Source organism: Chelonia mydas, chromosome 25 (genome assembly GCF_015237465.2).
Source record: "Chelonia mydas isolate rCheMyd1 chromosome 25, rCheMyd1.pri.v2, whole genome shotgun sequence".
In the NCBI taxonomy this organism is placed as follows: Eukaryota; Metazoa; Chordata; order Testudines; family Cheloniidae; genus Chelonia; species Chelonia mydas.
In genome coordinates this window covers 4,093,058-4,230,723 of record NC_057858.1, presented here as the reverse complement: position 1 = coordinate 4,230,723, position 137,666 = coordinate 4,093,058, and the positions used below count along the sequence as shown (strand labels likewise).

Genomic DNA, 137,666 nt, shown 5'->3' with positions numbered 1-137,666 from the left:
GCAATGCTGTTTATCCCCATTGTACAGATGGGCCACTGAGGCACACAGACTAAAGGCCAGATTTTCAAAAGTATTTAGGCACCTAGTGAGATTTTTAAAAGCACCTAGAAAGTTCGGTGCTTTGTAAGCCCCACTAGATGCCTGGCTGCATCTTTGGGTACCTAAAAACCTTTGAATCTCTGCCCCTAAGGCACTGGCCGGGGGTCAGACAGGAAGTCGGTGGGAGAAGTAGAGCCCAGGTCTCTGAGGGCATCTGTCTCTGCTGCAAACAAAGAGGCGTCTGGTAGATGGGAGCAAAACCAAGGTGGCCAGTTCTCTGAGACTCCAGTGATCGGTCCTAGGCAATGGGGAAGGATGAAAGCATGAAAAGCAGCACAGAGGTCTGGTCTAACGTTTATTTTTCTTTCTTTATACAGGAATTAGATACAGTGCTCCTGGCAGCTCATTTCTAAGTTATCTGCAAAAAAAAAAAACAAAAAACCTTTTTTTCCCCAGGTATTTCAGGTGCCTAACTAGCCCCTGGAATCATGGATAAAGGTGCCCCTGGTAGCTGTAGATAAGGTGGACGGCGGGTGCTTTCCTCTCCCCATCCCAACTCAGGCCACAGGGGTTGGCCCCCATGTAAGGAGCTGTCGGGGGAGCATGAGTGTGGGGATGTTTGTTCCTTCCCCCTTTCAAGTTGGGTTCATCATCTCCAGAAGGTGTTGGAGCAAATCAGCAGAGTTTCCTAGATTTGCGGTGGGGGTGGGGGCGTCTGTGCTTCTGTTCCTCTCAGGAAGGAGAGGGCATTCCTTGCAGTGGACTTTTACTTTCCATTTCCTCAGTTGTGTGATTTCTCAGAACTTGGGTGCAGCATTAACCTTTGAGTTTCACTCCTTGCCCCCGCTGCCCTTCCTAGCCAGTGTTCAGCTCATGCAGCGTCTTCTCGCTGCACTTCAGCAGCTGCCTTCAGAGGGAACAAAGCCGAGCTGCTTCATCCCAGACACAGGGACCCGGAACTTCTGAAAGCTGCAGTAAGGTAAAACCCGTAGAGTCCTCAGCGAGGTGACGCCGTACGAATAACCCTGCTTACTCGACAGGTTTGCTGCGTGTCTTCATTTCAGATCTGTGGAGAACAACCCGTTAGTCCTGGAGCTAATTCTGTGGCTTTAATTCTACAACTGCTCCATGCACGAAGATCCCACGGAAGTACTTTGAGGTTCTAGCACAAGGATATCCCCTAATCTATGGTATTTATACACTGCTCATCACTTGGTGTGTGCAAGCAGGTGTAGGACTAGGCCATGTAATCTGGATTCTCACTGTAGGTGCCTGAGGGGGCAGGTCAGCTGAGCCCGCCCCTTAGTGCACTGCCTGGTGATGAGTGTGGAAGGTGGGAGCTGGAACTGAGACCCAGCAAACTCATCTCATGGATGCCACCAAACCTCCATTACCTGGGAACAACGTTCCGTCCCTACTGGGCTGAGCTGGATTCAGACCAGTGAATGGCTCTGCAGCTGGTTAGCGATGTGCTAAAACATCCAGTCCCCTAATTAGTGCTAATTGATGAGAAGGTCCACGTGTATATTACATCTCAAAGTAACTGTTAGAAGAATGTTAAACCCAAAAGTTAGGAACCGGCAGAATTCTCCGTCTGCGAGGACACTGGAATAAACGTGGCTCTAGACACGGTGTGACACGGTGAATGTAGCAGTTCAGGTTTGGTTTGTTTTCCGCTTTATTTTGGTTACTCGATGTACGTTGAGCTCATAGACTCATAGACTTTAAGGTCGGAAGGGACCATTATGATCATCTAGCCTGACCTCCTGCACAACGCAGGCCACAGAACCTCACCCCCTACCCCACTCCTGCAATAAACCTCTCACCTATGTCTGAGCTATTGAAGTCCTCAACTCATGGTTTAAAGACTTCAAGGAGCAGAGAATCCTCCAGCAAGTAACCCGTGCCCCACGCTGCAGAGGAAGGAGAAAAACCCCCAGGTCCTTTGCCTATCTGCCCTTTAGGAAAATTCCTTCCCGACCCCAAATACAGCGATTAGCTAAACCCTGAGCATGTGGACAAGACTCATCAGCCAGACACCCAGGAAAGAATTCTCTGTAGTAACTTGGATCTATGATTCTATGATGGTTAGAAACCTTCATCTAATTTCAAGTCTCAACTTCCTGGTGGCCAGTTTATATCCATTTGTTCTTGTGTCCACATTGGTAATGAGCTTAAATAATTCCTCTCCCTCTCCGGTATTTATCCCTCGGATATATTTATAGAGAACAATCGTATCTCCCCTCAGATGTCTTTTAGTTAGGCTAAATAAGCCAAGCTCTTTGAGTCTCCTTTCATAAGACAGGTTTTCCGTTCCCCAGATCATCCTAGTAGCCCTTCTCTATACCTGTTCCAGTTTGAATTCATCCTTCTTAAACATGGGAGACCGGAACTGCAGACAGTATTCCAGGTGAGGTCTCACCAGTGCCTTGTATAACGGTACTAAAACCTCCTTATCTCTACTGGAAATACCTCGCCTGATGCATCCCAAGACCACATTAGCTTTTTTTCACGGCCACATCACATTGGCGGCTCATAGTCATCCTGTGATCAACCAATACTCCAAGGTCCTTCTCCTCCTCCGTTACTTCTAATTGATGCATCCCCAGTTTATAACAAAAATTCTTGTTATTAATCCCTAAATGCATGACCTTACACTTCTCACTGTTAAATTTCATCCTATTACTATTACTCCAGTTTACAAAGTCATCCAGATCTTCCTGTATGATGTCCCGGTCCCTCTCTGTATTGGCAATACCTCCCAGCTTCATGTCATCCGCAAACTTTATTAGCACATTCCCACTTTTTGTGCCAAGGTCAGTAATAAAAAGATTAAATAAGATTGGTCCCAAAACCGATCCCTGAGGAAGTCCACTAGTAACCTCCTTCCAGCCTGACAGTTCACCTTTCAGGGTGACCCGCTGTAGTCTCCCATTTAACCAGTTCCTTCTCCACCTTTCAATTTTCTTATTGATCCCCATCTTTTCCAATTTAACTAATAATTCCCCATGTGGAACTGTATCAAATGTCTTACTGAAGTCAAGGTAAATTAGATCCACTGCGTTTCCTTTGTCTAAAAAATCTGTTCCTTTCTCAAAGAAGGAGATCAGGTTGGTTTGGCAAGGACCTACCTTTTGTAAAACCATGTTGTATTTTGTCCCAATTACCATTAACCTCAATGTCCTTAACTACTTTCTCCTTCAAAAATTTTTCCAAGACCTTGCATATTACAGATGTCAAACTAACAGGCTTGTAGTTACCCAGATCACTTTTTTTTCCTTTCTTAAAAATAGGAACTATGTTAGCAATTCTCCAGTCATACGGTACAACCCCTGAGTTTACAGAGTCATAAAATATTCTTGCTAATGGGCTTGCAATTTCACGTGCCAATTCCTTTAATATTCTTGGATGAAGATTATCTGGGCCCCCCGATTTAGTTCCATTAAGCTGTTCGAGTTTCACTTGTACCTCAGATATGGTAATATCTACCTCCATATCTTCATTCCCATTTGTCATGCTACCATTATCCCTAAGATCCTCATTAGCCTCATTAAAGACTGAGGCAAAGTATTTGTTTAGATATTGGGCCATGCCTAGATTATCCTTGACCTCCACTCCATCCTCAGTGTTTAGCGGTCCCACTTCTTCTTTCTTTGTTTTCTTATTTATATGGCTACAGAACCTTTTACTATTGCTTTTAATTCCCTTGGCAAGGTCCAACTCTACATGGCTTTTGGCCTTTCTCACTTTATCCCTACATGTGCTGCCCTCAATAAGGTAGCTTTCCTTGCTGATCCCTCCCATCTTCCACTCCTTGTAGGCTTTCTGCTTTTTCTTAATCACCTCTCCGAGATGCTTGCTCATCCAGCTTGGTCTACAACTCCTGCCTATGAGTTTTTTCCCCTTTCTTGGGATGCAGGCTTCCAATAGCTTCTGCAATCTTGACTTGAAGTAATCCCAGGTCTCCTCTGCCTTTAGATCCATAAGTTCTTCAGTCCAATCCACTTCCCTAACTAATTTCCTTAATTTTTTAAAGTCAGCCCTTTTGAAAACCCTAGTCAAAAACCCTAGTCACAGATCTCCCATTTGCACAATAGGAATGACTGGCAGAAGAAGCCGGCTGTTATCCTGAATGTGGATCACCCCATGGGACTGGTGGGGGGCGGGGGGAGATGCACTCTGCCAGGGGGATACACGACTATTTGAGAGACAGCTCTGCCGTGTTGTCTGTCGGGACTCCTGGGTTCTGTGCCTGGCTCGGGGAGAGGAGTGGTGCAGGAGATGAGCTTTGGGTCTGTCCTGTTAGAGACCTGGGTTCTGTTCCTAGCTGCGCGCAGTGACCCGTGTCCCCGCTCAGTATCCTGTACAGTGGGCAGGGGGCGGTGGGCTGGTGTAATGGTCCCTCGCTCTCCCGCTCGGAGGGAGGCCACTCAGGTCGGCCCTGTCTGGCCAGGACCAGCGTCTGCAAGACAGCCAAGAGCCCACCGTAGGGCTGGGCGATGAATAGTCGCTATCAGGCTCTAGCCTGGGCTTGAGTAGCTCAAGTAGTCAGCCCGTAAACACAGTCTGTCAGGGCTGGCTGTGGCCTGGGCAGAGCTCAGGCAGCCAGCAAACAGTCTCTAAGGTGACTGGTAAGGGACGCTCCTCTTCAGAGCTAGAGCCTCCTTGCACAGTGTAGGGGCTCAGCCACCCAGGGTGGGTTGGCAGGGGGACGAGGGCCCACCCTACTCCAGGGCCCTGGCAGGGCAGGATTGCCTGCCTCTGCATCGGTGGGGATCCAGCTGTAACACGCCAAAGGAGCCACCCTGGTTCTGCAGCCAGCTGCTCTGGGGCTTCCCCTGGGCCACTTCCTGCCTCCCTGGGGTTTGGTACCTTCGGCCTCCAGGCCTCTTGCGGCTCCTTGGGATATACAGCAGCAGGCACTCCGGGCCAGTCCTCGTCAGCGTCTGGGAATTGGGAACAGCCAGGGGACACGGGAGAACAGGCAGAGCGTCCTTCTCCTCTGCAGGCTCTCCCCCAACTGTGCTGCAGGGCCGGCCCTTTATACCTCCAGCCATGCCCCGGTACTTCTGGCGAGGGGGGAGGGCGATCTAGGCTCTGCCCTCCAAGGGGCGTGTAATGGTCCCTCGCTCTCCCTCTCGGAGGGAGGCCACTCAGCCTCACTACAGCTGGGTTAATACGAAGGGCTGTGAATGGCCCAGAAGTATTAACAGAGGATATTGGAAGAGCCCAGCCTCGAACTTGTAGCCTTGCAGGCCTCCCTCTAACCCGCAGCGTGTCTCCGGGACAGAGCCTCTCGCTCGGCCTCAGCCGGACTTGGTATCAGAAGTGCAGGCGGGTGTGACCACGCGGCCAAAGGCAGGAGTTCGCGTGTGAGGCAGGGCACGGCGCAGGTCTGGGTGTACAGTTGTGAAGCCAGAAGCCAAGTCAGAATCAGGTTTGGGTCTGTCGGATCAGACCCTTGAACCCTGTTCTCAGGTCAGTGGGATTTAAATGGGGCTGCTCAGGTGAGTAAGTGTAGGCGGGATCAACGCTAAACCTTGTAGCACACTGATGTGCAGCCAGCCCTGCCCTCCTTCCCCCCAGGCATCACCCCTCAGACGTCACTTACATGCCACTGGACTCAAGGGGATTAGGTGAGTGTCAGAGCGCCAGGATCTGGCCCTCACCCATTGCTCAGACCCAGTTCTGGCCGCCTGTCGTCTGAGCTCTGCCCGTCTTGCGGCACCTAACAGTCCCTTCTCGTCGATTGTAAGGCCAGGAGGGACCATTAGATCATCTCTGAGCTCCTGTGTAGCACAGGCCAGAGAATGTCACCCAGTGATTCATCTCTCGGATCCTTCCAGTTTCTGCAGCCTGTGGAACGAGAGCGTATCTTCCAGAACGAGCGTCCAGGCTGGATTGGTAGCACTGGGTTCTAGCTGTATTTGTTCACAAGCCAGCCCGGCTTATTACTCAGCGCTGGCAGAAATCCAGGCCATTTCCCAGACAAGCTAGGATGCTATCGAGATCCCAGGTCGACTCCACCCCTTATTATGCAATGAGAATGGACATTAAACCTAATACGTCTCCGGAAGGGGAAGTGCTCACGAGCATTTCCTCTGCGCGAGATCAGCCATAGATTCATAGGTTTTAAGGCCAAGAGAGACCATTAGATCATCTAGTCTGATACCTGTATTGCACAGGCCATTACATCCCATCCAGTTACCCCTCTGTGGAGCCCACTAACTTGTTTGGCTGAAGCAGCTTCCAGAAAGGTGGCCAGTGTGGATTTGAAGACATCAAGAGATTGAGAATCCACCACTTCCCTTGGTAGCTTGTTCCCATGGTTAATCATAAGAAACAGTTTTATTTTAAATCCAGAAGACTTCTTGACTTCATCAACATCAAGGGTTTGAGGCACCAGGACTGACTCGCTAATGATTTTCTTTTGTGCTCCAGTTTAGCATCTAAAATGTCAAGCTACGTCCTTCAAGTTACCAACAACAGTACGGGACCTGTCACCGTTGTTGTTAGTACCAATCCGGTATTATGATCGCTGGGTAATTCTCTGGTCGTGCCTTTCTACGACCACCTCAAGTCATTGTTCACTAAGGAAGAGCTGAGAGTTTTACCAGGGAAAACGTCCGTTGTAAACAAAGTTGGTCTCTCGAAAATCTTCACCTATGGAGTTGGGTGGACAGGAGCAGAATGGTACTACGTTACGGTGACAAGAGAGGAGGATGAGTGGGTGGCTGTGTGTCAAACTCCTGCATTGCACCTGGATTGTGGATGATGACAAAATCTACCGGGAAGATAACCCATCGATACACAAACTATTTGGGTAAGTTGATTTTTCTCCTTCAGATTCTATCACTGTAACCCAGAATCCCCAACGTCAAATCTTCAAAACCCACCAGTCAGACCCCATGAAATCATGCAACTGGCATGATGAAAACAAAATGTTGTGCCCTTTTTCTTTGCCATTTGGTCCCTCAGCCCTTAGGTCTCACTCGGTTCATGTTTTCAAACTTTTCTCTGCAACCATAAGAGCTAGAAACTAACTTTAAAAACAAAATGAAAGCTGAGATTGTTGTGTAATCACATGATTCCAAGAGCTGGGGCTTTCAGACATATACCAAATATCATGAGATTTGCAATCAAATTGTGAGAGTTGATGATGCTGGTAACTGGACTACGGTGTTTTTTAAAATCCATTCATAATCACTAATTATATACAAAATCCTACATTAAGGTTACAAGTCAGAAAATGCCAGAATTATTATTGCCTCTTCAATCTGAATTTGGCATATGCATTATGATAGAGCCTTTGCCATCATCACGTAGAAAGTCTGAGCCAGAGCTAGGGACAGAACCCAGCTCCCCGGGTTCCAGCCAAATGCCTTAACACATTTCCTTTCTTTACAGCTTCTGCCTCATTCCCTGTCTGTCCTGTGTACTGAATGAAGCTCTAGTCCTGTGGATAAATAGTAATCACATCATTAAAGGCTGTCATGATGCATACGCACAAGGGGCTGAATTGAGGTTGCACAAGCCAGCTCATTCTGGCATTTTCTAACTTCTGTGCACCTGACTTGGCAACCTGAATAAAGTCCCTCTAATGGAACACCTTCCGTTTGTAATTTCCTTTGCTTTTTTAAAAATTCCATCCCATGAAGCCATACTGATGCCACACGAAGCTGTGTGGTGGGTAAGCCCTTTTGAAAATTAGGCCATTTATTAGGTTCCTCGCTGTGGCTTCTTTTGGGAATCTTGGTCCATTTCTTTTTACGTGCTCTAGATGCAAAGGACTTCAAAGGAGATTTTATTTCAAAGGCCGTTAGGTACTCAATTCCCATTGACTTTCATTGGCAGTTAGGTGGCTAACTACCATTGGTGCCCCTTGAAAATCTCCTAACTCATTGAGTGTCTTATTTGTTCTCCTCTGATGGAATAGTATAGAAAGGAGGGAAGAAACAGTCTGCGCTTAGTTCCTCACAGTCGCATGTAAATCTTGGCCAGACCCCTAACCTACGTAGCCGGACTAAAGAGGCTGGTTTGGGTTTTGCAAATCTTGATCCATTAAGCTTTGGTTTGGCGTAATCAACCCCCAACCCAGGAGACTGTTAGGACCTTGCTTCAATTTTATCTAAACTACCAGACCTGGGGGTGTTCAATAAAAGTCTCTGCTTTTGTCCCCTTCTTATTATGGACAAACCAGGGGAGGGGATGGAAGGGTCGGGTTCTGGTGCCACATCATATATTTAGCTTATTTTTGCACGGCCACACTCAGACATCAGGGTGGTTCCGTTCTCGATCCACTTCTGATCCGAGTCGCTCGCTGTGAGGCCGGGAGAAGATGTCTCCATGTACAAGGTCCCAGTTTTGCCCCATTGCTATTTTGTCTATATTTGGTGCTTTCTCTGGAGAGTTGTAAGGTGTGGGAGGAATGGGGGTTAGCGTGTGCATGAAAACGTTGTTAATGAATCTGAAGCTTTCGAAGCACTCTTCCTGCGGGCAGGACTGACACTAACCATTTCCTTTCTGATCCCGTTCTGTACCTGATCATTTGAGCTACATCATTAAAGTTACCAACAAAACTGAAGAAGTCATCAATGTTGTGGTTCATGAACCTCTGCTGGCCCAAGTGCTGACTGGAGGAATTGGAAGTTATGTGAGAGACAAGTACTTCAACCTAGGGGTTGCAGTTGGTCCAGAAAAAACAAAAACTATTCATAAAGTGAACCCCAAGAATTTATCCTCTTACAAATCCCTCAGTAATGTAGCAGGCATGGTAAATATGTCAACCTATTCTATAAAGGTGAAAAAGGGTAAACAGATCGCTCAGTGTAACACCCCTTTGCATTGCACCTGGATCGTGGAGAGCCATGGAATGTGGCAAGAAAATAAACCTACAGAAGTTTACAAATTTCAATAACATGCTTTTCTCCTCCTTGATATTATTATAAGCAAGCAGCAGAAGACGACCCCAGTGAATATGCCTTATAAATCCATGGGGCTTCGCCAGTATTTGCTTTAGGAGCCAGCACAATAGTTGTGTGTGTCCTGGTGACTAAATATGTGAACTAATGATTTGCAACAAACAATTTATCTGACAAATCTTTTCAGTTTTGTTGAATAAATCACTTGCAAATAATTTTTCTTACTATTTAGCCAGTTCCACCAAGGCAAATAACAGCAAAATAATAAGTCAGCAGAATGTATTCACCACTTCTTTGTGACAATCGAATAAACTATGAATACATTTTTCTCCTCTTCTTTATTTCAGAGAAGCATCTAAACTGTTGGCTGCAAACCATCTATTGTTTTTTTCTCTCTCTGACTTTCTCACGCATGCATGGGTTGTAATAATAGAACTAGAAATAGAATAATTGTATATTCTGAAGCTTTGTCTATCCACAACAGTTTTACTGCTTTCACTGCACTGGTCTAGGTTAAAGCAGTACAGCACCCACCCAGTGTGGATGCACTTACACCAGTACAGATTATTCCTATAATGGAAGGAATATATATCTGGGTATGAGGCATCAGTATAACTGCCCCCACTGTGGGGGTTGTGCTGATTTAACTATTTTGCTAAAAAATCACATCCTGAACCAAAACAGTTACATTGGGTCAAAAGTGGCATGTGGACCAGGCCTGAGGAAGAGGAGACAAGTCAGTTCTTAAGGCCCTGGTCAGTTCCATTGTCTTTAGTGGGATCAGGCCCATCCCATTGTTTTGGGTGAATCTCAAGTTCAGTGCCAGAGGCTGCCTCGTAGGAACTGCCCCTAGTATGGGGCCACGGCCACGCCTCCCTAGGGGAAATGCCGCGGGCATTGTGCCTATGGGAGGAACAACGCTGCCAGGAGCTAGCCTGGAGTGTGGCTGCTGCACCTAGGAGAAGGACAGTGTCTCCCACTCAGGGCTGGGCAGCTCTGCTGTTTGGTGTTGGGGAGGCAGCATGGCTTGGCCTCCCCTCCTCCTTCCCTCTCTGGAACTGTCTGACCCATGTGGCACTTCAGGCTTTGATTTGCCTCTTCAGCACAGACTCTCTCTCTTGCTGAGGCACTCAGCTACAGGCCAGGGAGCTGCCCAGGAGAGAGTTCCCGAATGCCCTGCAGTCTGTGGGGACTTGGGCTTCTAATCCCTGTTCTGAAGTAGGATTTAACGGGCGTTCAGCCCTTCGGAAAGGCCTGAGCCAGGCCGGTTTGCTCCTGAAAGAGACTGTAAGCTGCTTTGGGCAGATGTCATCTGTGTTTGTACAACACCGAACACAGCGGGGTCCTAGTACCTAGGAGCCACAACCTTGGACCATCACAGGAAAGTTGCAAAGGTTGCAAAGGGGGAGGTAGGTATCTTGGGATGGAAACTCAGACCTGGGCTGAATTCCTAGCTCTGCCACCAAATTTCCTATGTGACCTTGGGCAAGTCACTTTCCCTACCTTGGCCCTCAGTTTCCCATCTGTCCAGTGAAGATAATGCTTCCCCTCCTCTCGGTGGGGATAGCTCCTCTGCAGTTCGTGATATTACAGTGAGTAGGGCCCTGTAAGTACTTAGATACTGGTTTTTAACCTTTCTCCCGCCCTTCCCATCTCTGTGTATCTGTTACTATCTGGAGTAGGACTCAGGAATTGTTCAACCTGTAATGCAAGCCTGGGGCTCTCCAGCACCAGCTCTAGGGCAGCTAATCACATCAGGCCCCATACGCTGAGCCAGAATTCTCCATCACGCTGTTCGTGTGGTTTCAGCTGTGGTGAAATGCAGCTCTCTCTAACATATCATGTTAGCAATGCCCATCCTTTGCAAAACTCACATTGGCAACTTTCTGGCATCAGGTACCAGTGTTGGCCTGGTGGATTGGTGGGGGCGGGGGGGAGTGTAGAAGGGATAGATCTTGATATTTAGTAAGGATTTTGACACAGTTCCACATGACCTTCTCATAAGCAAAATAGGGAAAAGTGATCCAGATGAGATTCCTATAATGTGGGGGCAACTGGTTGAAAGATTCTATTCAAAGAGTAGTTATCAAAGGTTTGCTGTCAAACTGGGAGGATGTATCTAAGGGGGTCCCACAGGGTCACTCCTGCATCTGGTACTTGTCAATATTTTCATCAGTGATCTGGATAATGGAGGGGAGAGTACACTTACGACATCTGCAGGTGACACCAAGCTGGGAGGAGTTGCAAACACTTTGGGGGGCAGGATTAGAATTCAAAATCATAGAATCAGAATCATAGAATATCAGGGTTGGAAGGGACCTCAGGAGGTCATCTAGTCCAACCCCCTGCTCAAAGCAGGACCAATCCCCAATCAAATCATCCCAGCCAGGGCTTTGTCAAGCCTGACCTTAAAAACTTCCAAGGAAGGAGATTCTACCACCTCCCTAGGTAATGCATTCCAGTGTTTCACCACCCTCCTAGTGAAAAAGTTTTTCCTAATATCCAACCTAAACCTCCCCCACTGCAACTTGAGACCATTACTCCTTGTCCTGTCCTCTTCTACCACTGAGAATAGTCTAGAACCATCCTCTCTGGAACCACCTCTCAGGTAGTTGAAAGCAGCTATCAAATCCCCCCTCATTCTTCTCTTCTGCAGACTAAACAATCCCAGTTCCCTCAGCCTCTCCTCATAAGTCATGTGTTCCAGACCCCTAATCATTTTTGTTGCCCTTCGCTGGACTCTCTCCAATTTATCCACATCCTTCTTGTAGTGTGGGGCCCAAAACTGGACACAGTACTCCAGATGAGGCCTCACCAATGTCGAATAGAGAGGAACGATCACGTCCCTCGATCTGCTCGCTATGCCCCTACTTATACATCCCAAAATGCCATTGGCCTTCTTGGCAACAAGGGCACACTGCTAACTCAGGTCCAGCTTCTCGTCCACTGTAACCCCTAGGTCCTTTTCCGCAGAACTGCTGCCTAGCCATTCGGTCCCTAGTCTGTAGCTGTGCATTGGGTTCTTCCGTCCTAAGTGCAGGACCCTGCACTTATCCTTATTGAACCTCATCAGGTTTCTTTTGGCCCAATCTCCCTCTGTATTCTATCCCTACCCTCCAGTATATCTACCACTCCTCCCAGTTTAGTATCATCCGCAAATTTGCTGAGAGTGCAATCCACACCATCCTCCAGATCATTTATGAAGATATTGAATGAACTTGATAAATTGGAGAATTGGTCTGAAATTAACAAGATGAAATTCAGTAAAGAGAAGTGCAAATTACTTCACTTAGAAGGAAAAATCAAATGCACAACTACAAAATGGAGAATGACTGGCTCGGTGGTCGTCCTGGTGAAAAGGACCTGGGGGTTCGAGTGGATCACAATTTGAGTATGAGTCAATAATGTGATGCAGCTGTGAAAAAGGCGAATATTCTGGAGTTGATAACAGCAGTGTTGTATGTAAGACACATGAGGTAATTGTCCCACTCTGCTTGGCAATGGTGAGGCCTCAGCTGGCGTCCTGTGTCCAATTCTGGCTGCCAGACTTTAGGAAAGACATGGGCAAATTGGAGAGAGTCCAGAGGAGAGCAACAAAAATGATCAAAGGTTTAGAAAACCTGACCTCAGAGGAAAGGCTAAAAAAAAATGGGCATATTTAGTCTTGAGAAAAAAAGATCGAGGGGGCAACCTGATCACTGCCTTCAGATAGGTTAAGGGGTGTTCTCAAGAGGACTGTGATCAGTTGTTCTCCATGTTCCCTGGTGGTGAGACAAACAGTAATGGGTTTAATGTGCAGCAAAGGAGTTAGAAATTTCCCCCTAATATCTAACCTAAGGGTAGTTAAACTCTGGAATAAGCATCCAAGAGAGGTTCTGGAATCCCATTGGATCATTGGAGGTTTTTAAGAATAGATGGGAGAGACAGCTGTCAGGGATGGTCTAGGTTTACTTGGTCTTGCCTCAGTGCAGGGGGCTGGCCTTGATGACTTTCTTGAGGTCCTTTCCAGCCCTACATTTCTATGATTCTGTGTTGCATATGTAACAACACAACACCCTGAGTAGGTCACCAGTAGAGGTGATTGATTGACTCTGACTCTTAAAGAGTGAGCCTCTCTGGCCTGAGCTGAAGGTCCTAGCTCTGTTAGCCAACCCTGCAGCAGGCTTATTGCCCCTTACATATGGCTCAGCTACCATTAGAGGGGGACAGAGCGCCACTCTGAGTGGGTTACACATGCACATTTATCAATGTGCTTTGTCCACAGATTAAATACATCCAGTTGTTTTATTTTGGTGGGACTTGTAGCTTCCTTGGTCGATGACTAGAAATTATTTAGTTTAGTTTCACCAGCAGTAAAAACCTGCCCTTTTTGTCACATGATGGATAGCAATAGAATCATAGAAGATTAGGGTTGGAAGAGACCTCAGGAGGTCATCTAGTCCAACCCCAGCTAAATCATCCCAGGCAGGGCTTTGTCAAGCCGGGCCTTAAAAACCTCTAAGGATGGAGAGTCCACCACCTCCCTAGGTAACCCATTCCAGTACTTCACCACCCTCCTAGTGAAATAGTGTTTCCTAATATCCAACCTAGACCTCCCCCACTGCAACTTGAGACCACTACTTCTTGTTCTGTCATCTGCCACCCTGAGAAGAGCCGAGCTCCATCCTCTTTGGAACCCCCCTTCAGGTAGCTGAAAGCTGCTATCAAATCCCACCTCTCTTCTCTTCTGCAGACTAAATAATCCCAGTTCTCTCCGCCTCTCCTCATCTGTCATGTGCCCCAGCCCCCTAATCATTTTTGTTGCCCTCCGCTGGACTCTCTCCAATTTGTCCACATCCTTTCTGTAGTGGGGGGCCCAAAACTGGATGCAGGACTCCAGATGTGGCCTCACCAGTGCTCAATAGAGGGGAATAATCACTTCCCTTGATCTGCTGGCAATGCTCCTACTAATGCAGCCTAATATGCCGTTAGCCTTCTTGGCAGACTCCTATCCAGATTCTCTCTCACTGTAATCCCCAGGTCCTTTTTTGATTAACTCCGTTTAGCCAGTCTGTCCCCAGTCTGTAGCAGTTCATGGGATTCTTACATCCTAAGCCTGATGATCTAGGCAGCTTTCTGTCCAATTTATAATCCATTCATCCAGCCCATACTTCTTTAACTTGCTGGCAAGAATACTGTGGGAGACCTTATCAAAAGCTTTGCTAAAGTCAAGGTATATTCTATCCACCGCTTTTCCCATATCCACATAGCCAGTTATCTCATCATAGAAGGCAATCAGGTTGGTCAGGCATGACTTGCCCTTAGGGAATCCATGTGGACTGTTCCTGATCACCTTCCTCTCCTCCAAGTGCTTCAAAATGGATTCCTTGAGGACCTGCTCCATGATTTTTCCAGGGACTGAGATGAGGTCTGCAGTTCCCCTGATTCTCCTTCTTCCCTTTTTTAAAGATGGGCACTATATTTGCCTTTTTTCAACAGTCCAAGACCTCCCCCGATCACCATGAGTTTTCAAAGATAATGGCCAATGGTTCTGCAATCACATCAGCCAACTCCCTCAGCATCCTCGGATGCACAAGATCCGGCCCATGGACTTGTGCATGTCCAGCATTTCTAAATAGTCCTTAACCCAGAGGTGGGCAAACTATGGCCTGTGGGCCGAGCCGTTTTAAGCCGGCCTGCGAGCGCCCGCTGGGGAGCAGGGTCTGGGGCTTGCCCTGCTCTGGCGCTCCAGGGGCACTGGGTCAGGGGCCGCATCACACGGCTTGGCCCTACTCCAGTGCTCTACCCAGGGCGCTGGGTTGTGGGCCGCACAATGCAGCTTGGCCCCACTCCACCCAGAGTGCCGGGTCAGGGGCCACACCACGTGGCTCGGCCCCACTCCAGCCGGGGGCCCCACCAAGTGGCACGGTCCTGCTCCAGCCGGGGCAGTGACCGCACCATGCATAGGAGCTGGAGAAGGGACATGACGCTGTTTCCAGGTAAGTGCCGCTCGGAGCCTGAACCCCTGAGCCTCTCCCCATGCTCCAACCACCTGCCCCCATCCTGATCTCCCTCCCACTCTCCAAACCTCTCGATCCCAGCACGGAGCACCCTCCTGCACTCCAAACCTCTCATCCCCAGCCCCACCCCAGAGCCCACACTCCCAGCCAGAACCTGCACCCCTTCCCGCACCCCTGCCCTAGCCCTCTGAACCCCTTGATCCCAGCCCAGAGCACCCTCCTACACCCCAAAGTCCTCATCCTAGCCCCACCCCAGAACCCATACCCCCAACCAGAGCCCTCACCCCAACCCCAATTTTGTGAGCATTCATGGCCCGCCATACAAATTCTATTCTCTGACATGGCCCTCAGGCCAAAAAGTTTGCCCACCCCTACCTTAACCTGTTCTTTCACCCCTGAGGGCTGCTCGCCTCCTCCCCATACTGTGCTGCCCAGTGCAGCAGTCTGGGAGCTGACCTTCTTCGTGAAGACAGAGGCAAAAAAAGCATTGAGTACATTAGCTTTTTCCACATCCTCTGTCACTAGGTTGCCTCCCTCATTCAGTAAGGGTCCCACACTTTCCCTGACCACCACCTTGTTGCTTACATACCTGTAGAAACCCTTCTTGTTACCCTTCACATCCCTCGCTAGCTGCAACTCTAATTGTGCTTTGGCCTTCCTGATTACACCCCTGCATGCTCGAGCAAGATTTTTATATTTCTCTCTAGTCAGCTGTCCAAGTTTCCACTTCTTGTAAGCTTCCTTTTTGTGTTTAAGCTCACCGAAGATTTCTCTTAAGCCAAGTGGGTCTCCTGCCATATTTGCTATTCTTTCTGCACATCAGGATAGTTTGTTCCTGCACCCTGAATAAGATTTCTTTAAAATACAGCCAGCTCTCCTGGACTCCTTTCCCTCTCATATTAGCCTCCCAGGGGATCCTGCCCATCAGTTCCCTGAGGGAGTCAAAGTCTCCTTTTCTGAAGTCCAGGGTCCGTATTCTGCTGGTCTCCTTTCTTCCTTTTGTCAGGATCCTGAACTCGACCATCTAATGGTCACTGCTGCTCAGATTGCCACCCACTTCTACTTCCCCTACCAATTCTTCCCAGTTTGTGAGCAGCAGGTCAAGAGGAGCACAGCCCCTAGTTGGTTCCTCCAGCACTTGTACCAAGAAGTTGTCCCCAACACTCTCCAAAAACTTCCTGGATTGTCCGCGTGCTGCTGTATTGCTGTCCCAGCAGATGTCAGGGTGACTGAAGTCCCCCATGAGAACCAGGGCCTGTGATCTGGAAACTTCTGTTAGTTGTCCAAAGAAAGCCTCATCGACCTCATCCTCGTGGTCTTGTAGTCTATAGCAAATGCCCACCACGACATCACCCTTGCTGCTCTCGCCTCTAAACTTAACCCAAAGACTCTCAACGGGCTCTTCTCCAGTTTCATACTGGAGCTCTGAGCAGTCATACTGTTCTCTTACATACAGTGCAACTCCTCCACCTTTCCTCCCGTACTTGTTCTTCCTGAACAGCTTATACCCATCCATGACAGTGCTCCATTCATGTGAGTTACCCCACCAAGTCTCTGTTATTCCGGTCACATCATAGTTCCTCGACTGTGCCAGGACTTCCAATTCTTCCTGCTTGTTTCCCAGGTTTCTTGCGTTCATGTACAGGCACCTAAGATAACTAGCCAATTGCCCTACTTTCTCTGTATGAATCAGGAGTCCACCTCCCCCGCCGCATTGCACCCTTCTCCTTGTGTTTCCTCCTGGTATCCCACTTCCCCACTTACCTCTGGGCTCAGATCTCCATCCCCCAGCAAACCTAGTTTAAAGCCCTCCTCACTAGGTTAGCAAGCCTGCCTACAAAGATGCTCTTTCCTCTCTTCGTTAGGTGGATCCCATCTCTTCCTAGCAATCCTTTCTGGAACAACATCCCATGGTCGAAGAATCCAAAGCCCTCTCTCCGACACCACCTGCGCAACCAAGCATTTACCTCCACAATTCGATGGTCCCGACATGGGCCTTTTCCTTCAACAGGGAGGATGGACGAGAACATGACTTGCGCCTCAAACTCCTTTATCCTTCTTCCCAGAGGCACATAGTCTGCAGTGACCCGCTCAGGGTCATTCTTGATAGCATCATTGGTGCCCATGTGGAGAAGTAGGAAGGGGTAGGAGTCCGAGGGCTTGATCAGTCACGGCAGACACTCCCTCACATCCTGAATTCTACCTCCAGGCAAGCAGCACACTTCTCGAGTTTCCTGGTCTAGATGGCAGATGGATGACTCCGTTCCCCTTAGGAGAGAGTCCCCTCCTCTTGGGCATGATGGTCATGGAACCCCCATCCCTAGGACAATGCATCCCATATCTTCTGGTCAATGGGGTCTCCTTCTGATCCCTTCCCTCAGATGACTCTTCCAAACCATTCTCCGCTGTAGTACCTGTGCAGAGAGCGTGAAAACAGTTTCTTATCTCTATCTGCATTCAGGGTACATGGGTTCTCCTCTTTCTTCTTCTGGAGGTCACATGCTGCCAATTTTCTTCCTCCCAAAAATAGGGAGATTTGGTTAAATTATGTCTGGCTAATTAGATGAGCTAACCAGAGAAAGGGATTTGCCTGGGATGGGATGTGGCCACAAGAGAATTTTCATAACAGCACGTCCCGAGGGTGGTACTCAAGGGGGAACAGGGCTAACAGGGTGTAGCCATGGCAGTAGGAAGGGAGGGGGAGGAGATGTGACTGTAGTTCAGAGAAGAGGGCATAGGCAATGGGTTCGGAAAATCAGGGCAGCGATCAGGAAAGTGACTTTGACCCCATGTGAAGGGAGATGACATCAGTTTGGGGAGGAGGGTTTAGTTAACAAGAATAGGGATTTAGCTAATCAGAGACAGTGATATTGGACGTGATTCTGATGGGCCCAAGGTTATTGGGGTGGGCAGGTCCCATCAACTGATGCAACGTGGGAGGTGGCTGCAATCTGGTTACTTGGAGACAGTACAGTAAAGATCAAAACTCATGAGCCAAACCCCAAATATCTTAAGATTTTTTTTTTTTTTAAAGACTATATTGTGCTTTTTAGCCTGGCTTTTGGTTGTTGAACTCGTCCTACCCATCCCCAGTGTGTGGGACAATCAGTGCTTCCCACTCTGGCAAATATATGGGGTGGGTGATTTTGGCCCCTGCTGCAGGAGCTCTCACCCCCACATCTGCCCAGTAATTAATTCTGTCCCCAATCTTCAAGTCAACCCTGTTCACCCCCTACCCCCAAATTCCAACAAGAGTCCCATATCAGTTCATCCCCCAGTCTCAACTCTGTTCCTCCTGGGATTCTTCACATTCTGCTCTCCCAGGCCTGGGGCCTCCAGTGGCATCCCTTCTTCCCCTTCCAGGCTGGTGGGGGGCAGCTCGAGGGTCTTTTCACTCTTTTTGGCCCCTTTCCAGTCCAGGCACTGAATGGCATGGAGGAGCAGAGAAACCGTCCTGACCCCTTTACTCACAGGAGGGAGGGGACCTGTGCAGCTCAGCTACCCTCTCCTGTCCCCGTGAGAAGGGTGTGGGCTCCTGAGTGGGAAGGGGGAAAGACCTCCACCTGCCTCCTGCAGAAGCTCTGATTGATTTTTCTGCCCCAGGAGCCAGGGAATGGGAGCAGGCAGCCAATTCAAGGGCTCAAATTCGCTAGCAGGCTGGAGCTTCTTGCACTGGCAGGAGACTGGGCTGCAGCCCTGCCCGCCCAAACCCACTGGTTGCAAAAAGATCTGTACAGTTGGCAATGCTGAATGCCAGAAGGGCATGAACTGGGGAGAGAGGACACGGGCTGGAGGTGTGAGTGATGGGGTGATGGATAATGGAGAGCACCATGAGCTCAGTTACCGTGCTGCCAGCTGGTGTTTGTCTCAAAGCCCCAGCCCCTGGAGTCATGGGATTCTGTGAGAATCTCCCGTTTCTTTTCTTTTTTCGGTAAGTTTCCGGCCCTTGTGATGGCAGAGAAAAGTTGGGAAATGTGGCCTCTGCTGCTGCCAAACCCTAGAAGGGAATTTTATAGGCCCAGATTTAGGATTTGTGCAAATCTTGTGATTCTTTAAGGCAATCTCGGGATTTCTGGGAATAGGAGAGCTCCGGCTGGGTGAACGGGGGGCTGGTGGCAGGGTGGCTATGGGGGAGGTGGGCGATCCGGGGACAGGGGCTCGGTTAGTAGCGGGGGGGGGGGGGCGGTCAGGAGGGGGAAGGAGCCTCCTGAATTGGTGATGGTGGGGGAAGTAGATGGTAAAAGGGGGGCCGGGGAGACGTGGCCGTTGTTCGGTTAAGGGGGAAGGGAGGATAAAGGGGAGCTCGAGGGTGACTGGCATTGGCCATCATAATAATTAATCATTTAGATGACTCATTCATATTTCTGATCAGGCGGCGTCACGGGCGGCCTTGCCCCCCCCCCCCCCCACGGGGTCCTTTCCGGCTCTCCGGCGCAGGGCGGGGCCTGCGGGGCGCCGCGTCGCGGGCGCATGCGCAGACGGGGTGACTTTGAGGCCGGCGGCCGAGGCTGGGCTGGGAGCAGGATGCTGAGCAGGCTCATGGGGCCCCGCTACGCCCAGCTGCTCCGGAACTGGTGAGGCGCGCGGGGGGCCCCCCCTCCGCGGGGCTGAGTCCCCCCTCCCGGGGGGGGGCCCTGCCTGGGGGGCGGGGCGGCTCACCCCCACCCTGGGGTCTTTCCCCGCCCCTCCCTCTCGGGGGAGAAGGCGGCGGGGGGCCCCCGCCTGGCAGCGGGGCAGTGACCTCGGGAGCGGGGCAGATACAAGGGCGTCTCCGTTTGAGATGCTTAAAAACCCGCCCTGGCCTGCAGCGCTATGGAGAGCTGGCAGGAAGGCGCTTGGAAGGCCGGTAGCTAATTACCCTGGAAGCCGGCCACGAGGGGTTATGGGCAGAGGGTGCGGTTTTTCTTTAGTTCAGCTCCTAGAAGAGGGGTGGGCAATAATAGTCACAGGGGCGCCACTCCGTGAATTTTGGTGAGTTGTCACAGGCCGCACGTTGCTACTGTGTTAATGGACAGGGGTGCAGGAGGGGGGTCTGACCTGCGGCAGGGGGTTGGGGTGCAGGAGGGGGTGCGAGGTCCGGGCTCTGGCCGGGAGGCGCTTACCACAGGCAGCTCCCAGCCGGCAGCACAGCGGGGCTCAGGCAGGCTATCTGCATGCCATGGCCCCACGCGGCTCCCAGAAGCGGCTGCAGCTGGCTGCTGGTGGCACGTCTCTGCGTGCCTCTTGGTGGGGGGCGGGGGGGGGGGGGTAGCAGGTCTCCAAATGCTGCTTGCGCCCACAAGCACTGCCCCCACTGGTTTCTGGTGCTGGGGGTGGGGGCAGTGCACGCGGAGCTGCCCCCTCCTCCCCGCGAGGGGCGCGCAGAGACCTGCCAGCAGCAGCCTGCCACTTCCAGGAGCAGTGTGGGGCCACGGCAGGCAGCCAGCCAGCCTGCCTGAGCACCCTGCTGCACCATGGGACTTTTAGCGGCCCAGAAATCATGAGGGGGCAGCCAAAGAACCTGGCGGGCTGGACAGAAATGTTAGACGGGCCAGATCTGGCCCACCCCTATTCTAGAATGTGGTTAGAGCTACTAATTTGAAGTGAGGGGAAAATTACAGGCAACTTTGCTATTGTCAGTGTCCTACTGTGAAACAACTCCCTTTAGTTCAGCTAATATAAGTCCTGGCTCCAGTTCTAAACATGCTACCCAGCTAACATTCAGTGAGCCAAACTGTGTGTTAAATAGGCTAAAACATAGGCAGAGAGAAAGCTAGAGTTAGGAAACTAAGATACAACACATTTCAGACAGAAATTATTCTGAGGAAGTTCTGTGTTACACAGGAGGTTAGACTAGATGATCACGGTAGTATCATCTAGCCTTAGAATCTATGAATGTCTGACCACGTTGAAATATAATTTGGGCCAGGCCATTTTCTGGCTTGATCATCTCTAGCGAGATGCAGGGATTTAGATATTCCTGTACAGTGTTTCCAGCCCAAACCCTGCAATGATGTGCTAGTGCATGAGAACCAGAGAACCAGAAACTGAAACTGGCTACAAATAAACATGACAAGGTGGATGAGGTAATATCTTTTATTGGACCAACTTCTGTTGGTGAGAAAGAAAACCTTGTCTGTCCAACATCCTGGGACCGACAGGACTACAACAACACTGCATACAGATAAGCATGGGCCAGCAGAAATAAACCAAGCTGAGTGGATTGTAAATAGTGAAAAAAGCAGAAATGCCACAGATAAGGGCACTATTTGTAATTTTCTGGTATCAGGTTAAGCTTCACCCTGAGTGAGAATCATAGGGTTAGAAGGGACCACAAGGGTTATCTAGTCTAACCCCTTGCCAAGATGCAGGTAGACTTGGGCCTAACTGTGTGACTTTCTCTTCAAGGTCGCAGCTAAGATTTCTTCTTGAGTAAACAGTCTTGGCAGGTGTTTATTGCTAAAGTAGCTGACAAACATTTAGATATGTAGAAGAGGCATGGTTATGTGTCTGTGTTCTATAGGACCCCCACATTGACCACATGGGGCACCGTAGGCACTGTGGGATTGGTGTGGGCGACAGACTGGAGACTGATCCTTGACTATGTTCCCTACATTAATGGCAAGTTTAAGAAAGATGATTAAGCTGTTGCTCTTCCTTCTAATGGTAAGTTTTCTGTCTTGTACTTATCAGAAATAACATGCATATATTTTGTGATTACATGCCATTTTATGTGATCTCCAGTATAGAATCCAGTAATTTGAAACTAAATATTCTGTCCAATATTTAGTCCCCAAAGAGAACTGTTGCACTTTATCATGTAATTCTTTCTTGTAGTGAAAGTAAGAAATGGCATCATGACAATAATCTTGATAAGAACTTGCCCAGCCCAGATATGCTATCCGTGTACCTTAGTAGAAACTAGCCAGTTTATTTTAAATTACATTATTTTAAGTTACATTATTTTTCAGAGTGAGCCAATGTGGTCTAGTGGATTTTTATCAGCGTAAGTGTTCCCAGCTGTAAAATAGAGAATACATATATCATAAGGGAGTTGGCAGGATTAGTCAATACTTTATAGCTTCAAAGTGCTATACAGCTTCTACAGATGAGCTCGTAGTAATCACAAGTCTCCTTGTAACGTGCTATTCTGAGAAATACGCGCATTGCATGTTCTGAGCTGATGTGTATTTAACTTCCTCACCCTATCCATCTCTTTCAGGTCCTACGGTACTGAATGGAGTAGCTTGAGAGTTTTTGAATTTAGCAGTGTTTCTCAACTGATGGGTCACAAAAGGCAATCAAGGGGGTTGTGAGACATTGAAAATTTTCTTGCATTCTAAAGCAAAAGAAAATCTCTCTCCCTGCATACACTTCCATAGCAAGCATTTGTCAACCTTTTGGAACACATGCAAATTATGTAGGTTTAATGTTACAATATTTACTTTCTTTTTCATAGTAAATGTAAAGGTATTGTGAAAATTTCTCTTGGAATAAGGACTCACCAACCTGAAAAAGTTGAGAAACAGTGATGTGGGGGGCGTTCTGCATCATGGTATTTATTTCAGTGGAAGACACAATTGTATTTATGGTGCTTGATCGTATGGCATTTTGGGAGAATCTCCATGTATTAAACACTATTGATTGTGAGGGGATTTGAGAGTCTGAAAACACAGAACACATTAGAAACCAGAAAAAATTGCCTTTTTTCTTTAAAAGGAAAATCTTACTCTTTGTCAGAGGTATTTGTAAGAGAGAGTGGTTCATTTTTGTGCGTTCCCCTGTGTCAAAACATTTATCAAAAGTGCAATTTCCATTAGCAGCTTCATGGAAAAAAAGACCAGCCCATAATAGGGGCTAGAGTGTTAATGTGGGATTAATTTATTTATGAAAGTTGATAAATTGCTCTAGGAAACTTAGTGCATTAACATTCAGTTGCTCTGCTAATTGTTAAGCCTGTTGATGGAAATGCTCTATAAAGTTGTGCTGCAGAACCTAAGTTATGTAATAACCCTTCACTCCACTTAAAAAAAGGCGTGTTGGGCAGTAAATATATGGAAGTGGGTGAATGTGAATGATGGTTTCAGGAACATGTCAAATACTGGCATTGCCATGAGTCACATTCAACTTGTATTATACATGTTGCATTTAGAAACAGAAGAGTAATCTACAGTTGTAAGAACAGGGAGAAATTGGTTGTGAATCTGAAAGTGGAAGGCAATTTGGGTGAAAGTGATCATGAAATTACAGATTTAATGATTCTAACAAAAGGAATGAGCAAGAGCAGCAGTATAAGGACAATGGACTTCAAAAAACCAGACTTTAACAAACTCAGAGAACTGGTAGGTAAGATCCTATGGGGAGCAAATCTAAAGCAGTTCAGGAGAGCTGGCAGTTTCTCAGGGACACGTTATTAAGTGCAAAACTCAAAACCACACCTGTGTGAAGGAAAAATAAGAAGAATAGTAAGAGGCCAATATGACTCCATCAGGAGTGCCTTAATGACCTGAAAATCAAAAAGGAATCCTACAAAAGGTGGAAACACTGACAAATTGCTGAGGAGGTGTATAAAAGAATAGCACAAGCGTAAGGACCAAATGAGTTAGACCTAGCAAGGGACATAAAAGGCAATAAGAAAAGGTAAGACATTAAGAGCAAGAGAATGATGAAGGAAAGTATAGGCCAGGGGCGGGAAAACTTTTTGGTCTGAGGGCCACATCGGGTTTCCGAAATTGTGTGGAGGGCCAGTTAGGGGAGGCTGTGCCTCCCCAGACAGCCAGGTGTGGCCCTGCCCCCTCTCTGACCCCCCCCCCCCCCCCGCTTCTCACCCCCTGACGGCCCCCCCCAGGACTCCTGCCCCATCCTCTCATTCTTGACTGCCCCCACCGGGACCCCTGCCCCCATTCAACCCCCCTGTTCCCCACCATCTGACCGCCACAACCCCTATCCACACCCCTGACCACCACACAAACCCCTCTGCCCTCTATCCGATGCTTCCTGCCCCCTTACTGCGCTGCCTGGAGCGCTGGCGGTGCTACAGCCGTGCCGCCCAGGGCACCAGGACAGGCAGCTATGCCACCGTGCAGCACAGAGCACCGCATCAGGCCGCGGCTCTGCAGCTGCACTGCCCGGCAAGAGCTTGCAGCCCTGCTGCCCAGAGCATTGCACCGGTGGCGCAGTGAGCTGAGGCTGCGGGGAAGGGGGGACAGCAGGGGAGGGGCTGGAAGTAGCCTCCTGGGCCAGGAGCTCAGGGTCCGGGCAGTAGCGTCCCGCGGGCCGTAGTTTGCCCACCTCTGGTATAGGCCCTCTACTTAGCAGGGAATGAGAGCTAATAACTGATGACATCAAGAAGGCTGAGGTGTTTAATGCCTATTTTGTTTCAGCCTTCACTAAAAAGGTGAATAGTGACCAGATACTCAACAATAAGAGGAAAGAACACAAACCAAAATAGAGAAGGAAAGGTTAAAGACTATTTAGATAAGTTAGATGTATTCAGGTCAGCAGGGCCTGATGAAATTCATCCCAGGGTACTTAAGGAATTAGCTTGAAGCAATCTCAGAACTATTGGCAATTATCTTTGAGAACTCCTGGTGGATGGGTGAGGTTCCAGAGGACTGGAGAAGGGCCAACACAGTTCCTATCTTCTAAAAGGGGGAACAAGGGGGCCTTAATAATTATAGAACAGTCAGGCTAACATTCATAAGTGGAAAGATATTGGAACAAATTATTAAACAGTTTGTAAGCACCTGATGATAGGGTTATAGGGAATAGCCAATATGGATTTGTTAGGAATAAATCATGCCAAATATCCTTATTTCCTTCTTCAGAGGACTAGCCTATTAGATGGGGGGAAGCTGTAGACAGGATTGTTTTGATTTTAGTAAGGGTTTTGACACAGTCCTGCATGACATTCTCATAAGCAAGCTGGGGAAGTGTGGTCTAGATGAAGTTACTATAAGATGGGTGCACAACTGGTTGAAAGACCATGCTCAAAGAATAGTGATCAGTGATTTGCTATCAAACAGGGCAGATGTATATAGTGTGGTCCCACAGTGGTCAGTCCTGGGTCTGGTACTAGTCAATATTTTCATTAATGAGTTGGATAATGGAGTGGAGGGTATGGTTATAACATTTGCAAGTGACATCAAGCTTGGAGGTGTTGCTAGTATTTTGGAGGATAGGATTAGAATTCAGAACAACCTTGATAAATTGGAGTATTGGTCTGAAATTAAATGATCATGCAAAGGTATTAAGGAATGAAAAATCAAATGCACAAGTACAAAATTGGGAATAACTGGCTCGGTGGTAGTACTGCTGAGAAAATCTGGGCGTTGTAGTGGCTCACAAGTTGAATGAGTCAACAGTGATGCAATTGTGGAAAAGGCTACTATGATTCTGGGGTATATTAACAGCAGTGTTGTATGTAAGACAAAGGAGGTAATTGTCCTGCTCTGCTCAGCACTGGTGAGGCCTCAGCTGGAGTCCTGTGTCCAGTTCTGGGTGATGCACTTTAGGAAAGATGTGGACAAACTGGAAAGAGTCCAGATATAATAAAAGGTTTGAAAAGCATACTTACGGGGATGTTTAGTCTTGAGGAAAGAAGACTTAAGGGGGACCTGGTAACTTATCTTCAAATATGTTAAGGGCTGTTATAAAGAGGATTATGATCATTTGTTCTGGTTGAAGGTAGGGCAAGAAATAATGGGTTTAATCTGCAGTAAGGGAGACTTCGGTTAGATATTAGGGAAAATCTTTCTACCTATAAGGGTAGTTAAGCTCTGGAATAGGCTTCCAAGGGAAGTTGTGAAATCCCTATAGTGGAGATTTTCAAGAGCAGGTTTAATCTGTCAGGGATGGTCTAGGTTTACTTGTTCCTGCGTCAGTGTGGGGTAGGACTTGATCAGTTTTTGAGGTCCCTTCCCGCCCTTTCTAGGATTCTATGATGTCAAAGCAAACAGGGCACCTATCTGGTTCCATATTGTCATTAAATGGACTTTTAAAATAGCAACATAACTACTTCTCGTTTCCCTTACTTGTCCTTGTGTCACTAGAAACTCCTTCTGCATGGATCTCTGAACTTTTAGATCTTGCAGTCCTTTGCATTGACTGCCATGACACTTTGCAAGAAGCGTTGCTTACTAACTGTTTGTTTTTATTGTAGGAAGCATTTATGGGCTGGACTTGGTGTATTGGATCCATTCTTCCTCTCGGAGACCCTAGTCTGATGTGAATTTGAAATGCTCATTGTGGACTTCAGGAGAGGCTGTGATGTTACTTTATCTTCTACTGAACAGTTATGAACAATCAAATTTAATTTAACATGCTGGCTGCACAAATGTGTGAACTTGCTTCTGGGTCACTTTCACAGGCGGTCTCATTCTGATGGGCTGAATTCATAAAACAGATGTACAAAATAAATCATAAACTGAATAACTTTTGTGATAAATGTTTACCTTTCCTCTTGGAAGCTATTCTAAAAAATCAGATCTCCTTTGGGCTGTATATTACCAGCCTTTGGCAGCCCACTTGGGTTACGTGGTATATGTTAAACTTACTGCATTCATGAGTCATAAATTTGTGAGAAATGACTCTGGTCCTCAAACCATTATTGCAGTAAACTGGAACCAATACCTGTGGACTCCTCTAATGGTTAACTTTCCATAATTGAGGCTGTAAAGTAGCGTGATAACTATCGGTTCCACTGACTTAGTGTAGATAACTTAAACTTCACTATCCTACTGGCTATTTCAGTACAACTAAATTGATGTAGTGTACCTTACCTTGTGAAAGATAAATGTGATGGAACGATGTAATATCAGAACACTTATTAGATGGAAATGGATCGAGCAGTTAAGGGGAGATGGAGTTAGGATTTGTGGTAGCCCAGTCCTTTGCTCTCAACTCAAAGAGCAGAAGCTTCAAACTTGACAAGAATGTCACCTTAATTGCTCAAGACTAAAAATATACCCTCTTCCAGGGCAGTTTATGAAGGCTCATTCTTGCACACACACAGCAGCACAGATTTTCTTTCAGTTTTTAATCTTTAATTGTGTCCTTCAGAATCTTGCACGTGGTGAATTACTTGGAGTTTTTACAAAAAGAATTATTTTTGCGAATACAGACTAACACGGCTGCTACTCTGAAACTTGGAGTTTTTACTAAACAATTTTGAAGATGTATCCATATTTGGATGCTGTTGAGGTGTTGTTTAGTTCACGGCTAAAGGATCTAATTTGCAAGTCCAGGTCTGAACTTCAGGCTGCAGAGTGACCAGCACCTGGGCAATTTTTAATTTAAATGGATCCTTGAGAGAGGGGGGAAAACAAAATTAAATGTCAAACATCCAGTAAGGCAGTATTAAGGCTGAGAAATTAAATATGCTGAACCTGACTTCCTGAAGCAGTGTTAACTCAACATAGTTATAGCCATATAATGCAGGTTAAAATCCTAAAAAAACAATCATAAGGTCTCTAACCACACTAACCTCCATGGAAACTTAACCAATGTGCCTGAAAACTGCCATGTATCTTGTCAAGGTAGAATTTTTCTCGCCGATTTCTACAAAAGAAGCACTCCAGTTTGAAAAGTTTCTTAGTATTTGGCCTTAAAGGTCAAAAGTGGTTTGATTTACAGACTCCATACGTGTTTGACTGATCTGCTTGATCCAAGAGTATCATGCAGAAGCATAGGGAGTGATGAGCTAATTTTGATGCTCAAGGGGTCGGGGGAGGGAGAGGAATAACACATCTGATGAGAAGTGTGTGGTCCAGCAGAGCTTGTGAGCTCTAGACTAAGGCCATGAGGCAGCTGCTGTGGCTTGGGCTCCTTGGAACTACTGCTATTGATTCCTTACATTGCCATTTGCAACAGCAGCTTTAAGTGCCACCACCCCATTTGAGTGCAGAAAACTCCCCAAAGGTCTGTATTCCCTTCTTAGCATGCTGTTCTGTTGTCAAAACTCTGCTGCTTTTTCCACTACCATATCTTTTGTGAAATCAAAGCAGCAAACTCCTCTCTGCTCCATTTTACCTGCGTTTACATGTTTAATTACATATCTAGGGTGGGTATGCTTATAAATATTACTGCTGATATCTAATAGGACAAGATATCTGATAGGACTAGGTTTGCCGGGGGATGGGGACCTAAGCCCAGGGGGAAGTGGGATAATGGGAGGAAATACAAGGAGGAGGGTACAAGACGAGAAGCCTCCTGATCCCTACTGAGAAAGCAGGGCAATCAGCTAGTTATCATAGGTGCCTGTACATTAATGCAAGAAGCCCGGGAAACAAGCAGGAAGAATTGGAAGTCCCAGCACAATCAAGGAACTATGATGTGATTGGCATAACAGAAGCTTGGTGGGGCAGTTCACATGATTGGAGCACTGTCATGGATGGGTATAAACTGTTAGGAAGGACAGGTACGGGAGGAAAGGTGGAGGAGTTGCATTGTATGTAAGAGCAGTATGATTGCTCAGAGATCCAGTATGAAACTGGAGAAAAGCCTGTTGAGAGTCTTTGGGTTAAGTTTAAAGGCGAGAGCAGCAAGGGTCATGTTGTGGTGGGCATGTGCTATAGACCACCAGACCAGGAGGACGAGGTAGATGAGGCTTTCTTCAGACAACTAACAGAAGTTTCCAGATCACAGGCCCTGGTTCTAATGGGGGACTTCAATCACCCTGACATCTGCTGGGAGAGCAACACAGCAATGCACAGACAATCCAGGAAGTTTTTGGAGAGTGTTGGGGACAACTTCCTGGTACAAGTGGTGGAGGAACCAAAAAGAGGCCGTGCTCCTCTTGACCTGCTGCTCACAAACAGGGAAGAATTGGTAGGGGAAGTAGAAGTGGGTGGCAACCTAGGTAGCAGTGACCATGAGATGGTTGAAAACAACAAGGAGTCCGGTGGCACCTTAAAGACTAACAGATTTATTTGAGCATAAACTTTTGTGGGTAAAAACCCCACTTCAGATTTATGCTCAAATAAATCTGTTAGTCTTTAAGGTGCCACTGGACTCCTTGTTGTTTTAGTGGATACAGACGAACACGGTTACCCCCTGATACTTGAGATGATTGAGTTCAGGGTCCTGACAAAAGGAAGAAAGGAGAGTAGCAAAATATGGACCCTGGACTTCAGAAAAGCAGACTTAGACTCCCTTAGGGAACTGATGAGCAGGATCCCCTGGGAGGCAAATATTAGGGGGAAAGAAGTCCAGGAGAGCTAGCTGTATTTTAAAGAAGCCTTATTGAGGGCTCAGGAACAAACCATCCTGATGTGCAGAAAAAATAGCAAATATGGCAGGCAACCTGCTTGGCTTAACAGAGAAATCTCCGGTGAGCTTAAACTCAAAAAAGAAGCTTACAAGAAGTGGAAATTTGGACAGATGACAACTAGGGAGGAGTATAAAGAGATTGCTAGAGCATGCAGGGGTGTAATCAGGAAGGCCAAGGCACAATTGGAGTTGCAGCTAGCAAGGGATGTGAAGGGTAACAAGAAGGTGGTCAGGGAAAGTGTGGGACCCTTACTGAATGGGGGAGGCAACCTAGTGACAGATGATATGGAAGAAGCTGAAGTACTCAATGCTTTTTTTGCCTTGGTCTTCACAGACAAGATCAGCTCCCAGACTGCTGCACTGGGCAACGCAGTATGGTGAGGAGGTAAGCAGCCCTCAATGGTGAAAGAACAGGTTAAGGACTTTTTAGAAAAGCTGGACATGCACAAGTTCATGGGTCCAGATCTAATGCATCTGAGGGTGCTGAGGGAGTTGGCTGATGTGATTGCAAAACCATTGGCCATTATCTTTGAAAACTCATGGCGATCAGGGGAGGTCCAGGACAATTGGAAAAAGGCAAATATAGTGCCCATCTTTAAAAAACGGAAGAAGGAGCATCTGGGGAACTGCAGACTTCATCTCAGTCCCTGGCAAAATCATGGAGCAGGTCCTCAAGGAATCCATTTTGAAGCACTTGGAGGAGAGGAAGGTGATCAGGAACAGTCAGCATGGATTCCCCAAGGGCAAGTCATGCCTGACCAACCTGATTGCCTTCTATGACGAGATAACTGGCTCTGTGGATGAGGGGAAAGTGGTGGATGTGTTGTTCCTTGACTTTAGCAAAGCTTTTGACAGGTCTCCCACGGTATTCTTGCCAGCCAGTTAAAGAAGTATGGGCTGGATGAATGGACTATAAGGTGGATAGAAAGCTGGCTAGATTGTCGGGCTCAATGGGTAGTGATCAACGACTCAATGTCTAGTTGGCAGCCGGTATCAAGAGGAGTGCCCCAGGGGTTGGTCATGGGGCTAGTTGTGTTCAACATCTTTATTAATGATCTGGATGATGGGTTGAATTGCACCCTCAGCAAGTTCGCAGATGACACTAAGATGGGGGGAGGGGTAGATACGCTGGACTGTAGGGATAGGGTCCAGAGTGACCTAGACAAATGGAGGATTGGGCGAAAAGAAATCTGATGGGATTCAACAAGGACACTGCACTTTGGAAGGAAGAAACTTATGCACTGCTACAGGCTGGGGACCGACTGGCTAAGAAGCAGTTCTGAAGAAAAGGACCTGGGGATTACAGGGGACGAGAAGCTGGATATGAGTCAGCAGTGTGCCCTTGTTGCCAAGAAGACCAACGGCAAATTGGGCTGTATTAGTAGGAGCATTGCCAGCAGATCGAGGGAAGTGATTATTCCCCTCTATTTGGCACTGGTGGGGCCACACCTGGAGTATTGTGTCCAGTTTTGGTCAACCCACTACAGAAGGGATGTGGACAAATTGGAGAGAGTCCAGCGGAGGGCAACAAAAATGATTAGGGGGCTGGGGCACATGACAGATGAGGAGAGGCGGAGGGAACTGGGATTATTTAGTCTGCAGAAGAGAAGAGTGAGGGGGGATTTAATAGCAGCCCTCCCCTGAAGGAGGGTTCTAAAGAGGATGGAGCTCGGCTGTTCTCAATGGTGGCAGATGACAGAACAAGAAGCAATGGTCTCGAGTTGCAGTGGGGGAGGTCTATGTTAGATATTAGGAAACACTATTTTACTAAGAGGGTGGTGAAGCACTGCAATGGGTTACCTAGAGAGGTGGTGGAATCTTCATAATCTCTCTAGAATCATAGAATATCAGGGTTGGAAGGGACCTCAGGAGGTCATCTAGTCCAACCCCCTGCTCAAAGCAGGACCAATCCCCAACTAAATCATCCCAGCCAGGGCTTTGTCAAGCCTGACCTTAAAAATCTCTAAGGAAGGCGATTCCACCATCTCCCTAGGTAACCCATTCCAGTGCTTCACCACCCTCCTAGTGAAAAAGTTTTTCCTAATATCCAACCTAAACCTCCCCCTTTGCAACTTGAAACCATTACTCCTTGTTCTGTCATCTGGTACCGCTGAGAATAGTCTAGATCCATCCTCTTTGAAACCCCCTTTCAGGTTGTTGAAAACAACTATCAAATCCCCCCTCATTCTTCTCTTCTGCAGACTAAATAATCCCAGTTCCCTCAGCCTCTCCTCATAAGTCATGTGCTCCAGCCCCCTAATCATTTTTGTTGCCCTCCAATGGACTCTTTCTAATTTTTCCACAGCCTTCTTGTAGTGTGGGGCCCAAAACTGGACACAGTACTCCAGATGAGGCCTCAACAATGTCGAATAGAGGGGAACAATCACGTCCCTCGATCTACTGGCAATGCTCCTACTTATACAGCCCAAAATGCCGTTAGCCTTCTTGGCAACAAGGGCACACTGTTGACTCATATCCAGCTTCTCGTCCACTGTAACCCCTAGGTCCTTTCCTGCAGAACTGCTGCCCAGCCACTCAGTCCCTAGTCTGTGGCAGTGTGTGGGATTCTTCCATCCTAACTGCAGGACTCTGCACTTGTCCTTATTGAACCTCATCAGATTTCTTTTGCCCCAATACTCTAATTTGTCTAGGTCCCTCTGTAGCCTATCCCTATCCTCCAGCGTATCTACCTCTCCTCCCAGTTTAGTGTCATCTGCAAACTTGCTGAGAGTGCAATCCACGCTGTCCTCCAGATCATTAATGAAGATATTGAACAAAACCGACCCTTGGGGCACTCCGCTTGATACTGGCTGCCAACTAGACACGGAGCCATTGATCACTACCCATAGAGCCTGATGATCTAATGATGATCTAATGATGAGCCAGCTTTCTATCCACCTTATAGTCCATTCATCCAGCCCATACTACTTTAACTTGCTGGCAAGAATACGTGGGAGACCATATCAAAACTTTGCTAAAGTCAAGGAATAAATAACATGTCCATTGCTTTCCCCTTGTCCACAGAGCCAGTTATCTCGTCATAGAAGGCAATTAGGTTAGTCAGGCATGACTTGCCCTTGGTGAGTCCATGCTGACTGTTCCTGATCACTTTTCTCTCCTCAAAGTGCTTCAAAATGGATTCCTTGAGGACATGCTCCATGATTTTTCCAGAGACTGAGGTGAGGCTGACCAGCCTGTAGTTCCCCAGATGCTCCTCCTTCCCTTTTTTAAAGATGGGTGCACTACATTAGCCTGTTTCCAGTCGTCCTGGACCTCCCCTGATCGCCATGAGTTTTCAAAGGTAATGGCCAATGGCTCTGCAATCACATCCGCCAACTTCTTTAGCACCCTCGAATGCAGCGCATCCGGCCCCATGAACTTGTGCTCGTCCAGCTTTTCTAAATAATCCTGAACCACTTCTTTCTCCACAGAGGGCTGGTCACCTTCTCCCCATGCTGTGCTGCCCAGCGCAGCAGTCTGGGAGCTGACCTTGTTTGTGAAGACAGAGGCAAAAAAAGCATTGAGTACATTAGCTTTTTCCACATCCTCTGTCACTAGGTTGCCTCCCCCATTCAGTCAGGGGCCCACACTTTCCTTGACCACCTTCTTGTTGCCAACATACCTGTAGAAATCCTTCTTGTTACTCTTAACATCTCTTGCCCTAGCTGCAACTCCAATTGTGCTTTGGCCTTCCTGATTTCACTCCTGCATGCTCAAGCAATATTTTATACTCCTCCCAGGTCATTTGTCCAAGCTTCCCCTTCTTGTAAGCTTCTTTTTTGTGTTTTAAGATCAGCAACGATTTCACTGTTAAGCAAAGGTTTTGCTGCCATATTTACTATTCTTTCTACACATTGGGATGGTTTGTTCCTGTAACCTCAATAAGGATTCTTTAAAATACACCATCCTTAGAGGTTTTTAAGGCCTGGCTTGACAAAGCCCTGGCTGGGATGATTTAGTTGGGGTTTCAGTCTATAGGTGCTCCCTGTGCAGTACCTGTTCTTTTGACAAAGGACTGACAATTCCTGAAGCCCAGTCTACAGAAAAGCCACCTCTTGAAAGATGCCAGTTTCTGAATAGAAGCTGGGATAGTATGATGTGGATGGGATGAGGTCAGTGAGGACTATAGAAAGAAAAGTATCTTCCAGTATCAAATGCCATAGAATTTAGGCACGTTGAGAGGCAGGTAGACGTTGGATTTGTTTGTCTTTGGCTGTACAGAAACACAAGTGGCTGAGCATAACATTTCCAATGATGGCTGCATATCTCAAATTAGCATTTATGAGTTGGCAAAAACTAATTATTTACATTTTTGCTACTCTTCAGGCACCAGGTGCAAACCTTTATTAAAGTTCTTCCAGTAATTACTGGCTACATGGCATAGCCAGTCTTTCCAAATTGACTTTCTTAGTGCCCTTTCTTTAAAATATCTAATCCATATGTCAAGTATAATCGTATACAAGCAAAGTGCTGAGAGACCATGGTCTGATAGGAAAATAAAAATCCTAACCCTTGCAAACTTGAAATACTCCACTAGGGGGCATATTCAGTGTTCGACTGATGCCAGCTGGACTATAACCAAAAGGCTAAAAAGATGTAAAACTCTACTAAAAACTATGAAGGTGGGAGGGGGAAGATATGCAGCTCCGTTTTTTTAAAATTGTATATCTTTAAAATAACTTTTTTAAAAAGGTCTTGGAATGTACCCAATGAAATCCTCGCTCTTCTTTGCATGAGTGTTCCTGCACATTCCACTCTTGGAGCACATGCACCCAAGACTGGATTCTCTTTGGCTGGCAGCGTCCATTGAGGCTGTGCCTGTGCCCTTGATCCCCTTCTTTCCCTCCCCCCCACAACTCATGGCATAAAGGGTAAAATGAGTCCAAATGCCTCTTTGTTCCTTTTTACTGCCCATAGCTGTGAGATGGAGCCTCTAGCACTGTCCACTGTTCTTGCCACTGTCCAATTAATCTTAGATGTAGAATTTATTAGTTTAGTTACGTTTCTTTTTGCCCATTGCTGGCAGTTTGCAGGGGGCACAAGACTCAGTCAGGGCTCTGTCAATGAAGGGCCATAAGTCAGAGATGAGCCTTGCCTCTATCTCAGTACAGATACCTAAGGCAGCACCTGCTAAGTATCCGCCTCTGGGCACCAATCTCAGCGCCAAGTTCCTCAATACCCAGTACCTATCCATCAGCCACATCTTTGGCAGTGACAGTACCCATCACACAGTACCACCTGCTTCTTTACCTGAGACATCAGTCCAACCTCTCTGGCACCAAAGTACTGCTCAGGGCTGAATGATACGTTGGTGGGGCTGATACCGGCGTTGCCATTACTAGAGAGGCTCAAGTAAGTCTTTACAAAACTCCCTACTGTAGTGCCTCTGGCTGGCTAAGGAAGTGACCCCTATACCAATCTTTCTGGTGCACAGGTGGAGTGTTCCTGACACATCTGCCCCTCCTTGGAGGAGGTATATTCCTTCTCATCCCCTGAACATAGCAGGGAATTATTCCCCACCTGTCCTTCATCACCCCCTAGGTAGCTCAGGAGTCAGGGAGGAATTGAGAGCTAGGAAGAGATCAGGTCCTTATAAGGGTCACCCCCACCTGGCATCTCCTGATGTGCCCTCCATTGCATTACCCATAGACGGGCCATACTGGTCCCGCTGGGGATGTTCAGAAAGCCAGCATCCTCCACTGTATCTAGAGTCATGTCTTTCTCACCAAAGAGGTGAATTCAGCCTCCACAGATAACTTGTCTCCATCTGTAGCTGCTGCAGAGGCAAGAAGAGGAGAGTGAAAAAGGGGCATTCTCCTGAGCAGATCTAGGCTCCAATATCCTCTTCTTCCCCTGATGAGGCAGTCAACCCACTTTCAGCAGCATTGGCAGATGAATTCAAACTTCTCCAAGACTTGATAAACCAGATGGCTGAACCCTGGACGTTTCTGTGGAGATTATAGCAGAGAAGCAACATTAACTCTTGGATATACCCCACTCTGTAACTCCAAGAAAAGAAGGTTGGCCATGTTGACCATTTATGGTCTGTTGGAACTCACCAATAAATCTGGCACATGCCTTCTCAATCTGCTATCCAAGAAAGCGGACAGAAAACATCAGGTCCTCGTGATCGTGTGACTCGCATTTCAAAGTGCTGCCGCGGGAGCACTCCCGCAACAGCGCTTTGAAATTTGTAGTGTAGCCATGCCCTAAGCTAAGAGTAACCCTGTGGACCTCATCCCAATTTCCTGCCCAAAGTGGTTTCAAAATTCCACATAAAACAGTCCATTCACCTCCTGGTTTTCTTTCCTAAGGCTCTCTACCCCTGCTGAAGTGAACAAACCCATTCAGGGACACACCTAGACGATGTGATGTATTTTTCAGACAGAGTCAAAGAGCAACTTATATCCACTCAGATCTTATCTGAGTGGGAATCAGACTGCATAAGACTTTGCTACAAGTTAGCCAGGAAAAACCCCTGGCCATAGCAGAATTCATTCCACTAGGGCAGTGGTTTTCAACCTTTTTTCATTTGCGGACCCCTAAAAAGTTTCGAATGGAGGTACAGACCCCTTTGGATGACAGGTTGAAAACCACTGCACTAGATTGATTGCATCCATCAAATTTCAGTAGGGCTATCCTGAAATCACTCTTCACGTAGAACTCTTCATTCCCGCCTCCAGGCAAACAGAGACCAAGAGTGAAATCTGTGTGGACAGTCACATGGAGAAGAAAGAAGAGTTAACTTACCCTACAGTAACTATGGTTCTCCATGTGTTACCAACACAGATTCCATGACCCACTCTCCTTCCCCACTAATGTGGAGTCCTATTCCTAAGGGATTCTATATTGGCAAAAGAACTGAGAGGCAGTTGGGCCCGCTCTACGCTTTATGCCCTTGAGAGAGGGGAACAAGAGCATCTATGATGCAGACATGGCCTCAGTGCCCCAGTGGACTAACCAAAAAGAATCTGCTTTTGAGCACATAGGGCGTATTCACACCAATAGTGGAATCTGTATGAACAACACATCTCAAAGAACCACAGTTACTGTAGGGTAAGTAACCATTCTTTATTCATCACGATGGGAAAGTTACTGCTAGAGCTGGTAACAGTATTTTTGTGGAAATGTGTTTGGACAAAATGACTTTTCACCCAAAACAAACATTTTTGCAGAAAATACTTATTTTGGTCAAAATGTTCTGGGTTTTTTTTGTGTCAACAAATGTTTTTCAGTAAAAGTTTCAAGTTTTTGTTTGGTTGGTTGGTTTTATTTTTTTAACCAAAGACCTGAAGATATTTTTATTGTAAATTTCCTGTAAAAAGAACTGGCATTTTTTGATCAGCTCTAGTTACTACACATATCTTCCAATCCACTCGTGCAAGCTTTCTGGAAATAATTGTAGAGCAAGACATTTCATAAGTACCTACAAAAAGAAACCAGTGCTACATACAAAACTATTTTTTTTAAAAGCCCCTCTAGAGATTGAATGCCTTTAGAAAAAACAGAGAGCTCTATGCTGCATTAATTAGAAGCAGAGTAGTCATAGATCTTAAAAGATAATAATCTCTCCCACCAAGAAGAAACAAATACATATATTAATCAACTATCCCCCAGAACATAATTTGTTAGCCTCTACAGTAGTTTTGAACTCCTGTCACATAGGCTGGACAACTTGAGCTCAACATGCTTGGAATACTGGATTTTTCCTGCCCTTTGGACTTGCACATAATATATGCTGCTCATATCCTTCCTTGATCTCCTGCTGCTTGCCATATAAGGTAAGTGGAAACCAGTAAGAGAGCCATATCTTTTTTTTTTTTAAAGTAATATGAGTAAAACTACCAAAAGCCTCCAGACCAGCTGTTCTACAGAGATAGGTAGAGGAAGTAATGAATGTTTAAATAGGACTGTGGTCAGAAGGATCTGAGTGACAGTTGGGGATATATTTCAGAGTAGCAGCTGTGTTAGTCTGTATTCGCAAAAAGAAAAGGAGTACCAGTGGCACCTTAGAGACTAACCAATTTATTTGAGCATAAACTTTCGTGAGCTACAGCATCCGATGAAGTGAGCTGTAGCCCACGAAAGCTTATGCTCAAATAAACTGGTTAGTCTCTAAGGTGCCACTAGTACTCCTTTTCTAGTTGGGGATATACCCACCATGGGGCTGGGAAGGCCTGAGGACATAGGCAAAGTATCTGAACAGCCCAATAGATGTGCCTATTCAAAAAGTTCTGAGCTGGTGCACCCAATGTGTGCACATGCCAACAGTGAGGATCCATGCAGGCAAGTACTGAAACTATTTTTGGAGCTGACCACTGATTTATCAGGTGAAAGGGGGATTCACTGTCACACATGCAGCCTACAACCATCAACAAAGAGATAAGAACATAAGAACGGCCATACTGCGTCAGACCAAAGATCCATCAAGCCCAGTATCCTGTCCTCTGACAGTAGCCAATGGCAGGTGCCCCAAAGGGAATGAACAGACAGGTTATCATAGAGTGATCCATGCTCTGTCATCCAATCCCAGCTTCTGGCAAACAGAGGCTAGGGACACCATTCCTGCCCATCCTGGCTAATAGCCATTGATGGACCTATCTTCCATGAATCTATCTAGCTCCCTTTTGAACCCTGTTATCATATTGGCCTTCACAACACCCTCTGGCAAGGAGTTCCAGAGGTTGACAGTGCGTTGGGTGAAAAAATACTTTCTTGTGTTTGTTTTAAACCTGCTACCTATTAATTTCATTTGGTGGCCCCTTGTTCTTGTATTATGAGGAGTAAATAACACTTCATTTACTTTCTCTATACCACTCATGATTTTATAGACCTCTGTCATATCCCCCCTTAGTTGCCTCTTTCCCAAGCTGAAAAGTCCCAGTCTTATTAATCTCTCCTCATACGAAAGCCGTACTATACCCCTAATAATTTTTGTTGCCCTTTTCTGAACCTTTTCCAATTCCAATATATCTTTTTTGAGATGGGATGACCACATCTGCACGCAGTATTCAAGGTGTGGGTGTACCGTGGATTTATTATCTACCCTTTCTTGATGATTCCCAACATTCTATTCGTTTTTTGGACTGCCGCTGTACATTGAGTGGATGATTTCAGAGAACTATCCACAATGACTCCAAGATCTCTTTCTTGAGTGGTAACAGCTAATTTAGACCCCATCATTGCATATGTATGGTTGGGATGATGTTTTCCAATGTGCACTACTTTGCATTTATCAACATTAAATTTAATCTGCCATTTTGTTGCCCAGTCACCCAGTTTTGTGAGATCCTTTCGTAGCTCTTTGCAGTCTGTCTGGGACTTATCTATCTTGAGTAGTTTTGTATCCTCTACGAATTTTGCCACCTCACTGTTTACCCCTTTTTCCAGATTGTTTATGAATATGTTAAATAGGACTGGGCCCAGTACCGATCCCTGGGACAAAAAGGACCAAAAAAACCCTGTTCTTAGAAAATAGCCTCTAACGAACAGCCCTGTGCAAACCAAACCAGGCCTGTTCCTCCTCTGGTTCTGTACTTCAGGGGGGGCCAAAGTAGGGGCTAAATGGCCTACAACACTCCCCTTTGCTCCAAGCAAAGGCAACAAGTTCCTCAACGAGACACGCCACCGTCTCCGGGCAAAGCGACAGGTGCCTGGGCGAGATGCTCTCCCGGCAGAAGGGACAGGTCCCTGGGCAAGGTATGCCCCCCCCGTCTCCGGGCAGTGGTGACAGGACCCCATCTCTGGGCAGAGGCAAGGGGTCCCCAGGGGAGATGCCGATCTGCCTCCGGGCAGCGGCGACGGGCCCCGGGGTGCGACACCCACCCATCACCGGCTCTCCGCGGGCCTCAGCCCAGTCCCCCTGGGGCCGCCTGTTCGGGGCCCCCGCGGGGCGCCGCGTGGGGCGGGCGCGCCCAGGGCCGGGCCCGCAGGGGGCAGCGAGCCGGGCGCGGCGCGGCGCGGGGCCGAGCCTGCAGGGGGCGCCAGCGGGCGGGGAGGAAGGGGCCCCGGCCCCCTGGCCGCGCGGGGAGCTGGGCTCGCCCTCACTCCGGCCAGGGGCGGGCGGAGGGAAGATGCCCAGGGCGGATCTGCCGGGACACAGAGGCGGCCAGGGGCGGCCGGCTCTGGGGTAAGGGGGCGCGGGGCCGTGCTGCACCCGGGGGGTCAGGGGTCAGTGGGGGGCGGATGTGGGGACCGTATGGGGCGGAGGTCCCGGGGGAGACTGGCGCTGGGGGATGACGGGGTGGGGGTCACTGAGGGAGGTGGGGGCCCTGCGGGGGGCACCAGGGGAGATGGGGTCGCGGCCGAGGGTGGGGGCCCTGTGGAGGGCTTTGGGTGGGGGCTGTGTGAGGGGTAGGGGCTGACGTGTGGGTCACTGGTCTGTGGGGCTGGGGGAGGTCTGGGCCTCTCCCCCCCCCCCGCAGGTCACCCGCCCCCTCCTCTCAGGAGGGGACTATATAGCTGAGCAGCGCGCGCTGCACGCGGTCTCTCTGGGCGGAGGGATACAGGGTGGTCTGTCTCCCCCTCCCCAGCTTGGCGCCGAGGGGGCGGAGCAACGGCCACCGCGCGCCGAGCCGTCGGGAGGGGGAGTAACGGCCGCCGCGCGCGCCGCTCAGGCAGGGGGTAGTAGCCCCAGCGACTCTCGGGGGGAGGGAAGGAGAGTGGAACAGCCGAGGCGAGACAGGAGCAGTGAGGGGTTGCGGCTCCGGTGGAGGGGGGAGCGAAAAGAGAGAGGAACAGCGAGAGCCGCGTTCAGGAGGTGGCAGGGGGGCGGGGGGAGTAAGGGCCGCGGCGCCGCTTGGGGGGGGGTGGTGAACAGGGAGCGGAACAGCTGCGTCTCGGTTGGTAGGGGGAGGAGGTAAGCACAGAAGAACAGCCTGTGGCGGAGGGGGCGACGCTGTGGTGAGCGGGAGACTGGAACAGCCACCAGAGCCGTCACCTCTCGCGGGCGGGGGGCGGACCCAGCAGCCGGCGCCGTCGCGGCGGGGGAAGGAGTGAGTAGCCGGAGCAGGGAAGAGCCGGCGCCGCCCGCGGCGGGAGGAGTGCACGGCGGCCGGGAACAGCCGGTGGAACTAGCCTGGGAGCCGGCGGCGGCGGCTGCTCAGTGATCGCGGCGGAGCGAGGAGGGAGCGAGCGCAGGCCGAGCCCCGGCGGAGATGGAGCGGAAGAGGTGGGAGTGCTCAGCCCTCCCGCAGGGATGGAAAAGGGAAGAAGTGACCAGAAAGTCGGGGCTCTCAGCCGGCAAGAGTGATGTCTATTACTATAGGTGAATGTGCCATGGGGGGGCCATGGGGTGCCGGGGGCCGCCCGCCCTGCCGCAGCCATGCGTTACGCTAGGTGACTGTGCTTGGGGGCCGGGAGCTGCCTCCGATGTCTGTTGCAATAAGTGAAGGTACAGTAGGTGGTCTGGGGGGAACCCCTGCCCGGTCAGATGTCTCTTATATAGGTGCTGTTGGGCCTGAGGGGTACAGGGAGCCTGCCCTCCCTGGTCCACCAATATTTATTACTATAGGTGAATGTACCATTGGGGGGCTGGGGGGACCATGGGGTGGGAAGCATCTGCCCTACCCAGCGATGTCTGTCACTGTAAGTCAGCGTGCGGTGGGGTTGGGCACCCACCCTACCACATTGTTATAGGTAGCAGATGGCACATTTTTCTGTAGTAGTAGACACCAGTGTGGCTGGGTGAGCAGCCCCCCAATATCCTCCTTCTGCACTGGTGTCTGTTACCTTAGGTGAATGTGCCGCAGGGGGCCATGGGGTCCAGAGTAATAGCTTGCTATAAATGCATGTGCTGTTAGAGCCCACTGAGTTGGGAGAGTAGGCGGAAGAAAGGCTGACCTACTAATGTCTGTCTCTGTAGGTAACTCTGCCATGGAGGTGGATGTTGCAGGAAGAATATGGGACCTTAAGGCAATGCTGATAGTGTTATCAGTTGCTATATGTGAATATGCTGTAGAGTGGTTGCAGGGTGAGCCATTGTGTCCGGGGAGGGGCTACCTGCCCTGTCACAGTGATACCTATTTCTGTAGGCAAGCCTTTTATGAGATCGGGGGCAGGGGGTGGTCAGGAACCATTTGCCCTGCTTCTGTGATGTCTGTTACTAAAGATGAATGTGCTGTAGAGTCCTGGGGGGAGGCCTCAGCCTGCTCTGTTAGCATGAAATCTGTTACCATCAGTGACTGTGCTGTTGGAGGAAGCATGTGGTATGGATGAGCTGCCCACTCTGCCAGAATCATGTATATTAATGTAGTTGTATGTGTTACATTTCTGTAGGTGGGACATAGTGCCCACAGGGAATTCCCAAGGGGCAGTACCACTGCACCCAGGACCTGCCAAACCTGCCATGATGATGATATCTTATAGTTGAAGTAGAATAGCTGTGGGGGACAGGGAGGGTGTTGAGCAGAGGAGTGCAGCATGAGTTCACCTACTGCACTGAGCTGGCAGATAGGGATTTTGACCCTGAAGAGTAAAGAGATGTACACCATCAACTTCTGCAAAATCATAGGTTTCAGTTCTAAAATCTAACCGTTATGGCTATGAAGAGACCTTTCAGATTGGACTGAGTATAAATCAATGCAATGTCAGTCCCCTGAGTATATAGATTGAAAATGTCAGCCCTTCTATGCATCCAATGAAGTGAGCTGTAGCTCATGAAAGCTTATGCTCAAATAAATTTGTTAGTCTCTAAGGTGCCACAAGTACTCTTTTTTTTTTTTTTTTTTCTTTGGGAATACAGACGAACATGGCTGCTTCTCTGAAGCCTTTCTATTGTTGCTCATAGTTTCTGCAGGAGAAAGAAAAGACCTCTTTTTAGCAGTTTGAGTCCGCTGCTCAAAATGTGTGAGATATACCTACTAGTTCAGGAGCCTGAGGGCTGGGCCTACAAAATTAAGGGCACCTTCCATTTGTCTACAGTGAATTTTCCAGATATGTCAATTTGCAAAAGATAGAAGGTATAATACAGCTTTTATGCAATAACTAAACTTTTAGTTACTGTTGCATTCTGCATTACTAAGACCAGGTCTATACTTCAAATTTAGGTCATCCTAGCTGTGTTTCTTAGGGTTGTGAAAAAATCACACTGCTGATCTCACTCCCGATGTAGACTTAGCTACTGCCTCTCAGAGAGTTGCATTAATTACAGCGATGGAAAAACCCCTTCCACCATTGTAGGAAGTGTCTACGTTATGGTGCTACAGCTGCAGCACTGTAGTGCCTATAGCGAGAGAGAGCCCTGGGGCTTGTCTGAAGAATTCTTCCTTTGACCTGGTGCTGCATACATGGGGGCTTAGGTCCGCTTAACTCTGTTGCTCAGGGGTGTGGATTTTTCAGAGCCGTGGGCTTGAGCAGCATAAGAATGGCCATACTAGGTTAGACCAATGGTCCATCCAGCCCAGTATCCTGTTTTCCAACAGTGGCCAATGCCTGGTACTTCAGAGGGAATGAACAGAACAGACAGTCATCAAATGACCCATCCCCTGTCATCCACTCACAGCTTGTGGCAAACAGAGGCTAGGGACATTCAGAGCATGACGTTGCATCACTGCCTATCCTGGCTAATAGTCATTGGTCCTGGCTAATAGTCAGTTCCTGCAGGAACTTACCTAGTTCTTTTTTGAACCCTGTTCTAGTTTTAGCCTTCACAACATCCCCTCGCAAAGAGTTCCACAGGTTGACCCTGCGGTGTGTGAAGAAGTACTTTCTTTTGTTTGTTTTAAACTTGCTGCCTGTTAATTTCATTGGTTGACTCCTAGTTCTTGTGTGTTTTCAAGGAGTAAATAACATTTCCATATTCACTTTCTCCACAAGATTTTATAGACCTCTATCATATTCCCCCTTAGTCGTCCCTTTTCCAGCCTGAAAAGTCCCAGGCTTTTTAATTTCTTTTCATGTGGAAGCTGTTCCATAATCTTAATCAATTTTGTTGCCTTCTCTGTACCTTTTCCAATTCCAGTATGTCTTTTTTGAGATTGGGTGACCAGATCTGCATGCAGTGTACAAGATGTGGGCATATCATGGATTTATATCGAGGCATTATGATATTTTCTGTCTTAATATCTACCCCTTTCCTAATGGTTTCTAACATTCCGTTAGCTTTTTTGACTGCCACTGTAAATTGAGTAGCTGGGTCAATATTCATTTTCTAATGTAGACCAGCCCACAGTGTGGAAAAAATACTCATGTCACTTTTAACACCTCTGCATTTTTTGACATTTGTTTAGCTGACCATTTGTGTGTTCAGTTACATATTGTATATGTATAATTCCAGTAATTTGTTCATGGAAGTTAGATATTGTGCACCAAAATGATTGGAATACAAGCCCTTTGTGCCATCATTAGACTTAAGAATTAACACTCATCTGAGTTGAATGGTGGTGGCAGTTAGTACTTCTGTGAAGTGCTCTTCAGGATAAGAGGATTGTGCAGTAGTTTTGTGTTTGGAAGGTTTTCTCTGTAATCACAAGTTAGAAATTAACTCTTTTATGTAAAAGTTTCCCTTTTGCGGAGAGTGAATGTGTTTGTATAGGGAGAGAGGGGGCATTCCACTGTCCAGGGTCAGCCTGGGATTGGGTGTCTGACATTACTAGTCAGTCTGGTTGGAGATTAGGCTCTCCCCTAAGCATGGTTCATGGATGGAATTCTAGCAGCAACCTCCCACTTCCCAGCAGCTGGTTGTGTGGGGGCTGGGTTTCTCACCAGGGTGTGGCTTGTGATGGAGTAGTGACTTCAGAACTAAAAGAACTGAGAGAGCAGCTGTGTCCGCTTTTGTAAGAGCTCTTTTTGGGCCTAAATGGAGCAGAATAATATTGAGGGCAGGGAATGGTTCACCTGCAAATGGTTTCAGGCACTGCCTGAAATTATAATAGTCTCACTTTGGAGACCAGGAAGAGAGAGAGTGATCAGTTTTGTCATGAGAGAGATTCCTCAGAAACATTTCCTTTTAGGAGTTTTGTCTAGAAAGGCATTCCCCAAACAACTCTGTATCAGTCAACCCCATAACATTCATTTATTTGTGAGTTTCTTGCCCCCACAGTGCATCAACCAACATACATAAAAAATCAACCCAATCCGGGAGGGAATATAGTTTTGGTAAAATTCTTCTGAGAAATACCTCTCTAGGTAAAACTGCTGGTAGCCCTTCGCTCCCAAAGTGAGGCTCTTATAATGCCTCACGTGAACCATGCTTTCCAGTTGTTCCGCTGTAAATGGGTCTCACAGGAGCTCTTATAAAAGTGGACTTGGCTTCTTTAGTTCACTACCCTGCTACAGATCTGCCCCTCATCTTTTTTTATTTATCTGTAGGCTAATGGGTGTATGGTAACTTGTTAAAGTCTGGGTGAATGTGCCCTATGGGTTATTTGAGTGCAGGGGGTTCAAGCTACATGAAGTCATTGGTCAGAATGAGGCCTATTACTAAGGAGCAGGGAGCACCACTGCATGGATCTGCTGGCAAGAGTGTGTTAACAGTTTTACGATATGCGACTGTAGGAGCTTGGCCATGTAGGGGGCGCCAGTGCACTGAGCAGAAGAGAAATGCCCATAGTATGGGAGTTGAGCTAGGAGTAGTGTGCTGAGTAGGAGTACTGAACTGAGCTAGGAGTAGTGTGCAGTTAGAGAGGGGAAACCCGAGGGAGCATTAGGCACGTGAGGAATTGTAGAAGAGGCAGGTGGGGGACACATAACCATTGTACCCAGTTGTCTTTGTAGCCGGTGGTGATATTTATTACTGTAGTCGAATGTGGTGTTAGGGACAGGGGAAGCTGGAGAATTGGGGTCACCCAGTACCCACTGCAATTTATGGGTCATGTTGTCCAAATGAAATATGCCTTCAGAGGTGGAGTGTGCTGGAAGGCAGGGATATAGAGGAGTACTTAGCAGCCACTTCAGCTAGCAAGAGTGATGCCTACTACTAGGGATGAATGTGCTAGGGAGGTGGCATGGGGGCATACAACACCAGTTCTGGTGAGCTGAGTGCTCAGAACGTTGTGTTCACAGACATACAACTGCTGCAAGAGAAAACAACTTTGATTGTATTACTAAAGAACTTGAATGCATAGTCTGAGGATGACAAGTTGTAATGCAGCAAGTGCAAGAGGAGGAAAGAAGCATTTTATGTATTGTAACAAATGTGGTGTAAAAAAAATTTTTTTTGTGGCTTTCTGTTTCTCAGATGGGGTGGGGGAGGTTGAGGCTTTAGACAGCTGCATGTGGTCACAATTTGCACCCAGGTTCCTGTCTCCCATTTCCTTAAAAGTAGGCAAGATCTGGTTGTTGTTTTTTTTTCCCCCTCCCCCCTCTGTCCTTTGCATTTCAATCAAGTTCTTTGAATCTCTGTTTGGTACTGTATATGCTTAAAGGGGAAAGGAAGAGGGGAGGAAACTTGCTTAACAGGAGAAGTGGAAGGGAATGGGAATGAGTTTGAGCTTGCAGTCAGTCCTCTTCTTAAGAATGTAATGAGAATGAAACAAAGGATGAGCTGCACATATAGAGCAGGCACCTGGCAGTTGCTGACCCTTGAATAGGCTGCGATGGATTCATTGTAATCTGCACCCAGAAAGTCTGTGAATAGCTAATGAGACTTTCTGTTTCTGGGAAAATGCTTCCCTTTTTCTGTTTTTGTTAGTGCTGAGGCAAGCCATGAAAGCAGATAATGTGATATACCTTTTGATGGACAAGCATAAAAAATCATTTGTCCCTTTGCAATTCCTTTCTTTTTAGTAGTTGGTAAAGTGCCAAGAAGCCCATCTACAAATTAATTATCACGGTAATATAGCAAGTTGCTTGCTGATAGTGTAACTTTTTCAGGAAGAGATATTTCCAAACTTCTAAAACTTCATATCAAAACGTGTATAATTGTTGCCCCTTTGTTTGGGATGCTTCCAATTCGTTTAGTTTAAAAACATTAATGCTTGGCGAATCTTGAAATTTTTGGTGAGCTGCAAAGCGGGGAAGGTAAAACTATGGAATCTATAAAGAAAAAAACTTGTGTGTCTTCAAAGCAGCCAAAAAAGGCATAAACACAGAATTACCACTCCTGAGTCTCATGCCTCCAGAGCAAGTCAAGTGGAAAACTCCACTAGTGCTTAGGTTTTTTTGACCCTCTGAGGTACCTGTAGGCTCTCTCAAGGGCTGTGTCCTACTGAGCATGCTCCAGTTACAACAATCTCTGAGGCCCCAGAACCCTCCACCAGTTACTTTCTGATTGTGGTTAGTGAATGAGCTTCTCACTGGCTTCTAACTGTTACAGCGTTGGCTCTGATCTTTCAGTGCTCTTCAAGCAAGACACTAGGTACAGTATCCCTTTTTTGTTTTCAAGGCATATACTTAGAATAAAATAGTTTTTTTTCAGCACTTAGATGCCTTTTTAGCACTTTGGACCAAGCCCAATATCTTCATCTCTGGGGATTTGGTAAGAGGCATCTTCAGAACTGTAGTAGGATGCTTTTGTAGGCTACTTTCAGTTGTGAGTAGAAATTGCTTCACTCTTCAGGTTTCTACTTAGAATGAGTTAGAGCAGGTGTTAGGGATTGTGTCCTTGGCACAGGATATTGTTCAATACATCTGATGCGTACTTGATTCTTTGGAGTCTCAGCCAGCCCCATAATACATGCAGTCAGCTCTCTGGCTAACTTTGGTATTTTTGTTCCTCTCATGTCTCACATCTCTCTAGCAGTAGCTTCTGATGGATAACACCAAATGAAGTGGCAGGTTCCAGCGCAGGTGGTGCCAATTAGTGCCCCAGCTAAAAGTTCAGATGAGAGACTGTCAAGGTCTATTCTGGCTGGTGCAGGCACAAAGTCTAATTTCAAACAGTACAAGGCCTTCAGTGCTAAAATCTGTTATGGAACACCCCTTTGTAAGACGGGAAGATTACTTTTTCAGACATTCTCAGCCTTTACTCTTCAAGCATGTTGGGATCAAGAAAACAAGCTGAAACTCCTTCCAGAGAAGTCAGTGTGCCTGCAAGCAAGACCACTGGATCTGAGTCTTTTGGTTCAAACTGGGCCTTCTGTAAGATTTGTGATATCTTTGGCTTGTGAACACTTGCCCCTATTGCTGAGAGCTCTGATAAAAGCAGGGGGTTATGCTGCTGACTCTTCCATCTTTATTTTGGAGACTGGCAGGCAGGAGAAAAAAAGACTGGCTTATTTTCAGTCTCATCAGTCAGATCCTTAAGATTGTAAGAGACATAGAGAGAGGAATTCAGGGTGGCTGACACTAGATTTCTTGAGGATATTTCACTTAAATTGCCTTGATTCTACCTGTGCTCGACACCAGAAGGGATGTTCACTATTCTGACATGATCTGTCTTCAGTGTTTTCTCGCTTTGCATCTCACAATTGAGAGCTTTTGGATTCATGGGGCGAATGACTCTGCTTCCCCTGCCAGAGATTCTCCACAGGTTGAGTGTTATCTGTTTTGACTTCATTGATGACAGCAAAGACTCTGTTCCAAGAGTTTTTGGGGTCAGCCTTGTTCCATCTGGACTGGGACAAAGGACGCCTCTTTTATTCTTGTTTTCATAAGTCTTTTGTGAGACTTCTAGACTGGTCATATTGGCTTTCTCACTCATGCTGGCCCTAGCTTTCCAGGATTTTCAGGGGATAGATCTGTTTATTCCATCTTGTTCTCTGTGGGATCTTTTTTTACTCATTGCCTTTTCTAGAGTCTGTGGGCTTTGACTAGTTCAGGGGTGGACAAACGTTTTGGCCTGAGGGCCACATCGGGGCTCTGAAACTATATGGAGGGCCGGGTAGGGAAGGCTGTGCCTCCCCAAACAGCCTGGCCTCCGCCTGCTCCCACTTCCCACCCCCTGGCTGCCCCCTTCAGAACTTCTGACCCATCCAACTCCCCGCCTCCCCCCAGCTCCTTGTCGCCGGACCGCTCACTCCCAGGACCCCACGCCTATCCAACCGCCTCCTGCTCTCTGTCCCCTGACTGCCCCCCTGCAACCTTCTGCCCCTTATCCAACCCCTCCGCTCCCTGCCCCCTTACCATGCCACTCAGAGCACCAGGACTGGCAGCCGCACCGCTGCGCATTCTAGAGCACTGGGGCAGTCCGGTGGCTCTTGCAGCCGCACTGTCCGGCAGGAATTTGCAGTCCCGCCACCCAGAGTGCTGGCAGCATGGAGAGCTGAGGCTGCGGGGGAGGGGGAATAGCAGGGGAGGGGCCGTGGGCTAGCCTCCCCGGCCGGGAGCTCAAGGGCTGAGCAGGAGGGTCCCACGGGCCAGATGTTTGCCCACCTCTGGACTAGTTGATCTGTTGTTGCTCATGACTGAGGTTTATTTCTTCAGCTCCTTCTTCCTTGCACCATTTAAGGGAGTTAATTTCTCCACTGAGAAGGGTTTTTTTCCATTTTGGTTGCCCTGAAAGAAGACCCTTGAGAGGATGATTTTGATAAATAGAAGGTGTCTTTCCAATATGAAGATGACTCTGCTTAGAGATCATTTTACTCCTGCATTGCTGGATTCCTACATCATTTGATCCTGACAAATATAGATTTTCAAGAGATGCTTAGCCATTTAGTAGAAACCTTGGAGATCCCAAATTCTGTTAGTTAAAATCTCAAATTAGCAAAAAAGTTTGAGCCTTTTTGGTAGTTTATAGTTGAGACAAAAAAAGTAATAATGTTAGTGATTAAAAAAAAAAAAACAAACTTAAGGTTTGTGATTTAGACCATCTTCTGTTCCTCCTAGAATTAGAAAAACAGATAACTTGCTGTATGTGTCTCAAGTGGATTTATGAGTCTTTGCTGCCTCCATTACAGGACTCTTAGTTTCTGTAGCATCCACCAGGTATAAGTCAGCATAGTATCTAAGGTAGGTAGCTTTGGGATTAAGAATTACCATGCTCTCCTAACAGACTTTTTTTTTAATATGGGTCAAACTGTCATCAATTGCCAACTAGTCCAACTGATTAATTTCCTCTTGGGACTATGACTCTTTGCGTGCTGTATTACAGATAATAGCTTCAGTTACCATTTGTTGGCATGCCTGGCTTAAAATATTTTGCTAGTTGCATTGGAAAAAAGATTGGAGATTTTGCATCATATTGGGTAATGGATGATCTCTGGGTATAGTGGCATTATGCAATTAGAAGTGGGCTTCCAAACTTCTTGCCCATATGATAGATGTGTTCATGGTTGCTATCTTTAGAAGGGAAGTCTATGGAAAGGAACTCCACACCTACAAAGCTTGATGTCTCCATGAAGAGTAGATGCAAATGAGTGTTCTGAAGATGAGAATGGTCATGTACATGTGCAGGACTTTCAGAGATCTGGGATTCCAAAAGATGGTCTTGGTAACTTGAGTCAGCTTGTTCCACAAAAATAAGGAGGCACTGGGTCATGACAGATATGGAAGTGTGAAGTTCTGTTCCTGTTCCACAAGATATTCATATTCTACTTGGTAGGGAAAGAGAACATGATCATAGATTGAATAAGTCTGTTACAGATCCTCCTGAATAGATGAGAGAGCAGCAAACCAGAACTTCATACATTCAGGGGCACCAGAGGTAGGTAGCTGTCTTTCACACGCTGCTGAACAAGAAGCTACCTGTTTTTGTACCACTAGGAAAAGGGGTGTTAACCAGAATGGTTTCTCAATCAATGGATTGTGCCTTTTCACCAGTCTGTCTCGTGGAAATGGTCCTGACAAAGTTCAAGGGACTAAAGTTTGATGCTCCTAATAGTCCCAGACAGGATGGCTTTCAATCCCGGATTCTGCAGAAATTGGTGCTAGTCATGTTCATCAACTGTCAACTGAGTGTTTCATCTGGACAGACTGTCAGTGCGTAGTCTATGGGACACGAGAAAGTCAAGTATGCTCATCAGTGCCTTGGAGTCTTGTGCACTGCGTATAGCACTCAAGGCCATTCTTCTTCTTGTAGTGGTTCAATTTCAAATGGACAAAAGTGCCTCAGGTTCTCCAGGAAACCTGGGGTGTCATCTGATACAAAGGGAATTGTATAACCTCCACTGAAACCTGTTCTGCAAATGCCAACTTAGATTTTAGTGAAAGTGGAATAATTCCAGAAATAACAGAAGAACGTGAAGAACTTTCAAGCGCTGAAGGTTTGGTCCAAATAGATCCAGGATTGAGTATACTGCCAGGCTAGTGAGAGAAGGTAAGCTTGATACCTGGATACTATGACTGAGAGATTTGTTTCTAGCACTGCTGATCTTTTTATTTCGTAGAAATATGTGCATGAAAAAGTTACCTGGCCTTTATAAACTGTAAATGTGCATGCTAGCATATTAGCTTTGTTGCACTGAGTCTGAGCGATATGGGGTTTGGATGTTACTAGGCATGTAAATGGGCTGAAGATGTAAATTTCCCATATATGAGCCATAGTATGCAGTTGGTGACTCCGTATGTGGTATTGTCCTCCACCTGGCTAGAGGGGTGTCATAAATATAAAGGGAAGGGTAAACACCTTTAAATCCCTCCTGGCCAGGGGAAAAACCCTTTCGCCTGTAAAGGGTTAAGAAGCTGGGATAACCTTGCTGGCACCTGACCAAAGTGACCAATGAGGAGACAAGATACTTTCAAAGATGGAGGGGGGAGAAACAAAGGTTCTCTCGGTCTGTGTGTTGCTTTTGCCGGGATCAGAGCAGGAATACAGGTCAGAACTTGTCAAAGTTCCTTCCCCACTCTGAACTCTAGGGTACAGATGTGGGGACCTACATGAAAAACCCCCTAAACTTATTTTTACCAGCTTAGGTTAAAACTTCCCCAAGGTACAAACTATTTTACCTTTTGCCCCTGGACTTTATTGCTGCCACCACCAAGCGTCTAACAAATATATAACAGGGAAAGAACCCTCTTGGAAACGTCTTTCCCCCCAAAATCCTCCCAAACCTTACACCTGCTTTCCTGGGGAAGGCTTGATAAAAATCCTCACCAATTTGGATAGGTGAACACAGACCCAAACCCTTGGATCTTAAGAACAATGAAAAAGCAATCAAGTTCTTAAAAGAAGAATGTTAATTGAAGAAAAAGTAAAAGAATCACCTCTGTAAAATCAGGATGGTAAATACCTTAAAGGGTAATCAGATTCAAAACATAGAGAATCCCTCTAGGCAAAACCTTAAGTTACAAAAAGACACAAAAACAGGAATATACATTCCATTCAGCACAACTTATTTTACCAGCTATTTAAACAAAACAGAATCTAATGCATATCTAACTAGATTGCTTATTAGCCCTTTACAGGAGTTCTGACCTGCATTCCTGCTCTGGTCCCGGCAAAAACAACCGAGAGAGCCTTTGTTTCTCCCCCCCTCCAGCTTTGAAAGTATCTTGTCTCCTCATTGGTCATTTTGGTCAGGTGCCAGCGAGGTTATCCTAGCTTCTTAACCCTTTACAGGTGAAAGGGTTTTTCCTCTGGCCAGGAGGGATTTAAAGGTGTTTACCCTTCCCGTTATATTTATGACAAGGGGAAACTAAGGTTTTGATTGCTACTGATGATAAGGATGCTAGGGAATAAATGAGAGAAGTCTACTGACTGATGAGCTGTATGTATTTTTGTAATGGACAATGCTACATGGAAATGACTTTCTTTTGCAAACTTCTTGTTTCTCACAATTTCGCATTGGTATAGCTCTATTGACTTCAGTGGGTTTACTTCTGATTTTCACCATTGTAATTGAGGAGAATCCAGCCCATTATTTAGTAACTTATTACAACCATAAGTTTGTTTTATATAAAAAACAAGAAAGCAATTGGGCCAATGGATGCACACTTGCTTGACTGTGGTCCATCACATAAAATCAGACATTTAAAAGTGCATCTTTAATGCAGTGTCTTTCAAAGTTTTAATTTGTTCTATTGTTAATTAAAATGAAAGGGGTTTTTTTTACTTTGTTTCCCTTTACAGATTAACTACTTATTTTCTTGCCTCTTAACCCGTTACATAATACCTCATTGTGAAGTTAAGAATCAAACTGAAATCAGAAGTTTATTATTAAAACTGAAATCAGAAGTTTATTATTAAAACTGTGTCACAAAGAGGGGGGAAAAAAGAAAGGTGCTGTGAAGATCATGCTGCTGTTCTAATATAACAGTCTCATGAGAACTGATGCTTGGAAGCCGACATACTTTTGCATGAACTAGTGGGTAATGAGTTGGAAGCAGAATGTTAAAGATCGGGTTTGGTCCTGGTATAATTTGGGTGCCTTCCATAAACCTGAATTGAATTTGACCCTTGATGTGTAGAACAGGTTAACATGTTCTTCCCCTCTCTCTTCCACAGTAACTGTAAGAGGGAGAAGATTAGCCTACTAGGCCATAGGGTTTCTTCAGGTATGTTAGCAACAAGAAGAACGTCAAGGAAAGTGTGGGCCCCTTACTGAATGAGGGAGGCAACCTAGTGACAGAGGATGTGGAAAAAGCTAATGTACTCAATGCTTTTTTTGCCTCTGTCTTCACAAACAAGGTCAGCTCCCAGACTGCTGCACTGGGCGGCATAGCATGGGGAGGAGGTGACCAGCCCTCTGTGGAGAAAGAAGTGGTTCGGGACTATTTAGAAAAGCTGGACGAGCACAAGTCCATGGGGCCGGATGTGCTGCATCCGAGAGTGCTAAAGGAGTTGGCGGATGTGATTGCAGAGTCATTGGCCATTATCTTTGAAAACTCATGGCGATCGGGAGAGGTCCCGGATGACTGGAAAAAGGCTAATGTAGTGCCCATCTTTAAAAAAGGGAAGGAGGAGGATCCTGGGAACTACAGGCCACCTCAGTCCCTGGAAAAATCATGGAGCATGTCCTCAAGGAATCAATTCTGAAGCACTTAGAGGAGAGGAAAGTGATCAAGGACAAGTCATGCCTGACTAATCGAATTGCCTTCTATGACGAGATAACTGGCTCTGTGGATGAGGGGAAAGCGGTGGATGTGTTGTTCCTTGACTTTAGCAAAGCTTTTGACACCGTCTCCCACAGTATTCTTGCCAGCAAGTTAAAGAAGTATGGGCTGGATGATTGGACTATAAGGTGGATAGAAAGTTGGCTAGATTGTCGGGCTCAACGGGTAGTGATCAATGGCTCCATGTCTAGTTGGCAGGCGGTATCAAGTGGAGTGCCCCAAGGGTCGGTCCTGGGGCCAGTTTTGTTCAATATCTTCATAAATGATCTGGAGGATGGTGTGGATTGCTCCCTCAGCAAGTTTGCAGATGACACTAAACTGGGAGGAGAGGTAGATATGCTGGAGAGTAGGGATAGGCTACAGAGGGCCCTAGACAAATTAGAGGATTGGGCCAAAAGAAATCTGATGAGGTTCAATAAGGACAAGTGCAGAGTCCTGCACTTAGGACGGAAGAATCCCATGCACTGCTACAGACTAGGGACTGAATGGCTAGGCAGCAGTTCTGCAGAAAAGGACCTAGGGGTTACAGTGGACGAGAAGCTGGGTATGAGTCAACAGTGTGCCCTTGTTGCCAAGAAGGCCAATGGCATTTTGGGCTGTATAAGTAGGGGCATTGCCAGCAGATTGAGGGACGTGATCGTTCCCCTCTATTGGACATTGGTGAGGCCTCATCTGGAGTACTGTGTCCAGTTTTGGGCCCCACACTACAAGAAGGATGTGGAAAAATTGGAAAGAATCCAGCGGAGGGCAACAAAAATGATTAGGGGACTGGAACACATGACTTATGAGGAGAGGCTGAGGGAACTGGGATTGTTTAGTCTGCGGAAGAGAAGAATGAGGGGGGATTTGATAGCTGCTTTCAACTACCTGAAAGGGGGTTCCAAAGAGGATGGATCTAGACTGTTCTCAGTGGTAGCAGATGACAGAACAAGGAGTAATGGTCTCAAGTTGCAGTGGGGGAGGTTTAGGTTGGATATTAGGAAAAACTTTTTCACCAGGAGGGTGGTGAAACACTGGAATGCGTTACCTAGGGAGGTGGTGGAATCTCCTTCCTTAGCTATTTTTAAGGTCAGGCTTGACAAAGCCCTGGCTGGGATGATTTAATTGGGGATTGGTCCTGCTTTGAGCAGGGGGTTGGACTAGATGACCTCCTGAGGTCCCTTCAACCCACATATTCTATGATTCTATGATATCCATATAGAGTGAATGAGTGAGGAGGGGGTTATTCTTGGATGCCCAGTATCCTCTTTTCCTGCCACAAGAGGAATAATAACCTAGCGCCTTTTTTTGATAGTGAAACTAACATTGGTATCAGCCAGAGCCCAGGAAATTTAATTTTTCTCTCTGTTCCCTCTGTATTTTTCTCAGCCCAAGTGGGAAGAAGTTCCGAAGCAAGCCTCAGCTGGCCCGTTACCTGGGGAGCTCCATGGACTTGAGCACTTTCGACTTTCGCACAGGCAAAATGCTGATGAGTAAGATGAATAAGAACAGGCAGAGGATGCGCTATGACTGTTCTAACCAAGCCAAAGTAAGAATAAGTTACAGTGGAAGGTTTCTCCTCTCCATCTCTTTGAGTTTTTGGTGTATTACTGTTGGTTTTGAGGTACTGTTTTGAGAACATCACACATGGATTTAGCCTTTCAATTAATGCTTGTATGTGGGAGTTGTATGAGACAGAAGTCATGATATCTGGGTATGAGACGTACTTGTAGGTAGGTCTGGTCTAATTAAAACTGATTCACAAATATTTTCATTAATAAGAGTGTTGAATTTGACTTTGCTGTGGCAAAAAATGTTTTTTTCTTTTTGTTTTGAATTTTTAGGGTAAACCTGACTTAAATACTGCACTCCCTGTCAGACAGACAGCCTCAATCTTCAAGCAGCCTGTCACTAAGATCACAAATCATCCCAGCAACAAAGTGAAGAGTGATCCCCAGAAAGCTGTGGACCAGCCCCGCCAGGTGAGGTTTGCAGTGTGGCAGCTACTTTCCCAGAGCTAAGAAAGCTTCATGCGTGTTAATCATTGAGGAGCATAAATATAATCCTCCTATATAACAGTGGGTAAATGTATACTGGCACTTTTTTTGTACTTGAAATGCTGGCAGGGACTTCAGTGTCATGGAATCTGTTACAAGTTGGTTACTTCCTAGCCCTGTTAAAAGCATTCCATTATATATTGTAGACATGATTATAACTGGGCTGGAGCCTTTGTCAGATCTCTAGCTTCATCATGGTTAAAGTGGTCTGGTGGTCTGCCCTACATATTGGAACAATGTTCATAACCAGTTTTAGGGACAACTGTATTGTAATTAGATCCTGTGTCATGTATTTTATAGTATAGATAGGGCCAAAATTCTGAAGGCTCACACTCTTCTAGTACACAACCACTATCTGGTGTCTGTTACACATGGCAGAAATTACAGCCACCTTTGCCTTCTTCCCCCTCTTGCGCCCCTCCCCCACCCCCACACCCGCACGCCTCCCTTAGTGACTTTGGTGTCTCAGGACCATTTAACTCCCCTAAGTTTAGAAATTCAGTCATCACCTAGAATACTTGGTCATCACCTGAATGCCAGTATTAACAGCCAAATCCAAGTCGTCGTTTCACTTACGATACGATGTATTTGCAACCTAGAGGAGACATACAAAGGAACTTAATCTCATCTAGCCGAGACTACAAAAAAGTGTGTGTAGGGGAGGGCATTATGTAGTTATAGAGGTGGATACTGGTAAAATAAATCTTATTTGCTAGAAACAGTCTCTGTCAGGCAGTCTCATTTTGTTCCTGTTCCCTGGAATTGGCAGCCTGTCCCCTCAGCAAAGCTTCATTGAGTCCTTTGCTGTAGAAAGTCCATCTGTTTAGTTCTCTAGAAACTAGGTGTTCAGTGTCATTAGCAAGTTCAGACACTACCAATTGTCAGTACACGTTACATACAACTGCAAAAGTGGGTATATTACACCATATGGCATTCAAAAGGGTAATCAATCAAAATTATTTATTTTTCAAACTGCCTTCTGCACAGTTGAGGAATTTCAAAATCTTTTCTATTCAACCTCACAAGTATCATCTTGAAGTAAGAATTATGATGCATTTAAAAGGAATTCTGCCCTCAGTGGGTGTTTTTAAATAAGATGATGGGTGTGTTTTCCATATCCACGCTGTTGACTCTAACAGTACTTTACACTGGTCTGTTTCTTATCCACTTCATTTCTCTTTGCATTTTTATAAGAGCATTGTCCAGAAGACACACAAAGGTGGTTTTGAGACTACCTGCATTTGTCCGATTTACTATCTCGTACCCAACTAAACATGAGAGTGCTGGTGCAAGCACATTATCACTGTGGATCTTTCTGTTCACTCTCTACCTTATTCATAGAATCATAGAATATCAGGGTTGGAAGGGACCTCAGGAGGTCATCTAGTCCAACCCCCTGCTCAAAGCAGGACCAATCCCCAATTAAATCATCCCAGCCAGGGCTTTGTCAAGCCTGACCTTAAAAATAGCTAAGGAAGGAGATTCCACCACCTCCCTAGGTAACGCATTCCAGAGTTTCACCACCCTCCTGGTGAAAAAGTTTTTCCTAATATCCAACCTAAACCTCCCCCACTGCAACTTGAGACCATTACTCCTTGTCCTGTCCTCTTCTACCACAGAGAATAGTCTAGAACCATCCTCTCTGGAACCCCCTTTCAGGTAGTTGAAAGCAGCTATCAAATCCCCCCTCATTCTTCTCTTCTGCAGACTAAACAATCCCAGTTCCCTCAGCCTCTCCTCATAAGTCATGTGTTCCAGACCCCTAATCATTTTTGTTGCCCTCCGCTGGACTCTCTCCAATTTATGCACATCCTTCTTGTAGTGCGGGGCCCAAAACTGGACACAGTACTCCAGATGAGGCCTCCCCTCTATTCGACATTGGTGAACGATCACGTCCCTCGATCTGCTGGCTATGCCCCTACTTATACATCCCAAAATGCCATTGGCCTTCTTGGCAACAAGGGCACACTGCTGACTCCTATCCAGCTTCTCGTCCACTGTAACCCCTAGGTCCTTTTCCGCAGAACTGCTGCCTAGCCATTCGGTCCCAAGTCTGTAGCGGTGCATTGGGTTCTTCCGTCCTAAGTGCAGGACCCTGCAGTTATCCTTATTGAACCTCATCAGATTTCGTTTGGCCCAATCCTCCAATTTGTCTAGGTCCCTCTGTATCCTATCCCTGCCCTCCAGCGTATCTACCACTCCTCCCAGTTTAGTATCATCCGCAAATTTGCTGAGAGTGCAATCCACACCATCCTCCAGATCATTTATGAAGATATTGAACAAAACCGGCCCCAGGACCGACCCCTGGGGCACTCCACTTGACACCGGCTGCCAACTAGACATGGAGCCATTGATCACTACCTGTTGAGCGCGACAATCTAGCCAACTTTCTACCCACCTTATAGTGCATTCATCCAGCCCATACTTCTTTAACTTGCTGCCAAGGATACTGTGGGAGACCGCGTTAAAAGCTTTGCTAAAGTCAAGAAACAATACATCCACTGCTTTCCCTTCATCCACAGAACCAGTAATCTCATCATAGAAGGCGATTAGATTAGTCAGGCATGACCTACCCTTGGTGAATCCATGCTGACTGTTCCTGATCACTTTCCTCTCATGTAAGTGCTTCAGATTGATTCTTTGAGGACCTGCTCCATGATTTTTCCGGGGACTGAGGTGAGGCTGACTGGCCTGTAGTTCCCAGGATCCTCCTTCTTCCCTTTTTTAAAGATTGGCACTACATTAGCCTTTTTCTAGTCATCTGGGACTTCCCCCGTTCGCCACGAGCTTTCAAAGATAATGGCCAATGGCTCTGCAATCATATCCACCAGTTCCTTTAGCACTCTCGGATGCAACTTGTCCGGCCCCATGGACTTGTGCACGTCCAGCTTTTCTAAATAGTCCCTAACCACCTCTTTCTCCACAGAGGGCTGGCCATCTACACCCTATGTTTTGATGCCCAGCGCAGCAGTCTGGGAGCTGACCTTGTTAGTGAAGACAGAGGCAAAAAAAGCATTGAGCACATTAGCTTTTTCCACATCCTCTGTCACTAGGTTGCCTCCCTCATTCAGTAAGGGGCCCACACTTTCCTTGGCTTTCTTCTTGTTGCCAACATACCTGAAGAAACCCTTCTTGTTACTCTTGACATCTCTTGCTAGCTGCAGCTCCAGGTGCGATTTGACCCTCCTGATTTCATTCCTACATGCCCGAGCAATATTTTTATACTCTTCCCTGGTCATATGTCCAACCTTCCACTTCTTGTAAGCTTCTTTTTTATGTTTAAGATCTGCTAGGATTTCACCGTTAAGCCAAGCTGGTCGCCTGCCATATTTACTGTTCTTTCGACTCATCGGGATGGTTTGTCCCTGTAACCTCAACAGGGATTCCTTGAAATACAGCCAGCTCTCCTGGACTCCTTTCCCCTTCATGTTAGTCCCCCAGGGGATCCTACCCGTCCGTTCCCTGAGGGAGTCGAAGTCTGCTTTCCTGAAGTCCAGGGTCCCTATCCTGCTGCTTACCTTTTTTCCCTGTGTCAGGATCCTGAACTCAACCAACTCATGGTCACTGCCTCCCAGATTCCCATCCACTTTTCCTTCCCCCGCTAATTCTTCCCTGTTTGTGAGCAGCAGGTCAAGAAAAGCTCCCCCCCCAGTTGGCTCGTCTAGCACTTGCACCAGGAAATTGTCCCCTATGCTTTCCAAAAACTTCCTGGATTGTCTATGCACCGCTGTATTGCTCTCCCAGCAGATATCAGAAAAATTAAAGTCACCCGTGAGAACCAGGGCGTGCGATCTAGTAGCTTCTGCGAGTTGCTGGAAGAAAGCCTCATCCGCCTCATCCCCCTGGTCCGGTGGTCTATAGCAGACTCCCACCACTACATCACTCTTGTTGTTCACACTTCTAAACTTAATCCAGAGACACTCAGGTTTTTCTGCAGTTTCGTACCGGAGCTCTGAGCAGTCATACTGCTCCCTTATATACAGTGCTACTCCCCCACCTTTTCTGCCCTGCCTGTCTTTCCTGAACAGTTTATAACCATCCATGACAGTACTCCAGTCATGTGAGTTATCCCACCAAGTCTCTGTTATTCCAATCACATCATAATTCCTTGACATCACCAGGACCTCCAGTTCTCCCTGCTTGTTTCCAAGGCTTTGTGCATTCGTATATAAGCACTTGAGATAACCTGCTGATCGCCCCTCATTCTCAGTATGAGGCAGGAGCCCTCCCCTCACAGACATTCCTGCCTCTGCTTCCTCCCGGTATCCCGCTTTCCCACTTACCTCAGGGCTTTGGTCTCTTCCCCCGGTGAATCTAGTTTAAAGCCCTCCTCACTAGGTTAGCCAGCCTGCTCGCAAAGATGCTCTTCCCTCTCTTTGTAAGATGGAGCCTGTCTCTGCCCAGCACTCCTCCTTAATGGAACACCATCCCATGGTCAAAGAATCCAAAGCCTTCTCTCCGACACCACCTGCGTAGCCATTCGTTGACTTCCACGATTCGACGGTCCCTGCCCCGGCCTTTTCCTTCCACGGGGAGGATGGACGAGAACACCACTTGCGCCTCAAACTCCTTTATCCTTCTTCCCAGAGCCACGTAGTCCGCAGTGATCCGCTCAAGGTCATTCTTGGCAGTATCGTTGGTGCCCACGTGGAGAAGCAGGAAGGGGTAGCGATCCGAGGGCTTCATGAGTCTCGGCAGTCTTTCCGTCACATCGCGAATCTTAGCCCCTGGCAAGCAGCAGACTTCTCGGTTTTCCCGGTCAGTGCGGCAGATAGATGACTCAGTCCCCCGGAGGAGAGAGTCCCCGACCACCACAACCTGTCTCCTTCTCTTGGGAGTGGTGGTCGTGGAACCCCCCATCTCAGGGCAGTGCATCTCATGCCTTCCAACCAGCGATTCATCTCTAGCCCTCTGCTCTACTACATATCCAGCAATCCTTGCTACTGCTAAATCAAAGTTTCCTAATGTTTCACCCACAGCATTTTCTCCACTCTAGCTTTGTTCAGGCTACCTTAAGTCTTCATTCTAATTTTGGAAATAATGCCCGGGCCTCTTAAGTATCTGGCTTTATAACCCTTTGACTTGAAAATTATGGACTAGAAATTGCCTCCTGTGATTTGCTCTGCTACTTAGAAGCTGAGAGCATTATTGTGAAAGGCCAAGGAGAAGTAATTTAGACTGTGTCACACTTTGGGTCATCTTGTGGTATGAGGTGGGCGGAAGACTTGTGGATTTGTATGGTCCTTGGCTGGCTACATGCCATGTTGTAGTTCCCTAAAGCTTAGATGAAATAGCTGTTCTGCAGCAAAAAGCAAGGGTTGTCAGGCAAATTGCTATAGTCCTGTAGATATCCACTGATAGATGTCTCTGGACTGTGATTTGAACATGGACCCAGCTGTAATATTGCCTCTTCTTACCAGATAGATTGAGCGATGGCTTCTGTAATTGAAAAGCTTCGTTCCAAAAGCAGTAGTTAACTTTTGCTGAGGTATCTGTTGATTAAACTATTGCAGTCATTTTATTTAATCTTTACCCTGGCTTTGACTTGAATTGCTCTGTGCTCTTTCTTTAAGAGTAACCTCTGAAGCAAAGCTGGGGAACAATTCCCTGGAATCTGCTAAAGAGCAGATTGATGAGTAAGCCAAAGGAATACTTGCCAAAGGAATACTGCCCCATACCATTTGCAATTAAATGAGGTGATGCCAGTATTAGTTACTATCCTAGTGGTGCAGAAGAAAAGAAGATTGGAAATACCCGAATTGAGGCAAGGGGGCAACTTTTTTTAAAGCCAGTAAATCAATACAGAAATATTGAGGAGGTTCTTCCAACCGTGGAGCTGTTTTGTTGATTAACTGATGGTAATGCAAACTGTTCCCTCCTTGCAGATACATCTGAGCCCCTCTTATAATATTGCCAGACATATCTGCTCCAGTTCTCCGCTCCATAGCGTGCCGTGGCAGGCAGGTGTTTTGCTGTGTTGTCAAGTGTGTTTCTATGTTTTACATGAATGAATAAATGTTTTCTTTGTTAGCTCTTCTGGGAGAAGAAACTAAGTGGACTGAATGCCTTTGACATTGCAGAAGAGCTGGTGAAAACAATGGACCTTCCAAAGGGTTTACAAGGTAATTAGATCATGCTTTTAACTATAGGCCTAACACTGTTGTATTAGCTATGTTTTGAAGGTACTGTGGGCTTAACCCACTTGCTGTCAGGTGTTTTGCACTTTGTGGACAACTCCCAACTTCAGAAACAACTGGTTATGACTGGGGTCAGGCTTAAATTCAGTGTACTTAGCCCTGAGGGGCATTGAGGGACAGTATGAGAAAGTGACATGTCACTCAACAGCATCTCTTGTACTCAGGTTAATTAAGGAGCTCTTTTGATAGGTCCCAAAGGAAGTTTCAGCCAGCCATCCTTGTGGGAGGATAGCTGTAATGGAGTGATAGTCCTCCAGGCTTAGACTGGGATGTGTAGGACACCTGGGAAAAAGAAGAAAATGAGTGTACCATTTTAAAATATAAAAGAATTGCTATGCCATTGGGTCAGCAGGATCTGTTTAATGTGGGATGCGTAGAACAAATGTGCTGACTTTTAAAGTATCAGTACACAGCTCTGCAACTTATAAAATAAAGAATGCAGCAGCCTGTATTATTTTTAGTTATTGCTGTTAAGTTGGTGGAAATTACAGAATTTTTCTCTCTTTAGGGGTTGGACCTGGTTGCACAGATGAAACCCTTCTGTCTGCTATAGCTAGTGCCTTGCACACTAGCACTATGCCCATCACTGGACAGCTCTCTGCAGCTGTGGAGAAGAACCCTGGAGTTTGGCTAAACACCTCACAGCCTCTCTGCAAAGCATTTATGGTGACGGATGAAGATATTAGGTATTAACAAGAAATGTCACTGGTTCTTTGCTTTTGGAATGGTTTTTGGGCATAAAACAGTTAATGCCCTTTTTATCAAAGCTAAGCTTATACCTGATGAGTATGGTTCAATGGGTTTCTTTGATTGCTTTAAACTAGTATGTCAAATTATTAACTTGATTTAACAGGAAACGAAAGAAAAGAACATTAGCTCTGACTATTGTGTTGGACTAGGTTAGTTTTACCTCTTGCATCTTTTGAGGAAAGAAATACTTTGTCACCCTGGTAGAGGACAACACTGCAGATTTCTGCTCTTCTGAAGGCACCTGTTACTTTTAATCGCCAAAGAACAGGCCCAAGGAAGCTTTGAGCAGAGCCATCAGTTCACTAAATTTCATGCTCCCTGATAATCATGCTGTGTGAAAGTGGTATATGCTATATTAAGTCATGACCAAAACAATGACTTTGAACTCCAGCTTCATTATTACTCAAAATGCTTCCCTGTTTGCATGGCACTAGCAATATTTACTGCAATACTGTAGATTTATAGCAGATCTTCAAGGCAGCAGCTGCCTCTGGTGGGGAGGGGTGTGCACGTGCGCAAATTATCCTTTTTGTATTTCTGCAGAACAATATTTTCATTGGAGGAAGATTTTTCTCAAAATTTAAAAAACCTGCAGTTGCTTGCTTTCTTTTCTTGACTTTTTGTATAAATATAACCGTGTCTCCGAAGGAGTCACCTTCAGTTATTGAAGGGACCTCTGATTCTAAAAGCTTTGACTGCTTAAGCTAAAGGACTAGGTCCATTAGCTCAAAAATAGTAGCAGACACACAAACTGTTTGTTGTTACTTAGCTACTAGAGGGGGATAAAGAGCCCCATTAGCATGTTAGTGTGCGTATCACAAGCCCTGGTAGGATGAATTTGGATCTTTTCTCATTGGATCAGAAAAGTGTGACTCCCTCCAGAACTCCTTCAAAGGCAGATCTTTCAGTTTCAGAAATAAAAGCCTGTATTAGAGAAGGAAACAGTTCAAATTAACATAGAGCTAGGTGAAATCCCATTTGTCTGAAAATACCATCTCTTAGGGTTCTCACTCATAGGCCGTAGCTCCTTATTATGAGACTGATAATAACTAGCAGGACTTTCCTAGCCCTTAAGATTTCTGACCTTTCTGTGCAACAGTAGTAGAGTAGGTTTCAGAGTAGCAGCCGTGTTAGTCTGTATTCGCAAAAAGAAAAGGAGTACTTGTGGCACCTTAGAGACTAACCAGTTTATTTGAGCATAAGCTTTCGTGAGCTACAGCTCGCTTCATCGGATGCATAAAGTGGAAAAAACCACTTTTCCACTTTATGCATCCGATGAAGCGAGCTGTAGCTCATGAAAGCTTATGCTCAAATAAATTGGTTAGTCTCTAAGGTGCAACAAATACTCCTTTTCTTTTTAGTAGTAGAGTAGAAGGTGATGCAGTCCCCCTGGCGGTGAGAATTATCTGTCCTGGGAAGTCTCATCCAATAGAGAATGGCTCTGTTTCGAACTAGCTGAAGAAAAGGTGTGGGGAACTCCTTGCACATTTGCTCAGTCTCAAAGGCAGAAAAAAAAATAATTACACCCTCTCAGAGCAGAGGTCCCCAAAATGTGTGGCATGGAGGAATGTTCGGAGGGAGGCACAGCTGGGGGCCGGGGCCTAGTCCAGTCCCCGTGGGGGCAAGGAGGCTTGGTTCCTGGCCCTGGCCCTGCCCCCCCACCCCCTCATGCCTGGGGGCAGGCACAAACAGGGGTATGGGGGGGCATGAGGTAAGAAGTGTGGGGACTACTGTCCCAGAGGAACGTTTCTGGCTGTGTCTTCCACCCTCTCCATGGAAGATTGGTGTTGGAAGAGGTCCATGTCCAGTAGAAAGCTTCTTTGTACCTGTAGTGCTGCACCCCAGATTCCTGAGCTACAGCATTGAAGTTCATTTGGACGGAGGCTACAGCCCTTTGCGTTGTAGACTACCAGGCTTTCATGGCAAAAGCTCAGGGGGAGCTGTGGAAGAACACCTCAACTCTGGACAATTCTCTTACTTGAGAAAAATGTCATGAGATAAAAAAGCTAGTTCTTCTTCGAGTGATTACTCATGTGTATTCCACAGTAGATGTGCGTGCTTGCAACGTGCACCGGTGCCGTAAGTTTTTCCCCTAGCAATACTCGTAGGGGGAGCACTGATTCGGCTCCGGGTACCGTGACTTTCGTGCATGGCGACCCTTTGGTGCCTTCCACTCCCCATCTGCGGGACACAAGAAGCCGAGGAAAGGCCCGTCATCGCAGTGGCATCAAGAGAAAGTAGGGGCAGAGGCTAGACCCATGTTAGGCAGCTCTCATTCCCCCGCCCCCAGCCCCTAGGCCTCCCACTCACGTTGAGCGGAGTAGCCCAGCCGTGTCCGGTCAGGTCTGTCCGGATGCCTTAGACGCTGGAGGTCTTGCAAGTGGATTGAGACGTCATAACCATGCCGGTACTGGGGGCGCCGCCGGTGTCGGGGCCCCCGCTCCAGAGGCAAACCACCGCTGGGCTCCCTGCAATCACCCCCAGCTCAGTGCAGGTCTTGGTCAGGAGACCGCTCCCGACCCCCCCTCGCCGCCCAGCGATCGTTTGGGACACAGTCCTCATGCATCACTGTTGACACCCGCTAGACTGTCTGGTTGGGTGCCGTCCGAACGGGGCTCCCAGCACCGCTCCACACTGTGGAGAGATTACCGATGTCACAGAGATAGGCGTTGCGGACGGTCACCGAGTCGTTGGGGCTACCGCAGTCGGTCATGGCACGGGCGCCGTCGCCGCTCCCAGTCAGACTCCTGCTCTCGCCCCCCGCAGCTCAAGGCGTAGATCGCTGGCACTGTGCCATCGAAGGTACACGCATTGGAGCAGATAGTGGAGCAGCAGCTATGAGCAATACTGATCCTCTGCTTCGGGGTTGCAGTCCTGTGGATGCCATCACTCCAGGCACCGCTGTTCCTCCCGCAATAGCGCCAGGTCACTTGTCAGCCCAACCTCTGCCTGCAGCCACCCCCCTCCTTGGGTCAGCCTAGTTAAGCCAACCCCTCTGGTGCCACCGGTGCTGCAGCAAGGGCAGTGGCACGGGGCCCCGTGGCAAGGACAGTGGGCACTGTGGCCTCCGATGCAGCCCCAGGTGGGGGCTCGCTCGGTAACTGGAGCTTCAGAGGCACCATTGGCCTCGCTCTCTAGGCCCCCGAGAGCTAAATCGGTGGGACATACGTCCCCAGCGCCTCGCCCGGACTCCGACCAAGGGTTGGACTCACCGGTGCTGGCAGACACGCAGAGCTCCGTGCCGGCCTCGTCCCCAGCTCTGGGTGACACAGTTGCAGCCCCTCTGACTTGCAGGAGGACTTCAGAGCACACCAGGAGCTCCTGAAAAGGGTAGCATCGAGCCTTAACCTCCAAGCAGAGGAGATGGAGGGGCCCTTGGACTCCCTTTTTAATGTCCTGTCTTCCCTGGTGCCGGGCAGGGTGGCTTTGCCCCTCCGCGAGGGGGTGGCAAACATTTTGAATGCCTTGTGGCAAACGCCGGCTTCCCTGGCCCCCATTTCAAAGAAGGCAGAGCGCAAATATTTTGTACCTGCCAAAGGGCATGAATACCTTTTATACCCACTCGGTACCCAACTCCCTGGTGGTCGAATCTGTCAACCACAGAGAGAGACAGGGTCAACCAGCTCCCACACCCAAAAAGAAAGATTCAAGGAGACTGGACTCTTTCAGTAGGAAGCTGTATTCATCTTCAAGCTTCCAGCTGCGGGTGGCTAACGACCAAGCTCTCCTGAGCAGATACGAATTTAACTTGTGGGGCTCACTGCCAAAATTCGAGGTCTCCCTCCCGGAGCAAGACAAGAAAGAATTCAAGTCGTGGCTGGAGGAGGGTGCAGCTGCTGCCAAAGCTGCCCTCCAGGAGGCATTGGACGTGGCGGACACGGCTACTCGATCCATGGCCTCGGCAGTATCCATGCGGAGGGCATCATGGCTCCTGCTGTCCGGGCTATCCACGGAGTACCAGTCAATTTTGCAGGATCTCCCGTTTGATGGCAAGGCCCTGTTCGCAGAGCAAACAGACGCCAGGCTGCATGGCATGAAGGATTCCCACACGACCTTGCAGACCCTGGGCCTTTATATACTTCCGGCCAAGTTCAAGCCGCAGCAGGCCCCTGCCGAGGCTTCTGAGCCTAGATATGAGCCCGCGTATAACAGGTCTAAGGACCGGAAGGGGCGCCCTCAACGGCGGTCACGTCCTTCCCCGCAACCTGGGCCCTTTAAGGGCACGCAGGTGGGAAAAAGTCGTTTTTGATGGGGCGCCAGGGGGTACCCGGGCAACTCCTGAGGGGACTCCCCCTTCTATAAAGCTTCCCTTCCGCAATCGCTTGTGTGCTTTCCTCTCAGAATGGTCGCGACTAACCTCGGACCAATGGGTCCTCAACACCATCTCTCGGGGCTACATGCTGCAGTTTGTCTCGCCCCTGCCCAACCACCCCCCCCATCCCTCGCTGGTCTGGGGGACCCATCACATGTGGACCTGTTAGAGCAGGAAGTGGGCTGGCTTCTCTGTCTGGGAGCTGTGGAAATGGTACCCAGGAGTTCAAGGGCAAGGGGTTTTACTCTCATTATTTCCTTATCCCTAAGGCGAAAGGGGGTCTCAGGCCTATCCTGGATCTGCGGGACTTGAACCAATTCATGGTCAAGCTCAAGTTCCACATGGTCTCCCTGGCCTCTATCATACCCTTCCTGGGGATTGGTACGTGGCCCTGGACCTGCAGGACGTGTATTTCCGTATTCATATGTTCAACGGACACAGGCGCTTCCTCTGGTTCCTAGTGGGGCAGAACCACTATCAGTTCACGGTCCTCCCATTTGGCCTATTCACTGCCCCCAAGATGTTCACGAAGTGTATGTCAGTGGTTGCGGCGTACCTCAGGCGCCGGGGTGGGGGGGTCCAGATCTTCCCCTACCTGGTCGACTGGCTGGTCAAGGGCAGCTCCTTGTCGCAGGTGCAGGACCACATGGCTCTCCTTTTGTCCACTTGTGCCAACCTGGGTCTGTTGGTAAACAAGGCCAAGTCAACATTAGTTCCAGTCCAGCCCATAGAGTTCATTGGGGCACTCCTGGACGCCTCAATGGCCACGGCCTCCCTCCCGCCGGGCAGGTTCGAGACCCTGAAAGGGCTAATTGCCTTGGTCTCGAAATTCCCCGTGACAATGGCCAGGGCGTGCCTACAGTTCCTGGGTCACATGTTGGTGTGCACGTACATAGTACGCCACGCCAGACTCCGGATGAGGCCCCTCCAACTTTGGTTGGCCTCACAGTTCTCCCAGGCCCAGGACAGTATGGACAATGTCCTCACCATGCCCAACCCGGTGATCGCCTCCCTACGGTGGTGGTCCTCCCCAAGCAACATGCTCCAAGGGGTCCCCTTCCGGGACTCGGCCCCGTCACTGGAGCTAGTGTCCGACGTGTTGGACCTGGGTTGGGGGGCCCATATGGGGACAGTTCAGACCCAAGTGCTGTGGTCAACCACGGAGTTGTCCCTCCACATAAACGTTGGGGAGCTTAAGGCAGTAGGCCTGGCATGTGTGGCTTTCCTCTCGCACTTACAGGGCAAGATAATCAGGGTCCTCACGGACAACACGGCCTCGATGTTTTACATCAACAGGCAAGGCGGGACCCAGTCCTCAGCCCTCTGCCAAGAAGCCCTCAGGCTGTGGGACTTCTGTATAGCCCATGACATCTCCCTGAGGGCCTTCCACCTGCCGGGAGCCCGCAACACGCAGGCCGATCGTTTGAGCAGGGATTTCTCCTCCCAGCACGAGTGATCTCTCCACTCGGAGGTGGCTCACCAGACCTTCCAAGCGTGGGGAATTTCCCCGGTGGACCTGTTTGCGACGAGGCAGAACAGGCGTTGCCCCCGGTTCTGCTCTGGGGTGGGGGGGGGGTTGGGACGGGGTGCTATCTCAGATGGCTTCCTCCTGCCGTGGTTAGTTCAGCTTCTCTGTGCCTTCCCCCCTGTTCCCCCTCATCAGCAAGGTCCTAGAGAAGGTGAAGTTAGACAAGGTACGGGACTCTTATGAGCCTAGTGGTGGCCCCACCACAGCTGTTGCCTCTCTGCCCAGACTTGCTCTCCCAGAACTGAGGCAGTCTCCTCCACCCCAATTTAGAGGTTCCCCACCTCACGGCGTGGCTGCTCAGTAGCTAGGCGGGGAGGAGCAGGCATGTTCGGAAGGGGTCCAACACATCCTCCTGGAAAGTCGGCGGCCATCCAAGCCTATTTGACAAAGTGGTCCAGGTTCTTCAGGTGGGCTGTCGAGCAGGGTGTTTCCCCAATGGCTGCCCTGATTCAGCTTATCCTGGATTACCTCCTCCACCTTAGGACCCAGGGCCTGGAACTCCTCGGTCAGGATGCACCTGGCGGCCATATCGGCCTTCCATCTGCCGGTGCAGGGTCGTACGGTGTTCTCCCATCCTTTGACTGGACGGTTCCTCAAGGGATTGGACCGTCTTTTCCCATATGCTAGGCCCCCTGTCCCACAGTGGGATCTGAACTTGGTGTTGTCCCGTCTCATGGGACCCCCTTTCGAACCTCTGGCCATGTGCTCCTGGTCTCATCTGTCATGGAAAGTGGCCTTCCTGGTTGCCATCGTGTCAGCCAGGCGGGTATCGGAGCTCAGGGCTCTGACCTCTGGACCCCCGTACACAGTTTTTCACAAGGATAAGGTCCAGCTCCTCCCACACCCCACGTTCCTCCGCCCTAAGATGGTCTCTGCCTTTCACATGGGCCAGGCCATCTTCCTGCCTGTCCTCTGCCCCAAGCCTCACACATCCAACGAGGAACACCTCCCCCACACACTCGATGTGCGTAGGGCGCTGACTTTCTACCTGGAATGGACTAAGCCATTCAGGAAGTCTTCACATCTGTTTATTGCTTCGGCTGAGCTCATGAAGGGGCAGTCGATCTCCACCCAGCGCCCCTCTCGCTGGATCACCTCATGCATCTGCACCTGTTACAATCTGGCAGGAGTTCCCCCTCCACCGATCGTGAAGGCACACTCAACACAGGCACAGGCCTCGTCAGCTGCCTTCGTGGCCCACGTCCCAATTCAGGACATCTGTAGGGCTGCTGGTCCTCTGTTCACACATTCACCTCACACTGCGATTGTCTCCCAAACCAGGGACAACGCCGGATTCGGTAGGGCTGTACTCCGTCCCAGGAATCTGTGAACTCCTACCCACCTCCAACAGATACAGCTTGGAATCACCTACTGTGGAATACACATGAGCAATCACTCAAAGAAGAAAAGACAATTAGTTACTTTTTTACGAAACTGGTGTTCTTTGAGATGTGTTGCTCATGTCTATTCCACATCCCACCCTCCTTCCCCTCTGTCAGAGTTGTCCGGTAAGAAGGAACCGAGGGTGGGGGGAGCGCACAGCTCCCCTTATACCGCACCATGGAGGTGCCACTCCAGGGGGCACAGCAGTGCTCCCCCTACAGGTACTGCTAGGGGAAAAACTTCCAGCACCGGTGCACGTGGCAAGCACACACACCTACTGTGGAATAGACATGAGCAACACATCTCGAAGAACACCAGTTATGGAAAAAGGTAACTGTCTTTTCATAAGGGTTTAGAACAGACCTGACATTATGTTTGAGTGACTTTGGGGAAGGGTCTTTTGAAGTGGGCTGCTGCCTCAGATTATAGGATGACTGTATGCTTGCTTGGTTGTGGACAACCAGTTTCTGTAGAAGGTCCTTTGAAAGTGTGAAAACCTGACCTACACAAGAGACTGACTTGTTTGGTGAGCAGATGGAGGCTACTTTGCAGAGGGCAAAGAGGACAAGGACCACTTGATATTTTCTTGGGCCTGTCTCACACCTCAGATCCTTTATAGGAAAGAATGGAAAGGGTCTACCTCAAAAACCATCTTTCATGTAAGTTTAATGGAATAGGCCTCTGCCTCAGTATCAGAAGTTGAAGGGTCTTCAGTCCCCTTTTAGCGTGCGCTAAAAACGGAAGGATTTTTGCAAGGTTCCAGAGTGTTTAGCAAGTTTGCTATTGCCAGTAGACTGCCAGGAATTTCCTGCCAGAGGCAGAGTGGGAGCTATTTTACCATCTAAGGTCATTAGTCACGTTAGGTGTACAGATCCTGAACACTGTTGCTTGGGACCACGAGATCAGGCTTTCAGAAAACACTCCATTGCCCATTACAAAAATTGTCTCAGGCTGTTCAATATCTGGAAGAGCTACTGTAGGAAAGCCAGTTCCTCCTGGCAGAGGGTCATCAAGCCTGTTCTAGTGGACAAAAGAGAGAGAAGGATATATTCTAGATGTTGATAGTCAAAAAGGTAGCTGGGCTCAGCCCTATCCTATATCTTGGGGAACACTCAGGGGGCCATTATGCCTCTTCTAGAGGGAGTTGAGGGTGGCCTTCTAGCACTAAGGACCATCAGAGATTTGAGTTATAAATAAAAAGTGATTCTGGTGCAATCAGGCTACCATGTTTTACATCCACCAGCAGGGAAGTTCTGGGTCATGCCTCCTTGGTCAGTAAGTTCTTCATGTGAGAGAGCAGGTTGTATTCCACAAGATGTTCCTAGTTATGTACTTGATAAGGAAGGAGAACACAATTGCAGGCTAATTGATTCCTGGTATTTTTCCTCCAGTGGAACACTGAAGCTGGATCTCTTTTCCACTTAGATAAAAAGCCTTCTCTGTATGGCACCAAGAGAAAATTCGATCAGCAAGGGATAATTTCTCCAACCACTGAGGAAGGAAACTTGCTTCTCTTTGGCTGGACAATAGAACAGCAATGTATTACTCTAGCATATCAGGGAGAGAGTACCTAGCTTGGATAGAGAGAGGTCCCATCTTGTACATTTGCAGAGCTGCCACCTGGTCTTTGGTACACGCTTTTTCCCAGCACTGTGCTCTTGTGCGTGCTTCTAGAGCCAAAGTAGCCTTTAGTAATGCTCTTCTGTGGTCCCTATTGAATTATTCTCCTTAGCATCATTCTCATTCATTGGGGTACTGCTTGGGAACTTCCTGACATGGAACATCCACAGGGACAATAACTCAAATGAGAGGTTACTCATCTTATACAGTAACTGGAGTTTTTGAGGAGTTTTGTCCCGATGGATGCTCTGCTGTCTGCCATCCTTCCCCTCTGCTCCAGAGTCATTCTCTCTCGACTTCATGGTTGAGAAGGAACTAGAGCAGCAACAGGTTTGACCTTCCCTATGTACTCTTCTGCTGGAGCACAAGGATGTGTAGGGTGTAACCGTGGACCTGCAAATACTGCTGACAGAATCTCCAATCCGGAGCACACAGGTGCATACACATCCTGATGCGGAGCACCCATAGGAACAAAACATCTCCAAATTCTCCAGTTACTGTACAAGATAAGTTAACCTCTCCTTTCTATATTGTTGGCATTGGCTTTGCTATTTCTACTTGTTGCAACTTTGCAATCCTTTTTTTCTTTTGGGGACATGTCTCAAGCTTCTTACTCTCATAGAATGGTATCTGCAGAAAAGAGAAAATTACTTGCCTTGTAATTCTGCTTCATTGATGATATAGGATTCTCATTCATCTGCCTATCTCCTCAGAATTTGGAGGTTACTTTTCTTTTGAGGTGCCTTTCTCTGGAGTGCATTTTTGATCTGATGTTTTCTTGTTCATTCCAATGAGCTGACTGCAACATTCTGAGGGCAGCATTTGTACTCTGAAGGGCTGGAGCATGCTGACTAGTAGGGACTAGTAGTGATGCTGATTTCCGGGGAACTACAGGCCAGTCAGCCTCACCTCAGTCCCTGGAAGAATCATGGAGCAGGTCCACAAGGAATCAATTCTGAGGCACTTAAAGGAAAGGAAAGTGATCAGGAACAGTCAGAATGGATTCACCAAGGGCAAGTCATGCCTGACTAACCTAATTGCTTTCTACGATAAGGTAACTGGCTCTGTGGATGAGGGGAAAGCAGTGGATGTGTTATTCCTTGACTGTAGCAAAGCTTTTGATACGGTCTCCCATAGTATTCTTGCCCGCAAGTTAAAGTAGTATGGGCTGGATGAATGGACTATAAGGTAGATAGAAAGCTTGCTAGATTGTTGGGCTCAACGGGTAGTGATCAATGGCTCCATGTCTAGTTGGCAGCCGGTATCAAGCGGAGTGTCCTAGGGGTCGGTCCTGGGGCCGGTTTTGTTCAATATCTTCATTAATGATCTGGAGGATGGCGTGGATTGCACCCTCAGCAAGTTTGCAGATTACAGTAAACTGGGAGGAGAGGTAGATATGCTGGAGGGTAGGGATAGGATACAGAGGGACCTAGACAAATTAGAGGATTGGGCCAAAAGAAATCTGATGAGGTTCAACAAAGACAAGTGCAGAGTCCTGCACTTAGGACGGAAGAATCCCATGCACCGCTACAGACTAGGGACCGAGAGGCTAGGCAGCAGTTCTGCAGAAAAGGACCTAGGGGTTACAGTGGACGAGAAGCTGGATATGAGTCAACAGTGTGCCCTTGTTGCCAAGAAGGCTAACGGCATTTTGGGCTGTATAAATAGGAGCATTGCCAGCAGATCGAGGGACGTGATCGTTCCCTTCTATTCAGCATTGTTGAGGCCTCATCTGGAGTCATGTGTCCAGTTTTGGGCCCTACACTACAAGAATGCTGTGGAAAAATTGGAAAGAGTCCAGTGGAAGGCAACAAAAATGATTAGGGGGCTGGAGCACATGACTTATGAGGAGAGGCTGAGGGAACTGGGATTATTTAGTCTGCAGAAGAGAAGAATGAGGGGGGATTTGTTAGCTGCTTTCAATAACCTGAAAGGGGGTTCCAAAGAGGATGGATCTAGACTGTTCTCAGTGGTAGCAGATGACAGAACAAGGAGTAAAGGTCTCAAGTTGCAGAGGGGGAGGTTTAGGTTGGATATTAGGAAAAACTTTTTCACTAGGAGGGTGGTGAAGCACTGCAATGGGTTACCTAGGGAGGTGGTGGAATCTCCTTCCTTTGAGGTTTTTAAGGTCAGGCTTGACAAAGCCCTGGCTGGGATGATTTAGTTGGGGATTGGTCCTGCTTTGAGCAGGGGGGTTGATTACATGACCTCCTGAGGTCCCTTCCAACCCTGATATTCTGTGATTCTATGAATGGTTTGTACTATTCTGATGACTTAGAGTCAAAAATCTTTAATAGGGAAGTTCTGCCAGGTTCAGGGCTAAGGGACTAAAAACCAGGAGTGAGAGATCCTACAAGATCTTTGTAAGATAAATAGTCATCCTTTGTTTGGCAGCCTGGACAGTGACAGATGTGATTTAAGTGAGTGAAATGTAATTCTTCTTTACATCTCAAGCTTCTGACCTGTACTAAATGCTGGCTGCAGTGACTGACCAGTATGTCTGACTGGCCTCTTGTTTCCTTGTAAGTTGCACTGAAAAGCAGAAGAAATTGCTTTTTTCCCCCCTATGCCCTGCTGTTAAATTCCTCTTCTGGCCATCCTCAGCTGTTCACTCCATACACTTTGGTTTGTACTAATGTCCATTATATGTATGGCTACAAAAACAGTGACAGAAGCACCTTTTTATTCAACAAGTTGGAGGATTAAATTGTCCTTATCTAAGACACTTTTAAAATAAACTGTCCCTAGGCTGACTGATGCTCTCCTCTTGCCCAGTAGAGGAAAGTCTAACTTGTACAAGCCTGTTGTGTGCTGAAAAGTCAAGGAAACACTGGATTCTGGGTCTGATTTCCATTTGCAAGGATACCTCAGATTCATTATGCTGAGCTCTGGCATTGTCCTGCTGCCTCTTCTCTGATATTTGTAGATAATAAATCCATATCCTTTCTGAGGAATGGCTCTGGATTAAGGCTTTTGTGTACAGGGAAGGGTATGTGTGTCAAGTGTATGTTGCCTTAGGTCTGATGAGCCAAAGAGTTGAAACCCTTTGGGTGTCTACTTCGTTGTTTGCTGTGTTGTAAAATGAAGATACCAAATACCTCAGCTGTTATATTTTTGCAAAGTAAGGCAGTTACAGAATATAAATTGTGATAATACACTTGGAATATAATCAATCCAGTCCTCTTCTTTCAAAAGTCACTGTCCGTTATTACTGCTTCTTTCCCTATCTCTCATTTATCCTCAGAAGGCCTTAACATCCTTTTCTGTCTGGTAAACTTCTGTGCTTCTCTTCATCTCATACATGCAGGGAAGTAATTAACGTGGCACATCCAGTTCACATTTTATGCACCTGCCTCTTCCATTGGCATGAGGTTGGGAATAGTTAACTGCTGGTGCACCACACAAATAAAAAGTTTACTGACCCACTGTTTATCTGCAATGAACTAAATTGGGTGATGTTTTCCAGCAAACATCTTAAGGCTGGTCCGATTTCTGCCTTCAACCTGTTTAGTGTCCTAATTGTATTCCAACCTCTAACTTGAGAAGTTCAGCTGCCAAGTGATTATGCTACCTAGCGTGCATTTCTGCTGCAGATTTACAAGAGAATATTTGTCTTTCTCGTGTGTGTGTGTGTGTGTGTGTGTGTGTACACATAAATAAAAAAAATAAACACAGAAACCTGTTACAAGTACATTGTTCGGGTTGCAAAATCAAGCACACAAAAATTAGCAAATGCCAGAATTAAAGTTACCTTTGAAACCTTAATTTGAACCTCTTGTGTATATGGATTATGCTCAGGCAAACACTTGGTATGCCAAATTTCAGCCCAAATGTTTGCCAGCTGAAAACAGGGTCATATTATGGGAAGTGTTAGACAGACTTGGTGTTGCTACCAGCTTCACCTATAATATATGTAAACATGATGTGATATTTTAAAATACTCTTTTTTTTGTAGCATCCCACATCACCTTGTCCAGCCTTACAGCTGAGGGATTTGCACTCCTTCCCTTGAACTTCGCAGCTGTGAAAAGTAATTCAAGTATTCGTTCTTTCCTGGCAGGAAGCAGGAAGAGCTTGTACAGCAGGTGCGGAAGAGGCTGGAGGAAGCACTGATGGCTGACATGCTCGCCCATGTGGAGGAAATAGCAAGGGATGGGGAAGCTCCTTCAGAGAAGGAAGCGGGTGATGAAGAAGGGGGGGAGGAAGAGGAGGAACAAGACCATGACCAGGAAATGGAGAATGTATAGTCCAGGTAATGGTAACTCTGAACTATTACCTCCTTTCTCACCTTTCAGTTTGAATTGAATAGCACTGTAGTGAGGAAGAAAATGTATCCAAAAGGAATCTTAAAATTGGCACTAACATCCTTCTCCAGTATGCACATTAAAGGGGATAGTAGCTTCTTTGGATCTTTGAGCTGTTTCGTTTTTAAACCTTATCTCACAGGCTCAATTCAACACAGATGGTGACAGTGACCTGAAAATTTGGGGGGAGGGATTGATGTTAATGTGAAAGTAATTTGGGGGGCTTAATTCTAAATTGACGGGAGTCTCTGTCATAACTGAGATTAAAATTGAGATTAACCCCCTTTGGACATTCTTAGCAGAGAAGCTAGGTGGTCCCTCTAGGCCAGGAGTGAAATACTTTGGTGGAGACATTATATATGGAGTGAGCTTGCATTGTTATTGACTATTCTGTACCTATTCTTTGGATCAAATAGAGGATTTTGTTCTCCCAGATTGTCACTTGGTACTTATCACGCGCTTAGTACACAACCAAGATACGTAGGTGCATTTTGAAGGAAGACTATTTATTCCATACTCAGCTATTTTAACTAATATTAATTTAAAAAATATCAAGCAGTGGTTTTATCTTCAACTCTTCATGTAGTGCCAACCCAAGATACTTCATGGATCTTCATTTAGTGTGTAATATGTACTGCAGTACCCAAACACAATAAGCCATGTTATGGAAGGAAAGCTAACATTATTTGTGTTCTCTTGATGTATTGCTTAGTTACAACCCTAGCCAGGAGCCATATGTACCATCAGTTAAATTTATGCACTGAGACAAAAACAGCACTCAACGACTATTTAATGTTTGATCATTTTAAGTTATATTCCAGGAAAAACAATCAGTAATCTGTCACTGAAATGAGATAGCCAGTATCCTCGCAGCTTTGCTACTTAGACTGTAGACTTGTGAGCTTCTTAGGCAAGAAATAAAAACGTAGAAGAAGACAAGAGCCTTAAAATGAACAAGAGAAAAAAGAAACTACCCCCCTTGGAGGCAGTGACAGCTGCATTTCAGTGCCGTGTAGGATCAGGAGTGACCTTTGTTTTTTCCATACTGGGAGGCTAATCATTATGATGGGATTTGTGTGGCCTATGGAAGATGCTGTCTTATATTTGGGCTCCCTCCTCTTCCTTGTGTTGCCACTTGGATTAACTGTAGCCTTATTTGAGCACTCCGTACCTTTCGGTCCTTTCTGGTGAAACAGTCCAGCAACAGCAGCCAGCCAGATAAGATAACAGACTACCATGGTGAAAAGCGGAGGCCAAAGAGGCAGTTGTGTTGAAGATCTAGATGAGACCTCACCCTGATTCTTAAAGAGACCACTTGCTACAAAAACATAAAAGTCCCTGATGATTTACCAAGTGTTTCTCTCTGCTTCTTTCTTCCAGGGAGTTCCATCTAAGAATTCCTAGTCTAAACCCTATCAGCAGGGTCAGCACAACTATTTACAAAGCCAAGAGTGTCTGCAGACTAAATTGCACCAACCATCCAACTGTACCTTTTTGAGCATGTTCGATGTCCACTTCAGGAAAAAGTTGAGAAGCTGATTGCTCATTAATTGCTGGGTATTCTTGAAGATGAACTTAACTAAACTATACTTCCCCCTCCTTTTTCTAAAGGGTCAGGGGAATACAAAAGTGTGAGGGGGAATAAAGGAATGCAAAAGTGGGGGGAGAGCTAAAACTTGAAACCAGATTCCCTCTCTTATTCATGGGTCAATGATACAATGGGGTCAAATTTTTCAGACTTTTCTATCTTAGTACCTTTTAACAGTGACCTAGAGAAACCATTTTTTTCTCTCACCTGACACACAAGGAGGACAAGAGATGCTCTTTCACTCCTTGGCCACTTTGCTGTAGGCTACCTGTTTGTACCAGACTGTATGTTGTAGATTGTCATTCTGTATGTGAATTCAGGTCACTGAATTTCATTTTTCTCTCAAGATCAGATAGGATTTGATGAGTAGTCCTAAGAGATGAGAAGTTGGTGCCTCTTCCACTTCAGGCTGTGATGAGCTCGGAAAGTTACACTCTGTGAATCAATTTTGTATCCGTGACAACCTGGTTCTATAACTAGTTCCAACACCACATTGAATGCTTTAGTTGCCAATACTTGGCAGTGAAGCCTGTGTGTCTCCAGACATAGCTCATTAGGCGTTTCAGAGCTAAGTATATCATTGTGTAGTATGAATATTCAACTTTTGGTGTAAGTCTGGTTGGAGACACCTTTGCAGCTAAAAATAGAAGGTTCAGTATGACTCATTTCTGGCCAACAATGAGGAAAATTTCCTCCTTTTTTCTGGTGCCAAGCACTCCAATCTCTGTTTTAGTATGTGTGGAGTGAAGGGAGTCCATTCCCATAGATTTGTCTATACATCTGCACGTGAAAGCAGTAATGTTCTGACCTCTTTTAAAACAAGAAAGGCAAAAGTTTTTGACTTTTCTATAATATCTAAAAATGAACCTAATGCTTTTTATTGAGCATTGACTCTTTCTTACTTGCATGTGCAGTGGAGTGACCAGCATTCTTTGTCCAACAGTGAAATGATGTGAAACCTGCCTTAATGTGTTCATAAGTTTTTTGGCTTCACCATGGGTACCTTGAATTATTCCTCAGTCTCTTATTGTGCAAATAGTGGGGGAAACTAGTGATGGATGAAAATTAATCATCCAGGAGGGGTGGAGTGAGGAGATTGCAATCAAGTGGATATTTTCTTCAAATTCCTTTTGTCTTCGGGTATCCATGCATAATTCATGCCTGGAAGTGTCCACTGAGAGTATATAAAAGGTGGATTCAAATATTGCACCTCTAACCAGTTGTATGAGTTGCTGGTATCCCAAAATTTGGGACAGAAGTAGCTCCCCAGAGCCTCTGTCATATAGGAATGTTTAGCAATAACAGTGAGGACCCAGGGGCATTTCCTGGAAAGTAATGACCTCCTTTGGGTGTAGTTCTACTCAAGCCACTGGGTTGGTTGAGAAATCTCCCATGTCAAAGTAACTGATGCTATATTAACCCTTTCCTTTAAAAAATAAAAATAAAAATAAAAAAAATTCCACGGGATTGTTGCTCATTTGGAGTACTACAAGAAAGCTGGATTTGTATTTTACTGCTGCTGTACTAGGCATTGCTTTGGCAATGGTACAGCTGCCAGTTAGAATTATTTTCATTTTTAAACAGTCTGTTATGGTAATTATTCTGTAAACCTGTCCTCCTGTAATTCATTGTGTTCAATTAAATGTTTCTTGCAGAAAGTAGAACTTTTTCTAGTCTGTGTCAGCCCGTTTTGAGTATCTGTGCTGTGCCATTGCAAGCTGTCCTTAAGGAGAAGCTCTTGCACTGCGTTTTGAGATAATTTTTTGGGACCTGAAGGAGGGATATGCCATGTAAAAAACTGATCCTTACTGCAGTGTACTCCCATGCCTTCATTGTGGATGAGAGACTAGCAAAGTATCCTAAGAGTTTCATTAGCTATCTACTCCTCTATCTGCCTACTCCCTCGCCTCTGACACTCTCTAACCCAGTGGTTCTCAGCCTATTTTTCAACTATTGTGGGCCGCGTATGCAGCTCTCTTATGTGTTATGTGGCCTGATCCACACAATATATATACTACCTATATGGCCCTGAGGATGTCACATGGGCCACAGCTCTGTGCTGACTGGGCCTCAGGTTGAGAGCCACTGCTGTAACCCATACTAGATTCTTGTTCCTTTAGATCTCATTACTCTTGTTCTGCATTGGATGAAAGGCGGGCGGGTAGGAAGTTGCAGTGAAAATATTTAATTTTCTTGAAATTCTGGTACCATCTAGTGATTACCATATTCTTCTCTGTAGCATGAATATAAAGCTTTTCCTTACGTGTATATGGTGTGAGGGTTGGGAGGAGATTCAAGAAAGCAATATAACTGTCTCAACTCAAGTGAAACCACTGGGAGGACCATTTCTTCTCTCCCCCCCCCCCCCCCCCCATGACCCATCTCCTGTTGGTGCTCTGTTCTTTCCCTTCCATTTTTTATAAATGTATTTAATTTGGGGTTGATGAATCTTCTGTTTTTAAAAGCACCAACAGTGGCCAAAGATCCTCCTCGTGCTCCAACAACCGTAAATAATTTTACCTTTTTACCAGGACAGGTAGGTAAATACAAGACTACTTTTTCTGCTGTATCCATGCAGCGACATCTGAATTAGTTCGTCTGGTCACAGGGCTCCACTGTGGGAATGATTGGTGTGTACACACTGGGTCCCCACTGGCAGGGTGGGGAAAGCTGCTGGTGCTTCATTAGTGTCTTGTTAATTGGTAGAGTAAATAATAGATGAATGAAATCATGGCAAAACTCATTAACTTTTCCTAGTGCCTGGCAATACCTGTGCACACCAGTGGTACACCACCATTGGCAAGAGCATGCTCTGATCCGGGAGCAAGTGCGGCCTCTTTGGGGAAGAATCACAGATGAAGGTGTATGTCTCTTTAAACTAGAAAACTTAGTGTAGCTTCCATGGGCCCCAAGCATTCTTTTTAAAAAACAAACCCCCACAAATTCCAGGGCCAAGTAGCCTTAAGTATACTCTACGCTCAGATTTTTGTACGGGTGGAACAATTTTGTTTAGGTGTGTAGTTTGTTTTTCCACTGGACTAATTATACCAGTACAACCCTCATACCAGTATAGCTTATTCCATCTCCTGTACAGCAGTAAGCTATACCAATAGAAGCACTCCTATACTAGTATTACTGCATCCTCTGTAGGGGAGTTGTGCCATTTTAACCATATCATTGTAGTTAAAGTGGTAAACTTGTGTGTGTAGACAAGGGCTAAAACTCCTATTGTTACTATATGGCTTTCAAATGATAGCTATAGATCACTTGACTTCATGAAAATAGTCTTAATACCCTTTAAGCTATAGCTTCAGAGTAGTCCATACTGTGCTGGGGAAACTAGTAATGCTTGGGCGCTATACTGCTTTCAGAACAAGAGTTCTCAAAGCGCAGGAGAGCCCAGAGGGGTGGGGATGAATTAACTTCTGTGAATGTGGTTTAAAAAAAAAAAAAAATCCAGATAATTGTATTAAGACATTTACAGCTGTGTATTTTTACATAGCAGCCATCTCTTTAAAGTTATGTTTGATAAGACTACTGACCTCCTAGACATACATGGTCCACTTATGCAATATGAGGCCAGTGGTTGGCTGATGCTGAAAGGGACTGCTATATTGCATCATGCTCCGATCAGTTTACTTAGAAAAAACAAAACACAAAAAATGACAGCCTGCTAATCATGTAAGGCTCTGACTGGAGGAAAGGGAAAGAGGATGAGAAGTGTTAGTCCTGGAATGTCTTAGACTTGTATGTAATTTTACGATATGTTAAAAGATCTTAAAAAGCAGTTCTGCTTTCCAAAATGACTGTAAAAATGGTCTGTTAGCTAACAGTTCTAACTTTATCCTGTGCATTCAGTGTCAGATCTGCTGACTTTATGATCTTATTTTTTCTCACTACTGCTTTCTGCTCCTTTTGGCCCTGCAAAGCCAACAAAGTTATGGGAAGAATTGATAGGGGAAGTAGAACTGGGTGGTAACCTGGGCAGCTGTGATGATGAGATGGTCCAGTTCAGGATCCTGACAAAAGGAAGAAAGGAGAGCAGCAGAATACAGACCCTGGACTTCAGAAAAGCAGACTCTGACGCACTCAGGAAACTGATGGGCAGGATCCTCTGGGAGCCTAATACGAGGGGGAAAGGAGTCCAAGAGAGCTGGCTGTATTTTAAAGAAGCCTTATTCAGGGCGGAGGAACAAACTATCCTGATGTGCAGAAAGAATAGCAAATATGGCAGGAGACCCACTTGGCTTAACAGAGAAATCTTCGGTGAGCTTAAACACAAAAAGGGAGCTTACAAGAAGTGGAAACTTGGACAGCTGACTAGAAGAGTATAAAAATATTGCTTCAGCATGCAGGGGTATAATCAGGAAGGCCAAAGCACAATTAGAGTTGCAGCTAGCGAGGGATGTGAAGGGTAACAAGAAGGGTTTCTACAGGTATGTTAGCAACAAGGTGGTGGTCAGGGAAAGTATGGGACCCTTACTTGAATGGGGGAGGCAACCTAGTGACAGATGATGTGGAAAAAGCTGAAGTACTCAATGCTTTTTTGCCTCGGTCTTCACAGACCAGGTCAGCTCCCAAATTGCTGCACTGGGCAGCACAGTATGGGGAGGAGGTGAGCAGCCCTCAGGGGTGAAAGAACAGGTTAAAGACGATGTAGAAAAACTGGACATGCATAAGTTCATGGGGCTGGATGCAATGCATCTGAGGGTGCTGAGGGAGTTGGCTGCTGTGATTGGAGAGCCATTGGCCAATCTCTTTGAAAACTCGTAGAGATCGGGGGAGGTCCCGGACGATTGGAAAAAGGCAAATACAGCGCCCATCTTTATATTTTAAAAAAGGGGGGGGGGCGGGGGGGATGAGAATCTGGGGAACTACAGACTGTTCAGCCTCATCTCAGTCCCTGGAAAAATCATGGAGCAGGTCCTCAAGGAATCCATTCTGAAGCACTTGGAGGAGAGGAAAGTGATCAGGAACAGTCAGCACGGATTCACCAAGGGCAAGTCATGTCTGACTAACCTAATTGCCTTCTATGATGAGATAACTGGCTCTGTGGATATGGGGAAAGCGGTGGATGTGATACACCTTGACTTTAGCAAAGCTTTTGATACGGTCTCCCACAGTATTCTTGCCAGCAAGTTAAAGAAGTAGGGATTGGATGAATGGACTATAAGGTGGATAGAAAGCTGGCTAGATCATTGGGCTCAACGGGTAGTGATCAACAGCTCGATGTCTAGTTGGCCGCCGGTATCAAGCAGAGTGCCCCCGGGGTTGGTCCTGGGGCCGACTTTGTTCAACATCTTCATTAATGATCTAGATGATGGGATGGATTGCACCATCAGCAAGTTCGCAAATGACACTAAGCTGGGAGTAGAAATAGATATACTAAAGGGTAGGGATAGGGTCCAGCGTGACCAAGACAAATTGGAGGATTAGACCAAAAGAAATCTGATGAGATTCAACAAGGACAAGTGCAGAGTCCTGCACTAAGGAAGGAAGAATCCCATGCACCGCTACAGACTAGGGACTGACTAGCTAAGTGGCAGTTTGGCAGAAAAGGGCCTGGGGATTACACTGGATGAGAACCTGGATATGAGTCAACAGTGTGCCCTTGTTGCCAAGAAGGCTAACGCCATATTGGGCTGCATTAGTAGGAGCATTGCCAGCAGATTGAGGGAAGTATTTATTCCCCTCTATTCGGCACTGGTAAGGCCACATCTGGAGTATTGTGTCCATTTTGGGCCCCCCACTACAGAAAAGATGTGGACAAATTGGAGAGAGTCCAGCGGAGGGCAACAAAAATTATTAGGAGGCTGGGGCACATGACTGATGAGGAGAGGCTGAAGGAACTGGGGTTATTTAGTCTGCAGAAAAGAAGAGTGAGGGTGGATTTGATAGCAGCCTTCAGCTCCCGAAAGGGGGGTTCCAAAGAGGATGGAGCTCGGCTGTTCTCAGAGGTGGCAGATGACAGAACAAGGAGCAATGATCTCAATTCGCAGTGGGGGAGTTCTAAACTATTTCACTAGGAGGGTGGTGAAGCACTGGAATGGGTCACCTAGGGAGGTAGGTGGAATCTCCATCCTTAGAGGTTTTTAAGACCCCAGCTTGACAAAGCCCAGGCTGGGACGATTTAGTTGGGGTTGGTCCTGCTTTGAGCAGGGGATTGGACTAGATGACCTTCTGAGGTCTCTTCCAAATTTAATCTTCTGTGATTCAGCTTCTCTTTCTGTTTGTGCATTTTCAGCAGAATTGTTTTTACTAAGTTCCAATCAGTGAAGTTAATGGGGTTGCACAGGTATCACTGGAGGCTGGATTTGGCCTGCAGAACTCTTGTAGGCCATGATGCTTGAGAAGAAGTTAGCTTGACTCAGATCCCAGTTTTAACTTGCAGGTCTGAAAGCAATTGGGGGCAGTGGAGGAGTCTCCCTCCACACACACACCCCTTGTAAACTGAGCATACTTTGATATGACAAATGGACATTAATCGCATGGTTCAACTCGTAAGCTCTTTAGAAGCACATTCAGAACTGTATTTGGAGCCTTTTGCTATACAGTTGGTTGTCTGTACACTCACATTCTACAGTCCAAATACAGGGAGGTAGATTTGAAACTGTTTTTGAGTTTAACAGCTTAAGTTATTTTTGCTTCCCAAAGTAAAGTTGTATTTTGGAAATGCAAGAATTTCCATTTGAGCCAGGGCAAAATCTTGTGTAAGTTACCCCTCTCCAACATAAAGCCTGTGCAGCCGTGCTGGTTTATCAGCTGCTAGTTGAGATAATTTAGCTTCTGTACAGCCCTTAGAGAATGACCTACTGCCCCTTCTGAAGCCAAAGAAACTGTGAGTGGGGATATGAGTGAGGATATATAAATTCTTCTCATTGTCTGAAAGTGCCTCTGAGATAACCGATCTTGTACAAGCTGACTTTTGCAATTTGATGGGGAGTGCAGGACAGGGGCAGCAAACTATGTCCAATCATTAAGTTAAAAATTTCCCTGGGTTAAATGCTAATCACATAGCACTGTTAAAGGAGTGCGCATGCACCACCCAAAGCTACCTCTGAATGTTGTCAAAAACTAAACAGAGCAACTATCTTGGACGGTTTGTGTCTCCTGAAGTGCTGCTCTGTCACCCTTGTTGCCAGTGGTAGTACCAGCAGAGCTATTCTGGTTTAATGATGATTAATATAGAACTGCCAACTGCTAGGCTTTTACGGTCTCTTTCCAGTCCTGTACCCCCTTGTCTGTATCATCCCCTGAACTTGTCCTTTCCTTAATATTACTTCAGTAAACTTTAGTCATCCCTGTATCATTTCCTGTCTTGACTGTTTAAATTCATGCTTTCTAAATCAAAAGGTCTTCAAACGTTTTCGTAGTGTCTAATTAAAATATGGTCCACACTACGTCAAAGACACCTTCCCTGCAATTCACCAGTGAATAAAACCACTCTGGCAACTACAGCAATTGTTTCTGTGGAAAAGCAATAGCTGGAAAGGATTTATTGTGTGTTTAGCTATCTGAACATCAGTGGCTATTAGCCAGAATGGGCTAATATGCAACACCATGCTCTGAGTGTGCCTAGCCTCTGTTTGCCAGAAGCTGGGAGTGGACATCAGGGGATGGATCAATTGATGTTCTGTTCATTCCTTCTGAAACACCCTGGCATTGGCCACTGTCAGGAGACTGGTTTCAGAGAAGCTGCCGTGTTAGTCTGTATCCGCAAAAAGAACAGGAGGACTTGTGGCACCTTAGAGACTAACAAATTTATTTGATCATAAGCTTTCATGGACTACAGCCCACTTCATCGGATGCATAGAATGGAACATATAGTAAGAAGATATATCTAGATATACACACACACAGAGAAGGTGGAAGTTGCCATACAAACTGTAAGAGGCTAAGTAATTAAGATGAGCTAGTATCAGCAGGAGAAAAAAACTTTTGTAGTGATCATCAAGATGGCCCATTTAGACAGTTGACAAGAAGGTGAGAGGATACTTAACACGGGAACTAGATTCAATATGTGTAATGACCCAGCCACTCCCAGTCTCTATTCAAACCCAGTTAATGGTATCTAGTTTGCATATTAATTCAAGCTCAGCAGCTGTACTTTTTTATAATCTTAGCCCGGCAGAAGAGTGTGTCCTATCTCGGGGCCTCTCCTTTTTTCCCTCCAGGCCCACGAACATGATACAGTTCTGTGGTGACCTAGAATCCTACTTTTGAAGTCTCTGACACAAAGAATATTTCCAACACACCGCTGAACAACATACTAACCCACAGAATCCTTCCTATCAACACTACAAAAAGAAGGATTCTGTGTGGACTCCTCCTGAAAGTCAAAACAACAGACTGGACTTCTACATAGATTGCTTCCATCGATGTGCACAGGCTGAAATTGTGGAAAAGCAGCATCACCTGCCCCATAACCTCAGCCGTGCTGAACACAACGCCATCAACAGCCTCAGGAACAACTCTGACATCATAATCAAAAAGGCTGACAAAGGAGGTGCTGTCGTCATCATGAATAAGTTGGAATATGAACAAGAGGCTGCTAGGCAGCTCTGTAACTCGACATTCTACAGGCCATTATCCTCTGATCCCACTGAGGATTACCAAAAGAAACTACACCATCTCCTCAAGAAACTCCCTGAAAAAGCACAGGAACAGATCTGTGCAAACACATGCCTAGATCCCCAACCAGGGGTATTCTATTTGCTACCCAAGATTAATAAACCTGGAAATCCTGGACGCCCCATCATCTCGGGCATTGGAACTCTAATGGCAGGATTGTCTGTCTATGTGGACTTTCTCTTCAGGCCCTACACTACCAGCACTCCCAGCTATCTTCGAGACACCACTGACTTCCTGAGGAAACTACAATCCATTGGTGATCTTCCTGAAAACACCATCCTGGCCACTATGGATGTAGAAGCCCTCCACACCAACATTCCACACACAGATGGACTACAAGCTATCAGGAACAGTATCCCCAATAATGTCATGGCAAACCTGGTGGCTGACCTTTGTGACTTTGTCCTCACACACAACTATTTCACATTTGGGGACAATATATACCTTCAAGTCAGTGGCACTGCTATGGGTACCCGCATGGCCCCGCAGTATGCCAACATTTTTATGGCTTCCTTAGCTCTTGTCCCCTAATATCCCTGCTCTACTTGCACTACATTGATGACATCTTCATCATCATGGAAAAGAAGCCCTTGAGGAATTCCACCATGATTGCAACAATTTCCATCCCACCATCAACCTCAGCCTAGACCAGTCCACACAAGCGGTCCATTTCCTGGGCACTACTGTGCTAATAAGCGATAGTCACATAAACACCACCCTATACCGGAAACCTACTGACCGCTATACTTACCTACATGCCTCCAGCTTCCATCCAGGACACACCACACAATCCATTGTCTATAGCCAAGCTCTAAGATACAACCGCATTTGCTCCAATCCCTCAGACAGAGACAAACACCTACAAGATCTCTATCAAGCATTCTTAAAACTACTATACCCACCTGCTGAAGTGAAAAAACAGATTGACAGAGCCAGAAGAGTACCCAGAAGTCACCTACTACAGGACAGGCCCAACAAAGAAAATAACAGAACGCCACTAGCTGTCACCTTCAGCCCCCAACTAAAACCTCTCCACCACACCATCAAAGATTTACAACCTATCCTTAAAAATGATCCTTCACTCTCACGGATCTTGGGAGACAGACCAGTCCTCGCTTAAAGACAGCTCCCCAACCTGAAGCAAATACTCTCCAGCAACCACACACCACACCGCACAACAAAAACACTAACCCAGGAACCTATCCTTGCCACAAAGCCCGATGCCAACTCTGTCCACATATTTATTCAAGTGACACCATCATAGGACCTAATTACATTAGCCACGCCATCAGGGGCTCGTTCACCTGCACATCTACCAATGTGATCTATGCTATCATGTGCCAGCAATGCCCCTCTGTCATGTACATTGGCCAAACCAGACAGTCTCTATGCAAAAGAATAAATGGACACAAATCTGACATCAGCAATCATAACATTCAAAAACTGGTAGGAGAACACTTCAACCTCTCTGGCTACTCAGTAAAAGACTTAAGGGTGGCAATTTTGCAACAGAAAAGCTTCAAAAACAGTCTCCAACGAGAAACTGCTGAGCTTGAATTAATATGCAAACTAAATACCATTAACTTGTGTTTGAATAGCGACTGGGAGTGGCTGGGTCATTACACATATTGAATCTATCTCCCCATGTTAAGTATCCTCACGCCTTCTTGTCAACTGTCTAAATGGGCCATCTTGATTAGCACTAAAGTTTTGTTTTTTTTTCTCTTGCTGATATTAGCTCATCCAGTTTGTATGGCAACTTCCACCTTTTGTGTGTGTGTGTGTGTGTGTGTGTGTGTGTGTGTATATATATATATATATATATATATATATATATATATATAAAAAATCTTACTATATGTTCCATTCTATACATCTGATGAAGTGAGCTGTAGCCCACGAAAGCTTATGCTCTAATAAATGTGTTAGTCTCTAAGGTGCCACAAGTACTCCTGTTTTTGTCAGACAGGATACTGGGTTAGATGGACCATTGGTCTGACCCAGTATGGCTGTTCTTATGTTCTTAAGACATTATACAAGAGAAGCTGGAAATAGATGAGAGCCAGCACAATGCAACCAGACAGCTCTCTGGGCTACCGGTAATCCATGGACTACTCGTTAGGAACCTGGAGCTCCAGAATGCTGCAGTGACAGACACTTACTTTTAGGGAAGCCAGGCCATATTGGCCCCATCTAGCTTCTTCTCTCTCTCCATTCAAATGTGCTCCCCTGCTTTTACAGCCCCCCTATATCCTCATTCAGCTCTTCTCTCTGACCTGTACATAGTACTCTTCTGCCTGCCTGCTCCACTCCCATTCCCTGCTACTCTGCAGGAGGTAGATGGAGTAGCTCATGAAAGAGTAACTGTAACCCTTTAGAGCTTCTGAGTCACTTCCTCTCTGTCTTGCCTTGCTTATCTTGTTCAGTTTAGTCCTGTGATTTTTCCTAAAGCAATGTGTGATATGTGTGGAGGACTCTGTTTAAAAAAAACAAAAATGGCAGGTGCAAGGAATGTTGGTGTACAATGAGGGGAGAAGAATAACCCCTACAGATTTCTTCATCCAGTCATTTATTTAGTTGGGTTTTTATGTATTTTAGTAAATGCTCCCATTCAAAGCTCCAGGTGCTCTTGGCATTCTTGTAAAAATTAAAACCAATGAAAAACACAGACCAGTCAATTACCCCAAATCAAATGCCATCAATTGGCTGAATATTCCTAGCCCCATAATTTTGAGAAGTTTCTGCATGCAGTGGAATTGCCCAACAATGGACTGTTCCATTATGACTAAGGTTGCTAGGATTACATACTTCAGTTCCCTGCTCTCTGAAAAGAATGGAGCACAAAGAGAGCTGGGGAAATGGTGTACTCTTTCATGAATGCCCCTGATGAGAAACCATTCTGATGATCTTAAAATGGTGTGTTGTGTACCGTGCAAGGTACGGAAGCATGAAGCATCCCTAGAACTGACGAGAGGATGCCTTTAGCCACTAAGTTGTCACCTCTCTGGCCACTTGAAGTGTTTCAAAGGGTTGTGCAGGTTGATGGAGGACACGAGTTCCAAAAGGTTGGTTAGTACAATAAGGAACCTGTGAGGAAGAGGAATAAAAGGAAACTGAGGTTGTGGGAGCAGTTTAGAAGATCACAGACAAAGTAGTCGCAGAAGTTGCCATTTTAGTCTAGTATTAGTGGGTACTGATATAGTACTAACTACTGATGGCTGGTAAAATTATGTTTGTAAAGTATGGCCTGAAGTTGTTGATACTTAGCACTTACATAGCAGATGGCAGAGCCACACAATGAAACATTTTGAACTGCAGGCAGCAGGATGGGAAAGGAGAGCCATGCAATGATTTAACAAGTCGTTCTTTCCCTGTCTCCCCCTGTGACAAAGAGAGAGAACCTCTGAGATATCCACTCTGTGAGTGGTTGCAGATGTGTATTCCACTCAGGTGTGCGTGCCCAGCGCACGGAAACCAGAGAACTTTGCCTAGCAGTATCTGTAAATGTGGTGCTTGCACCCTCCAAGCACCTAGCCCCTCCCCTGGCTGCTTAAGAGCAGCACTGCCCCAAACCCCCTCAGTTCCTTCTCACCACCTGCTTCTTGAATTGGAGAACTCAGTGTGGTTTTCACCTCCTGCTTTGTTTCACAGTGCAGTCTGTGGGTTTTTTCCTCTGTCTAGTTGTTATAGTTAGCTTAGAAGTACCTCTATGTTTAGTTTATTAATAATCGGATTTGCCCCATGTGGTACCCTCACTGGGATTTAAACACTGCCCATTGTGTGGGGTAGCTATCCACAGTAGCAAACCCCCGCACTCGGTGTTTGTGCCTTGGGAAAGGGCATATTAAAAAGAGGTGCTCCATCTGCAAGTTGTTCAAGAAGAGAACGCAAGTGGCCAGAGACTTGCACGTGAAGCAGCAACGTCTTCAGGAGCAGGTCATGAGGCCTGCTTCAGCATGTCAAAGAGCATCTGATCCAGCATGGGCTGTTCGGCCAGATTCATGTTCCTTTCCCAGGTGTTTTCCTTAACAAACAGCCTGAATACTCAAGGCTGAAGCCATGTGCCTCAGGAGGTCCTGATACAATTTAAAATTCTCAGGTACAGGAAAGGAAGAATCTGGCACTAGTCATTTGGTGACAAAGGGGAAAGAAGTAAGCAAATGGAATCTCCTACAGCAACTGTAACACCTGTTCGGGTGCAGGCAGTTTAGTAAGAGCAACCCATGTCTGATTGCAGCATCGAAGTTCAGGAGAGGAGGCTGCCAGCAAAATAGGTGACCTCACTCTGGACTGAGCTAAGGATTAGGATCTTGCTTTCTGCAGAACATCATAGGGGTTCTCAGAAGGCTGCTATAGGGAGGGGCACGGTATTGGTGGAAGTAAGTGAAGGACCCCATCACTGCTGTGGGAGTGGTGCTGATCTCAGTGCTGATGGTGATCCCCAGGAGGTCACGACAGCTTTTAAGAGCTATACTGAGAAGGTGAGGGAGAAGAGGAAGATATCCCTTCTGGCCTTAGAATCTATGAATCAATTAAATTGCTGCATATTCTCCGGTCCTCCGCTTCAGGGACAGTGGGTCCAGAATCACTTGACCAATCACTTCAGCAGCAATTTATCCCATAATCATGAGTGGTCTCTGAAGACCAATGTGGTCCATCTTCACAGAATGGGACATCTCAGTTATAGGCCTGTTTGCAGCAAGAGACAACAAAAGGGTTCCATCAGTTTTGCTCTTGTGTGAATCTCAGACTAGGCTCCTTAACTGATGCCTTACAGCTAAACTGGGGATCTGTGCTGATGTATGCCTTTTTCCTGATCCTGCTCATTCCTCAGGTTATTCTCAAACTGAAGCAAGACCATGCCAAACTAATTCTCATTGCTCCAGCCCAGCAAAGACAATTTTCGTTCTCCGACCTCCTTACTCTGAGTACGTCACTAGCTTTCCCTCCACACCACCCCCAATTTCTCATCCTCTTTATCCTGACCTATTGCCTCAACACCACAGTCAAATTTGGCATCCAGCATTGAGCAAGTCTGCACCTCTCGATATGAATGCTGCATGGCTAGATGAGGAGGTGAAATGCTGTTTAGAAGCTGTTAGAGAAGTGCTATTTAATAGTAGAAAACCTTGCACAAGAGCTACCTATTTTGCCAAGTGGAAGCGTTTTCTATTTGGTCACTGACCCAAGGGATCCATCCAATGTTAGCCCGCATTCAGGACACTCTGGAGTATCTTTTACACCTTCAATCCTCTGGCCTGTCTCTCAGCTCCTTGAGGGTCTACTTATTGGCCATCTGAGCATTCCATCCTCTGATCCAAGAGAAGTTAATTTTTTCAAACTCCATAGTAGTGAGGAATCATTCTTTTTCCACTGGTGAAAGAAGTAGTTTCTTTGTGGGACCTTAATACTGTGCTGGCTGTCCTTATGGGTCCTCCATATGAACCCCTGGCAACTTGTTTTGTCTTTCCTGTGACAAAAGACAGCTTTTCTTGTTGCTATCACATATGCAAGACAAGTAAGCGAGCTGTAAAGTTTAATGGCAGAGCCCCATATACTTAGCTTTTTACAGACAGTGGCCCTTCCTCTATTATGATGGCATATGCACTAGCTTAGGCCACACCTCTACAAAGGTTATGCGCGCATTCAACTGGGGCCCAAGTGACACTGATGGCATTTATCAACAATATTTTGATATTGGACATTTGAAGGGCTGCTGTCCAAAATATGCTATTATGGCAGCGTCTACATCAGATGCAAACATTGGGAAGGCCATTATGTAGTCATTCTTTAAGTAGATTCCTAGCCCACTTCATATTGATATGACTTGTAAATCACCTTAGTGGAATATGATGTCTACAAGTACTCGAAGAAAAGATAAAAAGAAAAGGAGTACTTGTGGCACCTTAGAGACTAACCAGTTTATTTGAGCATGAGCTTTCGTGAGCTACAGCTCACTTCATCGGATGCATAGCATATCGTGGAAACTGCAGAAGACATTATATACACACAGAGACCATGAAACAAAACTTCCTCCCACCCCACTCTCCTGCTGGTAACAGCTTATCTAAAGTGATCATCAAGTAGAGCCATTTCCAGCACAAATCCAGGTTTTCTCACCCTTTCCCTCCCCCCCCCCCCCCCACACATACAAACTCACTCTCTTTGAAACCTCTCTTTATAATGCGCATGATAATCAAGGTGGGTCATTTCCAGCACTAATCCAGGTTTTCTCACCCCCCCCCCACACACCCCCCTCCAAAAACCACACACACAAACTCACTGTCCTGCTGGCAATAGCTCATCTTACAATGTGCACAGCAATAATCCAAGTTTAACCAGAACGTCTTGGGGGGGGTTTGTAGGAAAAAAACAAGGGGAGATAGGCTACCTTGCATAATGACTTAGCCACTCCCAGTCTCTATTCAAGCCCAAATTAATAGTATCCAATTTGCAAATTAATTCCAATTCAGCAGTTTCTCGCTGGAGTCTGGATTTGAAGTTTTTTTGCTTTAAGATAGCGACCCTCATGTCTGTGATTGCGTGACCAGAGAGATTGAAGTGTTCTCCGACTGGTTTATGAATGTTATAATTCTTGACATCTGATTTGTGTCCATTTATTCTTTTACGTAGAGACTGTCCAGTTTGACCAATGTACATGGCAGAGGGGCATTGCTGGCACATGATGGCATATATCACATTGGTGGATGTGCAGGTGAACGAGCCTCTGATAGTGTGGCTGATGTTGTTAGGCCCTGTGATGGTGTCCCCTGAATAGATATGTGGGCACAGTTGGCAACGGGCTTTGTTGCAAGGATAGGTTCCTGGGTTAGTGGTTCTGTTGTGTGGTATGTGGTTGTTGGTGAGTATTCGCTTCAGGTTGGGGGGCTGTCTGTAGGCAAGGACTGGCCTTTCTCCCAAGATTTGTGAGAGTGTTGGGTCATCCTTCAGGATAGGTTGTAGATCCTTAATAATGCGTTGGAGGGGTTTTAGTTGGGGGCTGAAGGTGACGGCTAGTGGCGTTCTGTTATTTTCTTTGTTAGGCCTGTCCTGTAGTAGGTGACTTCTGGGAACTCTTCTGGCTCTATCAATCTGTTTCTTCACTTCCGCAGGTGGGTATTGTAGTTGTAAGAATGCTTGATAGAGATCTTGTAGGTGTTTGTCTCTGTCTGAGGGGTTGGAGCAAATGCGGTTGTATCGCAGAGCTTGGCTGTAGACGATGGATCGTGTGGTGTGGTCAGGGTGAAAGCTGGAGGCATGTAGGTAGGAATAGCGGTCAGTAGGTTTCCGGTATAGGGTGGTGTTGATGTGACCATCGTTTATTAGCACTGTAGTGTCCAGGAAGTGGATCTCTTGTGTGGACTGGACCAGGCTGAGGTTGATGGTGGGATGGAAATTGTTGAAAGCATGGTGGAATTCCTCAAGGGCTTCTTTTCCATGGGTCCAGATGATGAAGATGTCATCAATATAGCGCAAGTAAAGTAGGGGCGTTAGGGGACGAGAGCTGAGGAAGCGTTGTTCTAAATCAGCCATAAAAATGTTGGCATACTGTGGGGCCATGCGGGTACCCATAGCAGTGCCGCTGATCTGAAGGTATACATTGTCCCCAAATGTAAAATAGTTATGGGTAAGGACAAAGTCACAAAGTTCAGCCACCAGGTTAGCCGTGACATTATCAGGGATAGTGTTCTTGATGGCTTGTAGTCCATCTTTGTGTGGAATGTTGGTGTAGAGGGCTTCTACATCCATAGTGGCCAGGATGGTGTTATCAGGAAGATCACCAATGGATTGTAGTTTCCTCAGGAAGTCAGTGGTGTCTCGAAGGTAGCTGGGAGTGCTGGTAGCGTAGGGCCTAAGGAGTGAGTCTACATAGCCGGACAATCCTGCTGTCAGGGTGCCAATGCCTGAGATGATGGGGCGCCCAGGATTTCCAGGTTTACGGATCTTGGGTAGTAGATAGAATATCCCAGGTCGGGGTTCCAGGGGTGTGTCTGTGCGGATTTGATCTTGTGCTTTTTCAGGAAGTTTCTTGAGCAAATGCTGTAGATGCTTTTGGTAACTCTCAGTGGGATCAGAGGGTAATGGCTTGTAGAAAGTGGTGTTGGAGAGCTGCCGAGCAGCCTCTTGTTCATATTCCGACCTACCTGTATGTTAATTGTTGTTCTTTGAGTAGCATCACTGTGGGTGCTCTACTTCAGGTGCGCATGCACCTCTTGAGCTCTTGATCAGAGATTTTTCATTAGTAGTGTCCATTTGGCCCGTGCACCAAGACTATACAGGGCTGCATGGGCAAACTGCCCTCAGTTCCTTCTCAACTGTCTCAGCCTGAGGTGGAGCCTTAGCATGTGTGCCTTGAGCATATCTTGGCTATTCTTTTTTTGTTAGTTTAGTATTAGCTTGTAATTAGCGGATAAGTGAGAGGATTTACTTTGTTCTTCTCTCTCTATTTGGGGAGCCTTACCTCCCGCAGGGCATGCCTGGCTCTGCCAAGTTTCAAATGCTGCTTCTCTTGCTGGGAGGCTATCCTAGTATGCACCGGACACTGTGTGTCTGCTGCCTGGGAGAGTCTCACATTTCCCAGTAGCATAACTTCTGCCTGGCCCTCAAATCCAGAGGAAGAAAGAACCAGGAGATCAAGTTGAGGCTGCTGCAGATAGAGCATTCCCTTTGTCCTGCTTCAGAGTCAGGTCAGGAGACACCCTCCCATGCCCGGACATCTTTCTCCAGGGAAATCTAGAGCCCCTTTGATCTTGGCTAAGGTCTCCCCTAGGAAGGGGAAGACTTTAGAGACCTCAACAATGGTGGCTCCCATCATAAGGAACCTACTTCCAAAAGACCTTGGTTCCCTGCTAAATCAATGGTCTCAGAAGCCTCAGCTTCTCAGCTTGGTATTATAGACATGAAAGACTCCTCCGGAACCAGTGTGCTGGAAGAACTCTAAGAACAAACATGGCTCTGACCAAGGTGTCAATGCTGTCTACATGCGACAAGGAAAGTAGGGGTAAGAACTCTTCCAGATTGGTACCACTGAACTCAGCTCTGTCATTGGTACCTCTCCAGTTGGGGCCTCAGTACTGTGCAAACCAAATCTACAGTGCTGTCTGCTTTGATAACCAAGCATGCCACTACGTAAGTACCAGTCCTCCATACGATTCCACAGTAATGTAGGTACTCAAAAGACTTATCAGTGGCAGATGAACCGGAATCTCCACTGCTTGGGGGTATGGAATGCCTCTTGGTATTGTGACATGGGTCCCTGAGGTACCATCACTCTTCAGTACCTCCTGATTCAATGTCATTTTCTGCTGGTGCCCCCCATTAGGGGATACTGAGGAGGAGGGAGACCTTCTTTCAGTCTTGTCCATCTTGTACAGGGTTCCCCTATCCATCCATAGAAGAACCCACTCTTTGACAGCCACAGAGAAGACTCTTGTGGTCGTCACCATGGGTGGGACCAATCCTAGATGCCACACTCTCCCATATTGGCCCCTGCAATGGCTATACTGAGATCCCTGGGCTGTGTACAGACGACAATTTGGCTCAGAAAGATCTATTCACTGATCGGAAACAGCATAGACAAACAAGTCTTGATTCCTCTTCACATAAAGGACTCTATAGACTGGTGAAAAGATCAACTCACCATTGGTGCAGGCATTTCTTCATCCAAATCCAACAATCACTGTGACAACGGATGCATTCCTGTTGGGATGGGGCGCTCACCTCAGTACTTGCTCAGGGCAAATGGTTGCCTCAGGAAACCAATCTCCACATCAACCTCTTGGAACTCAGGGCAGTCAGGAATGCCTGCCTTCATTTTCTCCTCCTCATCGGGGCAAATCAATCAGGATCATGACAGACAATGTAGCCTGCATGTTCTATATCAACAAGCAAGGAGGAGCAAGATCCCCCTCCCTGTGCCAAAGCAATAAAGCTGTGGAGCTGGTGTATAACCCATCACGTCCATATTTGAGCTGCCTACCTCCATATCACCCAGGACACCTCAGACAATGCTCTCAGTAAGCCTACGAATGGGAATTGGCCTCTCAAATCCATGGTATATTCCAAATTTGGGGATTTCCAGAGGTGGATCTCTTTGCTATCTTCAGGAACAAGAACTGTCATCTGCTCTGCTCAAGAGGAGATCTACGCCATCAGTCTCTGGGAGATGCCTTTCTACTATCTCAGATGAAGGATCCATTCTATGCATTCCCCCTAATACTGAGAGTGATGAACACGATAAGATAAGGCCAGGGTAATCCTTTATAGTCCTGACTTGACTGAGACAGGCTTAGTATCCTTGCCTGCTTCATCTGTCCATCTACCTGGCAATCAAACTTCCAATCATTTACTGTCTCTACTCCCAAGATGTAGGTCATTTACACCAATCCAAGCTAGGGGTCCTCTGCCTCAGGGCATGGTTCCTTGATGATTTGTGGGGTTAGAGCCTACCTGTTCTGTGGAAGTACAAGTGTTACTGAACAGTAGAAAGAAGTCAACCCAAATCACTTGCTTGCAGAAGTGGAAGAGATTCAGTTTTTCGTGTCAGCTCTAGCAGCTTGTATCCATCTCCTTATCTCGGCTATCCTAGATTTCCTGTTAGACCTAAAGAAGTCAGGGTTATCAGTTAGCTTGATCAAGGTTCACTTGGCCACAATATATATTTTCATCCTTTAGTAGAAGCGTTTTCTATATTTGCTCACCTTATGTCTTTGAGGTTTATTAAAGGTTTGAGCAAACTCCCAAGTCAGGGACCCCACCCCAACATGGGCTCTACATTTCATGCTTAGATGTCTTACAAGACCTCCATTTGAACCGATGGCAACATGTTCTTTGCTTCACTTATCGATGAAGACAGCCTTTTTAATGGCTATCCCATCGACCTGTAGAGTGGGAGAAATTGGGGCCTCCTAAGAAATAGATGGAACCCCTCCCCCTTTACATTGTTTTTCAAAGACAAGGTTTCTTTAAACTGCACCCTAGATTCTTACCTAAGATATCTGCCTTTCATTTTAAGCATCCCATTCATAAGAATGGCCATACTGGGTCAGAGCAAAGGTCCATCTAGCCCAGTATCCTGCTTCCGACAGTAGCCAATGCCAGGTGCCCCAGGGGGAATGAACAGAACAGGGAATCACCAAGTGATCCATCCCCTATCGCCCATTCCCAGCTTTTGTCCATCCTGGCTAATAGCCATTGGTGGACCTATCCTCCATGAATTTATCTAGTTCTTTTTTGAACCCTGTTATAGTCTTGACCTTCACAACATCCTCTGGCAAAGAGTTCCATAGGTTGGCTGTGTGTTGTGTGAAGAAATACTTCCTTTTGTTTGTTTTAAACCTGCTGCCTATTAATTTCATTTGGTGACCCCTAGTTCTTGTGTTATGAGAAGGAGTAAATAACACTTCCTTATTTACTTTCTCCACACCAGTCATGATTTTAGACTTCCTATCGTATCTCCCCCCGTTCCCCTTAGTCGTCTCTTCCAAGCTGAAAAGTCCCAGGCTTTTTAATCTTTCCTCATAAGGCAGCCGTTCCATACCCCTAATCATTTTTGTTGCCCTTTTCTGAACCTTTTCCAATTCCAATATTTCTCTTTTTGAGATGGTGTGACCACATCTGCACACAGTATTCAAGTTGTGGGCGTACCATGGATTTATATAGAGGCAATATGATATTTTCTGTCTTATCTATCCTTTTCTTAATGATTCCCAGCATTCTGTGAGCTTTTTTGACTCCCGCTGCACATTGAGTGGATGTTTTCAGAGAACTATCCACAGTGACTCCCAAGATCTCTTTCTTGAGTGGTAACAGCCAATTTAGACTCCATCATTTTATATGTATAGTTGGGATTATGTTTTCCAATGTGCATTACTTTGCATTTATGTCACCCAGTTTTGTGAGATCCTTTTGTAGCTCTTCGCAGTCTGCCTGAGACTTAACTATCTTGAGCAATTTTGTATCATCTGCAAATTTTGCCACCACAAACGCACACACTACAGACAACAAACTTACCCCAAGTGTCCTCCTTTACCTGGAGAACTCCCTCATGAAACTCCTGTTAGCTGCTCCTGTTTGCTAGCTCCTCTGGTCGCTTAGGAGTGGGCTTTTTAAAGCCATCCTCCATCCTCTCTGCATTAGCGTCTCAACTCTTGATATTTGGTGCAAAGTAACTGAGATGGGTCGGAGCAGCATTGCCCTAGGAACCAGAGGATGCACACGTCATCCCTGTGGGTACTGATAGGTAAAGTGATCAGTCTTTTGCCACATGCACTCCTGAGTGGAATATGCATCTGCATCCACATAAAGAATAGTTACCATACAGTCTCTTTTTTTTTAGGCTCCAATTTGCATGTGCAAATTAAACATTTGTGTTCATTTGCTTTTGATTAACACCCAGAACCACAGGATTGATCTGGATCACTGTACAAGAAGAACTTTCATCAGCTGCTTAGAGTCCTTCCTTCCTTAGTGTTTGTTTAGGCTGGGAAACTATTCTGCTATAGCTGTCAGTCAGTTTCCCTGTGTAGACAAGCTCTTAATGCACCTGTACACCTCATTTTTGCTTCAGTGCTAATTCTTTATTACACTGTAGTATATTGTTATGCTGGGAGGCTTTAATGGTTGCCTGAAGCGGGTCTTTGAGCTATAAAATCACAGACTTCTTTATAGCCAATGGGTATGCTAAACACCGTTCTTTCAGGGTAAATGGAAGGAGCAATGAAATTCCTCTTTATGTAATGATAGCTAGAAACAATTGGAAATTGCTCCTGAAGGCACTGGGTCACATGACACAGACTGAGCAGGGCTAAGTTGTGTGAGCTAAGTGTTTTTCCTGGACTGTAAGCAAATGCAGGGGCTAGTGGTTGTTTGGCAAACAGTGTGCCTGTGAGAGGCAGAAAGCCAGTAGTCAGTGAGAGGAGCAGTCGTAAATATGGCCCTGTTGGAATGAAGACAGAGCTCCAGAATTGATTGGAGGGGCAGACTAGGAAATAGGGAGTAAAGGAATTGCCAATTGTTTGTTTCTGTTGTGTTCAGGAAGACAGGATTGTGTGTTTGTTCTTTGCAAATAAACAGGATTGTACCAAAGAAAATACCTGACCCATATCACCAATTTCTCCTATTGGAAACTGCTCTGCAAGGTCCTGAATATTGGCTAATCTCTCAGGCCAAAGGGGGCATAACTGGTTTCAGGAGTGGGATAAGAGTGACAAAGGAGAGAAATTATGAGCTGGTTCTCCTGTTGAACCAAGATGGAACAAATCATAGAATATCAGAGTTGGAAGGGACCTCAGGAGATCATCTAGTCCAACCCGCTGCTCAAAGCAGGACCAATCCCCAATTTTTTTTGCTCCAGATCCCTAAATGGCCCCCTCAGGGATTGAACTCACAAGCCTGGGTTTAGCAGGCCAATGCTCAAACCACTAAGCTGTCCCTCCCCCCAAATGGTGGAGATGCTTGCAGAAATCAAAGATGACCAAAAGAACTTCAAATAAGGACTTCACAGAAGGAATGTAAGCAATGTCTGAAGGCTTCCCAGAAAGGGCTTAAACCACCAGTGGTCAGAGATAAAATCTTTGTTGGGGCAGCAGCCAGAAAGTGTTCAGACAGATCTGGAAGTCATACTACAAAATTTCCAGTGCGGACAGGCAAGGTGGACTGATGAGGTGACCAACAAACTGACTATCATGGACCAAAAGATGTTCCACATAATAGGGGAGACCAAGAAATATCTGCTCAACTTGGTGCTTGTTAATAGAGACAGCTGTAACAAGGACTTTAGGGAGCTAAAAAATCACCTGGAGAAGGAGCTCAGAGGGTTGCATACTATATTGGAAATTAGCAGTCTGGATTAGGAATTGGGCCAGACTGAGAATTTGGATAAAACAGGATATTTACAACAGTTTTATACCCTTTTTCTAACCCAGAGAGGTTAGATTGTTCAAGCTCAGGTAATACAAAAGCCATTGGGGGCGGGGACGACAAGGATACAGTATAAGCTCTTGATATCCAGCTAAGATCTAGCTATCAATCTGAGCTGACCCAGGCACAGCTAAGGGCTAGAAAAAGAGGGTAGGAACAGACCCCACCTCAACTGGAATAGGACATGAAGAGTTGTGCCTGGTATATCCAGATACCAATGAGGACTAAGATTTCCAAGCTAAATTAACAAGGGACCAAATTACAGATTTGCAGCTGGTTTTAGACTTTCAGCTCAAGATCACTGAAAGGAGGCCAAGAATGCTTTGTGTGGCTGAGGAATTTGCCTGGTATAGAAGAGAACTTCAGTCTTTCCTTGCAGGAGCCCACCAGAAAAGGAAGCAACTGCTAATGAGGAAGATGGAAACTGATCCCCATGAGCCCTGTAAATACAGGTCTGGGTCTAATATGCCTGACAGAAAAGGGGATTCTAATCTGGTTTGTGACAGTTTTGAACGGTTGGGAAAAAAATTAAATTTTGGTTTGTAAAGCAAGGTAGATTGGCAATAATGCAAAAATTTGAGAAGTGGTTCAGTTAATTGCTGGTACTGTGAAAAAATTGGCCATACAAGGATTATTATAAATTTAAGGCAAGCCAGAACAGAGCATAACAAGTATCTATTGAAAGTCTCTCATCCACTTTGGGAAACAGGAGGGACACCAACTTGGCGCAGGAGGGTAAACTTGGAAGTACAAGGATCCCCACAGATTTTGTTAGGATCAGGACAATTAAAAAACAATGGCAGTTTGGCTGTTGAATGCATTATAGGATCTGTGATGTGCACAGGAACAGATGACACTGGCACAAACACAAGTTATTAGACCAGACATGCTGCTAATGCTAGGGTAATAGGGGATCCAAAATTGAACCACCTAACTGATGTCAAATAGAGGCAGTTACTGGAGAAAGTGCAGCTATCCAAATATGGGGAAAATTGGGCATGAAAACTGGACCTCTGAAATTTGAGCAGGTCTGGATTGCAGAGATAGCAGATGCTAATCATTGGTGTGGGTTTCATTATGGCGAATAACTGCATAATAAATGTCAGGAAAGGTGTCTTAAGAAATTTCCACACATTGGATTTTAAGATGTGGCCTAGGTGGAACAAATGATTTGTAGATAATTGATTTGCAGTGAACAAGAGGGGCAATAGCCATAGTAACAGCTACATGCTGTGGTAGTTTTCCAGCAAGGAAAAGATGGGAGTTGTTGAGACCTGCTTTGAGACCCATGGTCTTAAGAGGAATTTTAACTGCAAAGGTTTTTGTAGATCTGAGGGAGGAACAGGTTCCTGTTAATTTGCTGACTGTTTCTCATAAACAGTAAATACACAAAAAGGGAACCAAGGCTCCAAAATGTGAACCAGTAGAACTAGTAAATTCCTGGTATAGAAAAAAACTATAGGGGAGAAAGCGGTGAAGCCCCAGAGTTTCTATTGGAGTTCTGGGTAACCCACTTTGGCACACAATCAACGAAGAAGGAATTTCCACTGACAGAAATGAAATTGAGGTTGTGTAAAACAGGCCAGTTCCTGAGACACCCACAAATAAGCATGGTTTTGTAGGGCTCTGCTTCTATTATAGAAGGTTTATTTGTGGGTTTGTCAATATTGTAAAACCATTGCATAGGTTGGGTGAGGAAGGGAAACCATCTGTGGTCAACAGCAGAGTGACTTTGCATTTTCAGAGTTGAAAGAGGGCTCTTGTGTCTGCTCCTGTTTTAGCCTATCTGTGTTTCAGATTGTTTCGAATCTTTCATATTGGACACAGGTGCTAGTGCCTACAGACTGGGAGCGGTGTTAATATAAGGACCATCTCAGTAGTATCAGAGGGGCAGAATCTTAGCTTGGCTCTTCCCAGAAACTGAGGGTGTAGCCGTGGAAGCTGAGGCTGAAAGAGCTTTGACAGTAATGAATTCCCCTTTAGAACAGAATGAGAGAAGTCTCCCCCAATTAGCAGATGCCATAGAAACGATGGATACTTTGGGGAGTCCATTGAATATGGCCTCTCCTGGTTGGCTGAAAGAAGACTGGGAAGTGAGTGGAAATGTCCATGGAAATTTGGATTGGAGAACAATTGATTTGGGTTGTGAAGTGTCCTGACAGAAAGACGCCATGTAAATATGTAAGTACTTAAGCTTGCATTACTTTTTGTTAAATTATTTTCCTTTGTCCGGGACAAGTCAGCCATGGTGGGGTCATTTTAAATTCCATTGGGATGATGAGTAGTGCTGAGATGGAGATATTGTTATGCTCGAAGGTGGTAATGACTGCCATCAAATAGGTCTTTGATCTGTAGACCATGATAGATCTGGTTAAAGCCAATGGTGTGCTTTCAGGCTAAATGGAAGAACCAGAAAAATGCCCATTTATGTAGTAAAATCTGGAAACGATAGGAAGCTATTGCTCTAGGCTGTGCAGTCTGAGGGGTATCCTTGGGACTGATGACAAAGGCAGGAGCTAGGGCTTTGTTTGGCAAACTGTATGTGTGAGAGAGAGTCAGAAAACCAGCAGATAGTGAGAGAAGCAATTGTGAACGTGGCCCTGTGGAAGCAGAGACACACCTCCTTGAGTAAAGAACTGACTGGAGAGGCAGACTTGGAAATAGTGAGTAGGGAGACTTGCTGCTGTTTGTTTCTGCTGTGGTCAGGGAAAAAAGACTTCATGTGCGTTCCTTTTAAATAGGATTACACCAAAGAAATACCTGAATTGTATCATCAGTTTATACTAACAGAAACAATACTACAGTGCCCCAAATATGAGCTAACCACTTGGTCCGAAAAGGAGAATACAAACAAACCATTAAACAGCTTCTGAGTGTTGTTTGTTACCCCTGCCTGCCAGGTTCTAACATTCTAACTTCGTTTCCGTATTTCTGCATTAGGTTAATTTGCTATTTTGCTTCAGTCTTCACTAAAAAGGTAAATTGAGATGTTTAAACACACTATTAGCAAGGGGGAAGAAACACAAGCCAAAACAGGGAAAGACCAGTTTAAAAAATATTTAGATAAGTTAGATATATTCAGGTTGGCATCACCTGATGAAATTAACCCTAGTGTGCTTAAGGCAGTAGCTGAAGCAATTTCAGAACCATTAGCCATTATCTTTGAGGAACTCATAGAGGATAGCTGAAGTCCCAGAGGTAATAAGTTTGCCCTTCTCTAGTCCTATCTTGTAAAATGGGGACAAAGACAACCTGGGGAATTATAGACCAGTCAGCCTAACTTCGATACCAGGAAAGATACTGGAATAAATTATTATCCTCTATGTGCTTACAAACTGATTCTTTAATAGAATTATAAAGAATAGTCAGCATGGATTTGTGAACAAATTGTTCCAAATAACCTTATTTCCTTCTCCAAGAGGGTGACTGGCGTAGTGAATAGGGGCCAAGAAGGCTTTTGTCACACTCCCACATGACATTATCATAAGCAAACTAGGGAAAGGTGGCCTAGACGAAATTATTTATAAGGTGGGTGCACAAAAGGTTGAAAAAACGTACTTAGAGTAGTGATCACTGTCAAACTTAGGAGGATGTATCTAGTGGTGTTCCACAGGGGTCTGTCCTGGGTCTGGTACTGTTCAGTATTTTCATTAACAACTTGGATACTGGAGTGGAGCGTATGCTTATAACATTTGCGAATGACACCACGATTAGAATTCCAAACAACACTGACAAATTGGAGAATAGGTCTGAAATCAACAAGATGAAATTTAGTAAAGACAAGTACTAAGCTTTTCACTTAGGAAGAAAAAAAATCAAATGCACAACTACAAAATGGGGAATAACTGGCTAGGCAGTAATACTGCTCAGAAGGATCTGGGGGTTATAATGGATCACAAATTGAATGTGAGTTAACAATGTGATGCAGTTGCGAAAAACGCTAATATTCTGGGGTGTATTAACAGGAGTATTGTTGATGTCACAATATATGTTAGTGTTAGAAGACTTGGAGGGAGGGAACCTGATAAGTCTTCAAATATCTTAAGGGAGGTTATAAAGAGAATGGTAATCAATTGTTCTCTTTGTCCACTGAAGGTAGGGCAAGTGGTAGTCTTCAGCAAGGGAGATTTAGGTTAGATATGAGGGAAAAACTTTCTAACTATAGGGATAGTTAATCACTGGAATAGACTTCCAAGGGAGGTTGTGGAATCCCCATCATTGGAGGCTGAACAAACACCTGGCACTGATGGTCTAGGTTTACTTGGTCCTGCCGCAGTCTTGAGGTCCCTTCCAGCCCTACATTTCTGTGAGTATGATTAAACACAGTCCACTCTGTTCTGTGTGAAACGTCTCAGGGATAAGAAATATTGACTCAGGGCAATAGCAGCAAAACATGTTACCCTTTGGTGTAATATTTCATTGCCATTCCCCTTCAGGTCAGTTAATACTTGTACAACATACACTCAATAACAGTTTTACACCCAGATCCTGCAGACTTGCTCGCATGCTTAGCTTTACACACTAAAAGTAGTCCCATTGAAGTCAATGACACCAGTACTCACATGCATAAAGTTACACGTATACGCAAATGTTTGCAGGATCAGGGCCTTATTTAAGTATCCTTCATAAGAACTGTAACCCAAACAAACTTTACAGAGATAAATACCACTGAGAGGATCAAACATCTTTTTCTCTACCATCTCCCTTTTTGAAGGACGATGATCAGTATTTATAAAATTAAGAGATCTAAACAAGAACAGGAAAATACAGTTCTTAACAGGCAATCTGTACGAGAGAGACTTGCTTCGTTGACTGCTACGAAAAATATCACGCCATCAATAATCATGATAATGGAAAATGTATTAAAATCCTCCAAAATCTGACAAGTAACTAATGGGATTGGGGTGGGGATTAGAAATTCTGAATGCAACTGCATGTATCAACAAAGGTATCAGTTATGCAATTAAAGTTCAGTGCACTTAAGTTCACTGAAGCATGATTTTGCTATTTTAGTATGCAAAATTTCATTCATTTAAAAATCAAGACCAGAGAGAAAAGCATTAATTAACACACAATACTGTGACTGGCTATATACGCTCAAGTATAGCAGGATCAGCTTAATATTTGCTTAATACCACCTGTGGGGGAAATCTATCCTGTCACTACAGGAGGAGCGGACTACATTTTCATCTATTATCTAACAGCATCATAGGCGTCTGTGGCACTTTGCACACAAATAAAAGATGCTGTCCTTCCCTAGAGGAGTTTACAATCTAGGTTAAACAACCTGACACAACACAGGGAGGGGAAAAAGCAGGAAACAGAAGAAGCTCACAAAGTCTGTTATGAGGTTTCTTGTTTTTGTGTTTTCCATGTTTTGTTGGGTTTTTAAAATTTTCATTTTATTAAATTGGTAAATTGATCTAGTGGATCTGTTCCATCCTTGATATAATAATCCTCCAGTGCACGCTGAATCATGTATTTTATTAATATACTTTTTTTTGTCTTTATTGCTTGTGTTCACAAGAAATGCTCAGACTATTACACAGTGTGATATTTGATTATTCTGAGGTTATGGAAGGTTTTTTGAAAAATAAATAAAAAAGGTGCGGGGTAATATATGGTCTTTCCTACTTAATGCTGGAGGTTTCTAATGCATTGTTTCTAGGATCCCACCAGGTATATTACTTGGCGGTTGTAGATTATAGAGGTCTATATTTATACTCTGCTGTATTAGCTTGGGAGCTACTCTTTAGGAAAGAAGAGAGCAGAAGGAATACGTAAACTTAAATTATAGGGGATTTGGAAACAACCTTCATATTAAGATTGCCTGACATTTTCCTTACATTATAAAAACTACTGCTGGGCTGGTGGTCTGGAGAGCTACATCACATGAAAATCATAGAAATATAGGGCTGGAAGGAACCTTGAGAGGTCATCTAGTCCAGCCCCCTGCGCTGAGTGAGATAGAACCAAGTAAACCTAGACCATCCCTGACAGGTGTTTGTCTAACCTGTTCTCAATAATTTCCAACAGACATTCCACAACCTCCCTTGGAAGCATATTCCAGTACTTAACTATCCTTATAATTTGGAAGTTTTTCCTAATATCTAACCTTAATCTCCCTTGCTGCCGATTAAGCCTATTACTTCTTGTCCTACCTTCAGGGGACATGGAGAACAATTGATTGCTGTCTTCTTTATAACAGCCCTTAAGCTATTTGAAGACTGTAGTCAGGTTCCCCCACAGTCTTCTTTTCTCAAGACTAAACACACCAAGTTTATTTTAACCTTTTCCTCTGAAGTCGGGTTTTCTAAACCTTTTATCATGTTTGTTGCTGTCCTCTAGATTCTTGCGGAGCACTCTTGTGAGGCCTCAGCAGTGTCAAGGACAGTTACCTCCTGTGTCTTACATCTGTTAATACACCTCAGAATGTTAACCTTTTTCGCAACTGCATTATACTGTAGACTCTCATTCGATTTATGATCCATTGTAACCCCCAGATCCAGTTTTCCGCCATTTTATACTTGTCTGATTTTTTTTTCTTCCTAAGTGTAGTACTTTGCACTTGTCTTAACTGAATTTCATCTTGTTAATTTCAAACCATTTCTGTAATTTGTCAAGGTTTTTTTGAACTCTAATCCTGCCCTTTAACGGGCTAGCAACCTCTCCCAGCTTGGTGTCATTCATAAATGTTGTAAGCATGCTCTCCATTCCATTAGATAAGCTGTTAATGAAAATATTGAACAGTGGTAGACCCCTATGGAACCCCACTATAGATCCTGCCTCCCAGTTTGACTGAGCCATTGATCCACTACTCTTTAAGGATGGTCTTTCAACTTTTTAGGCACCCACCTTATAGTATTGTCATCTGGACCACATTGCCTTAGTTTGCTTATGAGAGTATCATCTGGAACTGTAACAAAAGCTTTACTAAAATAAAGATATATCATGATGCCAGCTTCCATCTATCCACTAGGACGGTCACCCTGCCGAAGAAGGAAATAAGGTTGTTTGTCATGATTTGCCCTTGACAAATCCATGTTCACTATTCCTTATAACCCTATTAGCGTATAAGGGCTTTCAGACTGCTTGTTTATAATTTGTTCCAGTATCTTTCCTGATATCAAAGTTAGGCTGATTGGTCTATAATTCCTCTGGGCCTCTGTCTCCGTTTTTAAAGATAGGTATTATGTGTGCCCTTCACTGGTTTTCTGGGATCTTGCCTATCCTCCATGAATTCTTACCGATGATGGATCCGATGAAGTGAGCTGTAGCTCACGAAAGCTTATGCTCAAATAAACTTGTGAGTCTCTAAGGTGCCATAAGTCCTCCTGTTCTTTTTGCGGATACAAACTAATTCGGCGGCTACTCTGAAACCTACCGATAACGGCTAACGGTTCCAAAATCGCTGCAGCTCGTTCCTAGTACTCTACAGTCACCTTCATGGGGCACTGCCAACTTGGCTGTAGCTAACGTATCGACGCAGTCGCTCACCTGTTCGTTCGCTAGGGTGGTTTGTGTTCCCTCCCCTTTGTTCCTATTCTACTGAGGACGCGGTCCCAGTTTCCTTCCCCCTGCGTGGGGTCCAGTGAGCTCTCCCTGGCCCTCCAGGAGAGAAGCCCCGGGAGTTTCCTTTGTCTCCCTGTTGCTGCCCGCGCAGGCAGGAAGCCCCCGCTGCCGGCCTTTTCTGCCCTTGCTGGGGGACTCGTTACGCGATTCCCTGGCCTAACGGCAGCCTGGGGCGCCTGAAACCCCGGGCCGGGGGTGGGGGGCTGCCGGGAGGAACGGGGGGTCTGTCCGCGGCGCGGGGCCGGTCTAGCCGGGGCCGCTCCTCGGGAAGCCGCGCGGTGTCCTCGTCAGAGCGTCCCTGGCTCCGGGGCGACGAGCCCCGCCCGGCCCACAGGACCCCGCCGCCCGCCCGGCTTCCTGCGCGGCCCCGGCCCGGCCCGGCCCCGGGGGCGGCGCTGGTTGGCCGGCGGGCGGGGCGCTCCCTCCCCCGGCCACATGGGCCGGGAGGCCGGGCCGCGCCGCCGCGCATGCGCCGGTCTCGCCCCTGGCCCATTGTTGGGCTGGGGCTGACGTGCGGGGCGCGGGGCGGAGCGGGGGAGGCGGGGGGCGCTGCTCGCGGCCGCCCCTGGGAGCCCCGCTGCTGGATGCGGGCGGCCGGCCGGCGAGCGGACAAAGGAGGCGGCGGCGGGCAGGGAGAAGCGGGCGGCGGACTCCGAGCGCAGGCGGCGCTGTCCGCCCCGGGAGAAGGGGAGCCGCCCGCCGCTGCCGGCTGCCCGTGCCTCGCCTCGGCGCGCCAGCATGCCCGGCTCCGTCTACCAGCCCGACGGCGGGGAGGCAGCCGGCTGCCCCGCGCCCTGCCTGGGGCTGCTGAGCGCCCCGCCGCCGCCCCCCGGGCAGCCGGCGCGCGAGGAGCCGCCGCGGCTGGAGCCCGAGCCCGAGCCGGAGAGCGGCGGGCAGCAGCCCCTGCCCGACCAGGAAGACGCGGCGGCGGCGCTGCGGTTTGCCCTGGACCAGCTCTCCATCTTGGGCTTGGAGGAGGCGGCGGCAGAAGAAAGGGTGACTGAAGAAGGAGGAGTGGAGGAGGAGGAGGAGGAGGAGGTGCTGGAGATCGGGGATGGAGGGCTGGATGACATGGACCACGGCTCGGGGCTGGACAGGGGAGTGGGGATGCTGGGGGGGCTGCCAATGTTGGATCCAGATGTGAGCCCCCCCACCTCCAGCACCACTTCCCCTCCAGATGTGTTCAGCAACTTTCACCCCCACCTGGGCCACCACCACTCCATCTTGGCTGAGCAGATGAGCATCATTGGAAGCAGAAAGAAGAGCGTGAACATGACTGAGTGTGTCCCTGTCCCCAGCTCTGAACATGTAGCGGAGATTGTGGGGAGACAAGGTAAACTCCAGCGGCCTTTTTTCCTTTTGTTTTGCCCATTGTCTGTAGTCTCCTCCCTCGCACCCCCTCAATTCCTCCACTCTATTAGAGGCAGCTTTTCAGCTTTGATACCTTCAGGTAACACTCTATCTAAAATGGAGAAAGGAGGAGATGCAACTCCATGGGTTTGTATAATAAGCCAAAATATCTCTATATATGTCACTGAAAATATTCCCTCTATATGTACTGAGAGACTTTAATAGATCCTATATATGTAATTAGTGTCTGAATAACTTGTCTTGGGAACCTGAAGACATTGGTAGATTTGGAGAGAAATGGAGACTCCTGTAGCTTAAATACTCCTGGGCCACTGCTCTGTACCACTATCGAGTTAGAAAGGTGTTTGCCTGTCTTTTGAGGGAGACATGGCATGCACAGAAATGTGTGTTCTATGTTTTGGGGTTTGTTTTTTTTTTCCCCTTAGACACCTATGCCTGGGTAGTAACCAAAAATCCAGCAATCAGAAAGTATGAGATGCACTGGCCCATCCCAGTTTTTATTTGGGTCAGTTTTAGTCTTTGTTTCTTTGTGCTGGAGTGTGGAGTGGAAACTTTTTAGAAATAAAACCCTTCAAACTCTTTCTATAGAGACCCTTTTAATTCTATTTTATGAACAAGCCATCTCTCTGTGTGCCATTTTAAAATGACTCCACATTTGTAAATATTTTGCTAGAGTTTGCTGTTGTCTAAACTATATAGGCCTGCTACACACTTTGTATATTACATAGATACACACCCAGAAAGTTCTCATGTTTACTGGACTTCTCAAGTCTGTGGAAATAGACTATAAAGTCTAAATGACTACAAAGTAGATGAAAATACTTCCATTTATTTAATTGATTTCCCCCCTCTCCCACACACCCTCTTAAGGTAATATTTACTATCAGCCTTAATTGATCTCAGTTGGATTCTTAATTTCATCTACTAATTTAAAATATGTTAAACACTTGAGATATGAAGTAGCTGTGGAGGGGCGTAGGGATCCCTGACTGCAAAAAAAATCTGTCACAAAAGGACACAAGGGCACGCCTCAATGGTTGTGATACTTAGCTGGGTGTGTGCCGGGTGGGTTTTGTTTCTTTAAAATAAAAATATATTTTAGTCTTTAAAGTTACTTCTTAAAGAAAAACCCAAAATAAATAAAATGGGCATTTTTAGTATCAAAAATCATTGCTGAGATCTGTCTTGCCTGTTTGCAAACTGACCTCCAGTGTATTTGGTCTGCGGTGCAGCCTTTCCTCCCTCATCTTTCTGCCTTGACCCCTGACTGTTGCTTCTCTTTGTAGATGTGTGGCTCCTGGTGATCATTTCATTTTAATGGATGGGATTTGTGGGGCCCTTGTGCATTTTTCATGGGTGGAAGTGGGGTAGTGTGGCAGCCCCATTGTTCTCTTTGTTAGCTAGAGCCATGCTGTGATTAGCATGATGACATCATACTCTCTGCTTCCCATTGGCCTGCTCCCAGAGCTCCAACCCACTTCCAGGCATACACAGTCCCAATTTATACCAACTGCTCATGCTCAGCCTCAACTTTCTGTGGTTCCCTTTCTAGTATTGGAGGCTGTGCTGAGAGCTTGGGAAGCAGCAAAAGGTGGGCGTGATCGCTGTAAGGATGGTACCTAGTTGACTGACTCCTGGGTCAGAGTACAGCAGGATCTCACTGCTTCTTGGCCAAGGCCACAGGAAGTATCAACTTAATCTCTGATCCAGCCTCTCTTGGGGGATAGATTCAATTATCTAGTAGGTCTTTTCTATCTCTTAACTGTTAGGATCCAAAACCAGAGTCCAGTGCCTATCAGTAACTCAGATTTACTGTGTCCTTGGGTGACTGAACTATAGAAAAGCCCCAATCCCCAGTCTCATCAACCCTTATTAAGTTAAACATGTATCTCCTTATGTTGCATGCTTCTAGTGCTCCAGGAAATACTTGGTGCAGAGGGAAGCCTGGATGCTTGTCGAACTCTGGGAACTGGTGTGGTTTATGCAAATACGCTGCAAGGGCATTAATAATCAATGTGATTTAGGAGTGGCATGCTGTGACAGAGAGAGCGCCCGGGAATAGCACGTACAAAGGCTGAAACGGGCTGGAAACTTGGTTCATAACACTAACAGACTGTAGTTGCTTCCACTATCCCCACCCATCGGGGTAAACAGTTAAATGCCTTTTAATTTTATATTTTCCTGTTTTTTCCTCTTTCCGTGTTCCCTGTCTCCCCCGTCTCCCGGTTCTTCCAGGTAATTTGAGCCTGATTCATTTCTGCTCTGTGGTCCCTTGGTGTCGCCTCTCTTGGCATAAAGAGGTAGTAGAGCTGGCAGATTCAGCTCTTGAAGGATTCCCCCTGCACAAAGGAATTCCTAGGGTGCCATCAGGTTGGTGCTGCCCTGGCTGTGTGTCACCCCATGGAGGGGTGTTGGGACATTTCCCGGGGAGAGGGGATGTAGCTATTCTCAACCACCAGAAAAGCCCTTGAGACAACTCGTGCAAATTAGGACTGTTTGGAGGCTGCTCCAACCTGCATCAGAGGTCAAACTGGATCTGACCCAGCCCCAGAATAGGGAAGGCACAAAGGTGACTTCACTTCCTCTTGATCCTGCATCAAGCTCAGCTTGAGTGCGGAAATGAAATCAAGCCCTTCCCATTCACAGGTTGTCTGCTTGAAATTCTTGGCTCTGTGCAGGTCTGTCTTGTACCTTTCCCCAGACATGGGATCTAACTTTCCGCTGTGCTCTCAACACTTTTTGGGAAGTACAAGTAGTGCTCTTGTGGTTTTTGAGGTCCCCTGCGCAAGTATCTCTGAGTGTTTTTTACCCCACCAGAGGGATGAGAGCTATGGTTTTAAATGACTGGGGCTTCTGTGCATAACTGCAGTGTCCTAAGAATCTTTTATGTCTGCCGTGAAACTGGTGTGAAATACAAGCTCCAGAATGAATTGGGTACCAAGATCCCTTGATCACTATGGGCACGTGAATGTTAATCCTTACATGCTTCTATGTTAAAGTCAAGTCTACTTAAGTAAGATGTCCCAGCAGATGACTTTTCACCCCAGTGAAGTAGTATTACCAATTAAGAGAAAGTAGCAGAGATCGATTGCCAGTGTTCTTTAGTACAGGTGTTTTCAAACTTTTTCTTTCTGAGGCCCCCCAACAGGCTATAAAAACTCCACGGCCCACCTGTGCCACAACAACTGTCTGCATATAAAAGCCAGGGCCAGTGTTAGGGGGTAGCAAGCAGGGCAATTCACCGGGTCCCATGCCCCAGGGGGCCCCGCGAAGCTAGGTTGCTCAGGCTTTGGCTTCAGCCCTGGGTTGGGGGCTTGGGGCCCTGGGCTTCAGCCCCATGCATTGCGGCTTCAGCTTTCTGCCCTGGGCCCCAGCAAGTCTAATGCTGGCCCTGCTTGGCGGCCCCCCCCCCCAGAGGGCCTGAGACCCCTGGTTGAGAACCACTGCTTTAGTTCCTAGTCTGGGCTAAATTACTATAGGTAACTGGTATCTTACCTGAGGGTGGAAAACCCTCTCTTTGCCTCAGTTTCCCTGTCTGTAAAATGGGGAATTATTTCACACGGTGAGCCAGTGGCAGAAATGGAAATAGAATTGCTGTCTCCTAACTTCCCAGTCTGGTGAGCTGACCACCAGAAAACATGGCCTTAGTGCTGTTTATGCATCCCCATCTAACAGGTGAGAAAACTAAGACCAAGAAGTTAACTAACTTTTCCAGGGCCTGAAAGATTGTTTCTGAGCCAGGATGAGAATTTAAGTGTTACTGTCTCCTAGATCTGTGCTTGGACCACTAAACCACACCTCTATGGCTATAATATATTCCTCCTGTGTTACAATTTCATGTTGTAAAGGTACTACCGTCTTGGCTCCTAAATCAGTTGTAATAAGGAAAATGAGCATGAGGTTTAATGTGAGAAACACTTTGTTCCCAGGGATGTTTACAAGGATGAATTCACCATTGGCCCTTGCAGGCATAGAGTGCAATGGAAGGGTCATGGGTGAAATCAGTTTGACCTAAGCAACCATTGGACATTTTTATCCACATCACACGCTCACTGTGCAGTCCAGAAAGATTCAGGGAAAAGTCCTGGACTTGGAGTGTTGCAGATCAGGATTGAGATGCATCAGCAGAGCAGGGGTTGGTGGGAGATCCCAGGGACTGAATAGCAGTGGGGGAAGGGGCTGCACATCTGGATTGAGGTGCATCGGCAGAGCTTTTCACACAAGCTTTTTGGAGCAAGGACCATGCCTTCCTGTATGTATGAAGACCACCTAGCCCTTTGTGGGAGTAACTGGAATGCAGATACGAGCCTTTGGCTGTACTGTGTTTAGTTGCCTGGCTTCCGTAAGCACCAGACTGAAGTATTACAATAGACTGAATGTGAAAGACTTCAAGAGCCCCGTTCTGTTGGGCAGGTATTTCCCCATCAGAGTGAGTAACTAGCTACTTGTGTCAGTTCTGACCCATGAAATACATTGTTCACTGTGACTCCCCACCCTTCTTCCAAATCTGTTAACCTTATTATTCCCTGGGACTTTCGGAAACCCACCGAGGCTGGCCTGGGCTGTGTAAAGCATCACATCTGCTCTGTCACCACAACTGGCTCTCATCAGCTGAGCTTAAAAAAAACACTGAGGTGTTCAGCAAAATGAGACCAAGCAACAACACACACCCCCCCCCAGGGCAAGAGGCTGCTGAAGCGTTTTTGGTGAGGGTGCCCAGCGGCTATGCCTGAGAGTGGGGAGCGTAGGCCCCTTCCCCTCTCCTCCGCATCCTTACTGCTTGGGATGTCACATGTCAATACCAAACGGCAGCTCAGCCCAGTGGGATTATGTTGTCATGCCTTTGCATGCAAACCCGTTCATGATTCTGGCCATGGGTGGGGCCGGCTCTAAGGAGCGCTGTAGGGATTAATTGCAGTAATATGGTCTTCTTTCGAACCACCAAAAACCATAGCACTACTAATGAAATCACTGCTGCATCCGGGTGGGGTTACTGGAGCAGAGGAATTGATGGAGGTTACTGGTAGAAAAGGGTGAAATACGGCTGCTGTTTGACCTCACTCCAGGAGTCCCAGTAGTTCGAACACTGAGAACATGCTGTAAAGCCATGAGTCCCAACTTCACATGGGTAATGATGTATTGCTCTCACCCAGGCCCGCTAATGATCTTTCTTTTGTTTTACTCCTCTCTCTCCTTTCTGAGCCCTAATCTAGCTCTTCTCTCTGCCTTCACGCCCAGCATGTCAGATAAAAGGAGCATTTTATTATATTCTTTTATGTCAGCCTGAAATGCCCTTCCCAAATGTGTCTTCCCTTGGTCTGAGCTCAGGGCCAGAAAACCCTGTGCTATTACAGAGATCTCCATCACTGCATTTTCTGGGTGCTAATCTTGGCTGACACTGCACTGCAACCCCCCCCAGTAGCAAGTCTCAGAAGCCAGGTCAACTGACTTGGGCTTGTGTTACAGGGCTAGAAATAGCAATCCAGATGTTCCTGCATGGGTTCCGAAACCTGGCAAGGATGGTGGGTCTCGGCGCCCCAGCAGAAATGTTTACGCTGCTGTTTTTAGCTCCCATAGAGTGACCTGAGTCAGCTGACCCAGGCTCTGAGGGTCTGTCTACACAGCAAAGAAAAACCCGTGGCTGGCCCATGCCAGCCGACTCCCACTTGCAGGGCTCGGGCTGTGGGGCTGTTTCATTGCTGTGTGGACTTCCTGGCTTGACCTGGAACCCAGGCCCTGGGACCCTGCCACTTCACAGGGACCTAGAGCCCGGGCTCCAGCCCAAGCCCAGATGTCTGCACAAGAGTGAAACAGCCCCGCAGCCCGAGCCCGAGTCGGCTGGCCCAGGCCAGCCCTGGGTGTCTAGTAGCTGTGGGGACATACCACAGGCTTTTTCTGCAGTGTAGATGTATCCTGACTTTCTCCACTGCGGCCTTAAGCAAGTGGCTCGGTCTCCCCGCCTCAGCTTGCCCACCGTCTGGAGAAAGCACAGAGGTACAGCGCATGCCTGCCTTTCCCAGGGGTGGTGTCAGGATGAACCCATTACCGTTCGCAGGGTGCTTTGGAGCTGAAGAGGGCAATAGAAGTGCTAAGCGTGGTCGTTCTCCTCCTCTTCCTCTAGCCCCAGCCTTGGCGCCTCTTGGGCCAGCGTTGTTCTGTTCCACAGGGATTGCAAGCTCTGTAATGCTGACGGTGGCGTGAGACCTTGGATCAGGGAAAGGAGGTGGGGACGTGCGTAGCAACTAAGCTTGAGCAGCCTCTTTCACCAAAGAGAGAGCCCCTGTCCCAGGGGGCTAGTTGAGATGTGCTGGCCAGGGTGTTGCTAGAAGTTCCCAAGGGGCTGTCCCAGCTGCTAGTGCTGGAAACGTCTCTCGTTGGTAAGCCCTGCCCATTCTCAGACTTGCCTTTGTGCTGCTTGGGATGGCAGCACTGCAGGCTGGTCTGTGGTTGGCTCTCGGGGTGTGCCGGAGGGTAACTGCTGCATGCCAGCCCCTGCCCGATGGATGCTCAAGTGGAGTCAGCTGGCTTTGTACAGAGTCTTGTGGGACAGGAGCTACTGATGTGTGCTGAAGTGAAAGGAGGGGTAAGGTAGCGGAGACGGGCTTGGCCAGACCAAAGGCAGGAACAGAGAGACCCAGCTTTAAATGAATTCAGCAGCAGTATCACAGACCAAGGCAGAAAGGACCAGACCGGAGCTATTTCCCCTCCCTGCAGTCCAGCTAACTTCCTGGTCCTGTGCTCTGTCCTGGGTGAGGCTGGGTCCGGAGCAGCCAGTAGCATGGGGGTGATGTGCTTTTTTTTGTCGCACAGCCCAGCTCTGGCTTGCATTTGGGATGGGCTGGTGTGTGCTGCTGGTGAAGACAGAGCTCAGGCCGCCTGAATCCAAACAGTTCTTGCCTGTGTGACAGCACATATCCTGGATAGTGGGGGGTGATAAGCCCTGCAGTGTGAATAAGTCGGTTACTTTCCTCAAGTCCAAGCCTGAGCCAAGAGCAGTAAACCCAGTGTGTGAATGCGGACTCTATGCTTACAGTGCAAAGGGGACTCTGATTTGGAGCAGTCCTGCAGCTGTGGCCCTGCTGTGCTAGCGAGGAATGTCGGGGAGGTAATATTTTCTACCCCGGTGGCACTTTGAAGTGAGAGACTCTTAATCCCCCTCTGGTTTCTCACCAACATCACCGCTGGTCAGTTTAGAGAGGCGACATGCTCCAGCTGCTGCCCCACCCCACTGAGAAGGAGCCCCAAGCATGTCATGTGTCCTGCATCTTGTGGTGCTTTGTATAGCCCTGGTGACCTGGCCCGATTCCAGCTTGGGTAACTGCATTCTGCCTCTGCCGTGTTTCCACTGTTCCTCACTTCCTGTCCTAAATGGATGGTAACTTCTTAACAGCGCACTGCAACGCTGCGCCATTTCCACCCCAGAGGTGGGTGCAGTTCATAAGTGGCTTCTGTGATTCTTGTGTGTGATTCTGTACATTAGCATCTCCCTCTAAAGTGTGTCGTGATCCTTCAGGGATGAAAGGCAGAGTGTCAGCGTAAAATGATTATCACGATATATGTGCCTGCTACTGAAATGTAGCCATTCTGCCCCTGCAGCACCACCGGAGGGGACGTGGAGAGAGCAGCATGCCCATTTAAAATGACACGGAAGAATTTGGCCAAACAGCTGAGTATAAATGTCAGCAGGTGGCTGGGGCTTAGAAGGGAGGATTTCAAGAGGACCATCCCATTTCAACCAGTCTATTGAGTCCCCTTTGCTGGGTGGAGATGTGGGTGGGGGGCCAAGCTTGGATGCTTGAGGTTTGAATACAGCTAGAGCCACCTTCCCCCGTCCTCCTCCCACCCCCCTGCACTGAGAAAAGCATCCGGATCCAGGACAGCACGTGCTTGATACTCAGTGGGACTAGAGCACGTGCTTAAAGTTAAGCACCTATTTACATGCTGTCCAGATCGAGGCTTAAGTCAGGACTGAATATTTTCTATTAGGACCCTGAAGTGAAATGTAACCTATTGCAGTCGGAGATGAGAGAACCTCTCAGTGTATTTGTCAACCAAGTGGGAGTGAATGGATGAGTTACAAACTGGAATGTCTCTGCAAACGGTTCCCCCGGGGGCTGAGCGAGATTAGCTTTTGTCTGGAATAGAAACGCGGATATAACTTTGTTGTTAGACTTGTAGCAAAGTTTGTGCCCTTCTCCTCCTCTCCCCCCACGGAATGATTGACCCCAACAAGCAGCACAGCCTTGTTCTGTGTTAATTCTGTACCGCAATGCAGCTCGTCTGACCGAGCTCTCCGAGGCAGGGAGTGGCTTTTGTTCTGTTTGTACAGCGCCTCGCGCAACGGGATCCTGGGCCGGGACTAGGGCTCTTAGGTGACATGCAAATACAAATAGTAAACACTAAGTGGAGTGACACCGCCACCTTTGGGAATGTTACTGGCCCCTCTACAGCTCTGAGTGGCAGCTCTCCTTCTCCCTGTTTGGCCATTCAGCCACGTGGTCACCCTTTGGATCAGGGCTGTAGATACCACTCCCGCCCCAGTGGTTTTTCCAGACAGTACCGCTCCCCTCTGTCGTAGCTCTCTGGGGCTGTCCTGCCCGTCTGCATCCCTTCCTGCCCTGCCTGAGTGCGCTGCTTTCCAGCCCTTGCCCTCTTCACACCTCTGCTGTCCTGTTCCATCCTTCGTGAACAAAGACCCCTTCCAGATACTGGTGATCTCCCTGACATCCCAGCTGCCCAGGGCAGTGCAAGCTGCTACCTAGTAAGTGTCCCTCCATAGGAGACGGCATCCTTTCTGTACCGGGTCGGGATTCCTGAGTGTGGCTGCCCTCTACAGAACCGTGGCCTGCACCGTTTCCCATTCCCCAGTGCTCTGTGCGTATACTACAGTGTCGGTGCAATCCCCAGGGTGGCTTGGTTTCTGGCTGTTACTTAAATACACGTGTGTACAGGTTTTTGTTGTCTGTCTTTTTTTTTTTTTAGGTTGGATCTGGCCTTGCAACTTGTAAATTACAAGCCACTCAGTCTGTCCGTCCAGGCCAGCCATTCACCTCCTGCTGTGGCAGGCACCTTAGCAACTGATCCCCTGCACTGTGGGAGCTCCCTCTGTAACTCTTCTCTGGCCATTTACTAAGGGCCTGATTCAGCACAGCACTGAAGCACGTTCTTAAGCTCCATTGGAATCTAAGGCCTGGGCTGTACACAGATTTTATACTGATGTAACGGTGTCAGTTCGGAGTGTGGTTTATTTTGCCGGTGTAATTAAACTGGTAATGCCCTGTGTGGCTGCAGTCTCCCGTACAGGAATAAGCTGTACAGGAATAAGCTTTGATACCAGTAGGCCTGCAGCCACGGTAAGGAGCTGTACCACTTTAACTGCACCGGTCTCGTTTAAGCACTACACAAGATACTCGCTTCTAGCAACACACTCCCTTTTGCCGTGTTGCTCCTAAGCAGCTGTTGCTGTTACAGGCAGTTTCGTCTGACCAAAGGCAGCCTGCTTTTTCTGATACGTAAAATAGCTCCAGGACTTGCTAACAATCTGTAATTGCAACAGTGCAATGTGTGTTTATTACTATTGCTACAGTGTTGCATTAGTGTACATACTGTACATTTTTAACCTGTGCTCTGTTCTGCATTTGTAGCCGACTCACATCTTGTAGCAATAAAGTGGTATTCGTTGCGTTAACATTATAAAAGTATCAAGTTCTATTTTTATGTTTTGAGAACAATCAAACATCAACCATGATAACAAACACAGCCTCTTTGCTTTCACTTGTAAACTTTTTTTATTCTCGCACTTAACTGTAACACTTTGTATGCACTTTAAGTCACCCTGGATATGGGCATCTGCTAAGCAAATAAATAATACTGTAATAACCTAAATTAAAGTATTATTCCATGTCAAAATGCATTCTGTTTATACAGTATCCACTTGTAAATTAATTATGAATGGATAAACTCATTTCAGGTGAAAGAACTCTCTTAATTTGTTTGCTTCTTCTCCGTCACAATTTTGATTTGAAGATGGAATTCAATGTCCTGAAGAGACCTGCAGACCCTGTCACATAGTCCCCCTAGCTGCGAAAAGTGCCAAAGTTTTTGTTCAAAACCTTCAACAGCTTAGAGTTGGTGGGGGTGGAACTCCATCAAAATCATCCTCACTCTCTTGATTATGATACGTTTCATGAACACAAGCTCGTTTCTCTGGCCTTGCTGCAGCTCAGTAATTCCTCCTCGGGCAGCTCTCTGACCGTGAGCAGATCCTCAGCCACATCAGCTACTACGTCCTCTTTTTCCATGTTGACTGGAAGTGGGACATCGTTCAGAGGGTCGACAAACTCTTCATCATCCTCATCTCGCCCACCTTCCTCTAGCACAAGAAATCTGCCTTTCCTGAAACAGTTGGAAATTGTTGTCAGCTTTACATCTTGTCATGCCTCAGCAACAGGATGAGCCAACGAGTTGAAGAAGGGAACGTGAAGGACCAACAAATACTGCTCCATTACCACGGTAACCAGGATCCGGATTATCCCGATTCGGTCTGCTGTTTGTGGCCTTGGTTTCCAGGGTGTGCACACGGTGCATGACGAGAACGTAGCAGCATCGACCCTGTATGTTCTAGGGGTATCGTCCTCATCTCCCATGGCAGAGGTCCTGGGTTCAATCCTGGGTATGCCTGGTTGTTGGACTCCTTTAATAGGGAGGAAGGATGGTCCTGTAGTCAAGGCACTGGTCTGGGACCCAGGAGACCTGGGTTCAATTCCCTGCTTTTCCACAGAGACTGTGTGACTTGAGCAAGTCATTTCGTCCCTCCCCACCTCAGCATGGGATCTGTAAAAGGGGGTGATGGTGGTAACCTTGGACTGTGCTACACAGATGATCATCATGGTCCCTTCTGGCCTTAAAATGAATCTGTGGGTGCTCGCGCGTCAACAGACCAGGCCCCAACCCCGTAACCTCTACGGCACTAATGAGTAGCCTTTCCCCAGCTCGTATTGAATTGCCCTGGGGATTAGATGCCTCCCACATGCAGCAACGGTGTCATCCAGTGGCCACTAGAATTATTCAGAGAAGGGTATTTCCTGGTATTTCTTAAGGCATTAACTAGAGATCGATCTGGGTGGTGCTTGACTTGTGAAGTGGCTGTGTCCCTTTGGGATTTACCTGGTGGTGATGGAAGCTCAGGTACATTGTACCTGTTCAAAGAGAGTGGGTTTTCCTACCGATCTCAGCATGAAATCTCTCATGGTGAGACCTTCTGCCTTAGCCAGAGGAGCAGAGTTTGGTTTTATTTTGGAGCAGTTGTATGAACTCTCCCCTCCGTTTTGCACCCAAAGGAAGCCCGGCAACAGCATCTGTTTCAATAGCCTCACAATACAAGCACCTCATTGGTGCAATGTGTGTGCTGGAGGCTAGCGTAATAAGAAGTGAAGAATGGCCCTGTTCCTGGGCCAGAATAATAGGCAGCCCTTTGGTGCCAGGCCACAAAGCATTACTGGGAGCATGGCCAGCACATGTGCAAATACAGCAGCCCTCTTGCACCAGTGGCTGCCATTTTGGACTTTGGACCTCACTGAACCTTTCAGAAGCCCCTGGTTATTTTAATGCTCCCAAAAAACATGAGAGATGTTTTTAAGGGAAACACTTCAAATCCCAGATGTGAGAATCGTGCACTGGACTCCGAGCCCCACTGCAGATCCACCAGGCTCCCTTCCTTTACAGTACCAGCTTTAACCCTGCATTGATTGTGAGCCTGATTCTTCCCTGCTGTCACATTCGCTTTGCACAGGTGTAAGTAAAGCACTGCCAGATCCCAATGGCAGTATTTTACACACACTTTGCACAGGCGTAAGCAACTGCACGAGATCTCCGGTGGTGAAGAACCAGCCCTATATCTCATAGGAGAGGAATGCCCAGTCAGTGTGTTATATATAAAATACACACTGTTAAAATAACATTGCCGGCCTTACTGACAGGTGCACTATCCCGTTCACAACAGGCTTTGTGTATGGAAAGCAGGCAGCATAAAGGATGAAAAGTAAATCATAGAATCATAGAAGATTAGGGTTGGAGGAGACCTCAGCAGGTCATCTAGTCCAATCCCCTGCTCAAAGCAGGACCAACACCAGCTAAATCAGATGTTGCTGATCAAAGACCTCGGGCCTGATTTGAAACCCTCATGGCTTCAGTTGGCTTTGGCAGGAGCTGGGGGTGTTCACCACCTCTGCAAACCTGGTTGTTCGGTGCCTCACAGATGAGAACAGAGCAGCGGGTGACTACCGCCTGCCTTCCCTTGTGCCGTTCAGCTGATAGCTCCTGCCAGGAGACCCCAGAACCCTGATCTCTGCTGAATGAAGTGATTCAATTGTTTTGGTCCAGATTCACCCTGGTGTAGCTTCAGTGGCGTAACAGCCGGGATGCATCTCCCCTTTAACATTTTGGATCAGCTTCGTACTAAAGGGTGCAGTGAGACCGTTAATGGTTTTGGATTTGAAAAGTTCGTACTGAAATTCCTGGCCCAAAGCTCTGTGTGCCCTTTGAACTCTGCGCTCTCCTCTTTCTAGGGGATTGAGTCCCAGAACTTTCCTCTTTTTTGCTGCTGCATTTCATTTCCTGGCAATCTGTTTGAGTTGCATCCTTTCCCTGATGGAGGCAGAGAAAGGGAAATGCATGGAGAGAGAACTCTGGCAAGATCATTAACGTAATGAGACTTGAAGGTGGGTAGGAAACTTCTTTCAATGTAACAGTGTGGCCAGCAACATGTCAGCCTAGAAGTGTAGATGCATTTTTATCAATGAGATGGATGCATTGAGGCAGAGCTATTGTACAGATGCACCAGCCATCTTGACGTGGTAGGCTCATTTCCATGTTAATACATAGCTGTCTCACAACAGTGCTGAGAACTGACTCCTAGGAGCAAAGCAAACAGCGTGTGTATGTAGTTCTTCCCTGTGGCCGGCGAGAAAGGCAGAAGGCTCCTCGTTTCATTGCAGGCTTTGTGCCAGGCTCCCCCACCTCTCTCCTTGAGCGGGTTACTATACACTGTGGGATTCCAATGAGCACGTTACTCGAGAATGCCAGAGACGTGAGTCTTCCTCCAAACCCAGGAGTAACAAAAGCCCGAGGATACTGAGCCCTGAGTTAGCACTCTGCCAGCCGTGCCTCTTGAAGGCAGCATGATTGAGTGGTCCCAAAATGGGACAGGGAGTCAGGCAACCTGGGTTCTGTTCCTAACTCTGCCCAAAGTCACACAGCAAATAAGTGGCAAAGTCTCTTAACCTGTCTGCTCCTTTCTTTCCCCGTAAACGGAGGAGCATTTGTTGGTGGCAACTGCTTTGAGATCTTCCGGTTAAAGAAGCTGCTTGTAGGCCTGATGGTTCACCTCCATGGCCAGAGTGTTACCCTCATCTCACATAGGCGGGAACTGGGATCCACAGCAGGAAATGGCTGGCCGCAGGGGAGACAGCTCGTGAGTGACACAGCCAGGCAGGTAATTCAGGAGTCCCAGACCCACTTAAGCAGACTAAACCGGGCCACACTGGCCAACCCATAAATATACTCACCCAGCAGGCTACTAAATGAGTCGTGTCCTTGCAGCCCCTAGCCACAGATATACCCACCCATCCCTAAATTAGTCCCAAAAAAAAACCCCACCAACAAAAGAGACAAATATTTTTCAATTGACATTCATCTTCCTGTGTGCTCTGACCATGGCGTGGCGCTTCATGGTTCTTATGGTGCCTCCCAAAGGCTGGCAGACAGAGTCCAGTGGACTGCGAGAGGGGATGAACTCAGGTGTGTCCTCCAGTCTGAGCCCAGAAACGCAGCCCTGTGGCCATTCTGGCCGATCACACCTGGCGTGCTGTGTGTGAGAGAGAGATCCCCTCGAAACGACGCTAACAGGGCCCCGTGCAATTAATCTTCACTCCTTTTATCGGGGAATATCATCAGCCAGTCGGCTCCCCTGACTGAGCAGCTTCCGTAAGTAAAATCCATCCGCATCTGTTGGTTAGGTTTTCTTTCTCCTTGCTCCCTTCTGCTCCCCCTCCCCCCCACCCAAAAAAAATTCACATCTGGGTGGGTGGGGAAAACCCCGACATGCCAAGCGTCAGCCCCCTGCTGTGTGCAGCAGTGACATACCAAGCCCTCCGAATCGCGCTGGAGGGGGATGTGAGGAGGAAAGAGCCTGGCATAGCCATAACTCGCAGGCAGTCAGCTGCATCTAATCCTGAACTTGTGCTGAAACCAGTGTTAGCTCTGCTGTAATGTGGGGATCTGCTGTAGGTCACGCTAAGCAGACTTAGCCACAGGCCAGGGCTGGAACGTACCTTAGGCATACAAGTGACTTTTGGGCTTGTGCCTCCAAATCTGCATGTTGCCAACCCAAGAGCTAAATTCTATGCAGTGAGCAGGTTTGCTTCTCTGCTCTATTTGCCGTCTTTTATAGCACCTCCAACGACAGATCTGCAGTGGAGCCAACACCCCTTTTTGTCTGCTCCACTCCAAGACTTAGGGAGACCCCGGGGTGGTGATTCTGGGCAGTGCCAGAACTTAGAGACCGAGAGACCACAGGGTCTGTCTGAGTCCAGCAGACTCAATACAGAATCCCCTTTACATTCTGTGCAGCAAAATTCAGTTGTTCTCTGAACACTACAAGTTGCTGGGTGCTTTAATACAGTCAAGATCTTAGGCCACAATCCTTTCAAAGGCTCCATCTGCCTGTAGAATTACCGCCACGTGGAATCCCATGGTCATCTCTGGGTCTCCATGTGGGAGTAACTGTAGTTTAGCTCTTCTCCTAATGGAGGAGGCCCAGGAGAGTGGCATACATCTCTTTCCTTACTCACCCCGGCAAGCTTAGGAAATATCCGCACTGCGGCTAGTACCACAGAGTCTTGACTGAGGCCTTGTCTACACTGAAAAATTAGCCCCAATGGAAACTCTCTCGATTTAGTTCTCCTGATGCAAATCCCGAACGTAGGCACATTGCACCAACACCAAGTAGGGGTTGCTCTCTCTGCTGAAGCACCATTGGTCTAACACCAGCATAAGCCCCTTTGTGCCAGCTCAGCCCTGCGTATGTCAGAAAGGTTGCATCAATGTAACTGCATCAATGTGGTCACACCAGTCTGAATATCCTTCATGCAGACAGGCCTAGAATGAAGCTTTATACAGAGTTGTGCCAGAGGAGCGTAGCAATACCACGCTCATCACCGAAGTATCTGAGCGTCTTCCAGTTGTGTATTAAGCAACATGACCATACACGTCACGTGTTCTTTCTCGCCTCCTCTCCCCAGGAGGAGAAGCATGTGCAGGATTGTGTCTTGTTCTGGTAGAATTTTTTTTTTTTTTTTAAATATACATGTTGCTCTCTATTGACGTTAGAGAAGCCAGGTCAAAGAAATGCACCCGGCACTGGGAGCGGAAGGTTTGTGACGGTCCTTCGTTCCTGGGGAAGTTCATTCCACAATCTCGGACCAGCCCCCGAGAAAGTTCTGTTCCCGCACACAGATGAGCTGATGTCAGAGAGTCCCATAGGACCAGAGGAATGCAGTTGTCAGCTACAACGAGCAAAGCTGTTGACCACAGTTGTCATCCTGGAGTTTGTCATGATGTAGGCTTTGGGAAAGCATAGCAGCCACCCAATATGGCCTTCTTGATTGGCCGTTGATGGGCTTCTCAGTCTAGGTTGTGTGCATGATCTCCACAGCTGTGGAGTCTTCTCGGGGCTTTTCAAAACTACTCCCCCATTCCTTTCTCATCCTCCATTGACGACATCTGGTCCCCAAGCTCCATTCCAAGCTCAGAACAACTGGTTGGGTCCCGGGCTTTAGTGACACCTTGATGCTCCTGTTTCAAATGTAACTCATTTCCCTTGTTGGCTTCTTCAGAGTTGAATGTATTTAACCACTGTGAGAGAGCTCCTGTTTGATAGGTTGAGCCCCGGTCAGTCACACAAATGACTAGGAGACCCCTTTGTGAATGACTGGCTGAATTTTGCTTGTGATGAATGAATGTGATCAAAGAGCAAGGATTTAGCATCTAAAAATGCACTCTGCTCGCTCATTTTGACAATTTTCAGTTTTAATTTTCTGTGACAGTTAATGCCCTTGTCATTGTGCAATGGTATACTTCCTAAATGCAGCCACGACCTGACTACAGCCTCTTTGTGGGGATGTGGTGAAAGGAGACCAATTTCATATGCAGATTACTACGGTTCTACAAAACCTAAATCTTGGGCCCGGCCCAGTGGTTAGGGCTCTAGCCTGGACCATGGGAGAGCTACGTTCATGCCCCTGCTCCTCCACAGACTGTATGATCTTGGGCATGTCAATGTCTCTCTCTGCCTCAGTTTCCCACCTGTACAATGGGTATAATAGCATTGCCGTGCCGCACATGGGTTCTGTGAGGACAGATACCATGAAGAATGTGAGAAGCCCTGTCACTACAGTGATGTGGGGGACATATGCCTTAGATAGGTTGGTAACCTGCCTGACAAGGTCCTTCTAACGTATCTCATGGTGTTATCAGTATTTACTGGTGACTCTCTTGGACTGTCTTTTTGTTCTGTGTTTGTACAGTGCCTGGCATGATGGGCTTCTGGTCCATGACTGGGGCTGCTAGATGCTGCTGCAGTACAGTTGATTAATAATGTTTTGGGTTAAACCAAAGCTTGGGAAGGCACAGAGGATGTGGGCTACTCTGCCTTGGTGATTGGGAACGAAGGGCAGGAAATCAGCCTGGTCTCTAGATTTAGAATGTGTCACTTGTGTGAATTTTGTTACAAAAAGTTATTCGAGTGCAGGTGGAGCGAACACAAATAGGGCATAGTGGGACTGTAGCTACCGGAAATGTATCTCCAGAGCGGGTTCTGATCGGCGTTAAGGAGTGAATGGTTGTATTCCAGTAGCCTCTGGAGGCCCCAGTTGTGCTAGGCACTCTACACGCACGCAGTGAGAGACGCTCCTTGCCATGAAGAGCTCATGGTATACATAGACAAGATAGACAATAGGTGAGAGGGAAAACAGAGGCACGGAGCGGGGAAGTGACTTATCCAAGGTCGCTTAGCAGGTTGGTGGCAGAGTTGGGAGTAACACCCAGGTCTTCTGAGTCCTAGGCCGATGCCCCATCCACTAGACCAGTGGCTCTCGGCCTTTCCAGATGACTTTACCCCTTTCAGGAGTCTGATTTGTCTTGTGTACCCCCAAGTTTCACCGCACTTAAACACAACTTGCTTACAAAATCGGATCTAAACATACAAAAGTGCCACAGCGCACTGTTACTGAAGAATTGTTTCCTTTCCCCTTTTTACCATATAATTATAAAATAAATCAACTGGAATATAAATGTTGTACTTACATTTCAGTGTGTAGTATAGAGAGCAGTAGAAATAAGCCATTGTCTGTATAGTTTTATTTTGTACTGACCTCACAAGTGCTTTTTATGTTGCCTGTTGTAAAACTAGGCAAATCTCTAGATGAGTTGATGGACCCCCTGGAAGAGCTCTGTGAACCCCCAAGGGGTACATGTACCCCTGATTGAGGACCACTGGTCTAGACCACTCTGCCTGGTCCAGAGACCTTCGAGCCAGAGCTGCATATATAGGCCCTTAGCTCAGCCGCTGACTAACAGACCCCCCTCCTCTGGGACTCCTAGTGGACACGTTCCCTGTCCTCCCTTTTGAATTCTTCCTCCAGGCAGAAACGAGTGAATTTTTTAGACCAAAAGCAAAGGAAGAAGGGAAGAAATTCTCTGTGTGCCTGCCCGCGGACAGGGGGTCTCAATGGGGCCACGACAAGAGGCTAACAGTAATACACATGCTAATAAGGCGAACTGAAGAAATAAAAGATGGACATGGCAGATGGGGGGGCATGAGAGGGGGTTCTGCTTCTGTTCAGCCTGCCTGGTCTCTGTTGAGAGAGAGAGAGACACACACACACACACACACACACACACACACACACACACACACACACACACACACACACACACACACACACACACACACACACACACACACACACACACACACACACACACACACACACACACACACACCCCCCCCCCCCCCCCCCCCCCCCCCCCCCCCAGGGGGAGACCTCCGGCTCCAAATAAAGGAAGCACTGGGATGTAAAAAAAACCGGAAGGGTCACTTCTCTGCACCTTCTCGAACCTGCCCCTGAGATAAAAGTAACTTCTGTGCCTGCTTCCTCACTTCCTTCCAATCCATCTCCAAGGGGGAAGGCCACCACCTAGGGCTGCTGTAACTATTCACTTGGGCACGTGTGTCTGTCTCTGTCCCCTTGACCTTGCCCCCACCTCTCTGCCCAGGGTGCACACATACTCCCCTTTTTCCTCTGGGTTCACCTGTTGCCTCACTCCTTGATAAGGAGCTCTCTGGGGCAGGGACCATCTGTGTCGTGTTTGCATGATGGGGCCCTGATCCCTGGTTGGGATCCTGAGGTCCTGCCCCAGTGGACATGACGATGAGGGGTCAGCAAGCCTGTGTGTTTCATGCTAGCACATACCATTCACCAGAACTCAGGAGTAACTTCCTGGCTGTGAAGCGTGAGGCCTCTCCTCTCAGAAGGTTTCCCTGTTGTAGGTGTGAATTCAGTGGAAACAATTGCATTGCCTCAGGTCTGCTGGCTTCCCGGCCCTCCTTATAACACGAGCAGCAGGGTGCGCTTGGTTCCCGGCTTCAACCTGGGACTGAATGTGTCGCTTTTCTATCTCCTTTTCATTCTAGGCTGTAAGATCAAAGCCCTGCGTGCTAAAACCAACACCTACATCAAGACGCCAGTCAGAGGAGAGGAGCCCATCTTCATCGTGACTGGGAGGAAAGAGGATGTGGAAATGGCCAAGAGGGAGATCCTCTCGGCTGCTGAACACTTCTCCATGATCCGAGCAACTCGCAACAAGGTCAACGGCCTGACAGGAACCGTGCAGGGTCCCCCCAACCTGCCAGGGCAGACCACCATCCAGGTGAGAGTCCCCTACCGTGTGGTGGGCCTGGTGGTGGGGCCCAAGGGGGCCACCATCAAGAGGATCCAGCAGCAGACGCACACGTACATTGTCACGCCGAGCCGAGACAAAGAGCCCGTCTTTGAGGTGACGGGGATGCCCGAGAACGTGGACCGGGCCCGGGAGGAGATTGAAGCCCACATCACCATGAGGACGGGCTCCTTCATCGACGTCAACGCAGACAACGACTTCCACTCCAACGGCACCGACGTCTGCCTCGACCTGCTGGGCAGCACGGCCAGCCTGTGGGCCAAAGCCCCCAACCCTGCCCGCAGGCCCTCGGCCGGCCTTCGGAACGACAGCCTGAGCTCCCTGGGTAGCACCTCCACCGAGTCCTACTACAGTGGCCGGGTGGCCGACGCCAGCCCCACCAGCCCGTACAGCACCAGCAGCGGCTTCAACTTCAGCGAGCCCCAGGCGCCACCGCTCAGCTCCGAAGACTCTGACTTCGGCTTCGATTTCCTGGCCCTGGACCTCACCACGCCCACCACCATCTGGTCTCCCTTTGAGCGCTCCAACCCCCTGCAGGCCTTCAGCAGCTGCTCCTCCATCAACGGCTCGCAGAGACGTAACAGCAGCATCAGCGGGACAGCCACGCCCCGGCACTCCCCGACCCTCCCAGAGAGCAGCGTTGCCCTGGACCACCCCCTAGCCCGCCGCATCCAGAGCGACCCGGTCAGCACCTTGTCCTGGCTGCCCACCCAGGGCTCGCTCTCCTCCTTCTCCAACAGCACAGGCTACTCCTCCTCCTCTTCCCTGCCGGGCAGCATCTCCGGCACCTCAGGCTCCCCCACAGATTCCAGCAGCTCTGACGGGCACCGGAAGAGCTCCCGGGAGTGCATGGTGTGTTTCGAAAGCGAGGTCATTGCTGCCCTGGTGCCCTGCGGCCACAACCTCTTCTGCATGGAGTGCGCCATCCGCATCTGCGGCAAAGCCGAGCCGGAGTGCCCTGCCTGCCACACCCCAGCCACTCAAGCCATCCACATCTTCTCCTAGCTGTCCATCCGGAGTCCGATCGGATGGGCCGCCACCCCCCACCCCTACCCCTCTCCCTACAACACAGCTTTTTAAGAACTTTTAACTGTTTAAATCAACCTTTTTATTTAAGGGATCGGATTGGGACTGCGGGTGGGGAGGGTGAAAGACGATGTTTCTTGCTGGGTAGAAAGCTGGAGAGGAAGATCATGGGGGGGGGGAGGGGGGAAGAAGGGACGAGGAAAATGACAGGAAAGAGGGGTGTGAAATAGCAGAAGGGAGAAAAAAAAATCAAATGTTTACAGAATAGCTTTAACTCTGAACCCAGGTGTGGAAGCTGGGGAGGAGAACGAGCAGCTGTTCTTCAACAGTTCTTTCCAAATAACAGTATTCAGTTTGCAAAGTGAAATAAACAGAAAGAAAAGGTCCGGTTGCACTTTTTATTTAGGACACACAAGGGTTGTCTTTATTTTTTTAAAAGCATTTTATTATTATTATTATTATTATTAATGTTTTGGGTTTTTGTATGTAGTTATTTTTTTGGACGGTTCTGGCCGGTTCTCTAAATATATCTCTATTTTTTTTTTGGTAACACCGTTTTATCTTCTCTTTTGCCAATGTGAAAGCTGCCCACAGTGCGTTGAAAAGGACAGGTGTCCTGGCTGGGACGGGCGGAGGGGTGTGGAACAGTTGGGGGCACAGTTAAGCACGTCATGTCGCCAAAAAAATGATTTCGATCGCCGTTTTGTTTTGTTTAGTTTTTATTTTTTTATTTTTTACCTCTTATGTATATGTAGGGAATTTATAGGAAAATATGTACTTTATTGAATAAATTTTAAGAACTAAAATATATTTTATTTTAAAAGAAAATAACGGACCTTTAACCTTACATGGCTAAAGTACTGATTATATATTTGCTGCGCTGACTTGACGGTTATGAAAATTGTATCAAGAGTTTTATTTTTTGACTTCTTAATAAAGACTTTTTACTATATATGAATGTACACTGTCTCTCCGGTGTGCTGCTCTTCGCGAGGTCACAGTATCAACTATTACATCACATCGACTCTACCGAGAAACACCGGCATGGTGCAACCAAACAGCGACCGCTCTTACTGCCTGCACATGGAGTTTGTTCAAGGCTCTGTTTCACGCTCTGGCTTTCCAAAACCATTCAGACAGTATGTGCATTTTGACTCCATTTTCTTTACCCAATCCCAATTTTGACAAAACTACACGCCAGTTACCGAACATTGCTTCTGCGGTTATTCTCTACTCCCTGCCTTAAAATGCTAGGTCATGTTCAACAGCTGCTGTGCCTCACCCCAGAGGTGGCAGCATTTCAGCAGTGGGGTATAATTTGCATGGATATGCATGACCTGCTTCCCAGGGGGACCAATGGTCGCTACCACCTGCCCTTAGCATGTGGGAACCTTGTCTGTGCCTGCTAGGGGTCAGCTCTCCGACTCCCCCAGCCACGGGCACTTCCAGCCTACGCAGGCTCTGCTGTCCTGCAGGTTAGTGATAGGCACAGTCCAAACCCCCAAGCGTCCTCCTGGGTGCCCAGCCCCTGATTCTCTGGACACTCGCAGCATTTACAGATACTCTGTCCCCAAAGCGACAGTGCGCCTCAGCTTTCCTGTTTCACCTCAGGATCTCTGCTTCCCTCTCAGCACTTGGCTTTGTGACTAGTGAAAACAAGGGTCGGCGTAATTAAGGAAGAAGAGATTCCGGTAATAGCGAGTAGGTGGAAAAATTGGAAACAACTGGTTACATCTAAAACAAAATCATAATATGCCTTCTAGAGCCTAGAGGTAACCTCCCTGAGACAGGACAGCAAGACATCTAGTTAGCTATCATCCAAAGCCTTTCTCCCAGCGTTTAACAGCCAGGCTAGCTGTGACCCTCCGTTCATATGACAAGCATGTGGGCAGCTTGTCCCCTCGGTGAAGGAAACCGTGTGTCTCCTCACAGTCTCCTGATATATTGGGTGAATTCTTTGATCTTAGTCATAAACTGGACTCCCCCTTGCTGGGTATTCCTTCAGGTAGAGTTTGTGATCTCCTTGCCTTTGCAGTCTTGATTAGCTGATGGCTCCATGTTCAAATAGACTCACATTGTAATACGCATGATACACAATGGTCAGCCAGGGAGAGACGTGTCTCATACCCTGGACCTGAACAGAACCTGCTTCTCATCTTCTGGTGACCCGTCTTCATTTACATCAGACCTTCGTTTTCAGCATAGATACAAAACTCCTAAAACAACATCTGTAGATCTCACCAGTACGTTACTGTCTGTTGACACAGACTTCACATGCCACCCTTTGTCGCACTGGTATGTAGTCATCGGACCTAGGGGATCCCTGTAAACCCCTACGCACTCATTATGCCCCCTGCCCATTGGCATCTGTGTCTGGGTCACAAGGTGTTGGGGGTGGAGTGGCTTGGGGTGCATCCCGCTGTATAAAGGAATAAGGCCGCGTTCTCGCTGCATTTCTCCATAGAAGGAGAATGGTGCTTTTGCAGTGGTGTAAACCCCAAATCCTCTTGCTGTAGCCCCGTTCTCACTGCACGGGTCTCTGAGCGCTTTGTGGAAAGACGGCAAAGCCAGCTGCTGCTGTGTCTTCAGCCACAGCCTGAAACTTGCTCTCTTGAGAGGGGAATAGTATTGACCACGACTCACCATTAACTCGGTCCCATGTGGTCCCTAAAAGGGGCGATAAACTCTTGACTTCCCTACTGGCCACCAGCTGGAATGGCGCATGGGCCCGTAGTTTGTCCTTTCAAGCAGAGCACCTTGTGGCTATGCAGTACCCGCCAGCACATACTGGGCCTGGAGGGAGGTTTTACTGGATCTTCCTGGCCTGGAGTCAATTGGCTTATCGCAACAAGTCCTCCAGTCTTGCCCATTGGGCCCGAAAAGCTCTACGGGTGCTGAGCAGGGGAGTGGTCCCCCCCTGCAGTTCCCAAGGGCCTTGGCCATCTCTCTTCCTATTCCTGCCCTGGTGCACCTATGACACTAGCTATGGCTGGCCTGCTGCTCTCAGCAAAGGCTGCTGGAGATGGCCCAGCTGCCGAGTAGCAGTTACCTTGCAGCTGGTACCTCTGGCACAGTTAAGGCACCCATGTGAGAGCCTGCCCAGCAGAGAAGGGTGCTGGGGCAGAAGGATGTTGGTCACCTTCAGAATCTGCACGAACAAAGACCAGGCTTCTGCCAGCCATCCGTCCGCCATGGTTGGCAGTGGTCGGCCTGTCGCACTTGTGTGCAGCCTGTGAGTAGAGCTGCCTGGAAAATGGCATTTCCAGCCTGTGGGAAATTTTGAGGTTCTGGTAAAATATTTATGCAATTCAAGAGGAAAAGCAAAAATCTCCAACTTTTTCAGAAGCCAGAAATTCTGAAAAATTCTATTTCAAAAAGAACCAAACCTGGAATTTTTCAGCTGGCTGGCTGCCCGCCTGGAAGGCTCTTGTCAATTTCATTCTTTGGGCAGGCTGAAAGTGAAGCTGACAAGCGCCTTGGAGGCTGGCCGGGGTCATGTCGATTTTCCTGCTGGATAATTCAAACTGTTTGGCAACACGGAAAACTTCCCCACAGAATTGTTCTGTGTGCAAAGGGCATTTCCCATCAGCAATCGCACCTGTGGCCGCAACCAGCTCTGCGGGTTGAGCTATTTCTGCAACGTTCTGTGAGGGACCTTAAAGGTGCTTTGGTGTAGGAGCCGTTAGCATATACAGGAGAGCTACTGTCCTGCAGCAAAACAGCCTGCCCCAGGCCAGGATGGGGAGCACGTGCTTCGGGCTCTTCCTGCTGGTTGGAAGGGAACAGTCCAGAATTTCAGTCTAGATTATCCTGGGGCAATTGGTTCAGCTTCCACCAGATGCCCATCTTCACCCTGAAAGTGCGCGCACAACTTCTAGCCTCCGGCCCCCAAGCCATGCTGAAGAGCATGCCCGGGGCTCTCCCGGCTCTGAGGAACTTTTTCTTGCCCTGATGCCATATCCTACACGGGGGGCTGGAGAAGAAATACTACAGAGAGCAGTGATTTTTAGAGTTCAAAGCCAGAAGGGACTTTTCTGATCATTTAGTTTGACCTCCTGCAAAACACAGGCCAGAGACCATCAGCCTGAGTCCTGCCTCCAGGCCTATAACACTAGTTCAGCCACTTGTATTTTCTCAAATCTATTTCTTTAAACACCCCCGACCCTGCTTCTAACTGCAAATGTGGGGGGGGGGGAGGGGTTGAGAGTGTGTGTAGTTCCCTCCCATGCAGATGTGAAATGCTTCTAGTAACTTTCTGTGAAAGGGCTCGATGATTTATTTGCACAAAATCCATCCACAAACGCCGTGATGAGGTAAGTGTTTGCCCCATTTTGCAGATGGATAAAACAGCACCGAGCCGCCCTGCGCCTTACTTAAATTGACCGTGGGAGTTAGTGGCGGTGCTGGGAATAGAACCCAGAAATCTGAGCTCCCTGCTGCAGCCCACATGTCTGGCAAGCAGAAGTGATTGTAGAATAGACAGTGTCCTGATGCAGATGGCACCCTAACATGTATTTACTTATTTTGAACTGCACGCAAAGGGGCATGCCCCCTGTTCCCTAACAATCCAAAATGCTAGCTGCCTAGACACATTTAAAAACTCAAGAACATCAGTTACAAATCACTGCATCAGCCCCAGCAGCATTCCTCCTTCCTACTACACAGCATTTAATTCTGGCATGTCCCCTGCGCCTTTTACAACCCTTCCCTCCCCCCCCCCACCCCGCAACTGCTCATTCCCTTCCTCCACTGCTTCCGCCTTCTGCCAGCGTCCCTCCAAGAGATGCACATACAATGATGGGGTCTAAATTAGCTGTTCCCACTCAAGAAAGAGATCTTGGGAGTCATTGTGGAGAGTTCTCTGAAAACATCCACTCAATGTGCAGCGGGAGTCAAAAAAGCTCACAGAATGCTGGGAATCATTAAGAAAAGGATAGATAAGACAGAAAATATCGTGTTGCCTCTATATAAATCCATGGTACGCCCACATCTTGAATACTGTGTGCAGATGTGGTCACCCCATCTCAAAAAAAGATACATTGGAATTGGAAAAGGTTCAGAAAAGGGCAACAAAAATGATAAGGGGTATGGAACGGCTGCCATGTGAGGAAAGATTAAAAAGCCTGGGACTTTTCAGCTTGGAAAAGAGACGGCTAAGGGGAGATATGATTGAGATCTATAAAATCATGACTGGTGTGGAGAAAGTAAATAAGGAAGTGTTGTTTACTACTTCTCATAACGCAAGAACTAGGGGTCACCAAATGAAATCAATAGGCAGCAGGTTTAAAACAAATAAAAGGAAGTATTTCTTCACACAAAGCATAGTCAACCTGTGGAACTCCTTGCCAGAGGATGTGGTGAAGGCCAAGACTATAACAGGGTTCAAAAAAGAACTAGATAAATTCATACAGGATGGATCTATCAATGGCTATTAGCCAGGATGGACAAGAATGGCGTCCCTAGACTCTGTTTGCCAGAAGCTGGGAATGGGCGACAGGGAATGGATCACTTGATGATTCCCTGTTCTGTTCATTCCCTCTGGGGCACCTGGCACTGGCCACTGTCGGACGACAGGATACCGGGCTAGATGGACCCTTAGTTTGACCAGTAGGGCCATTCTTATGCATGCCCCCTGCATCAGGCAGAACAGAAAGGACCATAGCTGTGTGTACATCCCTACTCTGTATCCTAGCACCAGACCAATGGGGCTGTTGCAATCGTTTCTGTCTTTAATGCGGCAAAACAATGGTTCTTCTTCCAGTGCTTGCTCATGTCCATTCCACATTAGATGTGTGTGCTCGCCACATGCACCAGTGCTGGTAGTTTATCTATCAGCAGTATCCGTAGGACAGCAGCTCTGGCATCCTCTGGAGTGGCGCCCATATGGCATGGTATAAGGGGCACTGCCGGCTCCCCCCACCCTCATAGAATCATAGACTATCAGGGTTGGAAGGGACCTCAGGAGGTCATCTAGTCCAACCCCCTGCTCAAAGCAGGGCCGATCCCCAATTAAATCATCCCAGCCAGGGCTTTGTCAAGCCTGACCTTAAAAACCTCAAAGGAAGGAGATTCCACCACCTCCCTAGGTAACCCATTCCAGTGTTTCACCACCCTCCTGGTGAAAAAGTTTTTCCTAATATCCAACCTAAACCTCCCCCACTGCAACTTGAGACCATTACTCCTCGTTCTGTCATCCGCTACCACTGAGAACAGTCTAGATCCATCCTCTTTGGAACCCCCTTTCAGGTAGTTGAAAGCAGCTATCAAATCCCCCACATTCTTCTCTTCTGTAGACTAAACAATCCCAGTTCCCTTCTTGCCGCCAGGGACGGTGCTGGAACGTTCGTTGCTCTTGCTAGCGATGCTTCGGCTTCGTTGGTATGAACTAGAGTTCTTGTAAAGTTAGTGCACGCGAACAGGCAAGGACTATGCTTGTTGGCTCTCTGGGACCTCTGCATCGATCACGGAATCCATCTGGATGCTGGTCACCTCCCCGGTATTCGGAATGCCCTAGCAGATCTCAGCAGGGACTTCTCTTCTCACCACGGGTGGTCATTCCACCCGGAGGTGGCCTGCCTGATCTTCCAGAGGTGGGGAACTCCCCACGTAGATCTGTTTGCCACCAGGTGAACATTGGTTTTGCTCCTGGAAGGGCCTGACCTAGGGCTCCCTCCCCGATGCCTTTGTCCTGTCATGGGCCGAGGGTCTGATGTACGTGTTCCCTCCAATCCCTCTCATCAGCTGGGTCCTAGTGAAGATCAAGAGGGACAAGGCACAGGTTGTCGTGATCACCCCTGTGTGCCCTCGCCAGCACTGGTTCCACACGTTCATGAACATGGCGGTGACTCCTCCCTGGCCCCTTCCCTACCATCTGGACCTGCTGTCACAGGATCATGGTTGGCTCCTACACCGCAATCTCGAGTCTCTACACCTCTTGGCGTGGATGCTCCAGGGTTGAACCCGGAGGAGCATACCTTCTCGGTGGAGGTCCAGCAGGTCCTCCTGGGAAGTAGGAAGCCATCCACGAGACTAACTTACCTGGCCAAGTGGACAAGGTTTTCCCACTGGGCATCGGCGCGTGGCATTTCTCCCTCACGTTCTTCAGTGCAGTCCATCTTGGACTACTTACTGCAGCTCAGGACCCAGGGTCCGGCGCATTCTTCCATCAGAGTGCACCTTGCGGCCATCTCCGCGTTCCACTAGTCGATCCAAGGTCAGACGGTCTTTTCTCACGACATGACCGTCAGGTTCCTGAGGGGTCTCGAGAGGCTTTACCCGCAGGTACAGGCCCCTGTCCTGTAGTGGGACCTTAACCTGGTCCTCTCCAGGCTCACCGGCCCACCTTTCAAGCTGCTGGGCTCCTGCTCCCTTTCCTGCTTGTCCTGGAAGGTCGCTTTCCTGGTGGTGGTGAGTCTCAGAGATTAAGGCCTTGACCTCAGAACCACCTTACACAGTGTTTTATAAGGACAAGGTCCATCTGTGGCCCCACCTGGCCTTCCTGCTGAAGGTGGTATCTTCCTTCCACGTGAGCCAGGACGTGCTCCTACCTGTGTTCTGTCCCAAGCTGCACAAGACTGCTGAGGAGAGACTGCGTGTGCTGGACGTCCGGAGGGCCCTGGCTTTTTACTTGGAGCGTACCAAGTCGTTCTGCACATCGACCCAGCTCTTCATCGCTACGGTAGATAGGATGAAGGGCCTTCTGATTTCTTCATAGAGGATTTCCAACTGGATCACCTCTTGCATAAAGACCTGTTATGAGCTAGCAAAGGTCCCACCACCGCCGATCGTCAGGGACCATTCGACTAGAGCACAGGCATCTTCGGTGGCCTTCCTGGCACACATCCCGATCCAGGACATCCGTCAAGCCGCAACGTGGTCCTCGGTCCACACGTTCCTGTCTCATTATGCCATTGCTCAGCAGGTCAGAGACGTGGGTGGGTTCGGCAGAGCTGTATTACAATCTGCACAGCTGTGAACTGCTACCCGCCTCCACGGGAACAGCTGGGGGTCACCAAACGTGGACTGGACATGAGCAATCACTCGAAGAAGAAAAGACAGTTACCTTTTCCAAAACTGGAGTTCTTCGAGATGTGTTGCTCACGTCCATTCCACGACCCGCCCGCCTTCCCCTCTGTCGGAAGAAGGAACTGAGGGTGGGGGGACCGGTGGTGCCCCATACGGGCACCACAGCCACTCCCCTACAGATACTGCTGAGGGAAAAACTGGGGGCACTGGTGCATGGGGCGAGCACACACGCCTACTGTGGAATCCCTCCCCTTGCTGCCTCCCGCCCCCCGTGCCTGACATGCGGTGAACGGTGCTGGAAGTGGCTGTAAATATGGCTCCTATCCTACTCAGCAGCTTTCCTCTCTGGCCTTGGCGTCAGTGCTGCAGATTTCATGGCTGACAATAACTTCTTGCTACAGCTGACTCGTTAGCCCTGCAGAGCCACTACCGGTGGGGGCTGGGATTTATTTGTGAACGGTGTCCAAAGGAATTAGACATCTAAGGCCCATGGAAACCGGGTGCCTGAACCCCTTTGCAAATCCTGGATGTTGTCTAGTCTGGATCCTGAAGTGGCAACAGAAGTGTGACCTCAGCTCCAAATGCAAGGTCAAGCCTGGCCGTGAGCAGGCCTGGAGGTTGTGCCAGAGCAATGACTGCAGCCGGTGGCATCTCTCATGGTGCTGAGGCCTGAATCAGGAAAGGGCCCAGCTTGGCTTTCACGTCACAGACTGAGTAGGCAATTAGAAAAACTCCCCCTCTGCTCTTTGAAATGCTCTGAACTGGTTATAAATAACGGAGACGCTATGAGCGCAGAGCCTGGTAGCCGAATGGGCCAGGCCCTTACCTTCAACAGGCCAGCGTTTGTCCGTTTGTCTGGCACCCAGCAACTCTCCAACGCTGCGTCCCATCGATTCCAAATGTCCAGGGAAGGGTCTAGGCCTCAATGGGCGTAACCTAGTGGTTCTGGTTAAAATCAGAGAAGCTGAGAGGTGGAAATGGCCCCACAGAGCCTCTGGCAGCCGCTTAGCAACCCCAGCAGCTGCTGCTGGCTCTACAATTCTCTCTAGACCAAAGAACCAGTTGGTGGCAAAATTTCACCCTGTCCAGCAGAACAGCACCCCTCGTCTCAGCTCTGCCCAGGCCCAAATCAGCTTAAAATGTTGACATCCGGAAAGAGAGAGAAAGAATTAGATTGGTGAGGAGATATGGGGGCTCAAACTCCTTGGTGTGGCTGGGAAGGACCAAGAACCCCTGGTGAATGGCAGAAAGGGGGCCCCTGGTATGGGGGGGTACACAGAACCTGTGGCATGAGGTAAGTGGGGTTGCAGGG

General features: G+C 47.3%; 3 protein-coding genes and 1 long non-coding RNA gene across 9 annotated transcripts; 3 read left to right on the top strand and 1 right to left on the bottom strand.

Annotated features, from left to right (window-relative positions):
* The first annotated feature begins 19,346 nt into the window (after positions 1-19,346).
* Positions 19,347-26,368, top strand: LOC102942553 (cytochrome b-c1 complex subunit 10). Of its 2 annotated transcripts, XR_005223326.2 has the most exons (4): positions 19,347-19,533; positions 21,462-21,604; positions 22,161-22,358; positions 26,100-26,368. XR_005223326.2 is itself a non-coding variant. In XM_037885485.2 (3 exons), exons 1-2 carry the CDS (start codon positions 19,430-19,432, stop codon positions 21,580-21,582), a joined length of 225 nt encoding a protein of 74 aa, XP_037741413.1. In that variant the 5' UTR covers positions 19,374-19,429; the 3' UTR covers positions 21,583-21,604; positions 26,100-26,368. The 2 variants fall into 2 exon arrangements, 1 of the variants encoding a protein (XP_037741413.1); XM_037885485.2 differs by lacking the exon at positions 22,161-22,358 and having other exon boundaries at positions 19,374-19,533.
* A 48-nt stretch (positions 26,369-26,416) lies between these two features.
* Positions 26,417-107,289, bottom strand: LOC119564454. 2 transcript variants are annotated; one of them, XR_006287493.1, is made up of 7 exons: positions 106,841-107,289; positions 97,436-97,619; positions 95,873-96,025; positions 55,620-55,705; positions 34,933-35,154; positions 27,423-27,496; positions 26,417-27,242 (listed from the first exon to the last, which is right to left on the bottom strand). It is a non-coding gene; the product is annotated as an uncharacterized LOC119564454 (long non-coding RNA). The 2 variants fall into 2 exon arrangements; XR_006287494.1 differs by lacking the exons at positions 26,417-27,242; positions 27,423-27,496; positions 34,933-35,154; positions 55,620-55,705 and adding an exon at positions 87,393-88,510 and having other exon boundaries at positions 93,568-96,025.
* On the top strand, positions 39,198-78,453 carry MBD3 (methyl-CpG binding domain protein 3). Of its 4 annotated transcripts, none has more exons than XM_037885483.2 (7): positions 39,198-39,335; positions 54,443-54,602; positions 54,898-55,035; positions 61,142-61,232; positions 61,816-61,993; positions 74,961-75,152; positions 76,585-78,453. In XM_037885483.2, exons 1-6 carry the CDS (start codon positions 39,280-39,282, stop codon positions 75,145-75,147), a joined length of 810 nt encoding a protein of 269 aa, XP_037741411.1. In that variant the 5' UTR covers positions 39,198-39,279; the 3' UTR covers positions 75,148-75,152; positions 76,585-78,453. The 4 variants fall into 4 exon arrangements, with proteins under 4 accessions (XP_037741411.1, XP_007068620.2, XP_007068619.2 ...); XM_007068558.4 differs by lacking the exon at positions 39,198-39,335 and adding an exon at positions 39,696-40,376; XM_007068557.4 differs by lacking the exon at positions 39,198-39,335 and adding an exon at positions 39,696-40,472.
* A 139-nt stretch (positions 107,290-107,428) lies between the features above and the next one.
* On the top strand, positions 107,429-129,291 carry MEX3D (mex-3 RNA binding family member D). Its single transcript, XM_007068554.4, has 2 exons — positions 107,429-108,248; positions 127,038-129,291. The coding sequence occupies exons 1-2, from the start codon at positions 107,654-107,656 to the stop codon at positions 128,306-128,308; spliced, it is 1,866 nt and encodes a 621-aa protein (XP_007068616.3). The 5' UTR covers positions 107,429-107,653; the 3' UTR covers positions 128,309-129,291.
* Positions 129,292-137,666: the final 8,375 nt, after the last annotated feature.

What these genes read in the sequence shown, in the direction of transcription:
- MBD3 (XM_007068557.4), top strand. Translation starts at nt 40,363, where the DNA reads ATGGAGCGGAAGAGGTGGGAGTGCTCAGCCCTCCCGCAGGGATGGAAA. An exon ending in CTGTGGACCAGCCCCGCCAG is followed by an intron (nt 55,036 to 61,141) that starts GTGAGGTTTGCA and finishes TTTCTTTGTTAG; the next exon opens with CTCTTCTGGGAGAAGAAACT. An exon ending in GTGACGGATGAAGATATTAG is followed by an intron (nt 61,994 to 74,960) that starts GTATTAACAAGA and finishes CTTTCCTGGCAG; the next exon opens with GAAGCAGGAAGAGCTTGTAC.
- LOC102942553 (XM_037885485.2), top strand. Translation starts at nt 19,430, where the DNA reads ATGCGCAGACGGGGTGACTTTGAGGCCGGCGGCCGAGGCTGGGCTGGG. An exon ending in GCCCAGCTGCTCCGGAACTG is followed by an intron (nt 19,534 to 21,461) that starts GTGAGGCGCGCG and finishes TGTGTTCTATAG; the next exon opens with GACCCCCACATTGACCACAT.
- MEX3D (XM_007068554.4), top strand. Translation starts at nt 107,654, where the DNA reads ATGCCCGGCTCCGTCTACCAGCCCGACGGCGGGGAGGCAGCCGGCTGC. An exon ending in GGAGATTGTGGGGAGACAAG is followed by an intron (nt 108,249 to 127,037) that starts GTAAACTCCAGC and finishes TTTTCATTCTAG; the next exon opens with GCTGTAAGATCAAAGCCCTG.